The sequence below is a fragment of the Eucalyptus grandis genome, chromosome 5 (genome assembly GCF_016545825.1).
Source record: "Eucalyptus grandis isolate ANBG69807.140 chromosome 5, ASM1654582v1, whole genome shotgun sequence".
NCBI classification, from domain to species: domain Eukaryota; kingdom Viridiplantae; phylum Streptophyta; class Magnoliopsida; order Myrtales; family Myrtaceae; genus Eucalyptus; species Eucalyptus grandis.
The window spans coordinates 60417659-60544883 of NC_052616.1; the positions used below are offsets into that span (position 1 = coordinate 60417659).

At 38.5% G+C, this 127225-nt stretch overlaps 7 protein-coding genes, 1 non-coding gene and 2 pseudogenes across 14 annotated transcripts; 5 read left to right on the forward strand and 5 right to left on the reverse strand.

Annotated features, from left to right (window-relative positions):
* The first annotated feature begins 3177 nt into the window (after nucleotides 1-3177).
* On the forward strand, nucleotides 3178-20514 carry LOC120285900 (annotated as a pseudogene). The gene is made up of 34 exons (XR_005551104.1): nucleotides 3178-3482; nucleotides 6482-6682; nucleotides 6784-6965; nucleotides 7749-7878; nucleotides 7981-8199; nucleotides 8549-8765; nucleotides 8842-8987; nucleotides 9085-9227; nucleotides 10653-10802; nucleotides 10900-10948; nucleotides 11029-11220; nucleotides 11330-11512; nucleotides 11998-12152; nucleotides 12240-12366; nucleotides 12459-12607; nucleotides 12697-12756; nucleotides 12901-13037; nucleotides 13173-13290; nucleotides 13434-13568; nucleotides 13684-13880; nucleotides 14654-14809; nucleotides 15040-15186; nucleotides 16234-16314; nucleotides 16413-16797; nucleotides 16888-17057; nucleotides 17148-17238; nucleotides 17638-17714; nucleotides 18087-18138; nucleotides 18263-18349; nucleotides 18454-18491; nucleotides 18704-18766; nucleotides 18847-18986; nucleotides 19519-19874; nucleotides 19967-20514. The product of XR_005551104.1 is annotated as a sister chromatid cohesion protein PDS5 homolog A-like (transcript).
* Nucleotides 20515-23013: 2499 nt separating this feature from the next.
* Nucleotides 23014-25885, forward strand: LOC104445583 (protein C2-DOMAIN ABA-RELATED 11). Of its 3 annotated transcripts, none has more exons than XM_010059484.3 (4): nucleotides 23014-23146; nucleotides 23710-23825; nucleotides 24901-24996; nucleotides 25548-25885. In XM_010059484.3, exons 2-4 carry the CDS (start codon nucleotides 23715-23717, stop codon nucleotides 25842-25844), a joined length of 504 nt encoding a protein of 167 aa, XP_010057786.2. In that variant the 5' UTR covers nucleotides 23014-23146; nucleotides 23710-23714; the 3' UTR covers nucleotides 25845-25885. The 3 variants fall into 3 exon arrangements, with proteins under 3 accessions (XP_010057786.2, XP_010057784.2, XP_010057785.2); XM_010059482.3 differs by lacking the exon at nucleotides 23014-23146 and adding an exon at nucleotides 23162-23455; XM_010059483.3 differs by lacking the exon at nucleotides 23014-23146 and adding an exon at nucleotides 23458-23545.
* A 1113-nt stretch (nucleotides 25886-26998) lies between these two features.
* Nucleotides 26999-32361, reverse strand: LOC104445582 (cellulose synthase-like protein E6). The gene is made up of 8 exons (XM_010059481.3): nucleotides 32018-32361; nucleotides 31577-31898; nucleotides 29515-29655; nucleotides 29280-29411; nucleotides 28625-28837; nucleotides 28310-28537; nucleotides 27872-28219; nucleotides 26999-27732 (listed from the first exon to the last, which is right to left on the reverse strand). Exons 1-8 carry the CDS (start codon nucleotides 32290-32292, stop codon nucleotides 27190-27192), a joined length of 2202 nt encoding a protein of 733 aa, XP_010057783.2. The 5' UTR covers nucleotides 32293-32361; the 3' UTR covers nucleotides 26999-27189.
* Nucleotides 32362-33221: 860 nt separating this feature from the next.
* On the forward strand, nucleotides 33222-37333 carry LOC104445577 (DNA oxidative demethylase ALKBH2). 3 transcript variants are annotated; one of them, XR_005551598.1, is made up of 5 exons: nucleotides 33222-33591; nucleotides 33817-33933; nucleotides 34057-34245; nucleotides 34488-34665; nucleotides 37198-37333. XR_005551598.1 is itself a non-coding variant. In XM_039314067.1 (4 exons), the coding sequence occupies exons 1-3, from the start codon at nucleotides 33343-33345 to the stop codon at nucleotides 34216-34218; spliced, it is 528 nt and encodes a 175-aa protein (XP_039170001.1). In that variant the 5' UTR covers nucleotides 33222-33342; the 3' UTR covers nucleotides 34219-34245; nucleotides 34488-34996. The 3 variants fall into 3 exon arrangements, 1 of the variants encoding a protein (XP_039170001.1); XR_005551597.1 differs by lacking the exon at nucleotides 37198-37333 and adding an exon at nucleotides 35625-35756; XM_039314067.1 differs by lacking the exon at nucleotides 37198-37333 and having other exon boundaries at nucleotides 34488-34996.
* On the reverse strand, nucleotides 35118-51721 carry LOC104431953 (cellulose synthase-like protein E6). The gene is made up of 8 exons (XM_039314065.1): nucleotides 51435-51721; nucleotides 50771-51092; nucleotides 38277-38417; nucleotides 38067-38198; nucleotides 37649-37861; nucleotides 37045-37272; nucleotides 36208-36555; nucleotides 35118-35835 (listed from the first exon to the last, which is right to left on the reverse strand). The coding sequence occupies exons 1-8, from the start codon at nucleotides 51704-51706 to the stop codon at nucleotides 35341-35343; spliced, it is 2151 nt and encodes a 716-aa protein (XP_039169999.1). The 5' UTR covers nucleotides 51707-51721; the 3' UTR covers nucleotides 35118-35340.
* A 4258-nt stretch (nucleotides 51722-55979) lies between these two features.
* LOC104445579 (DNA oxidative demethylase ALKBH2) lies at nucleotides 55980-57840 on the forward strand. The gene is made up of 4 exons (XM_039314066.1): nucleotides 55980-56370; nucleotides 56599-56715; nucleotides 56839-57028; nucleotides 57270-57840. Exons 1-4 carry the CDS (start codon nucleotides 56122-56124, stop codon nucleotides 57461-57463), a joined length of 750 nt encoding a protein of 249 aa, XP_039170000.1. The 5' UTR covers nucleotides 55980-56121; the 3' UTR covers nucleotides 57464-57840.
* Nucleotides 57841-57893: 53 nt separating this feature from the next.
* LOC104445580 lies at nucleotides 57894-65367 on the reverse strand (annotated as a pseudogene).
* A 2578-nt stretch (nucleotides 65368-67945) lies between these two features.
* Nucleotides 67946-74169, reverse strand: LOC104445581 (cellulose synthase-like protein E6). The gene is given in 9 exon segments (XM_039314064.1): nucleotides 67946-68680; nucleotides 69385-69509; nucleotides 69512-69731; nucleotides 70373-70600; nucleotides 70955-71167; nucleotides 71370-71501; nucleotides 71583-71723; nucleotides 73218-73539; nucleotides 73857-74169. Coding segments are annotated over 9 exon segments (2193 nt in total). The 5' UTR covers nucleotides 74129-74169; the 3' UTR covers nucleotides 67946-68140.
* A 13212-nt stretch (nucleotides 74170-87381) lies between these two features.
* LOC104429512 lies at nucleotides 87382-93340 on the reverse strand. Its single transcript, XR_005551051.1, has 8 exons — nucleotides 93060-93340; nucleotides 92438-92768; nucleotides 90767-90907; nucleotides 90555-90686; nucleotides 90147-90359; nucleotides 89510-89737; nucleotides 88531-88878; nucleotides 87382-88175 (listed from the first exon to the last, which is right to left on the reverse strand). It is a non-coding gene; the product is annotated as a cellulose synthase-like protein E1 (transcript).
* Nucleotides 93341-103338: 9998 nt separating this feature from the next.
* LOC104429514 (WEB family protein At1g12150) lies at nucleotides 103339-106454 on the forward strand. 2 transcript variants are annotated; one of them, XM_039314151.1, is made up of 4 exons: nucleotides 103339-103495; nucleotides 103567-103696; nucleotides 104391-104594; nucleotides 104757-106454. In XM_039314151.1, the coding sequence occupies exons 3-4, from the start codon at nucleotides 104421-104423 to the stop codon at nucleotides 106275-106277; spliced, it is 1695 nt and encodes a 564-aa protein (XP_039170085.1). In that variant the 5' UTR covers nucleotides 103339-103495; nucleotides 103567-103696; nucleotides 104391-104420; the 3' UTR covers nucleotides 106278-106454. The 2 variants fall into 2 exon arrangements, with proteins under 2 accessions (XP_039170085.1, XP_010040672.2); XM_010042370.3 differs by lacking the exon at nucleotides 103339-103495 and having other exon boundaries at nucleotides 103513-103696.
* Nucleotides 106455-127225: the final 20771 nt, after the last annotated feature.

Below are 127225 nucleotides of genomic sequence, written 5' to 3' on the forward strand. Positions count from 1 at the left end.
ACATATTTGTGGATTTTCTGTTGAAAGCAAGCAAAGCGAAGAGCCATCAATTAACTTGTGTTCCATTTGATATCTATTATCGAGTTCAAGGAAAGGTTTTCGGACACGCCCAAGAATTTACTCTTAATTATATATTTATAACTAGTAAGCTCCTAGGGCTAGAATTTCGAACGCACCAGCCAGCTACGCCTTCTCGAAAGGGTTCGCAATTCACGAATTCATTGGAAACTAGCTTGACTTGCGATTTTATGAGTTTTTTTTTTTTTTTTGAAAGAGCTAAAAGTTAAAGCTACATAGGGCAAAAACCTCAAAACTCAATTCACCAACGTAGAGGTGGGGAACTCTCCAATCACCATGCTGCATTGTTTATTAGATGCTAGTTATTATTTCCTAACCAACATATGAATTTGCTCAAAATGGGTATTCGATTCACCAAATTAGAGGTTGATTTGATATCTTCTTTCATAGGAACCACATTACCAGTCTAGGTTTGCTTAGTTATGGGTATTAAATGCTAGGTGTTTAATAAGGCTCCCATTTTTTTAGTTTGTTCTATCCTAACTCATAACTCACTCTCATACTTTTGCTTTGTCTATTTGCAGAGCTTGGAAGTCTAATCCAACATTTAAAACTAAGACCTTAGTGGGTAACTAGCCAAATGTGTTTGATTTGATTCTTTTGCTCCCTTGAACAAAAAAAAGAATATAAATCTGTTTAGGAACTTTTTGTTAACAAGATCAAGAAGTTAAAGAAAAAAGTTACTTCTTTGTTTTTAGGAAAACTTCATAATCAATCCCACTATCCTTTTTTTCCTCTCTCTCTTTTCTCTCCTCTTCTTTCCTTTCTTTCTTCTTCTTATTCTTCTTCTTTCGTTGGTTGCCGGCCTCAACAATGGGCGACAATGCTGCCTAGATTTGGGTGAGGTCAAGCCTAGCCCAACCAAGGCAAGGCTAAGCCTTGCCCAATCGCTAGCCCTCGTTTGGCTAGTGATTGCCCATCATCTAGGCGAGCAACTAGTGAAAGGAAGAAGAAGAAGAAGAAAAGAGAAAAAAATAGAAAACTATAACAAAATATTTAAAAATTAAAAGAAATTCTAAGTCTAAAAGGAATTTAAGGATTATACCAAATGCATTTCTATTCAAGGAATATAAATTTTGTTTAGTTACTAAACACCTTCAAATGCTCAAAAAGTTGTCCAGAGAATAAAATCAGAAAAAATCATTATTGAGCAAAAATTGTTTCTAGGAATATAATAGTTACCAAATGCATCATAAACATTCTCACCCTTAGCCCCTTGATAAGGTAAGGGCTCAAATTTCCCCACCTCCTCTTAGTGGTCATTGAGGCAACCACCGGTGGTTAATAAAGGCATGCATGATAATTATTCAATTTCCGTTTATACTTATTTTTGGAATAGAAATCCATTTGATAATGTAATTTCATTTTTTTATATTTCTAAAACAAATTTTTAGTTCAAAAATAAGTTTGAAATATAAATAAAAAGTAAAAATTTTATACTTATTTGACTTTAGAATAGAAATATGAAATAAAAATTATTCTCATCACTTGTTTTTGCTACTAGCCCACCCACTGCCTTTGTTGCCCACCATCGTCACCGCCCCTTGCCATCTCTCGAGGTTCATTGCTATCCATCATTGCCGATTGGCCGGTTGCTGTGGTTGGTTATCACCACCGATGGTACCTCATTGTCCACCGTCGTTTGTTGTCATTGCTTGCCATCGCCGGCCACCGCCGCCGGCACCCCGCCATCTACCGCCACTTGAGATGGAGAAATTTGTGTAGTTATCAAACAATAAAATCTTGTGTCATTATCAATTACGTATTTTTACTCGTAAATTCATTCAAAAATATAAATAGAATAATGTATTTTTGTTCTAAAAATCAATTTACTATCGTAATAGTTATCGTTTGACTCTAAGACTCCTTTTACTTTACATAATGAATGATTTATAATTTTTTTTTTAAAGAATGATTGTTTGTATTGCTTAGTAAAATGACCAAATGAAAATACTTTCATCATTTATAAAATTGTTAGGACATAAATTATCATCAATAATAAAAACGTTTTCTATCGACTAATTATTTCAAGGGATATAAACAATTATTTTTAGAAAAATATTTTCCAAAATTTTCATGAAAGAAATGAATTGCTTATATTTCCTACAAAAATGAAAGAATGAAAAATATTTTCATGGTCCACAAAAATATTTTGACGTAAATTATTGGTGATCATAAAAATATTTTCCACTAGTTAATTATATCAATCAATATAAATAATCATTTTTTGAGAAACAAGCGGAGTCTAAGATAAATGAATGATTTACGAGCGAAAAAGAACTTGTGAAAGTAATAAGGACATAAATGAAAAAAAAAATAAGGAAATTTCCGTGGGCACGAGGGTAATCTAGCAGAACTAGGGGGCATTTCAGCAAATCCTGAGACACGGAAATCAAAAAGTGCCCCGAGAGGTTGCCTAGGGGCACTCGGCAGAGGGATAAGGACGTTAGTCAAAAAACGAGGGAAATTTCCTTGGGCACGAGGGTAATTCAGCAGAACCAGAGGGGCACCTCAGCAAAATCCTCAAGAAACGGGAACCCAAAAATAAGGGAAATTTCCGTTTTCCGTGGGCACGAGGGTAATCTTAGCAGAACTAGGGGGCATTTCAGCAAATCCTCGAGATACGGGAATCAAAAAGTGCAGCGTGGGGTTCGCTAGGGGGGGCTCGTCAAAGGGATAAGGACGTTAGTCAAAAAACGAGGGAAATTCCCTTGGGCACGAGGGTAATTAAGCAGAACCAGAGGGGCACCTGAGCAAAATCCTCAAGAAAACACGGGGAACCCAAAAAGTCCCCCTCCCTTTCTTTCCCCCGGGGCGAGTGGCGTGCGCATGTGCGGTGAAGACGTCAGCGGGGACAGGGACGTAAGTGCAAAAAATGAAAAGAATGAGGGAAGTTCCGTTGGGCACGAGGGTAATTTAGCATAAATAGAGGGGCACCTGAGCAAAATTTTCAAGAAGTGGGAACCGAAAAAAGGCCCCCCCTACGCCAGGAGCGAGAGAGATAAACACGGTGAAGTCAGGCGGCCCGAGAGAGATTGAGATTGAGATCGAGATTTCAATTTCATTTCGCCCTCCCCCGTTCGAAAAAATCACCTTCTAGAGAGAGAAAGTAGAGAGAGAGAGTGGCGCACGCGCTCGGACACGAGCGCAGCAGCAGCAGCACGACAACTAACGACTGCGAGCGCCTCCCTCGCTAGTTCCTCACTCGTTCTTGCTCGGAACCCATGAATCAGCTCCGGCTCCCGAAGCCCTAGGACGAGGAAACGCGACGACCCGTTTCGAATTCGCGCCCCGGGAGGAGGAAAGGAGGAGATGGGTCAGAAGCTGCAGCAGCAGCTGAGGGAGCTCGGATCCAAGCTCGAGTCCCCGCCTCCTCCAAGGACGCGCTCGCCAAGCTCCTCAAGGTCCGCCCCCCATTCTTTCGAATTCCTGACGAGAGGGGCTCGCTTTCGCCCTCCTTCCGTTGTGGGTAGTTATTTCGGTTGGCTCCTGTTGGGTTGCCGGGGAGGTGGAGGGGGCTGTGGTGGGTGAATTTCGTAGTGGGTTCGGTTCGAGGGGTCGCGAGCTCGCGGGGTGAGATTTCGTGGGGTGAGAGAAGGGGTGGAGGTCGACTGCGAGGTCGGTTGGGGGGTAAAGGTCGTTCTGTTGTAGTTAGGGTTAGGCGGCCTTGTGTTGTGGCGGTTTTCGAGTTTTGGGTTTTCAAAAATTTTGCATCTTTGGCGAGAGGAAATGGGTTTTGGTTGGCAAAATCGGCGTGGTTGGTCCGTGGATGTTCTTTCGACGTGGCCCGGGAGTGGCAACCCTTAACTGGGTTATCGTAATTAGGACACGAGTGGCCATGAACGGCCATCTGAGGGTGCCTTACCTTTATGCGGATAGATTCGTGTAGGTGGTGAGCTAGATTGAATTTCTTGCTTCTTGCAAGATGAAAGTGGGGCAAGAATCTCGTGCATGATAGGTTTTTCGGGTTTCGTGGTGAGAATATGAACATTATTGTAATTTGGTTGCTGTTACACATATTCCTCTTAGTAGGGGTTTGTTTTGTATTTTATTGAGGGAAGAAAGAATTGACGTTTTACACCATTTCAGTCGTCCATAATTTTTATGCTTCTTATTGTCATGTGTCCTGAAACTTTCTGAATGGACAGTAAAGCTCATTTCAAAGAAATTAGTGGGAGAGTATATAAATCTGTCTTTATATCAGTATCCACAGATGCAGCTTATGTATACATTCAGAGTGGTTAGCAGTAAGGTGTTTAGTTGATTAGATGGCAATTTAGACTAGCATGGATGTGGTGAGGGAGGATAATGATGGCAATATTTCTCTAGCCTAAATTATTGTGAGTAGAATTGTGCTGTCTAGAAATTTTCAAGTTATGGTTGGTAATCATGTTTCTTGAAGTAGGATTTTTATTGGATTGTTAGGACTGCAAAAGTGATGCTTATGTCTGTGGCATTTTAATTTAGATCCACCATGGTTTCGCATCGAGTCTTTAAAGTGTGAGAATCAAGGAGCTGGACCATGGCATTGAGTTTTGTAATAATTCTAGATTTTGTCCACCGACATTTTATACCGTCAAAATACAAGTTTTAACTCAATATGTTTCTGGATCTCCTTTTCATATTCACTCTCCAGATTTTGTTATCTAGTGTTTACCGCAGTGTGCTTTGGTGGAAAAAAGTTAGTAAGTTGATGGTCAAGTTGTGTCGTGAAATCACACTCCTGAACTGAGTTTTAGCAACAGTCGATTTGGATGTATATATCAACATGGCGATAGGATTAGGAAGGTAAAGAAGTATATGGTGGGCCCAAAAAAGACCAATGTCAGTGGGGGCTTATTTGTTCAGAGTTAGACAATGTCCCTTTTCTGATTGTTAGCCTGTGACAAGGCAGATGTATTGGAAGTGTGAATATGTAGCGTTGGGAAGGTTGCCCAAGATGAATTGCGTTTGAGGGTATTCGACGGATGTTCTGATGCCAAAGGATAGGATGATGGGAATTGCGGTGTTTCTGAAGAAAGAGGAGAGGAAAGAGTGTTCAAACCAACTTGATGCATTTGAGCATGGGCATGAAAAGCTGTCGAATGAGGAGAACGCCATGAGAGAGGAATGCTAACTCTCTCAAGAGCTAGTGTCCTTACAATTAGGTGTAGTCTTTCTCTGAGGCGTACTTGTTTGAGTGGCTACACTTAGTATTTAATGAACCCTCACTCAGAATGCTGAGGCAATCGACTTTATTCAGTATGTTGGACAAGCAGCATGGATAGCTGCTTTATAATAACTTTTTAAGATTTTTTGTTGTTGGGATGAATTAATTCCCCATGGTTGAAAATATTAGTTGCATTGACAATCTTATGATTGCCATTATTAAGGTAGAAAGAAACTTTTTTTATGTAGAAGCTGAAGAAGCAGAAGCTGTGAAAGCCCTCATAGCCTGGATGTTGAAGATAAGCAATCAAGTGAAATTATCTTCATCTGAAACTTGTAGTTGACTTGAGAATGTCTTGTTCGTCATCTGTTATTTTCTTACTTTCATTTTGTTACGGTTAGTTGTGAAGTCTTGGCTTAAATGTATCCTGAGGTAATAGTGGAGAAAGGATGGGCCTATACCTGTTTTGAAACCCTAGACTTTTGAGGCTTGTGGTTTGAAGCATGGTTGTTGAGTCCCCTGTTCAGATCTTAAAGTCTTGTGATTCTAGGATCCAAAACTGAATAAATAGTCTGGATATGGAGTTGTATCTTAGTCTGTTAGGATCTAATATGGAGTTCCAATCCTGATCATTAAATTACAGGATAAGTGTAATTCTGCCAATCCTACCAATTCATATTTTCATATATATTTGATATGTTCAGACTTGGAATTTCTATAGTTTGTTTTGTGATTCTAGGTTTAGTTATCACGTTGGTCTTTATAATATCACTTCTTTCAGTTGGCCTTACTAAAGTCATAATTAGTTGTTCTCACACAAGTTTATGGGGGAATTTCGAGGATGTTATTATTGTGGTCCAATCTTTCAAACACCCTATTGATCCAGAGTAGAGTTAAGGTTTGACGACGTTGGTGTGAAGTGGTTTGCCCTGGGTATGGGTCTTATTAAACCTCGTCCTTCTAAAAAGTTCCGAACACCAAGTCCTGAATTTCCTGTTACCAGCTGTGCTTCGTTCTTCGATCCTAGGGATGGTCTCTTAGTAGAAAACTTGCTAAGCAGTTTCCTAACTCTTGTTCTCAATATGCATGATATGTTGAAAAGTTTCAGATTATGCTGGTCTGAACATACTCAATGACTTACCTTATTCCCCACCGATCATATCTGGTGTCTATTCTTTTGAAGCTCATGGTGTGCCTAGTAAGTTCTTGAGTCATGATTTGATGCTGATTATAACATGTTCATCAATATTACAGCAAGCTACAACATGTCTATCGGAGCTGGACCAATCGCCATCAGCTTCGACTTTGGAATCTTTAGAGCCTTTGTTCAAAGCAATTGTCAAACCGAATTGCTAAAACATCCAGATAGAGATGTCAAGTTTTGTGGCAGCCTGTGTTTGCGAGATAACTCGAATCACAGCTCCCAATGCCCCCTATGATGATGATGTTTTAAAGGTTCTTGTTACTCCCTTTGAAGTTAATCGTTGTTAAATAGGTATTTTGATTTGGAGGTTGTGTATTTTGTTACAAGTTCTTTGCTTAAAATCTTTTTGCAGGATATATTCCAATTGATCGTAAGCACTTTCAGTGGATTAAAAGATGCTAGTGGTCCGTCATTTGGAAGAAGAGTGGTCATATTGGAGACTGTTGCCAAATATAGGTCATGTGTTGTGATGTTGGATCTAGAATGTGATGATCTGGTGAATGAGATGTTCAGTACATTCTTTGCTGTTGCCAGGTATGTTTCATTGTTCAGGCAGTGGTTACACGCTAGCTCACATACAACATCCCTTAGCTGCTTTCTGTACTGGCTAATTTGTTCCATGCTATGTTAGGTTAGAGTAGAACCTTTAGCTTTTATTTACCAGCTTCCTGTGCCGGCCATATTTTTCCACGCTATATGTGGTTGGATTAGGATGTTCAACTTCATCTGATGACGGTGAGTTGGTATTCGGGTCAACATATGCAGGAACTGGACATGAATTATTGCTAATGTTCTCGAAGTGAACTTTCTTTTGCCACAGAAAATAGTTCCACTGCATGTAATTCAGGACAGAAATGTAGGAGAGGCTTGTCTAGAAAGTTCAACATGAGACCTAAGAAATTGCCTTGCCTACTCTCTTTCCTCCTCCCTTCTCTCTCCTTTATGCTCTATCTACACAATCTGAGCACATTGTGAGGCAGGAAACGCGTTTTTTACTCTGTGTTATATTTTATGCCACAACACTTTGGATATTCTTCACTTTGGTTGATTCAAGATAAATAATTAAAATGATGGTGCATGCCAATTGCCAGGGTGGATAAACTTTTTTGTGTAGTCTACTAATTGTTTGTACTGTTCATGTCATTTGCATTATTCATTTTGACAAACCTTTATTTTTTCTAAGCTTATAGCTTTAACGATGAGATCGAATGTCTTCTGAGATGCATGGAAGTGGGTCAGGTTTTACTGTAATTGATGCCATTATAACCTTTCTCCAGTAAGGAGAAACTCACTCAATTGGAACAATGATACATGCAGTGATGAGCATCCAGAAAGTGTTCTGACATCAATGCAGACGATCATGACTGTTCTTTTGGAAGAGAGTGAGGATATCCCCGAGGATCTTGTACTGATTTTACTGTCTGTGTTAGGTCAAAACGAAACGTGAGTACCTGCAGCTGACTGTCTTGCTGTTTAGTATCTTGTTGCATTTCATCTTACTAGCATTCTATCTAGAGGAGAATTGATTTTCTTGCAATTTCATTGTCAGGATTTCTCTGGAGCTGCTAGAAAGCTTGCGATGAATGTTATAGAGAGCTGTGAAGCAAAACTTGAGCCGGGTATAAAGCAGCTTCTTGTTTCGTTGATGTCCGGAGATAGCAAGCCTTTGAATAATCAAATCGACTACCACAAGGTTATATGTGATGTATATCAGTGTGCACCTCAGATATTGTCAGGAGTCATCCCATATCTAAATGGAGAGCTACTGGTAATGCATGACTTATTGCTTCTTGTTTGTGTTCTTTACATACTGATTTTTTGGCTAGAAACCTGCTGTACGTGTATTGATTCATTCAAGCATTTCATTGTCTGTGATGCCTGCTCAAGTAGTCACTTTTCACTATGCTTTTGGATTAATTTTTGGATCCGTTGTACCTATAGAGGAACCTGCACACTCTCTATGTTCAACGGCTTAAGAAAAGAACTATCAGTAGAGTAACATTATCTGCATGATTTTTGTTTGAAGTGATACAATGTATTATATTGTGGACTCAGGAGGTTTAGCCTTATGGGAAATTGAGGGATCATTTCTCAGTTTATAACGTTCTTATATGCAGACGGATCAGCTAGAAGTTCGTTTAAAAGCTGTGAAACTAGTTGGAGACTTATTTTCCATTCCTGGCCATGCTATCACTGAGCCTTTCCAGCCAGTCTTTTCAGAGTTCTTGAAGAGGCTGACTGATAGAGCGGTTGAAGTAAGAATGTCTGTCCTTGAACATGTCAAGAACTTCCTGCTGTCAAATCCTTCTAGAGCTGAATCTTCTCAAATAATTGGTAAGGGTGACTTGTGAAATTTTTTGATGACAATCTGTGTCTAAAATTTGTTGACATGTTTTAATTTGATCGTTAGATGCCTTATGCGACCGACTGCTGGACTATGATGAGAACGTGCGAAAGCAAGTTGTCACTGTTATTTGCGATGTGGCATCCAATTCTCCAAACTCCGTTCCAGTTGATGCTATAAAACTTGTTGCAGATCGTCTTCGAGACAAATCAGTAACTTACCTATCCTACTGCTGCATTGTGCCTATGGCACTGTTACCAGATTCTTTGCTATGGCATGAATTTTAATACTTGTTTCCCAAATTTCCAGCCTCTGGTCAAGAAATACACCATGGAGAAGTTAGCTGACATATTTAGGATTCATTGCATGGACTCTGACGTGTCAGGTGGTGGGAATAAATATGACTGGATACCAGGAAAGATCTTGAGATGCTTCTATGACAAAGATTTTCGGTGAGATGCTTTAATCTAAAATGGACTGCTTATTTATGCTTTCAGCTATTAAATTACTTTACAGGAAAGGAGAGCCCAATTTTTTGGTTTGCATAGCTTTTGATGCAGAGTTTCAGTGGGCTCTCCTTTCAGATGTATTTTGATGCTGAATTATTTATAAAATTAGAGGCAATAGGCATGCAAAGGTGACCATGAAGTCTGTTTATTGTGAAATATTCCCACCCACATAACCTTTAGTTAACCATTCATTTTTCCCCTTTGTTTTAGGGTCTGTGATCTGAAATTAATTGCTATGGATGTTCCACTGAAACTCATTTTGTAGTGATTTGCAACCTCTTCAAGTGGCTTATATTTTTTAAGCTGAAATCCATTAAACCCATTTTGTGGACTGTCAGCAAAATGATTTGTCCTGTTATGTTTTTGGGGCCTTTGCTCTGGGATTAATTGGTATCAGCAAAGCTCATTTTGCCATTCTTTAGACCTTTCTTGATCCTCACTAATGGGAGGCCAAAATCCATTTATACATTCTGCAATAACATTGCATTTTACTTTGTCATGTACCCATAGCCTCAACACTTTTCATTGTTCTTTCCTTATGAAGGCGATTCTGCTTTCCCTTTAAGCTCTTATTTCAAGTGCGAGGCCATGTCGTGTTTGGGCTAGATAATATTTCGTTTTCTCTACTAATCATTGAAAGGGAGGACACATCTTTGGTTTCATAGAAAATGCCACTGGTGTTCAATTTTCTGTCCGTATGGTTTCTTTGCTAACTTAGTGTTATGGTATGCATTTTCTTTTTCAAGCAATTAGATCAAACGAACTCAATAAAAAAGAGAAGATGCTAACATTAGGCTGCCTGGGGTAGAAAAGTGATTTAATGTTTTCTTTCTAATTGATCTTTGTTTGGTCTACTAAAAATTCATTAACTTATTTGCCTTTTTGCAAGAATAAGGTCTTTTCAAATATTTTAGGTTGTAATGTGATGACTGTCTCTTAGGCATCTTATCACTTTCTCTCTACCATCTTTCATCCAGTAGTATTTACATAATTTAAAAGTGATACAACTGGCTAATTTGTCATTGTCAATATGTGATAGAATTTCTTCATGGATGCCTTTGCATGCTCTGGTTGGTTTGTTATTGCATTGGACCATTGTACAAAAGCAGATTTGAAATGCTTGAGGGTTCTGCATTCACTCTTTAAATGCTTAAATGATTCATTGTGACTGGTTTATGCATTTTGAAAGCCCAACTTTCCGTGGGAAGCATATCTGGTTCTTTCTATATATGAAGTAATCATAGTGAGGATAATGGGCAAGCTAAATATAAGTTTGCTGCAATTTAGGAGCTGTAAACTACTAATATAAATTATTAAAGCATCTATCGTAAATGCAGAATTGTTACTCTTTTTCTTTTACCTGGACAGATCTGACATGATAGAATCTTTCCTGTATGGATCCCTTTACCCAATTGAGATGTCGATAAGAGAAAAAGTTAAATATTGGGTAAGATTCTTCTTGGCGTTCGATAAGGTTGAGGTAAAAGCGCTTGAACGGATGCTTGAGCAGAAGCAAAGGTTTGTCACAACATTATCCAACTACATGTCATCTTAAATTAATTATTTGTAATTTATTGATGGAATTTTCTATATTGGCCACCATTCATAATTTCAGGTTACAACAAGAGATGCAGAGGTATCTGTCTTTAAGGCAGATGTATCAGGTTTGCAAACTCTGAATATTTATCAGTTTCAAGAACACATGCAAATGGTGACCTAAGCAAGTGATTTTCTCCAACTGCAGAGTGCTGATGCTCCTGAAATCCAGAAGAAGGTGCAATTCTGCTTCAAAATTATGTCTCGGTTCTTTCCCGACCCTGCAAAAGCAGAGGAGAATTTCCATATTCTCGATCAGTTGAAAGACACTAATGTCTGGAAGATCTTGGCGGGTCTCCTAGATCCAGATACTAGTTTTGATCAGTCTCGAACTTATCAGGTTAGTAATCACACTAGAGATGCATAAGATGCATTTCTCTCAAGGAAAGTGAAAAATTTAAAATAAATTTTTAATTAATTATATTTCAATAACTCTAATTAATTTGCAGGATGATATGCTGAAGATTCTTGGTGAAAAACACAGACTTTATGAGTTTCTTGGCATGTTGTCAGTGAAGTGTTCTTATCTGCTGTTCAGCAAGGAGCATGTGAAGGAGATTATTCTGGAAGTGTCTACTCAGAAAAGTGCTGGAAATACTCCTCTGATATCATCTTGCATGAATACTCTAGTGGTAAAGAAACTTGTTTCACCATTGTTTTAGGTACATGTTGTTTGACTGCTTTATTAATTTCCATTCACGTGTTTTGCATGTGTTGGACAATTCAGTCAGTTGAGAAGCTTCTACTTTTGAGGGGTTCATGTTTGAGCCTTTCCCCTGCATATGTAGCTTGACATGGTGTTGCACATTTTATCCTGTTGCTAGCTGCTGCTTGTGTTATTTATTGGTTGACATTTCTATTTTCATGGAATATTGCCTCTGTTTTCTCTATATGCGAATTCTTTGTTTTCTTCTTTGATTATATTATACTCCGTTACTTATGGCAATGGCATCACACTCAAATGGCCTATTCCAATGTTCTTGTATTAATCTCTTCCTTTCTCCTTTTTAAGCAGACACTATTACATTGCTTTTTTCACTCATCTATTTACACGGGCTGTGGTTTTTCTCTCCAGCTACATATTTGCTTCTGATTCTCTTTGCTATCTATTTTGCAGCTTCTTGCACGGTACAGCCCCTCGCTGCTCGTTGGGATTGAGGAAGAACTAGTGAATTTTATTAAGGATGACAATGATACAATTAAGGAGGGGGCCCTTCACATTCTAGCGAAGGCTGGTGGTATCATAAGAGAACAACTCGCAGCATCCTCAAGGTATAGTTGTAAGATCCCCTTTTTATGTTGGATCTACTCAAGTATATTCTGGTATCTGACTTATATTGTTGTGTTTAATGTTTGCAGCTCAGTGGACCTTATACTGGAGAGATTATGCTTACAAGGTAGTCGAAGACAGGCTAAGTATGCTGTGCACGCTTTGGCAGCAATAACAAAGGATGACGGCCTGAAGTCACTATCTGTATTGTATAAGGTTTGTTCCTACGACTACCCTTTGTTTAGAGGATCGTGTTCTCTCAGCTTACATTTAAGGTGAGATCATCTATTTTTCTCATTTGTGTACAGAGGCTGGTGGATATGCTGGAGGATAAGACGCAGTTACCGGCTGTTCTCCAATCTCTAGGATGCATAGCTCAAACTGCAATGCCAGTTTTCGAGACTAGGAAGAAGAAATTACAGAGTTCATAAAAAGCAAGATTCTGATGTGCAGTGATGTATGTCTGCTGGATTTTTACTTGTGGGCTTACATCCCTTATATAATTTTTGCGATTTGTGTTTCTAAAGTATCTATCAACTGTTGCAGAAGGCAGATGAAAATACAGAGTCAAGTTGGGACGATAGAAGTGAACTTTGCCTGATGAAGGTCATAGATTGTGAAAAAGCAATGCCTTTCCTTTTTCTATTAATGATATGATGTACGGATGGAGTGACTACTGCTTGCATTATGCCATATTACGAGTCTTTGATAAATATCCAATGAAACAATCCTCCATGCTCATATTTGCAGATATATGGAATCAAGACACTAGTCAAGAGTTATTTGCCTGCCAAAGATGCTCATCTTCGTCCTGGAATTGATGGCCTCTTGGCAACGCTCAAAAACATTCTGTTGTTTGGAGAAATGGCAGAAGATGTCAAATCTAGGTAAAACATGCCTAACTGCAGTAAATTATTTGCACACGACTTATAAACTGTTGCATGTTTGGTGTCTTAAAAGTTTTTCCTTTCATTTATTTTATTTTATTTTTTGAGGAATCTGCTTTTTGCGCTCTCTCACAGTTCAGTTGATGAGGCTCACATGAAGCTGGCTTCTGCAAAGGCAATTATCCGTCTGGCAAAACAGTGGGACGAAAAGATCCCGGTGGACATATTCCACTTGACATTAAGGACATCAGAGGTTGATTTTTTTTATTGAATTTCTTATTTTTATCTTGTATTTCTTGCCTTACTGGGAGTAGTATTAATTTAAAGTATTTGTGCTATTGCTGGTGTTTATGTGGTAGTTAATGATTACAATATTTATTGCTTTCAAATTTGTAGATTGGTTTCCCTAAAGCCAGGAAAACGTTCCTGAGCAAAATCCATCAGTATATAAAGGATCGTGTACTTGACGCAAAATATGCTTGTGCCTTCCTGTTTGGGATAGTTGGCTTGAAGACCTCAGATTTTGAAGAGGTGATTGAAGATTTCTTGTTTGAAGTGAAACGATTTTTCTAATGCCTGCCGAAGGCAGGCATATGGAAACCAAATCTTGATAAGATGCATAATTATTGTTGTTTCTCACATACAGGAAAAACAGAATCTAGCTGATATCATACAAACACAATATCAGTTAAAGGCAAGGCAACTAGCTATGCAAAGTGATACAAACTCTGTTACCGCTTATCCGGAGCACATTCTCGCATACCTGGTGCATGCTCTGGCTCATCATTCATGTCCTAATGTTGATGAGTGCAAGGACATTAAGGCCTATGAAGATATATACAGGTAAATCCTCTTGTCAAGGGGTTAATCAGGATAGATTCTAGTAATATTGTATTGTTTTATGTAATTCCTATCTGTTGTACTTTTATATGCTTGGTGCCCCATGCTGTTTTACTTTTATATGCTTGGTGCCCCATGTAGCATCCTTTGTTTGGCCATTGTCAATTAGTAGTCCTAATTTTTGCATGATTGTGGTAGTAGGATTATATAACCAGCAACAAAACCCCAACCCCCCCCAAAAAAAAAAAAAAAAAAAACCAACGAAAAATATGCCCGTGACTATTTAACAATGTGCTAATCCAGCAATGTGCTTGTAATATATGCCTCCTCTAGTTTTTTTTTTTTTTTTTTTTCATTTAATTTCTTAATTGCATTAAGGTGTATGTCACTTGCTATTGATGGACTGGCTGTGTAAAAGCCTCACTAATGGGTTGCTTCCCTATTTGCTACATGTACTTACGAAGAATTTTGACTCTTATGCATATAAATATGATGCATTTTGGACCTTATGGTTTGGGTTAAATTCATGCTGATTTTGGTTTGGGTTGTCAATGTCGAAAACTTATGTAGAGGGCCAATATTACCTCATACAGCCTGATGTTTATGCAGTTGACACATAAGAACTTCCTTGTGGCTAGGAGCTTGAATTTACACAGTGTTTTATCATTAGAGCTTGTGTTTTCCGTGAGTTTGTTTATGAAGGTGCTACAGACGTTTTTCATGTTGATAACAAAAGACTGTACTTTAGGCACATGATTTTTGCCTTTGTGTTTCAGGCAATTGTACCTTTTCTTTCAACTCTAATAAATGGAGAGGATGATGGCAAATCAGAAGCTGGCCCAAAAAAGGATAAAGAGAGTGTTTCTGCGGTGATTTCTATCTTGCAAAATATCAAGTGCTCAGAAGATGTTGTTGATTCAGCAAAGACAAAGGTAGTGAAAGATACTATCCGTTTCTTTTCTAGTTTTACCTTCTACAAAAATTTATTGCAGCTTATTTTCCTTTTGTAGCATTACCAAGGACAAAGAATGGGAAAACCTTGATGGTTGCCTAATTAAGGAAACTATAGTAAAAACTGCATTAGCTTATTTGTGAGACCCCACAATCAGGCTGTCACAACTAATTGTTACCATCTTATTTGTTCCATCTTTGTGATTATCAGAATGCACACGCTATATGTGACCTTGGACTGTCAATTATGAAGAGGTTGACTCAAGCAGATGGCAGCTTGCAAGTGATGCCTGCATCAGTTTCCCTCCCTCTGATGCTTTACAAATCACGTGAAACTAAAGAAGGGGATAACTCTGAGGCAAGTTTCTGATGATAAACAGCTAGCCTTATTTTTATTGACAGGCATTCGCCATCTTAGCATCTGCCATAGGCCTAATTCTACGACTGAAATGTTCTGTCTAATTATGTGAAAAATTTGGATCTCAGCTCATGCATGTTCTTGATAGGCTTGATTTATATGTTATTTTTTGCTTGACAGGCTTGATTATATTGTACCTGTCATTAGGTCCCTATGTGATCTGGAAATTTATGGTGCTTTCACCATGGAATTCTTGTGCACGCCCTTGCATGGTAGTATTATGGCGTCACGTTCATATCATTTTATTGGACAGCATTCATATCAATATTTCTTCATGTTTTCTGGCTTAAAGTGTGATTTCTCCATTTACTGATTGAAAAGAAAATTGACGTATACCTACAGGTAAAATTAATAAACTTATTGTGGATAAATCGGCTATATACTAACAATTTTAAGAGAGCTATACGTTGATTTATCTAAATAATAATTTGCTACTGGGCTCTATCTGCTATGATAGCGGGGACAGGATTAATATGGGAAACCAAGGCCTGATTATTGATTCTGCAAGATTGGCATAATCTCAAAGACTTAAGCTACAAAGGAAACACTGGCTATGGCTATTAAATATGAGAGATAGGATATTTGTGTAAATATGTATAAAGAAGCTAGTCTGGCCTGTTTTTCATAGTATCAGTATGTTTCTTGAAAAAACTAATATTTTCTTCCCCCCATCAGCTGAGAGAAGGTGAGCGGGAGAGTAGGATCTTTAGGTCAAAAGGCAAGTCCATGCAGTCAGGTTTTAGAGACGATAGAGTCAGATGAAGCCTTTAGCAGCTTTTATTTGGGCACTGTGCCCTGGAAAATGTTTTCGCTTCTTCCACTTGTTTCTGTGAACTGGCATATCCTGTTTGAAGATTGGTGCAAGATTCTCTTCCATGTATTTGTTGTATTTGTTTGCCGTCTAATGTTTCCAATTTTAAAGGTTATCGAGTTTTGTTGCCCATATAAAGTGTATCAGGTTGACTTATTCGTTTACTTCTCTGATAGGCAAATGAAGGAAAGACTTGGTTGGCTGATGAGAGTATCTTGACACACTTTGAGTCACTGAAATTGGAAACATGTAGCAGTGTATGTTCTGAAATAGCCTTTTCAGTTTTCTGCGAATTTAAAGTGACTTGCTTTTTGCTTTTCATTATTTCTTACTGTTTCCTTTTGGGGCACATCAGGTTCTTTCAGAAAATCCAGAGGAAGAGGATTCTAAGGTTGGTGAACAAGATGGAAATGAACTCCCACTAAAGAAAATAGTAAAGAATTTGAAATCTCATGGAAAGAAGGGCAGAAAAGCAAGAAAAGGCCAGACTAGTGAAATAAGAAAGCCTGAAAATGATTTTGATGTCTTGAATATGGTTAGACAAATAAATTTGGACACTATGGACATATCTGCCAAGTTGGACACTGTCAATGGTCATGAACATCCTGACACGAAAGGTACAAAATCTCAACTAAGATATCAAAATGGTGAAAAAAGTGAAGGCAGTGATGCTACACCAAGTCCCATACCTAAGCGCAAGAGGTCTTCAGCTGCTCATGGTGCTGTAAAATCACCTAACAGTATGTAACAAGATCCCCCCTTCATCAGGTTCATTTTATTGTTCAGTGTCAAATATCATTACTAATTGAAGTTTAATTTAATGGGTGCAGAGAATGCCAAGTTGTCAAGAAGTAAAGCATCTTTGATTGATTCTGACTTATTAGTATCAAGCTTCCGCAAGAAAAGAAGTTCCCCTTCAAGACACCCTGTCAAAGGGTCTGATAGAGATCATACTGATGAGGCACATGAAGGTGGAGAAGTTCTTGATGATGATCTGAAGGTTGATATACCTGCACGTTAGATGACTTTACATTTTATGTTTACTTTTCTCTTCATTAATCATCATCATCACAATCTCTCTCTCTCTCAGTTGGAGACTGATAAGGCTAGTACAAATGATGTAATGTCCCCTGGGGTTCATCCAAGAAGAGGAAACGAAAAGCATTGCTGGATTGGCGAGGGTAACTTCTGATTCTTTTGCTTGATGCATATTTAACCCTGTTAATAGTGTGTGAGACATGTCATGTTGCCACAAGGATCAGGATGTTAAGGTGCCTTCAGTTCCTAAGACATTTTTAAGTTTTCAGTTCTACTTAAGTAATAAGATTAGTTGGTGATGATTTTATTGGATATCAGCATTGCTGGGTTGGCGAGGTTTCATGAGAATACATTGCCTTTCTTTCAACCTTTTATTGATTAGATGGGATAATAATCATGTTTTATATTGATGCTATGTTGTTTAATCCTCAATATGACAGTATTCAGCTTTGTGTATGACTCCGTTTAGCTTAACTTGCCATTCAGTAGCTGCAATTTGTTTGTTTTAATCCGGTACTCCCTATGTTGCCATTATCTTTCAGTGCACATTGAAGGATATTGGAGATCTCGAAGACCTAATTGGGTGCAAGATAAAAGTTTGGTGGCCAATGGATAAGCAGTGAGTGACTAATTATCTGATTATGTGCTGGTAACTTTTGAAGTCAATATAATAGTGTCTGGAATTGGGATATAGGCTGTTAGATATTCCAGTCAGTTGCTTTCGATGATGCCAAATTCTAGTGTAGTTAATAGATGTCATGGCCTTTCTTTAACTAGCATATGAACAATATAATTTTTTTCCCCCAAGTAGGGAAAAATGTCATGATCTTTGTTATTCCTTAGCCTTTTTCTCTTAAATTAATTTCCTTTTTCCTCTTCATTTGCATGTCAATTCTTCTGTAACTCACCCTTCATTCAAATCTTTGCTGAGCCTTCCATTTTCTGATTGAATCATGCCTTTCTTACATGATATATGCTGTTGGTCGAATAGGTTCTATCAAGGTACAATCAAGTCATACGACACCGAAAAAAGGAAGCATGTTGTGAGTGAAAAATACCTTTCCTCGACCTTTATTTATTTAATTATCAGGAAAGTCTTTATGTTTTAGTTTCATTGTGCGCTCTTTTTGTAATATTATTTGAAACTGCTGGGTGTTTCATGATAAGGTTCTTTATGATGATGGAGATGTTGAAATACTCAACTTGGAAAAGGAGCGGTGGGAACTCATGGACAAGGGGCGTAAACATGCAAAGGTCAGGGTATCGTGTTTCTAGTTATCTTACTATGCTTTACCTATGCATACATTGTTTTCTCTACAAACCAGTTTAGTTTTAACTCCTCTGAATCTCTCTAACAGAAGTTGAAATCATTGAAGGGCTCTTCTGCAAAGAAAGCGTAAGCATCTATCTTCATGTGCATAAAGTTTATCCCATTATCCTTTCTGCCACCAATTTGGATTAGAAGTGTCTTCCTAGTCCTGTCTCCCTGGAAGTCTGTTTCATGAAAATATTATGTATCTGGACTTATACAAGTGCAAGCAAACTGTTAGAAGCCTTCTTTTCTTTTTTACCGTGTGCTGCCATTGTGATCCCTTGTATTCTTTGCAGTATAACCGATCAGAAAGAAAAGGTTTCCAGTGGTTCTAAGAAGATTAAAGAAACGGTGAAGATGTGAGTGGATTTTATCCAGAATGTTAAGCAATCAAATGTCTTTTTCTTCAGGATTTAAATGAAAGATTCTTGATTTGTAGAGTGAAAGGAAAAAGAACTCCAAAGAAAAAGCCCAACCCTCGAAGTACATCAGAAACTGTCTCTCGGGATGCTGAGGGAAAGGGGGTCTCAGATCTATCAGATGCTGATCCTACAACTTCTAAAGATTATGTTGAATCAGGTGAAATAGTGTCATCTTTTTAATGCAATACAGTATGTGGGAAATATTCTGGTTCTCCTTTGTCCCATCTGTCAATGTACTTGCTCTTGCATGCATATTTGCTGGGGGAGCTCCATGTGATCTGTTTGAGAGCTGTTATTCTGTTATTTAGTTATGTTCTCATGGTTCAAAGAGTATCCTTGACACTTTGTGACATATCATACATATGATTGTCTAACAAGATGAATATGTCAGTGCTCAAGCAAAAAATATTCTTTGTATTACATGGATTTGTTGCCTTTGGGATTAAAAGATTCTTGATCTTCTTCTGAGAGTGGACTTCTGTGACAATCTATTGCTACAGTCATTATAGTTAAATATAATTGGAGTATAATAGTTCTGTTCAATAAGTTGAATGCTCAGAAGAGATTCATGTTGCAGCCTCCATCTTGTGCAGTAAACTATTAGTTAGGTTAAGTAGATCTGGGGAAGAAAGTAAAATTAGCTTTTCAACTACATATTTGAACATAAAGAATCATGTATGGTATTCTAGGTAACTCAGAAGATCCAGATGCTGAAGAAGTTGATGGGAAACAAATACAGAGGGATGAATCTGACACAGAGATGCGTTCATTTTCTAAACGGAAACGGGTCAAAGACATGGAGAGTACCCCCAGTAGTGCAGAAGCTCATGATGAAGAGGAGGAATGTAGCGATATGGACAGTCTCCGAGCAGAAGATCGGGAATCTGATGAAGAAGAAGGTCCTCCAGCTAAGAGAGTCCATAAAGGGAAGGATTTGGAAACAAAGACTGCTGGCAGCAAATCTAAAAGCAAAAAGAAATCGGGCAGCAAATCCTTAAAAGCATCCATGGTTGCCCAGATGGAAATTCCCGATGATGAGCCTCTTGTACTTTCTTAGCTTTTGCTGTTCATTTTAGATTCCCATGAGACCTTGGTCATCTGTTTTGGCTTCTAATTCGATATTCTGATGCATTGCAGAAGCTGTGGAAGAGTCGAGTAGGGAAATCAGGCTCGAGGAGAGTAGGCTGATTCAGTTTTCTTTGCTTCATCTAGTCTTTTGTAGAATTTTATGCAGTTGTAGATGTTGAAATCATAAAGCCTCTGTTGGAACTAGCACAACCAACAAAGGGGAGGGAATGGATTCCAACTCCGTCGGCAAGCTTTGATGGACCGGAGCACCTGTAGAATATCACTTGCTGACGTTCCCACGTTAACAGATGATCACACAACTGATGCTCTATACTCGTAGCGATAGGATGTTACCAATGATTCATGTGTTTGTGGAAGAAGCAAGTCTTAGCAGTTAGGCATTGTTCAGATGCTAGTCTCTTGTACAGATGTTTATGATAGTGAATTTGTTGTTTGAATTGCCACAGCGCGACAGTTACCATTGGTCGCCGACTCTTGGTGGGTCTCCTGTCTACTATTCTTCTTTAGTTCATATGGTGTACTTTGGAATTTGTTGTACATGGTAAGTATACATTAGAGGAACTTTTTAAATGACACCGAGCTCGTTTCAAGGTGTATCTCTCTTGAGGTTTTCCTTCAGTAGCCTATTTTACATAGATAAGATGGGAGGAAATGGGATATATAAATGAATGAATATGTTATCTCTTCGAGAAAACCGAATACTTTAAAGAAATTGTAATTTTATCTTGTTGCAAACAATTAATTTCTAAACTTTATTTGGCCATTCTTATTGATGTTTTATGCAAATGGTTTAACTAGTCAGTATTTGTATTCTTATTCCTTATGTATGTCAATGTCAACAAGAGAATAAATCTTAGTGAAGCAGAGGGTGGTACGTTTAGTGATACATTAAACTCTAACCCCGTTTATGTGTTGGACCATTGCAACAGCTTGGCAGAGAGAAACTATGCAAATTCCTATTATTCACCGAAAGAACAATCGTGCACCAGATTAGGTCCTTCATATGTTTCGGTTGATTGTATGCATTGGTGATCTCGACCGTAATTTTGATGTTGTATTATCTTGTTCCTTGTATACAATCAAGTTGTAAAGCTTATGAGAAAGGCTCACACCATCACTTGCATGACAATGGCCACCATGAGCACCTTTGAAGGATGTCCTCGAGAAGTTCCGCAGCCACGGTGACGATCTTGGCATGAAGCTGTTGTCGCTGAATCAAGAGTACTTCACTGTCTGCAATATGAACTACTTCAGGACTGCGCTCTTCTTTGCGATGTAGGGTATGGCCAGCAGCGGCTGTTCTATTGGGAATCTCTACACGTTCATAATAAATGGCTGCATGAAATTGAGAGAGAGAGAGAGAGAGAGAGAGAGGCCAAAATCTAACACAGATGTTTGTAATGCTACAAACATGGATCACGAGGGTCGCGCGAGATCCTTTGCCGACGCATAGGCCATCAAAAGCACGTGGTGGCGCAAGCAGAATCTCGAGGCTGCGAACCACGAGAGAGTAGCCGACTGGCCTGGAGGTCCACTCGTGCGAATCAGTGCTCTCAGGTTGGACATCATCTATAAGGACATCAGTCTCTCTCTCTCTCTCTCTCTCTCTGGATCATCCATTGCCAATTCCTTCTGCTAGGAGATGGACAAAAGGCAGTTTATTTTATGAAGAGAAATCAATCTAAATCTGTCTATCTTAGACAAAACATCATGGTGTTTGTTCATCGTCAAAACCAACCCAACTTCTCGACCCAAGTGCAGCTCATGTGTTTTTTGATAACTGCACGAAATCCAACCTAACGAGTTTGTTAGCTTTTGAACCATTAACGTTAATCTTAGGTTTGAGCTTGATTCAAGATCAACTTGGACCAACTTGGGACCGGTTCAATTAGAACGGTCCTAGTTCGGTTCCCTGGGAACTAGATCGGTCCTTGATCTTGGGTTATCTGGACTTTGCATTGTGCTGATTGGTCTTCAATCCTTAGAGTTTATGATTGGTCAAATTCATACAAACTTTATATATATATATTAAATACTTTATATATTATATATATATATATATATTACGTATTATGTACTTTTGTCTATTCTAAACCCTTGCACCTTCTCCTATGTTCTTTTCATAGTTACTTTTGTCTATTCTAAACCTTTGCACCTTCTCCTATGTTCTTTTCATAGTTTAGTTTGTCGTACAAATTAGAAAGTGGAAGACATCCAGCCCTAATTCAACCAAAATAAAAATAAAAATAAAAACCCTCTTTGCTCCCCTTGGTCCTGTTTGCCTGCTCGTCTTTGTTTGCTTGCCTAACTCACCTTGCCTCTCCCTCTGGCCTCTTCTCGTGTTCATTTTTATTTTTGTTGCTTTCAACAAATTTGAATTTTTTTTTTTTTGTTACCTTATTTTATATTTATGTTTGATATATATTGATATTTATAGTTTGGTTGCTCAATGTTGTATTGTTGATGTATAAGTAATTTGTAATAGTATGTTTGTCCTTTCAAGAAATATAAAAAATGAAATAAAAAAATAATCGGTTAGTCACTTTGACCTTGGAATCGATCGGATGTAAATAATTGATTTGGTTCTCAATCCCAAGCTCAACAAAATTGGTTCTCGGTCCCAAAAATTGGGGACCAACAATGTGTAGGTTGGTCCCTTGGTTATGTGCTAGACCGGCCCAACCTGGATCATACTTACCCTTGGTTAATCTCCTAAAAAAACGAAAGGTTTTTGTTCAACATTCAAGTCAATATGATTGACAAATAAAGCGAACCGTTTTCTTAAGTATTTGATGAAATGGATAAAGAATAACAAAATGGGATTTGTTTAATTTGATGCATATCTCGTGACATTATTAAATTGATTACTTTAGGAAAATGTCTTTTTAGTCTGTAATGACCTAACTTAATCTTTGTTTTTGCATATTTAGTGACCTAACTTATTCAAAATATGGCTTTTGACTTGAATAAACCTATCAAAAGAGTTTTAGAACACAAACGTTGACTGGAATTTATGTTTGCCAACTTTGACCAACCAAACGTCTCATGGTCATGCATGAGGGTTTCCGTCCACGGTTTATACATTAACATATTGGCCTAAATAAAAAAAGAGTGCAAACAAGGGAAAGAGAAGAGAGAGAAGATGATGGTCGATGAAAAGCAAGAAAGAGGAGAGAGAAACATACAGGAGCAGTTGAGCTAAGCGTCAGGCAGAGCACAACAGTAGAGGCAAATCTCTTGCCCTATTTTCTTAAATTATCTGATACTTCATTACAAAACAAGAATGGGTTTTGTCTGATGGGATGCTTGCTCCTTAGTGCTTAACCCCACGTTCTGTTTCTTTTTGTTTCTGAATTATTCACGTCTCGTTGTTTGCGTGTGGCTCTCTTCATTAGAAAAAAGACATCATCTTTTCTGATGTCGGTAGATTTAAAGTAGCAATAGAGGCTTTTCGGTAGTTGCAGTGCTGTCTTGTTGACCCAAAACAGTCCCGTTGAAGCTCTGCTTGTCTTCCTTCTTCGTCCACACCACAAGAAGGTAAGTACTCTGTCTAATGTGAACCAAATTCTGTTTTGTCAACTTCATTCTGCACGAACTTCTTCTGTGACGAGGTCGAAGAAGAAATAGGTTGTTTGATAATCCCCCTTTGTTGTTCTTTTTTTTTTTTTTTAAAATCAAATGAAGTTCATTTAAGAACATCTTATGGTCCGTTCTTTTCCTGGTTCTTGTTTGTTTCCTCCTAGCTTGTGTAGGTGGTTCTGTGTTCTGATTGGTTTTCTTGTTTCTTGAAGTGGAAATGGGGGAACACTTGGGGCAGCTCAAGTTGACGGTGGTGCAAGGAAAAAGATTAGTGATCCGGGATTTCAAGAGCAGTGACCCGTATGTTGTTGTCAAATTAGGCAGTCAGGTAAGGTGTGCTGTCTTGTTGACTGCTCGGCTGTTCATGTAGAGTTTCCTTTTCGGTGTCCTCACAGTGCAGAAAAAGAGAAATAAGGGTGACCATTCATATGGCTTTCGATGTGTCAATTTTTGGTAATTCGTGTCTTTGCTCAAATAGCTAATTTTTGTTTTCTAATACGGTAAGAATTAGATTTCGTGGAGAGGAATTAAAACTTGCCAACATGTTAATTGTTGGGTCATGTTAAAGTCGAGTTTCTGTCGTAACTTCTCTCATGTTGGCTTTATGTTCAAGCCATGTTCACTATTCATGTTTTTGCCAGAAATTGCCACTCCTTCGAGCAGACAAATTTGAACTTTTATTTTATGTGCATATATTCGCATATACTTTGTGACTTTAGGGTGGGAGGCTGGGTTGAGGTCTGTTCTTGAGATGATGAAAATTGGGGTCTCTATTGCTATTTGAGTTTTAACTTATCTAGGATCGATACTGTTTCTCACTTGATATCGAGTTTATCACATGTCAAGCACGCGCACATTTTGTTTAAGCTCTTCCGTATGTTGGTCAAAGCAGCTTATGCAGATGCAAGATACAATTTGCACTAGTCCAAGGATTTAGATCTGCTTATTGATAGCAGAGCAGATGCTGTATTCAATGGATCTACGCAGTTAGCCAAAACCTAGGAACTAAAAACTATCAAATCAATCTTGAACGATTTGTGCGTGATTTCATAGCCTCCCTATCCCTGTTTCAAAAGGATCATTGGAGGATTGAGATATAACTCTGAAAGAGAAATGCTAGGGACAGATGCCGTGACGTGAATGTCCTATATAGCCCATTGATTGGTGTCGTTTCCACATCGCAACTAATGTCAATCAATGGGCAAATGGTACAGTTGGTTTATCTATGACCATCCTCCAAAGTGGTCCTAAAATGGGAATATTCCTCTCCTTCTGTCTCCTTTCTTGCTTGCCTTCTTACCTTTCCTAAGTCCAAACTCATCCACACAGCTTCTGAGTCTACTAAGTTTCACCTTGCTTTGTTGAGTCATTTATGTTAACATCATTGAAATAACTTGCACTAGGTGGCAAAGACTAAGGTCATAAACAGTTGCCTCAATCCTGTTTGGAACGAAGAGCTAGTTTTCTCGCTCACAGAACCCCTTGGAGCTTTAAATTTGGTAAGCTTCTGATTTTCACCCCTTATAGTTCGTCTCATTTTGCTGATGAAGAATTATGCCATCTGCTCATCTGACTATGCTGCAACCTGCGTGGGGCCTTTGGCAGCGGAGGTTCCTTTCTATTTTTTATGAATGGCAAAACGTATACTTCCAATAGATCAAATAAAAGAAATTTGTAATGGCAACGTGAGGAAAACTCCATAATTTATTTTTCCACCTTCCATTTTCCTACTATTCCTGTTTCAATTTTTCCCCTTTCTTTTGATCTTCAGTGGACTAGAAAGCAGAACAAAAATCATCTTCAAATGTGAGCAAAGTAAATGATGCTATCAACACTTACATTTGTATCTCGGTTGAGTGAAATCCCATGAAGTTCGTCCTTGCATTATAGATTTGAATTATATTTGCAGTCAGACAATCTTTTCAGTTAGCTTTGAGATAAAAAAATGTGCTGGAAAGCGATCTTCTTCCATTGTCCTAAAGTTTTCAGGTGCTGCTATGCTGACCCCGAGATTTAAAGATTTCATAATAACGTATGGTGCCTTCTGTAGGAAGTGTTTGATAAAGACCGTTTCAAGACTGATGACAAAATGGGACATGCCCACTTCAGCCTCCAACCGTTAGTCTCTGCTTCTAGATTGAGGAAGGTCCTAAAGGTTTCTTCTGGTGAGACGGCGCTAAGAAAGGTTGTACCCGACAGTGAGAACTGCCTCGTCAGAGAAAGCTCCATTGCTTGCGTCGAAGGCGAAGTCGTACAAGATGCTTGGTTGAGGCTTTGTGGGGTCGAGTCAGGGGAAATTCAGCTGAAGATGAAACTGATAGACACTCCAGTTGCAGGCACCAGATAAGGCCTACACTCATAACTATGTATGGAAAAGGTGAAAATTCATTTCATGTGTGTAAATCCTGTAGAAATCTCTCTACTTTATAAGGTTGCTTTCAGCTCGTATGCGTTAAATGGAGTGGAGGAGTTGGCCTCAATTTTATAGTGAAGCAACACAGCGCCAAGATCTATCAAGTCCATGCGGCCCTGTGTCTTCCACAACTTATTGACAAGAATCTCAGATATTTGTAGTTTAAAATTTCGATCGAAAGACCTGTATAACCATGGTTTTATGATTCTTGCTCACTCCACCTTAGAGAGTGGTTGCGAGATCACCATCTGGTGCATGCGATGCTTCAGCATTCTTTCAATCCTCGGACAAACCCTGATCCAAACCAGGGGCTCTCTTCCATCAAATTGGAAGTGCCGAAAATGGCACTTTCATAAGCGCCGGGAATCACACAAAGGCTTATACTCGTAGCCAATGGAATTGCCATCAATCTGATCAGCAGTTGGAGAAGTGCTTGGATGATTGGATTTTTTTTTTTTTTTAACATTCTTGGTGTTTGAATAATTAAATATTTAATCATACTTACATCCAATACCTGAAGTTTTTAAAGTCGGCGCTGACAGATTCAACATCTTCGGCTCCAAAATGATCATGAGGACATTTGTCCTGACCAAAGTATCTTTTCTAGTTGCTATCCCTCTAGTGTTTTCAATGCACGAAATTTGGGAAAAGTCCAGGAGTTTTATGACGAAGAAGATTTTGATGACTATGTGAAGTCTTTGGAACATATATTCTTTCTCAGCACCATGATGAAGCTCATGTATCAAGTCCAAGATGGTGGGAATCTCGTCATGAACGTCACTAATGAAATGAACAGGCATTTGACTAACTCAAAAGAGTCAATTACTCTTGCCGTTTACTTGCGCTTGGTTGAATTTCCTCAATTTAACATTTGATTAGTATAAATTCTGACATGGCACAGGAACTGTCTACTTATCGAAAGACGTTTTCTTCCATTTGTGCCGATCTGCTTTCTGACCCGCCAACGCAAGTGTCGCCAGGATTGGGCCAATCTACAGGATTATCAGGCAAAGCTTCGCCATGAGAGGTGAACTTTAGGATTGCTCTGTTATAACATATTTATATAGATATAGATGGATGAACAGATCACTTTGTGTGCTTCAGTTTGGGTGCTCAAAGAGTATAGGTTACCTAGTTTTGTTGCCTTTCCAAAACCATACATTCATATGACCCTGAGAGTTTGCCAATAATGGGAGTTATACATCCTCATTATCTCCAACTTAATATCATGTACTAGGAAATGATCTAGTTATTCATGAAGTTACAGTAGCTTGGTAGATCACACCCAGGCTAAGGCAAAAGCTACTAGAGCAAATATCGCGGACTTGTAGGTGACCGAGGTGGGCATTCTCCCCTCGTCTTCTCGGGAGAAAAGCCCGTTGTACAGAGGCAGGTTTATATAGACCAGCAAACCGCACCAGCCAATCTGCATGGCGAGCTGGTCTACAGCATGGCCGTGCATCACTAACCTCAGCATTGTGCCGATTAAGCACGACACATTGATCAGGGCTATGGTTGTTAGAACGCTAAACATGGGCGAGGGTGTGCCGAACTCCATGAGCTCTTGTTCGTACCTCTTTGAGACGTCATCGCCTGCCACTTTCTCGGTGATGACGAAAGTGGACTTGGTGACACCAAGCAGCCCTAGGATGTTGTCCAAGAAGCCGAAGAGATGGGAAGTTGTTCTCCGGTACAAGCCCATTCTTTGGTCATTCCACCATCCGCGTAGCGTGCTTCCGCATGTCCACATAAATTCGGTGGCGCTGTACACCATAGTCGCCACGATGACATACATGAAGGGTAAACCCCAAAGATTCGACACCTGATGCAGCAATCAATCATCAATTAGCATTACGGGTTACTGATTTTGAAATAACATGTTTTGAGTCGTCGCATACTATATGATTACCTCAAATTTTGAAGATATTACGATGCACAAAATTGTTTCTCAACTATATTACCTTGGGGAATAAGGAGATGCCTCGGAGGAGACAGAGCGACGGGACGGTCACATAGAACAGACTCGGTAAGGAATTTGCAGCCCACAGCAAGTAGTTGCAGTAGCAAATTTGAAGCTTCAGAGGGATCTTGCCATGTCCATACAAGAAAGGACAGTGCCTCGAGAGGGTGATCTGGAAATCGCCCCCGGACCATCGCTTATGTTGGACTAGGGACTGCAACAACGTTGTGGGAGCGACTCCCATGAAGGCATTCCTTTCTGGTTTGAAAAAGACTGATCTCCAACCTCGGCATTGCATTGATAAACCAGTAAGCACGTCTTCCACCGTGCACCCATAGTTTAAGCCCATCTGCAATTTGACAATATAGTTAATATTTTCCTCGATGTCTATACTGGCAACCAGTAACCATTTTGATGGAATTATATATGAATGAGAGACCTCCTTTCCCCAATCAGTGTTCTCTTCATATGCACAATCAGCCAGTGTTTTGCATGTTTCCTCTAAAACACGTGCGCTGTCTTGTTTCTGGTCGTGGCGCTCCCTCTTCAAGGAATCTGTCTCACCTTCCGGTGTATACTTTCTCCCGGACAGTGCATCTCTGCGGTGAAAGCACCCGGTGCCAATGTACATAGGGCCTCCATTGCCGTCGAGTCCATGAAACTCCACCTAACAGTCACAAAAAATGTACCAAAAACTCAGTCAATTTGCACTTCAATCTTTAGAGTCTAAGTTCAATGTTCTTGAGTGGCTTACGTGATTGATTAGCCCCAAGGAACTGCTGTATAGGTCGTTCTCTGTGAGGTTATCGAAGTTCTGTGGATACTGTACATAAGCAATGTCATGACCATTCTCTTCGTCCAGTAAGAAGCAAAGTGCGTCCCTCACTGAGTCCGAGTTGTTCGAGTACATGTCACAGTCCACGTTAAGGATGATGGGCGCGTTGCTGATCTTCGACGAGACCCTGATCTATTAATCCGGAAGAATAGGAGGGAAAAAGCAGATACGATCTTGAACATTAGTAAATCTCATCCCATGTATTTCATTTTTCTTTATGATCAGAACATGTTGATTTTAAGTTAAACAAAGTATGAATCTGACAAAAATGGTTGGTACAAAATTATTATTGTTGGATGATACCAATTTATTTGCCAATTCAGAGCAAATATCGCAATGAATTTGGACCTCTCAAATGCCGATTTCCTAGAGCATTAGAACTTTTGTAACATGTCAAAATTAATCCTATTGGATGATGAAATTACCTAATTCCTACCCTCCCTTCATAAAAATGCAAATAGCCTATCTTTGAGACATATTGGTGGAAAAGTTGAAAATTTTCAAAATGATAGTCAGTCAAAACGCAAATTAGGGCTAATGCATATAATGTTATACGTGTTGATGGTAATACTACCAATGCATTCATCGCTCCTGCTTTGAAATTATGATGGTATTGGGGTCTCTTTTCTCTTGCTAGGTACGCGAGAGTTGGAAGAGGTTGTCCTTCATCATCCACTGCTGTAGAGTCTGTCCCGTCAATTAGAATCTGCAACATCGTGCGAAAATATTTCGGAAAAATGGGAAAGGTTGAGAATCATAACTTTGGTAGAAATTATTGAGAGCACTGCAGCAATATATGTATATAGTACTTGAAAAATCGTTTGATGATCTCTTCGGCTGGAGACGGAGTCCCATTCGAGAAATCCTTTGTGTTGCTCCCGCATGTCGTCTGTAACACGTCCCAGCTCAGCCATTGCTTCGATCCGTTGCTTCATGTCTTCATATAAGTTCTACCACGATCAAAGAGCACAAAGCCTTTTGAGATATGCAATTTATTCAGACTTAAGAGCCACTGAACTGGTTAAATGCCTGATCTTTCATGGAAGTCTAGAAGTTGAATGCATCACAGGGTGTCTAAATTGGCAGATGGTAAATAAAACATTATCGACTTGCATCGAATCTATGTATTTCTGCATGCAACTCATGTGGTTACTTCTTCCTCTGGTTCTTAATCTAATTCCTGCCAAGGTCTTATAATGTCAGAATTCAATAACTATTTGTAGCAGCTACAACCATCCGGAGCTGATGTTTGGTAGAATCATATGTACATCACATATGTTACATATTGTGCTTAGGATTCATGGTCGACTTTTGAAAGGAATGTCTGCTAGCTCTAGGCAGGCGAGTCTCAGACTTATTCAATGGCTATTTTCGTTCTTACTGAGAAATCGAAACGTGTTTTGCTGGTTCACCATAGAAACGGAGAGGTTATCCTACCATGCATCATGATGCGATTTAAGCCCTTGTCATCTTGTAGCTGTCGCTAAACCCTAGTCGATTCCATGCACGTCAGTTTCTCGTACGGTCATTGTTTGCGATCAATGCATCGACTCATTTGTTCTTGGAGTTCCAGATTTTTAGGGAAGATGCGGAATTCGTCAAAGGAATAAAGACACTGATTTGGCGGGGAAGACTAGGTCACGAAAAATTGTTTTCTCAATCTAAACTCCGACGGCTATTGTTGTCGATTTCTTTCATTTGACTTTTTGTTGCAGCTCAATTGACGGTCGTCATTCTTATATCATGCTATACGGAGCAGATAGTTAAATTCGGGAGGCGAGATAAATAAATACTCCAATCAAGAAAGAGAGATATGGAACCTTAGTATAAGTTGTACTATAAACTAAATAATTACGCAGGCAGCGGCAGCCGCCCGCCTCCATTGGTTCCTTAATTGGCTATAAGTCAATAAAAATGCCAAAACCATCAAATTACTCAATCATACATTAAATTTTTTAGGTTTAGTGAGGACACCCTCTTATAAGATTATCGATTCGATTAAGACATAAAACTTAGAATAAAGTGATTGACATGAGTAGACAAGTATGTCGAAACTAATCCCTTTCTATTCATCACACTAACAAAATGTTTCGTGTATTTCTATAGTTGTTAAAAGATACCAGAGAAAGCAAAATTTCTTATAATAAAAATAAAACCTTTAATTGATTTTTAGACTCTTTTTACACTCTGATGTCATATTTCCATCTGCCTTGGTATCTGATAAATGCGTAGCACTCTCTCTCATTGACCTTTCGGTCTGTGATATTTACCTGCAAGTCTCTCTCTCTCTCTCTCTCTCTCTCGTGGATAAGAATTACTTGAGAAGGGATTGTGGTGGTCGGCTTTGGGCTGGAGGTTGACAATTTTGCTGAGCTTGCTTTGGCAGCAAGTGGTGGGAGTGCTCTCTGATGGATTCGCTCTATTATTGCTTCCCATACCTGACGGCATGATCGCCGATCGGGATTCGATGCCCTCCAGAAAGAAAGGACTACTATATCTGTTTTTGGATGGGCCGTTCGGCTTAGAGCCGGGGCATTCGGCATTCAGAGTTCTCTGGTCATGTAGCGATGATGCGGAGCAGAAGGTTAATCTTCTTTTTGTGGTGTATGTTTTCAAGGTTAAGGGTTATATGCAGATGATGGAGAGGTCAGATTTTTCTTAGTTGCGTTGTTATCTACAGTGCCAACTAGAGATTGCATCCGACTCCATTTGGAGGCGAGAAATTGACCGTAATCTTTGCATGATGCGAAGGATTTTCAGATCAGCTTACAAAGTGAACTGATAGACTGACGCAGATAAGCTTACTGTTGTGTGTAAAAGATGATTCTCTTCACTTGAGAGAGAGAGAGAGAGAGAGAGAGAGAGGCTTACTTTCATCGACAGCCACTCCTGCCGCTTGAGAGAATCATCTAGAGATGCGGCGGTGCTTTTGAAATAGGCCTCCGGTGACCTCGGTTCAACATTAAACTTCCTACAGAAGGGGAGCCATTTCTTGGAGAACAGAGAAGCTTCAAGCATTGCATAGAAGGTAAGGTCAGAACAGCCGTCGTCGGAGAGATAGACGCTCATCTTGTCCGGCGGATAATTGTACGCCATGACTGATAAGACGGTGTTGATCACCATGGTCGGTGGCTCGATCACAGGATCCGCCGTGCAGACAAATATGTCTATCCCCGGCAAAACCTTCTCGTATCTGAAAATTCAAGAAAACAACATCACAAAAGGATCGACAAACACTATTTCATTTTCGATTTTGCAATAGGAGACGCAAGTGTCGAGCCAAACATCAGAGAAAAGACCAGGAAAACATACCTCTGAGAAAGCCTGTCCTTGAAGGTGCGGCGATGCACGGGGTTCCATCTGACGACGACTGTGACGAACCAGTAAATAACAAACCAGAGCTCGGAGAAGAAAGCTCCGAGCCAAGCCCACCTCGCGGCCGTGTTCGGCTCCGGCAAGTGATGAACTCGGTAGCAGAAGATGAAGATGATGCCGGCGAAGACGGACACTGCGTACGATCTGAAGATGAAGAGGTTCTTGGCTGGCTTCGTTTCAAACAAAGGAGCATGACTCTTCTCCACCATCATTTTAGTCTTCTATTTTCTCTCTTCAAATCTTCTTGCTGTAGTATATATCCATGCGCGGGTTCAATTCCAAAGCGACCTTTCCAAAAATTTGTTTATAAATTCTGCAATTCTCTTAACGCCTAATATCCAGATGGTGACATTCAGAATCATATATAATTTTAGGGACAAGCGCATTGGAAGCTTTAAAATTTATCATAAAAGTGTAATTAAATCCTAAAACCTATAACAAAAGTGTAATTGAATCCTAAAATTTTCAAAAAAATACAATTAAGTCTAAAAACTTGTCAACAAAGTGCAACTTAATTCTTAAACTTTCAAAAAATGCAATTAAGTCCGAAAACTTATCACATAAATGTAATCAAGTTCTAAAATTATCAAAAAGTGCAATTGAATCTTAAAACTTATTAAACTGATTAAATTAAGACATTTCGTTGATGACAATTTTTGAAAGTTTTAGGACTCGATTGCATTTTCGTGACCAATTTTAGGATTTAATTACACTTTTTAAAAATTTTAGTTTTAGGATGCAATTATCATGATAAGTTTTAAAATTTTTAATGTACTTATCCCATTTAATATTTCAAGACTTTATTGCATTTTTTGAAAATTTTATAATTCAATTGCACTTTCGTTATAAGTTTTATAACTTAATTGTATTTTTTGAAAGTTTTATGAATTAATTGCACTTTTATAATAAGTTTTATAACTTGTAGTATACTTATACCTATTTTTTAAATATCGAAATAATTTTTGCATTTTCAAATTCTTGAGTAAAAGCAATAAGTAATTTCCTCATGTCCTAAGCATGAAAATGAAAATCACTACAGACATATTTCACGCCCTCAAAACAAAATTTCTGAAAATTATTTCCAACCATTGTATAGGAAAATAAAGACTTGGGAATAGGAAGGCAAGAAAAAGAAATAAGAGATGGCAATGGCAAGCGGCGGTGGAAGATTCACCGTTGATTCTCCCGGTCTAAAGGGCTCGACTTTCGGCGAGTCTCCGTGACCTTCGCCGGCGACGGAGAAGCTCCGGCGGCGGCGAGACATGAACAGCTTGATGCGCAAACTGACGGCGAACGCCGACCCGGCACGGTCGACGTCGAGCCCTTCGGAGTTCGACCCGACCGAGAGCGTGCGGAAGGGGAAAAGCTTCGATCTTGGGCATGGGAGCGAGGTCTTCCACGTGCCCCGCTTCTTCCCGGCGGAGCAGTCGTGGGCATGGTTTGATTACCTCAACAAGCACGTCCCTTGGTCCCGACCCACTCTCCGCATCTTCGGTCGCAATCTCGTCCAGGTCTTTCCCCTGTCACTGCGCGCGCGCGCGCGTTTCTGCGTGTCGTGGTGGTGGTGGTGGCAGCTTTCGATGGTGTGGTCGGAAAAGCATGAATGAGAGATCGTAATTATTGAATTTCACGTGTTCTTTGTCGCTACAGTGATTGTCTTGACACTCTCATCCGACCGTTGTTCCATGTTCATGGGTTCTTTTCGTTCTGAATGTAAATGGGTTGGTCTTTTGCAGCCCAGAGATTCGTGTTATGTAGCGGCGGAAGGATTGCCGGCGATTAGCTATAACGGGCACTCGCCTCGTGCTTATTCTTGGGACGATTTCCCTCCACTCAAGGACATCTTGGATGCAGTAAGGATGCCTTTGAGCTTGTAATGTTCCTTAGCCGAGTGATTCGGCTTTTAAGTCTATTTCAGTGTCTTCACATTTCTTGAAGTGATTGATGTTACGACGGTTTATCGGTTTCTTTTGAAGGTCCATAAAGCTCTTCCTGGAAGTAGATTCAATAGCTTGGTCCTAAACCGATACGACGGTAACAATGATTATGTGTCTTGGCATTCCGATGACGAGGTGCTCTATGGACCCACCCCAGAAATCGCCTCAGTTACGTTTGGATGCGAACGTGAATTTTGCTAAAGAAAAAACCCAGTAAAATGTCTCCAGGTATAACTCAAGCACATCTTTGGTTTATGCAAGTAGTCACGCTCAAACTACACTGGCTTTTTCATTTTGTTGGAAATGCTAAATATTCATTTTCGATATTCATTTTAAAATTGTACTTCCGTATGTATTTTGATTTTGCTCTGTTCAATGGTTGTTGATTTTAAAGTTGACTGCCTTCTTTTCCTATCTTACTTCTGTTTTTGCTTACAAAAAAAAAAAAAAAAAACCATTTTGGGTTTAAGCATCTGGTGATGAGCCGAAGAGCAAGCGACTAAGGAAGAGCCATGACCCTGATCAGCACTCTTTCGTACTAAAACATGGATCGCTCCTCGTAATGAAAGGCTACACTCAGCGGGATTGGCTTCACTCGGTGCCAAAGCGAGCAAAACCGATGTCTATTCGAATCAATCTCACCTTCAGGTGTGTCCTACGATAGCTCTGCTGTCAAGCACATAATTATTTTTCTCTGCTCCTGTTAGATGTTGGCTTGGCTGTCAACAAGTTTTGAGAAAGCAACTGTCTATGGCGACTGCTTCTGTATGTGTCAAAGTGTGAAGGAAGTGGAACCAGAGCAGCATGTGTTTATAAGTTTCATCCTACAGGTGTTAAATTGACTTAGGTTGCTCTGTCTTCATTTTGGCTAATATCAAGAACTTGAAGTCGTGATTTTTTATTCCATAGCTATATTTAGTCTGTCAATACCTCTGTTAAACGATCGCCTTGTAGTATATGGCTTCTCGTACTTCCGCAATTGGTCTATCTTTTTTTTCTAGAAAATGTATCTGGCAAACTAAGAGATGTTTGGTGATTCTCTGGGTAAGAAGAACGAGGTCTCAACATTTTCGCTTTGATTGAACAATACAATAGTAACATTGAGATGGCAATAATAGGAATGATAAAGACTACACAAAATAGGACAGAGCAATAGCAGCAGAAAGTTTTTCACATCAGGTCCTTCCTGATGGCATCCTACTTTGTATCATGTCTAGTGTGTGATATAAATATTCATGAAGTTTCGGCAACTTCTAGCCAATACAGTGCATGGTAGATTATACATAGGCTAAAGAACAGGCTACTAGAGCATAGACTGCAGATTTATATGCCACTGAAGTGGGCATTTTTCCCTTGTCTTTTCGTAAGAAAATACCTTTCATATAGAGGCTGGTTGACACAGACCAGCAAACCGCACAATATGATCTGCATAGCCAGCTGGTCTGGAGTCTGACCATGCACTGCTAACTTCAGTAAAACTCCAATAAAGCTCAACGCATTGAGCCAAGCAAGGGTAGTTAGGATTGTGAACATAGGAGAGGGTGCACCAAACTCCATAAGCTCTCGCTCGTACCTCTTTGATACATCATTGTCTGCCGCTTTCGCAGTGACGACGAAGGCAGACTTGGAAGTACCCAGCAGCCTCAGAATGTTGTCCAAGAAGGCAAAGAAATAGGAAGTTGTTCTCTTATAGAGCCACATTCTTTGGTCATTCCACCAACCACGAAGAGTGCCTCCACACCATATGAATTCTCCGGCACTGTATGCACTAGTCGCCATAATGATATAGATGAATGGGTAGCTCCACTGACTCGAAACCTGATGGTGCAAGAAACCATTAGACGTAGCAAAGGACATTTTCAATCAAAGATTATGTGGATGCCCCTGCACCATGGTTATGTCATAGCCAAGTGTTTTACACCAACAAGTGGCCAAATCAAGGTTGATTAAATGGCTAGCACAAGTTATTAGTGCTTGCTTTTGACACCTTTTGGATGGTGTCAGTGTAATGCTACTATAATAGAGGGGGTATAGCTGGAATTTAGCTGGAATTTATCTAATGTTTAATGACTTGATTGTTCTGAGATCTAAGCACGAGGACCAACGTTATGTGTACATTTATTTATACCTGTGGAAGGTCGAGGCATCAAAATTAATTTTCTCACAAAAGAAAGTCATCTAATTAATTACCTTGGGGAACAAGGAGATGCCTCTGAGTAGACAGAGAGATGGAATAGTCACATAGTACAGAGAAGCCAAGCAATTTGCCGCCCATAGCAAGTGGACACAATATGAGAGTTGCAACTTCAGGGGGATTTTACCATGTCCATGCAACAGAGGACAGTACTGTGACAGGAAGATTTGGAGACCACCTTCAGTCCATCTTTTATGTTGAACTAGGGACTGCAACAATGTGGTGGGAACAACTCCTAGAAAGCCTTTCCTTTTGGGGTTGAAATAGATTGATCTCCAACCTCTGCATTGGATTGTGAAACCGGTAATGACATCTTCCACTGGGCATCCATACTTTAGACCCATCTGCAATTCAGACAAGACTTGTTTCATGGATGCTTTTGCTCGTGTGTATTTGCATATTTATAGTGCTGGAAAGCATGCCTGTGTGGCATTTTACAGTTTTGACGGCTGAATTTCCAGTCCTCTCTTTGAACAATATAATATAAGCAGAGCTTTTGGTTGCATCAAAATCTGGAATGATATAAGAGACTCATTTGCTTTTGTTTTTTATTCTTTGCACCTAATCAAAATGACATAGTCTTACATGAGAGGTTTATCATATAAGCTTTGTTTCCATGGACTTGTAAACTGCTTCAAGCTTGTTAGTTGTAGACTATAGAAAGCACTGCTCACTTGTTATATATAGAATATGGTGCTGAATGCTTAACCTTCTCTGCTTTCTTCCCCTATTTCCATTCTTTGACTAAGTTTCTCTACAGAAAATTTTGAAATATACTCGAAAGGGTCGAAAATTTAGGGGAGAGAGAGAGAGAGAGAGAGAGAGAGAGAGACCTCCTTTCCCCACTCGGTGTTCTCTTCATAGCCACAGCTGGCTAGTGGTTTACATGTTTCTTCTAGGACACTTGCACTATCTTGTATCCTCTGGTGATGATCCCACCTCAAGGACTCACTTTTACTTCCCTGTCTATACTTTCTCCCACACAGTGTCTCTCTCCGATGAAAGCACCCGGTGCCGATGTATGGTGGTCCGCCATCATTGTCCATACCATGGAGCTCCACCTGCAATCATGGTAGAATGTACTTAAAGTCATTATGGTATCTTCACGCACCCAATGTACTTGTCCCATCCCTTCAATTTAAAATGTCCAATAGAGTCTTTTAATTAGCTTCATGTTAGTCCACACATTGGAATTTGCTGAGTTGCCAATGGGTATGTGCTGACTTGGACTTGTGATTTCAGGTTCACTTCACGAGTTCAATTGAGTCATGGTTACCCATCTTAGTGCATTTTAGTAAATATGGTGTATCGTTCTGCATATTCTAACGGAACTGGTAGAATCAATAGAATTGAACCTAAAGCGAGCGCATTAAGCACATTTGACATATAGCACAGTAAGGGACAGTGTTGTGTTGAAATCCTTTCGAAGTGGCTTACCTTGCTTAGTACATTAAAGGAACTGCTGTATAGGTCATTGGTCGTGAGGTTATCGAAGTTCTGCGGGAACTGTACAAAACCAATCTCATCACCATTCTCTTCGTCCATGAAGAAGCACAGTACATCTCTCACCGAGTCCATGTTGTTCGCATACATGTCGCAGTCCACATTAAGGATGATGGGCGCGTTGCTGATCCTCGATGAGACCCTGATCTATTTTTTTTTTTTTTCAGAAAAATAACATAAAGATTGGCACCAATATGGTATTTTAAGCCCTCAAATCGATCCAAGGGCAAAAGATCCTCCCATACATAAATAGAAAAATCTGTGTGGAAGTTGATGTTCTTCACTTTTCTTGGTGATGAAAAATAGGGCTTTGAGTGAATCATGTGTATGAGTACAGTATGTTGAGAATTACCAGAGCATTCATAGCTCCTGCTTTGAAATGGTGGTTGTATTGTGGTCTCTTTTCTCTGGCCAAGTACACCAGAGTTGGTAGAGGCTGTTCTTCACTGTCCACTGCCATGGGATCCCTTCCATCGATCACTATCTGAAGAATCAGGAGAAGCATGTCATTAATGTTGCCAAAAGATTAGAACGTTAATCTTTTAAAGTAGATGCATGGTACTTGAAGAATTGTTTGATGATCTCTCTGGCTCAAGACAGTGTCCCATTCAAGAAATCCTTTGTGTTGCTTGCGAATGTCATCTGGAATCCGTCCCAACTCTGCTACTGTTTCGATTCGTTTCTTCATGTCCTCGTATAAATTCTGTCATAAGCATAACCCAAGGGCAAAGTTCTGTCAAGTTTTGCTATATATCATTTATTTCATACAGTTATGTGGAAGGTGGAATGAGTCACCTTGGGTTGAAATTGGGAATGGTATGTCACACATTACTTTGGAATTCCAGTCCCTAAAATTCAATCCTTCATTGTTTCCAATGATCTCTTTCCTGTATCCAATATTCGAAACTTACTTTTTGTTCCCGCACTTTTAATTTATCTAATCAAGTTCCTTTACTTCCACAATTTTCTTAACCCAGTCTATTGGACACTATTGGACACTATATCTTGCCAAATATCACTGTGACGTTGCCGTTGGACGATGTTATGCTTTGACAGAGACAAAATTTTTCCAGGATAGGTATTGGCTAAATTCCCTTCACATCATATTGTGACGTTGTCTAGGGCTACTTTCTTCAACATTGGTCCATAGTAGCATCTGTGTATTTTATCCATAGCATATTTTGGCATCATCCTCCATGCATATAAGCCGGATTTAATGGGATTTAATATCTGATGTATTTTATGGAAAATTTATGAAAATAGAAGGATTTGAATAGGAAAAATATAAAAGTACCAAGACGAAACTCTTTTTTTTTTTTTTTTTGATTTAAGTAATCTTTGGATGGATTGAAGTTTTTTTTTCCTTTTTACTGCTTATGGGTAAAAAGACATTACAAATATCATAACTTTCATATAATGTTCTCTTTGATATTAATTTTTTTAATCACTTAAGTGCCACTTGTAAAAAAATAAAGATCATTTTTGTGTTAACTTCAACTTGGGGTGTCAGAAATTCGACATGGCAATATTTTATCAATTTCCTTGACTAGCGTGATTCATTGACATGCTCGGTAGAGGTGTTAAAATGGGTCATAATGGGTCATAAACTCATATATGATCCATTTAAATTATAAATTGGTCATAAAGAAGTCACTTGTTTTTGACAAAAAGTAGTTAAATGGGTTTCACAATTAAAGGTTCAAGATAGGTGGGTCTTAAGTGGGTTTTAAATGGGTTGGGTGGATAACCCATTTTCAATAAAAACCTTATAATCTCTATCTTCCTCTTTAACTTTACAAATATATATATATATATATATATATATATTTTTTTTTTTTTGTAAAAATCGAAATTATAATTTTCTCTTTTCATTTTTCCTTTTTTTCTTTTTTTTTTTTTTTCTCTCTCCTTCCTCCTCCCGGTTGCCGGCACGGCGATGGCCGGTGATCGCCGGCGAGCCTCGAGCTTGCCGGCGTCGGGCGAGCTCGAGCTCGCGGAGGCCTCACCAAGACCCGGCGAGGCTCGAGCCTCGCCGATCTCGGCGAGATTTGAGCTTACTGGTGTCGGGCGACGCCGAGGCTCGCCAACGCCGGTGAGCTCGAGCTCGCCAGATTCGGTGAACCTCGAGGCTCGCCGATGCCGGCGCTCGAGGCTCACCAGGTCGATCGCCCTGTCGTCGTGGTCGGCGAATCGGCCAAAGAAGAAGAAGGAGGAGAAGAAAAAGGAAAAAAAAAAAAGAAAAAGAAAAGAGAGAAAGAAAAAGAAAAGTATATTTAAAAAATAAAATAAAATAAAATAAAAAATAATTTTAAAAAATAAAAAATAATTAAAATTCGATTTTTAAAAATAATTATTTTAAAAATTATAAAAATTGTCATTAAATTTGTGTTGTGTAAAAATATTTTAGTAATATAATATTAAAAATTTTCCATTAAGAAATAAGCTTGGAAGTATTTTTGTAATATAATCTTAAAAAAAAAAACATAGGAATAAGTTTTTCTAAATTTGGTTAAATATGAAAATATTTTATTAATATGGGTTGGGTCGGGTATGGGTTGGGTATGAGTTGAGTCGGGTATGGGTCAGAAAATTTATATTATGCATGAATGGGTTAATGAGTCAATTTGGGTCAGACCATTAATGACCCAACCAAAACCCGACCCAACCCACCCGTTTAACGGCTCTAATGCTTGGTCAAATCAACATTAATATCCCGTACGATGTCTTATGCATGTTTTGCCCCAAATATAAACCCTAATGCAAACAATCAAGCTTTTTCCTAAAATTTTCGGACCATAATTGGTTTCCCCCAAAATTGGGAGCTGATTATTGCAATAGAGAGCAGAAGCGGGACAAGAGGCCTAAATTCGTTCCAATAAAGTGAAGACAAATGTGATTATTACTATTATTGTGGGCTTAGAAATCCAAGAACATCTTGAATTTGAATGAACCCCAGCAGAAGATTTAATTTTTTCCCTCCAAGAACCGAGCCATAAATTGTAATTTGAGCTAGCGAGTCACTTGTGAGAGATCTCAGTCTTTTGGGCAAAAGATTTGAAGCGGTCTCGTTTTCTTCAACTCAGCCACCTCATTGTCTACGTTGTACTCCTTTTTTTTAATAATTAAAATGCCACGTAGGAATAAACATTTAATTAAAAAAGGACTTTTGATTGGAATTTATCGTTGGAGATACTTAATATAATTTCTTTTCTCTAGTTTGGCACTTAAATTTTGACAATAAAGTGAGTGTCATATAAAAATTATGACACTTTTAATATATTTTTAAAATGAATCCAAAATCATGATTTATGGCGCCAGAAAAGCAATGTTTTTTACCAAGAAATCTTTGTAATTTGAGTCTAGACACTCGAATCTTGTCCAAGATATACCTTTCAATGCTGACAAAAGAATTAATTTGATGTCAAGTAGATGGCATTAATTTTTTTGCCGATATCGTAAGGTTGAAAGCTTCTGTCTAGCCACTATTTTTTAGTGGAGTGTGGAATTTGTCAAAAGAACAAATTCTCATGTCAAGTGGTGATGGATTTATGAGATGGGCCTAAGTTAGCCCGTCCGCCCATGCTGGGCCCAAAGGCCCGGCCCACGGGAATAGGGCCCGTGGAAGGGGAAGGTATAAAGGGAGGAGAGAGAGAGAGAGAGAAGACAACGCTTGGCTGAACGTACGTACGTTCTCTCCTCGCTCTCTCTCCAAAAAGACAAAAAGAACAAGAAGGGCAAACGGCACGTTCTTCTTCCCTTCAAGGCGCCATCGGATCGAACAGGGACCAGAATTTCTTCTCGATCTTCAGCATTGGTGTCTAATCCGTGGTTAACAAGGTACGCTCGAATCCGTGGTGTGCTTTACGATCGGTGATACGTGTTTTCCCGGGCTTCGTCTTCCGCATTGATTTAGGGGTTCGATTAAGTGTCGAATCCGGTTTTTCGGGGATCAGTCATTCCCAACATTGGTATCAGAGCCCTAGTTCACGTTTTCCCGATCAATTTGATGTTTTTTGATTGATTTATCGCGAAAAATCTTCGGCCGTACGGATCGGGGCGAAAATCCCGACACCCGAGCGCTGTTCGGCCATTTTTCTAAGTTCTCTTAAGTCGAAATTGAATTCTGAAAGCATTGGGTGAAAGAGATCGTCGAGACGAGTCCGGCGACATGTCGTGCGTCGCCGGAAGACGCCGCACGCGCCCACACGCGCGGCCACAAGCCGCTGCGCGTGGGCGCCATGCGCCCGGCGCTGGCTATAGCCAGCGCGTGCGCCACACGCGCCGGTGACGAACGGCACGTGCGTGCCGGCGACGGCCCGAATGGCACGCGCCGGTCCGTGGACCGACGCGTGACGGCCACGTGATGACGTCACCGTGACGTCATCCAACGGTCGGTAACCGCTTGGATGACGTCACCGATGACGTCATCGCCGACGATGTTTCGCCGAGCGGTCACCGGCCGGCAAGCTGACCGGCGACCCGACCCGACCCGACCCGCGCGAGACCCGACACGCGTGTGGCACGTGCCGATGACGTCTGCGTGACGTCAGCCCGTGCACGCGAGCGGCACGTGCGGGCGGTTCACGCGAACCGGCCCGACGGCCCGACCGGTCCGACGACTTGGCCGTTGACCCGTTGACATGACCGTTGACCCGTTGACCGACGACCGTTGACCGTTGACCGACCGTTGACCGTTGACTTTGACCGTTGACCTGAAAAAAAGAAAAAAAAAGAAAAAAGGAATTTGTTTCTTTTTTCATGTATGCCTATGTGGTTTATATGTAATCAAATTTTTTAGTTCTGCATTTGTTGCAAGAACTATGATGTGTTATGCACGGATATCTACAATCTCGAGAACGGACGAGGGAAATGCAAGACTTAAAAAAGCGATGTAAGATTTAGCTAATTATCCGTGGCATAACGGTGATATAGTATCACATATGGTCAATGTCAATCAGATGATACAAGAAATCATCAGTAATGGTTATCTTATGCCGGATTTTGAAAAGGTGCCGACTTTAATGAACACTCTTCCACCTGAATGGTAAGCAGTGTTAGATCGGCTAGGTGAGGTCAACGTGGTCCCGGGTTATAGGAGGCTGGTGGAAGCTTTTGTAAGAGAGCACTATAGGATTGAGTTAACTAAAACTTCAACCCTTAGATTGAGTGCCACATGGCGCAGAGCGAATGCGCCTTGGTGGCGACATAAGAGCTCTCCAAAAGTTTTTCCATGGTTGGCAAATGTGCCTTCGGTTTTCTTAGATGTTTTGACTGATAGATTAGAAGGGACTTTCCTTAATTATTTCTTAGATTAATTGTGAGATTTTTTTATAGATGTAAATATCTCTTTCCATGTTGATATTTTTCTTTGTATATATTGCTTAGTGTAATGTATAGTTGTATTATGTGAAAGCACTTTGTTATTCTATTGGATGTTAGATAATATTTGCTTTACATTACTGATTGCAGGTAGTTAGCTATGGGTAGTTATAGAAGTTTTTGTAACTTCATAGAATTGATTTTGCATATGACAATCATATTAATGATAGTTTTAGGTTAGGATTTTTGGAGGATGATTGGAAACGTAGTGACCTTTTGATTCTGAAGCCTTACTTGAAATTATTCATTAATATGATGGGTCTATGTAAATAGGGATGCATAAATGATAGGCATTAATTATTCGTGCATGTATGTCTGATGTGTTCAGAACGATGGTTCAACAACTAAGAATGTAATTGCTGATATGAACGGTTACAATTGTGAAATATTGAATATGAAGATTCAATATGTGCTGGAAAAGCAAGAAGCACTAGAAGCTCTTGACCATGTTATGGAAGATCTTGAGAATGCTTGTGCGCCACCTTGAGCTGGTAGAGGACCGCTTAACGGCATGTGAGCTGAGAATAGATATTTGCAATGCTGGTTCTAGCTCATAAAGGGTTTTGAGCTCTAAGCGCAAGCGTATTGATTCGTTCAATATGTGGGAATGCAAAGGATCAAGTCCTTATTGCAAGAGATCAAGAGTTAACCAACACAAGAGAGGAAAACGTCCTCAAGTGAAGAAAATGTCAAGGGTGAAATGTTACAACCGTGACAAGAAGGGTCACTATGCTCGCGACTCGTCGTGAGCCAAAGAAGGTAAACACCTCTTGTACATTTGAGAACTTTGATTGTGTGTCAAGTTCTGAATTATTGGCTGAATCCAATCCTTTGTGGATCGTAGATTCGGGAGCAACAGACCATGTAGCAAAGGATAGAGGATCCTTCATGGAATTCCGACGATACCAATTGGAACTAAGTGGATCTATATTGGAAACGACTCCAGAGCTGAAGTTAATAGGGATTGGCACTTGCCAACTGAACATGTGTGGTGGACGCAACTTGTTCCTACATGATGTTCTAAATGCTCTGGAGATTCGTCGAAATTTAAGTGTTTGTTTTGCTGTTGGTTAAGCTTGGTTTTAATATGAACTTCCATAATAGAGTTACAGATTTGTATTTGGATACAAACTACTATAATTGTGGTCACTTTCTAGATGGTTTTATTGTACTAAATGTTGACTGTGGTGATGTCAATATATGTTATTCCTTTGTTTCACGTCTCCTACTTCATATGATAATGATGTGAATGTGTGGCACACTTGACTTGGTCATATTGGCCAACAACATATGAATAGACTAGCCAAAGAGGGCTTGTTGGGCAATATTGAATGAGTCGATTTGTCCATATGTAAGCATTGCCTAGAAGGGAAAACGACAAGGAAACCATTTGGAAAAGGTAAAAGAGCTGACGTTCCTCTGCATTTAATCCATTATGACGTTTGTGGTTTAATGAATGTGAGAGGAAGTCATGGGACTGTTTACTTCATCACTTTTAATAGATGATTATACTCGATTCGGATGTGTCTATTTGATTTCTCATAAATCTGAAGCATAAGTTATTTCAAAAGGTTTATAAACTTGGTAGAAAATCAATTAGACAAGAAAATAAAAGTATTGAGATCCGATCGAGGTCGAGAATATTTATCGATGAGTTCAGAAAATAATGTGATGAAAAGGAATAGAAATATAGTTGTCTATTCCATATACTCCTCAACAAAATGGTGTTGCAGAGAGAAGAAACAACCCCTACTGGAAATGGTTAGGTCCATGATGGTGTATGCTAACTTACATATCACTTCTTGGAGTGATGCGTTGTTAATCGCTTTGCCTAAATACTTAACCGGGTGCCTTCCAAATCAGTTAGTTCCACTCCATATGAATTATGGATAGGTAGAAACCGGACTTAAGTTTACTTAAGCCATGGGGTTATGCTGCCTATACTCATATGTCCTCTCACAAGTTTGGAAAATTGAGTCCCAGATAAAAGTAGAGTATTTTAATGAGATACTCCGAACACTCGAAATGGTATGTGTTCATAGGTGAGCAGGAAAGTGGGAGAATAACTGAATTTTGAATCACGGGATGTCACATTCTTAGTTGATGAATTTCCTAAGAAGGGCGAAATAGGGGAAGATTACTTCCTATTTGAAACCTTGGATCAAAATAATGATGTCGGTGGAGTTCGTCCAAGTGGGAGTAATATGAGAAGTGATGAATTGAATTCAACTCATTCTCAAATTACAATTACATGATGAGATGATATCGTTATTATCTAATCCGAGTGGGAGCATAATGGGAAATGATGTGCTAAGTGTACAATCTCCCATATAGCGAACAAGTCGCCAAAGTATTCCCCGTCGACGTTTTGACATTGAAGGGGAAACTTTTATGATTGCTCCGCAAGATGAGGATGAGCCGAGAAATATTAATGAGGCTCTGAATTGCCCTAGTAAGGAAAAATGGATTTATGCAATGAAAGAGGAGATGGAGTCAATGAAATCAAACCAAGTCTGGGAACTGGTTGATCTTCCAAAAGGACGCAAAGCCATTGGAAACAAGTGGGTTCTCAAAATAAAGCGAAAGGCTGATGGCTCGATAGAAAGCATAAGGCTCGCCTTGTGACAAAGAGGTATAATCAATAGGAAGGAATTGATTATGAAGATATTTTTTTTTCCTGTAGTAAGATTTGCCTTGATTCACATAGTTCTGGCAATAGTGTTTAGTATGGATCTTGAGTTACATCAAATGGATGTAAAGACTGCTTTCCTCAATGGAAAATTAGAGGATGAAATATATATGGAACAACATGTTGGTTTCATAGTGAAAGGCCAAGAAGAAAAAGTATGTCGACTTTGGGGGTCGATATATGGTCTTAAGCAAATCAAGACAATGATATATACCTTTTCATAATGCCATAATGGCATATGACTTTACAATGATAGATAATGATCATTGTGTATATATCAAAAGATCCTAAGATCAATTTGTGATCATATCATTATATGTTGATGATATACTAATTGCCGGAAGTAATATGGAGTTTGTTAATACTGTCAAAAGTTGGTTGTCTTCCAATTTTGAATTGAAGGATATGGTATTTTAAACCCATAGACACTCCTATTGCAAAAGGTGAAGGATTGAGCCATAGACTGTGTCCAAGGACTCCACAAGAGAAGGAACAAATGAAACATGTTCCTTATGCTAGTGCTATTAGAAGCTTGTTGTACGCTATGATGTGTACAAGACCTGACATATGTTTTGCAGTTGGAATGGTGAGTAGATACTAATCCAATCCAGGTCAAGCACGTTGGAAAGCCGTTGAGAGAATACTGAGATATCTAAAGTGGACTGCTGATTATACGTTGAGTTATTATGGAAAGGATCTGCGACTCTAAGGCTATTCTGATGTTGATTGGGGAGGATATTTAAATGAAAGAAAATCTACCTCTAGGTTTGTTCTCTTACCGAATAATGGCACCATGTGTTGGAGTAGTAAGAAACAAAAGTATATAGCCTTGTCCACGATGGAATTGAGTTCGTGGCATTATCAGCAAAGATAAGAAGATGTTTGGCTTAAGAGATTATTGGATCATTTAGGTGTTATTGGAAGTGCTGCAGATTTGTTATTAGTTAACTATGATAATCAAGCAGCAAAAGTATACACTAAAGATCCAAATATCATGGCAAGACCAAACATATAGATACCAAGTATAATTTTGTCAAGGATATGGTTGCACGAAAGGATGTGAACTTAGAGTACATACTACGCATAGAATGGTAGCAGATCCTATGACAAAGCCAATACCTAGAGATGTGTTTTGTGGCTATATGAAATCTCTAGGATTGCGTAGAGGTTGATGTACTGAATATTGTAATTTCCCTAAGTGTTCACAATTTGATGAATTTGTGTTTTTCATCATTAATGCCTATGAATCTTTGTTTGATCTTTATGCATCTTAATGCTTAGTGCATTACATTTAGTTGAGAAAGTATGTCGGACAGATATAAGATTAGCCCACTCACGCGGGTAATCGCCTCTATTTACTGTGTGATAAATAGAGATGAGACTGTTTTTAAGCTTATTATCTAGGTGATAATCGAGAGCTCAAGCTTAAAACACGTATGTCGTCTTAACTAAGTGTTAAGATGAGGACATGATACTTACTATGTCCGAAAGTAAAATACCCCACATATTTTACTTTATCTGTCTATGATGCCAGATGTGAGTTCTGATGAATTTTGTAAATGAGTAGATATGTGAACTCAAGTTAGACATTGGGTATGTCTGAACTATCATCTGTACGGTATTGAAAGGTGTAGACATACGCTCTATGGGAAAGGAGTTAATACCGTAATACGTATTTCATACTACGTATGCATGAGACGACCAATAAGAGTGGCAAAAAGTTTGATCTCAACTTTTTATGTCGTGTGAGACTCTTGAGGAATAGAGTTCCTCAATTTTTAGTTCCCTCATGACTCTTACTTATTCTCAAGATTTCTATTTAGTGTTTGCTATCTTAGGATGTTGCCAGTGGTCATGAGTTTGATTCGATCTAATGGGGCATTTCTAGAAAAGCAAGCTGAACTGAAATTGAGAGTTTGAAGGAAAGAGGAAGATCGATTTTGGAGAATCACATTGTAGTTTTGTATTCACTTTGGTTAACCAATTATGACTGTCTTTGGGATAATCATAATTATGAATACAATATATATATATATATATATATATATATATATATATATATATATATATATCATTGTTTGAAAGAGATCAAGAGAGATATAAATGTGATCAATCGATCTAGGGTACTGCATACTAAATCTACTCGAGTGTGATACCCATTATGAGCTGCTATATATTCCTAACGGATGTATGGCAACGAGCTCTCAAAGTATGCTGGTCGCACGGATTATTCACCGGTATGAATGCTGAAGAGAGATAAAGAGAATTATGTTCGACCCACCATGTGCGAGTGGGAGATGATGGATTTATGAGATGGGCTTAAGTTGGCCCGTCCGCCCATGCTGGGCCCAAAAGGCCCGGCCCACGGGAATAGGGCCCGTGGAAGGGGAAGGTATAAAAGGGAGGAGAGAGAGAGAGAGAGAGAAGACAACGCTTGGCTGAACGTACGTACGTTCTCTCCCTCGCTCTCTCTCCAAAAAGACAAAAAGAACAGTAAGGCAAACGGCACGTTCTTCTTCCCTTCAAGGCGCCATCGGATCGAACAGGACCAGAATTTCTTCTCGATCTTCAGCATTGGTGTCTAATCCGTGGCTAACAAGGTACGCTCGAATCCGTGGTGTGCTTTACGATCGGTGATACATGTTTTCCAGGGCTTCGTCTTCCGCATTGATTTATGGGTTCGATTAAGTGTCGAATCCGGTTTTTGGGGATCAGTCATTCCCAACAAGTGGAATATAATGGGCCGTAAACATCGTTTTAAATGAGAGCCACGGTGAGAAAATCCTCAAGATATGATTCTCTCTCTGACGGACTTTGTGAGAATGGAATCATCGTTCATATAACTATGATTCGACGTTTTAGATAGCTAAGAAGGTGAGATCTCCAAAAAGAGAAGATAAATTAAGAAATAATTAAATTGGTCAATGATCCAAAAAAGAAGGCATTACATGGTTTATGAATGACGTGAACTGATACTATTTCGACCATTAATCATGTGAGTCTCACTTTGATGCTCATGTCATCAACTATGTAGATGGAGCTGATCAACGTAAAGTTTATAGATCATCTAACACATTTTTGAGAAGGTGGCCAAAGGAGACAAATGGCACTTGAAAGGCGATGAACATAAGAAGAAGAGTGCAGGGCCATAGTCTTCAGTGTCTTATAGCACTACGCAAATGGATGAATAGCTCCCCACAAAATAGCCCACTAGATTCAAGAAACCTATCGAACGATCTTTTTAACCTCTAAGGCCGCGTTTGATAATCATGATAAAATTCGGGATAGAATATGATTTATTCTATCTTAAGTTTAATGCTTGCTCAGGATAGAATAAAGTCAGATATAAGAAAGATATAGGCCAGATAAAAATTATTTCATGGGGGAAGTGGGATAAATGTGGATATGATTGATATTGTCCATAATAGGAAAGATATTTTCTCGAATAACAAACTTATTAAATTAACAAAATTAAAATTATATTTCATTATAAATAATATTTGAATTCTATTTTAAGAAATAAAAATTATTTTTTAATTTAATCTTATTTTAATTTATATATTCAACTTTAATTCTATCTTATAATAAATATTCAATCTATAAATTATATATTTATATTTATTATATATTTTAGGTATTTTAGTATTTTAGGTATTTTTTTTACTATTTGATAAAATTTTATTAAAAATGATGAAAGGGTAAAAAAGAAATACTAAAGAAAACAATTTAAAAAAGAGGAAAAATAAAATAAAAATAAATTAAGGAATAATGTCACGAGAGATTTTCACCACCTCCATTTACGAACTTTTAGGTTCATTTAAAATGATATGACATGTATATTAAAAAAATGTACATGATATGATGTGAATATATCTGAGTTTAATATCAGTAATTCACCAAACAAAGGATATGATATAGAAAAATCCCAAGATTTTATATCTTATCCTATCCAACCCTATCCCGATTAGAAATCTGGATGACCAAACGTAGCCCAAGGGTTTTAAAAATGGGAGCTTTGCGTCCTAGCAGAGACTAAATTATTTGGCAAGGAGCAACGCGTTGCGTGTTTTTGATGCGCTAGCAATATATTAAATCAATGGTGGGCTTGGTAAAACTAATTTTCAATCGTTGATAAACTTGTTGTCTACCATGGACGAATCGACATACCCTAAAGTCTCACAATCGTTTAGGGAGATGTGTTCAAATGTTCTAATGCTAGGCTTTGAAACTGAGGCACGCATGCCTCAACCTGCTTTGGAATAAATTTGCCATGAAAAAGATCTCAAATCTTTAAGTTTACAATTATATAAATGTGTGTGAGAGAAAGGATAGGTTATGATAGTGCCTTGTGTAGGTTCCATTCTAGAACCGAACTGAATTAGTCTTATTCAACTGGTTTTGGGCCGATGTACACGAGGATTAGTTTGGTCGTAGGTGAAAATTTGGGAACCAGCCTTCAATGGTTCAGTTCTTGGTTCTATAAGGGGAACCTTTGGTTTACCCGAGAACTTGTCCTCAATCTCTTAAGAACTTTCTGCTTTCTTTTCTAGTTCTCGGTTTTATGTTTATTTTTGGGAAATTTTTACATTACAATTACATAATATATATGATTGAGTTACTAAATAGATGAAAAAGAAAAGGTTAGCTAGTTCGGTTTGAGGTCAATTTCAGAGTCAGCTTTTTCGGTTCTTGTTTTCAAAAAATAGGTACCGACTCTGATGATTTCAGGTATTTGGTGTGGAACTTATCTACCTTGAAACCAATCATGATGTGGTGTTTTGGGTGTTGCTAGTTTAGTTAATTAGAGTAGGCTTTTGTATAGTTGAAGTGTACATGTAGATATGGAGTTAATCGGCTTTTTGATTGCTAATTTAGCTAAAATCACACATATAGATGATAGTCATGAATATTTTACTAAAAAAAATGGCACAATATGAGAGAGAGAGAGAGAGAGAGAGAGAGAGAGAGAGAGAGAGAGATGTGCTTACTTTAATGGAGGACAGCTCCGTGGACCAGAGACAATCATTTAGAGGCTCAACAGCACTTCTAAAATAGGCCTCCGGGGATCTTGGTTGAACATTGAACTTCCGGCAAAAGGGAAGCCATTTCTTGGAGAATTGAGAAGACTCAAGTAATGCATAGAAAGTAAGGTCCGAACCGCCGTCGTCGGAGAGATAGATGCTCATCTTCTCTGGTGGATAATTGTATGCCATGATTGACAAGACAGTATTGATCACCATGGTTGGTGGCTCTATTACAGGATCTGCTGTACACACAAATATGTCTATTCCAGGAAAAACCCCCTCGTACCTAAAATAGTTCATGAATATATTGTTACTAAAAGACTAAATTCAAATCTCATACAACGATTACGTCAGAAAAATTTGTTTTTTCTTTTGTTCCTCTTAAAGGACAATCAGTGCCTCGGTTCAGTTTTTGCATGCTAAGTTTCGTTCCTGTAATGGTTTTATGAGACTAAGGCCAATACATCATACCGAAAATTTCAACTATATTTTTGAAGAGCGTATCCTAAGAAAAAATTGTCGAGGTATTGATGCTTAGCACATTATTTTCTCACAACCGATAAGGTTGAAAAACATTAGCTTCTTCCATCACAGAGAGAAGAGAGAGAGAGAGAGAGAGAGAGAGCACCTCTGAGAAAGCCTGTCCTTGAAGGTCTGGCGATACGAAGGGTTCCATCTTACGATGATGGTGAGAAACCAGTAAAAAGCGAACCAGAGCTCAGAAAAGAAAGCTCCAAGCCAGGCCAACTTCTCAGCTGTTTTGGACTCTGGCAAGTGATGGATTCTAAAGTAGAAGATGAAGCAGATGCTGATGAAGATGGAAAGTGTGTATAATCTGAAGATGAAGCGGTTGTTGGCTGACTTTGTTTCAAAGAGAGGAAGATTACTCTTGTCTCCCATTTTTTGTTTCTTTTCTTGTCCTCCTCTCCGCATGGCAAGTGTGTGAAGCAATTAGGCAATATTGATATAGAAGGCCGTGGCTAGTTTTTTTTTTTTTTTTGATAGTCGGTGATTCAACCAAATGGTAGTGAAGTCAAATTTTCTTGGAGCAATATATTAGTCATCGTGGTTGGAGGAACAATTTTTATGTAATTAGCCATAACTGAAATTTGGACGAATTCTCTATCTCCCGATGATGAATCGCATTATTAAATTATGCAATACTTCGCAACTATGCTCAAATTAAGAGTAACAAGCGCACCGAAATTCTAGATATGTACGATTGGAAGACATTAAAGCCATGGAAGATCTATATCTGTGATAGACATGTTTTTGAGATAGTTTATAAGTGAACCTTTAATGCCGTCATGTACCACATGGTACTAGCATATCATGTGGGGCCATCTCCATCGGTTGAACTTGTTGAAAATTCAAATTTCCTCTTTATTGACGTGCAGGAAAGTACTGAGGCTAAGGTAAGCCCTCTGATTCGTGATTGTGCTTAGGCAGCCATTTGGGAGTATTTTCTTCCTAGTCGGGTTTTAGGGGGTTAAACTTGTTGTAGTCTCACCCCATTGTGGAATAACATTTTTAGGTCCTTAATTGAAAGTTTTGGAGGACCTGAGGTCCGAAGTTTAGAAGGTGAAGCCTGGAGAATCGCTGAGCATGTCCGACTAGTTAGTCCCAGGACATTACTCTTTTGTTGAAAGCTGATTCCTTTTTGTAGGCTTATGTGTATAAACCTGTGTGTTTATAAAAAAGTCTTTTGTGAAAAATTTGTCCTACTTTCCTATCACATTGTTTTATTATCTGGGGATTATTTATATGCTTCCGTATGCATACTAAAATGAAAGGATCGGCGATGTGTCTTGGGACGTCGCTATTTAATTGACCAAGCCGGGATGGGCGTGCGCCCGAGGATCGGGGCATGACAATCTCCAACCTCTATAGTGTATTGCTAAACTGGTAAGGACATCTTCCACTGGGCAGCCATACTTTAGACCCATCTGTAATTCAGACAAGACTCTTTTCATGGATGCTTTTGAATGTGTATATTTGCATATTTCTAGTGCTCGAAAGACTGCCTGTGTGGCCTAAATTCAGTTCTGATGGCTGCTTAGCCCAGTCCAGTCTTTGAATAATTATGATATAAGCAGAGCTTTTGGTTCCATCAAAGTCCGGAATGATATAAGAGGCTCAATTGCTTTTGTTCTTTAATCTTTGAACTTAATCAGAATGACAGAGGAGCCCTACATTTGATGTATATCATCTAAGCTCGGTTTCCATGAACTTGTAAACTGCTTTTCTCTTGTTTGTAGCAGACTACAGAAAGCACTGCTCTCTTGTTATCTGTAGAATATGGTGCTGAATTTCTTCCCACATTTCCATTCTTTGACAAGGTTTCTTTCAGAAAATTTTGAAAACTACTCAAAAGGCTCGAAAATTTGGGCCAAACGTTGATTTGGTTAACATGTTTTGACTAGCTTTTGAGCAAATCGAGGTCTTCGATTTTGTTAGTCATAAGGATGACTCGAGTGTATGCGTGTACTCGTGACTATCGCTCTTATGATATATGTGCTAGTTAGGACATTCAAATGTACAGAGAGAGAGAGAGAGAGAGAGAGAGAGAGAGAGAGAGAGAGAGAGAGAGAGAGAGAGAGAGAGAGAGACCCCCACTCAGTGTTCTCTTCACAACCACAGCTGGCTAGTGGTTTACACGTTTCTTCTAGGACACTTGCACTATCTTGTATCCTCAGGTGGTGATCCCACCTCAAGGACTCACTTTTACTTCCTCGTTTATACTTTCTCCCACACAGTGTCTGTCGCCGATGAAAGCACCCGGTGCCAATGTACCCAGGTCCACCATTATCCTCCATTCCATGGATCTCCACCTGCAGTCATCGTAGAATGTGCTAAAACTTATTATGATGTCTTCACTCATCCAAGGTAGTTATGCTATCTTTTCAATTTGATATCTTCAATATATCTATTGGCGTCCTTTGATTTGGTATAATTCAGTCCACACATTAGAATTTGCTGGGTTGCCAATGGAAATGTGCTTACTTGGAGTTGTGATCTCAAGTTCAATTCATGAGTTTAATCGAGTTGTGGTAACCCATTTTAGTCCAGTTTCACAAAATATGGATCATCAGTCAGCAAATTCTAACGGGAATGTGGAATTTATAGAATAAAATCTCTAAAGATAATGCTAGAAATACAAAATCAATTGCACTAGTCCACATTTCGGCTCGGGTAAAAAATTTCTCAATTGAATCGCCGCTGAGATTTGTCAAATGGCCTTGCCGATGGGCGAAAGACGAAAAGCAAATCCGAGTGGTAATTATGATCAGTCCCTCTTCTGATGATCATCTGTGATCCTACGTTTGGGAACCACAAATGCACGAAGAGCAAAAAGGAACATGTTGCGGTTGGCGGTTGGCGGTTGGCGCTGACCGATGAAAGCCCGCGAAGTCCTCTCCTCTTTCGGCGTTCAATAGGAGGGACTTACCTGTCCTGTTCCTCTGGTTTCTCTCCCACGAAAACCAAGGCTTCCAAGAGAAACACCCAAAAAGAAGAAGAGAAAAACCAGTTCTTTCAAACAATCTGGTAACCGCAATTCCCTCTCTCTCTCTGACCCTTTCTTGTTTGTGAATTTTCTTTTCTTGTGGAAGATACTGTCAAGATCATCACGCCGATTTCCTTTCCAGGAGTCAGCCGATGAATGTTGTATGGATGCCGTTGTCGCAGCCATTTTCCAGGCATTCTTGATCGAACTTTGTCTCAGATAACCTGGGATTCGAGGTGCATTTTTCTTCAAACGGTTCATCTTTTTCATGCACCCGATTCGAATGGAAATAGAAGTTTTTGGAGGGGGATTAGCTCTTTCGCCACTGCTTGATTTGCCCGGCCTTGCCATCCTGAAGCTGATTCTGTGTAAATAGTTTTCTTTTTTCACATTGTAAAGATTTCCTTTTCTTGGCAATTCAAGCTCAGAAAATCGCCCCCGGACCATCGCTTATGTTGGACTAGGGACTGCAACAACGTCGTGGGAGCGGCTCCCATGAAGCCATTCCTTTCCGGTTTGAAATAGACTGATCTCCAACCTCAGCATTGCATCGATAAACCAGTAAGCACGTCTTCCACCGTGCACCCATAGTTTAAGCCCATTTGCAATTTGACAATATAGTTAAGTATAATTGAGTCTTAAAATTTAAAAAAAATACAATTAAGTTTAAAAACTCATCATGAAAGTAGTACAATAAATAGAAGAAGTTTGGTCACCAAAAAATGAATAAATAAATAAATAGAAGGACTCGATTGAACCAATTTGATATGAGATAAATGCATTAGAACTCCTAAAATTTGTCAACAAAGTACAATTTAATTCTTAAACTTTTAAAAAATGCAATTAAGTTCTAAAACTTGTCACAAAAATGCAATCAAGTCTTAAAAAGTGCAATTAAGTTTTAAAACTTATCAAATTCATCAAATCAAAACCTTTGTTGATGACACTTTTTGAAAATTTTAGGATTTTTTGTTTTTGTTTTGTGACCTAGGAACCCCGCACAGAATGACGACGGGAGTAAACTCCTGGGAGGCACGTAAAAACCACCACCCACGCACCCTGTAAGTCGCCAAGTATCTCCACTTGCCTCCCTACCACTTGCGTCGCAGAGCTTGAACTCCGGCCTCCAACGTGAAAGTCCTGGAGCCTACCCCGGAGCCACCCTCGCGGGTGGTGAAAATTTTAGAATTCAATTGTACTTTTATTACAAATTTTAAAACTTAATTACACTATTGCACCTTTTTAAAATTTTAGAATTCAATTGCATTATTATGTTAAGTTTTAAGACTTTTAATACACTTATCCAATTTAATATTTCAAAACTTTATTGCATTTTTTGAAAGTTTTATAATTCGATTGTACTTTCATTATAAATTTTAGGACTTAATTTTGCTTTTTGAAGATTTAAGACTTAATTGCACTTTTCCAATAAGTTTTAAGATTTGGAGTACACTTATACCTAATTTTTATATTTTCAAATTCTTGAGTAAAAGTAATAAGTAATTTCCTCATGTCCTTACGTTCAAAAAAAGAAATTCCTCATGTCCTAGGCATGAAATAAGCATGAAAATGAAAATCAGTACAAACATATTTCATGCCCTCAAAACAAAATTTCTGAAAATTATTTCCAACCATAGTATAGGAAAATAAAGACTTGGGAATAGGAAGGCAAGAAAAAGAAATAAGAGATGGCAATGGCAAGCGGCGGTGGAAGATTCACTGTTGATTCTCCCGGTCTAAAGAGCTCGACTTTCTCTGCGAGTCTCCGTGAACTTCGCCGGCGACGGAGAAGCTCCGCCGGCGGGGAGACATGAACAGCTTGATGCGCAAACTGACGGCGAACGCCGACCCGGCACCGTCGACGTCGAGCCCTTCGGAGTTCGACCCGAGCGAGAGCGTGAGGAAGGGGAAAAGCTTCGATCTTGGGCATGGGAGCGAGGTCTTCCACGTGCCCCGCTTCTTCCCGGCGGAGCAGTCGTGGGCATGGTTCGATTACCTCAACAAGCACGTCCCTTGGTCCCGACCCACTCTCCGCATCTTCGGTCGCAATCTCGTCCAGGTCTTTCCTCTGTTACTGCGCGAGCGCGCGCGCGCGTCTGCTTGTCGTGGTGGTGGTGGTGGCAGCTTTCGATGGTGTGGTCGGAAAAGCATGAATGAGAGATCGTAATTATTGAATTTCACGTGTTCTTTGTCGCTACAGTGATTGTCTTGACACTCTCATTCGACCGTGGTTCCATGTTCATGGGTTCTTTTCGTTCTGAATGTAAATGGGATGGTCTTTTTGCAGCCCAGAGATTCGTGTTATGTAGCGGCGGAAGGATTGCCGGCGATCAGCTATAACGGGCACTCGCCTCGTGCTTATTCTTGGGACGATTTCCCTCCACTCAAGGACATCTTGGATGCAGTAAGGATGCCTTTGAGCTTGTAATGTTCCTTAGCCGAGTGATTCGGCTTTTAAGTCTATTTCAGTGTCTTCACATTTCTTGAAGTGATTGATGTTATGACGGTTTATCGGTTTCTTTTGAAGGTCCATAAAGCTCGTCCTGGAAGTAGATTCAATAGCTTGGTCCTAAACCGATACGACGGTAACAATGATTATGTGTCTTGGCATTCCGATGACGAGGTGCTCTATGGACCCACCCCAGAAATCGCCTCAGTTACGTTTGGATGCGAACGTGAATTTTTGCTAAAGAAAAAACCCAGTAAAATGTCTCCAGGTATAACTCAAGCACATCTTTGGTTTATGCAAGTAGTCACGCTCAAACCACACTGGCTTTTTCATTTTGTTGGAAATGCTAAATATTCATTTTCGATATTCATTTTAAAATTGTACTTCCGTATGTATTTTGATTTTGCTCTGTTCAATGGTTGTTGATTTTAAAGTTGACTGCCTTCTTTTCCTATCTTACTTCTGTTTTTGCTTACAAAAAAAAAAAAAAAAACCATTTTGGGTTTAAGCATCTGGTGATGAGCCGAAGAGCAAGCGACTAAGGAAGAGCCATGACCCCGATCAGCACTCTTTCGTACTAAAACATGGATCGCTCCTCGTAATGAAAGGCTACACTCAGCGGGATTGGCTTCACTCGGTGCCAAAGCGAGCAAAACCGATGTCTATTCGAATCAATCTCACCTTCAGGTGTGTCCTACGATAGCTCTGCCGTCAAGCACATAATTATTTTTCTCTGCTCCTGTTAGATGTTGGCTTGGCTGTCAACAAGTTTTGAGAAAGCAACTGTCTATGGCGACTGCTTCTGTACATGTCAAAGTGTGAAGGAAGTGGAACCAGAGCAGCATGTGTTTATAAGTTTCGACCTACAGGTGTTAAATTGACTTAGGTTGCTCTGTCTTCATTTTGGCTAATATCAAGAACTTGAAGTCGTGATTTTTTATTCCATAGCTATATTTAGTCTGTCAATACTTCTGTTAAACGATCGCCTTGTAGTATATGGCTTCTCGTACTTCCGCAATTGGTCTATTTTCTTTTCTAGAAAATGTATCTGGCAAACTAAGAGATGTTTGGTGATTCTCTGGGTAAGAAGAACGAGGTCTCAACATTTTCGCTTTGATTGAACAATACAATAGTAACATTGAGATGGCAATAATAGGAATGATAAAGACTACACAAAATAGGACAGAGCAATAGCAGCAGAAAGTTTTTCACATCAGGTCCTTCCTGATGGCATCCTACTTTGTATCATGTCTAGTGTGTGATATAAATATTCATGAAGTTTTGGCAACTTCTAGCCAATACAGTGCATGGTAGATTATACATAGGCTAAAGAACAGGCTACTAGAGCATAGACTGCAGATTTATATGCCACTGAAGTGGGCATTTTTCCCTTGTCTTTTCGTAAGAAAATACCTTCATATATAGGCTGGTTGACACAGACCAGCAAACCGCACAATATGATCTGCATAGCCAGCTGGTCTGGAGTCTGACCATGCACTGCTAACTTCAGTAAAACTCCAATAAAGCTCAACGCATTGAGCCAAGCAAGGGTAGTTAGGATTGTGAACATAGGAGAGGGTGCACCAAACTCCATAAGCTCTCGCTCATACCTCTTTGATACATCATTGTCTGCCACTTTCGCAGTGATGACAAAGGCAGACTTGGAAGTACCCAGCAGCCTCAGAATGTTGTCGAAGAAGGCAAAGAAATAGGAAGCTGTTCTCTTATAGAGCCACATCCTTTGGTCATTCCACCAACCGCGAAGAGTGCCTCCACACCATACGAATTCTCCAGCACTGTATGCACTAGTTGCCATAATGGTATAGATGAATGGGTAGCTCCACTGACTTGAAACCTGATGGTGCAAGAAGCTATTAGCTGTAGCAAAGGACATTTTAAAGCAAAGATTATGTGGATGCCCCTGCACTATGGTTATATCATAGCCAAGTGTTTTACACCGTCAAGTGGCCAAATCAGGGTTGATTAAATGGCTAGCACAAGTTATAAGTGCTTGCTTTTGACACTTTTTGGGTGGTGTCAGTGTAGTGCTACTATAATGGAGGGGGTATAGCTGGAATTTATCTAATGTTTAATGACTTGATTGTTTTGAGATTTTAGCTCTAGGACTAATGTTACGTGTACATTTATTTATACCTGTGGAAGGTTGAGGCATCAGAATTAGTTTTCTCACAAAAGAAAGTCATCTAATTAATTACCTTGGGGAACAAGGAGATGCCTCTGAGTAGACAGAGAGATGGAATAGTTACATAGTACAGAGAAGCCAAGCAATTTGCCGCCCATAGCAAGTAGACACAATACGAGAGTTGCAGCTTCAGGGGGATTTTGCCATGTCCATACAACAGAGGACAGTACTGTGACAGGAAGATTTGGAGATCACCTTCAGTCCATCTTTTATGTTGAACTAGGGACTGCAACAATGTCGTGGGAGCAACTCCTAGAAAGCCTTTCCTTTCGGGGTTGAAATAGACCGATCTCCAACCTCTGCAGTGGATTGCAAAACCGGTAAGGACATCTTCCACTGGGCATCCATACTTTAGACCCATCTGCAATTCAGAAAAGATTTGTTTCATGGATGCTTTTGCATGAGTGTATTTGCATATTTATAGTGCTGGAAAGCATGCCTGTGTGGCATATTTCAGTTCCAATGGCTGAATTTCCAGTCCAGTATTTGAATAATATAATATTAGCAGAGCTTTTGGTTGCGCCAAAATCTGGAATGATATAAGAGACTCATTTGCTTTTGTTTTTTGTTCTTTGCACTTAATCAAAATGACATAGTCTTACATGAGAGGTTTATCATCTAAGCTCAGTTTCCGTGAACTTATAAACTGCTTTGAGCTTGTTAGTTGTAGACTATAGAAAGCACTGCTCACTTGTTATATATAGAATATGGTGCTGAATGCTTAACCTTCTCTGCTTTCTTCCCTATTTCCATTCTTTGACTAAGTTTCTCTACAGAAAATTTTGAAATATACTCAAAAGGGTCGAAAATTTAGGGGGAGGGAGGGAGGGAGGGAGGGGGGCAAGGGCAGAGAGAGAGAGAGAGAGAGAGGGAGGGATAGAGAGAGACCTCCTTTCCCCACTCGGTGTTCTCTTCATAGCCACAGCTGGCTAGTGGTTTACATGTTTCTTCTAGGACACTTGCACTATCTTGTATCCTCTGGTGGTGATCCCACCTCAAGGACTCACTTTTACTTCCCCGTCTATACTTTCTCCCACACAGTGTCTCTCTCCGATGAAAGCACCCGGTGCCGATGTATGGAGGTCCGCCATTATTGTCCATACCATGGAGCTCCACCTGCAATCATCGTAGAATGTACTAAAAGTCATTATGGTATCTTCACGCACCCAATGTACTTGTCCTGTCCCTTCAATTTAATATGTCCAATAGAGTCTATAGGCCTCCTTTTAATTAGCTTCATGTTAGTCCACGCATTGGAATTTGCTGAGTTGCCAATGGGTATGTGCTGACTTGGACTTGTGATTTCAGGTTCACTTCACGAGTTCAATTGAGTCATGGTTACCCATCTTAGTGCAGTTTATTAAATATGGTGTATCAGACTGCATATTCTAATGGAACTGGTAGAATCAATAGAATTGAACATAAAGCGAGCGCATTAAGCACATATGACATATAGCACGTTAAGGGACAGTGTTGTGTTGAAATCCTTTTGAAGTGGCTTACCTTGTTTATTACATCAAAGGAACTGCCGTATAGGTCATTGGTCGTGAGGTTATCGAAGGTCTGTGGGAACTGTATGAAACCAATCTCATCACCATTCTCTTCGTCCATGAAGAAGCACAGTACATCTCTCACCGAGTCCATGTTGTTTGAATACATGTCGCAGTCCACATTAAGGATGATGGGTGCGTTGCTGATCCTCGATGAGACCCTGATCTTTTTTTTTTTTTTTCAGAAAAATAACATAAAGATTGGCACCGATATCGTATTTTAAGCCCTCAAATCGATCCAAGGGCAAGATCCTCCCATACATAAATAGAAAAATCTGTGTGGAAGTTGATGTTCTTCACTTTTCTTGGTGATGAAAAATAGGGCTTTGAGTGAATCATGTGTATGAGTACAGTATGTTGAGAATTACCAGAGCATTCATAGCTCCTGCTTTGAAATGGTGGTTGTATTGTGGTCTCTTTTCTCTGGCCAAGTACACCAGAGTTGGTAGAGGCTGTTCTTCACTGTCCACTGCCATGGGATCCCTTCCATCGATCACTATCTGAAGAATCAGGAGAAGCATGTCATTAATGTTGCCAAAAGATTAGAACGTTAATCTTTTAAAGTAGATGCATGGTACTTGAAGAATTGTTTGATGATCTCTCTGGCTCAAGACAGTGTCCCATTCAAGAAATCCTTTGTGTTGCTTGCGAATGTCATCTGGAATCCGTCCCAACTCTGCTACTGTTTCGATTCGTTTCTTCATGTCCTCGTATAAATTCTGTCATAAGCATAACCCAAGGGCAAAGTTCTGTCAAGTTTTGCTATATATCATTTATTTCATACAGTTATGTGGAAGGTGGAATGAGTCACCTTGGGTTGAAATTGGGAATGGTATGTCACACATTACTTTGGAATTCCAGTCCCTAAAATTCAATCCTTCATTGTTTCCAATGATCTCTTTCCTGTATCCAATATTCGAAACTTACTTTTTGTTCCCGCACTTTTAATTTATCTAATCAAGTTCCTTTACTTCCGCAATTTTCTTAACCCAGTCTATTGGACACTATATCTTGCCAAATATCACTGTGACGTTGCCGTTGGACGATGTTATGCTTTGACAGAGACAAAATTTTTCCAGGATAGGTATTGGCTAAATTCCATTCACATCATATTGTGACGTTGTCTAGGGCTACTTTCTTCAACATTGGTCCATAGTAGAATCTGTGTATTTTATCCATAGCATATTTTGGCATCATCCTCCATACATATAAGCCGGATTTAATGGGATTTAATATCTGATGTATTTTACGGAAAATTTATGAAAATAGAAGGATTTGATTAGGTAAAACATAAAAGTACCAAGACGAAACTCATACATTTTTTTTTTTTTGCTTGATTTAAGTAATCTTTGGATGGATTGAAGTCCTTTTTTTTTTTTCCTTTTTACTTCCTATAGGAAAAAGACATTACAGATATCATAACTTTTGTATAATGTTCACTTTGATATTAATTTTTTTTAATCACTTAAGTGTCACTTGTCAAAAAGTAAAGATGGTAATATTTTATCAATTTCCCTAACTGGCGTGATTCATCGGCATGCTTAGTTAGCATTAATATCCCATATGACAGTCTTTTGCATGTTTTACCCCAAATATAAACCCTAATTCAAACAGTCAAGCCTTTTCCTAAATTTTTCAGACCATAATCTGTTTCTCTCAAAATTAAGAGCTGATTATTGCAATAGAGAGCAGAAGCGGGATAAGAGACTTAAATTCGTTCCAATAAAGTGAAGACAAATGTGATTATTACTATTATTGTGGGCTTAGAAATCCAAGAAAATCTTGAATTTGATTAAACCCTGGCAGAAGATTTCAATTTTTTCTCTCCGAGAACTGAGCTTTAAATTGTAATTTGAGCTAGCGAGTCACTTGTAAGAGATCTCAGTCTTTTGAGCAAAAGATTTGAAGCTTTTTCCTTCACCTCATTGTCTACGTTGTACCCCTTTTTTTTATGATTAAAATGCCACGTAGGAGTAAACATTTAATTAAAAAAGGACTTTTGACCGTAAATTTTTCTATCGTTGGAAGTACTTAATATAATTTTTTCTCTAGTTTGCTATTTAAGTTTTAACAACAAAGTGGGCATCATACAAAAATTACGACACATTTAATGTATTTTTCAAATGAATCCAAAACCATGGTTTACGAGGCCACAAAAGCAATGCTTTTTTTTTTTTTTAAAGAAATCTATGTAATTTGAGTATACGACACTCGAATCCCGTCCAAGATGTACCTTTCAATGCTGACAAAAGCATTAATTTGATGTCAAGTAGATGGCACTAGCTTTTTGTCGATATCGTAAGGTTAAAAGCTTCTGTCCAGCCACTGTTTTTTAGTGAAGTGTGGAATTTGTCAAAAGAAACTCTCATGTGAAGTTGAATATAATGGGCCCTAAACATCGTTCTCAATGAGAACGACGATGAGAACAAATGATTCTCTCTCTGACAGATCTTGTGAGAATGGAATCTTCGCGAATAAAATGTCTTTTCATATAACTGCCATTCAACGTTTTGGATAACTGAGAAGGTGAGATCTCCAAAAAGAGAAGGTAAATTCCAAAAAAGAAGTCATTACATGATTTATGAAATGATGTGAACCGATATCATTTGGACCATCAATCATGCGAGTCTCACCTTGACGCTCACATCATCAATTATGTAGATAGAGCTGATCAACGTAAAGTTTACAGATCATCTAACGTGTTTTCGAGAAGGTGGCCAAAGGAGACAAATGGCACTTGAAAGGCTAAGAACAGAAGAAGAAGAAGAGTGCAGGACCATAGTCTTCAGTGTCTTATAGCACTACGCAAATAGAAAAGGATGAATAGCTCCCCACAAATTAGCCCGCTAGATTCAAGAAACCTATCAGGCGATCTTTTCAACCTCTTAGGGTTTTAAAAATGGGAGCTTTGTGTCCTAGCAGAGACTAAATTATTTGGCAAGTAGCAACGCGTTGCGTGTTTTTTGATGCGCTAGCAACATATTAAATCGATGGTGGACTTGGTAAAACTAGTTTTAAATCGTTGATAAACTTGTTGTCTACCATGGACCATACCCTAAAGTCTCACAATCGTTTAGGTGGAGACGTGTTCAAATATTCTAATGCTAGGCTTTGAAACTGAGGCATGCATGCCTCAACATGCTTTGGAATAAATGCGCAAGAGAGAGAGAGAGGATAGGTTACAAAACTGCCTTGTGTAGGTTAAGAGTACATGTTGATACAAGCAACGGGGACGGTTCCATTCTAGAACCGAACTGAATTAGTCTTATTCAACTGGTTTTGGGCCGATGTACATGAGGATTAGTTTGATCCTGGGTGAAAAATTTGGGAACCAGCCTTCAATGGTTCAGTTCTTGATTCTATAAGGGGAACCTTCAGTTTACCCGAGAACTTCCCCTCAATCTCTTAAGAACTTTATGCTTTCTTTTCTAGTTCTCGGTGTTATGTTAATTTTTGGGAAATTTTTACATTACAATTACAAAATATATATGATTGAGTTACTAAATAAATGAAAAAGAAAAGGTCAGCTAGTTCGGTTTGAGATAAATTTCAGAGTCGACTTTTTCGGCTCTTGTTTTCAAAAAATAGGTACCAACTCTGATGATTTTTTGGTGTGGAACTTATCTATCTTGAAACCAATCATGATGTGGTGTTTTGGGTGTTGCTAGTTTAGTTAATTAGAGTAGGCTTTTGTATAGTTGAAGTGTACATGTAGATATGGAGTTAATCGGCTTTTTGATTGCTAATTTAGCTAAAATCACACATATAGATGATAGTCATAAATATTTTACTAAAAAAATGGCACAGTATGAGAGAGAGAGAGAGAGAGAGAGAGAGAGAGAGAGAGAGAGAGAGATGTGCTTACTTTAATGGAGGACAGCTCCGTGGACCAGAGACAATCATTTAGAGGCTCAACAGCACTTCTAAAATAGGCCTCCGGGGATCTTGGTTCAACATTGAACTTCCGGCAAAAGGAAGCCATTTCTTGGAGAATTGAGAAGACTCAAGTAATGCATAGAAAGTAAGGTCCGAACCACCATCGTCAGAGAGATAGATGCTCATCTTCTCCGGTGGATAATTGTATGCCATGATTGACAAGACGGTATTGATCACCATGGTTGGTGGCTCTATTACAGGATCTGCTGTACACACAAATATGTCTAATCCAGGAAAAATCCCCTCGTACCTAAAATAGTTCATGAATATATTGTTACTAAAAGACTAAATTCAAATCTCATACAACGATTACATCAGAAAGATTTTTTTTTTCTTTTGTTCCTCTTAAAGGACAATCAGTGCCTCGGTTCAGTTTTTGCACGCTAAGTTTCGTTCCTGTGATGGTTTTATGAGACCAAGGCCAATACATCATACCGAAAATTTCAAGTATATTTTTGAAGAGCGTATCCTAAGAAAAAATTGTCGAGGTATTGATGCTTAGCACATTATTTTCTCAAAACCGACAGGTCAAGACTTTTAAGGTTGAAAAACATTAGCTTCTTCCATCAGAGAGAGAGAGAGAGAGAGAGAGAGAGAGAGCACCTCTGAGAAAGCCTGTCCTTGAAGGTGTGGCGATACGAAGGGTTCCATCTTATGATGATGGTGAGAAACCAGTAAAAAGCGAACCAGAGCTCAGAGAAGAAAGCTCCAAGCCAGGCCAACTTCTCAGCTGCTTTGGACTCTGGCAAGTGATGGATTCTAAAGTAGAAGATGAAGCAGATGCTGATGAAGATGGAAAGTGTGTATAATCTGAAGATGAAGCGGTTGTCGGCTGACTTTGTTTCGAAGAGAGGAAGATTACTCTTCTCTCCCATTTTTTGTTTTTTCTTGTCCTCCTTTCTGGCAAGTGTGTGAAGCGATCAGGCAATATTTATATAGAAGGCCGTGGCTAGATTTTCTTTTTTCTTTTTTTGATAGACGGTGATTCAACCAAATGGTATTGAAGTCAAATTTTCTTGGAGCAATATATTAGTCAGCCGTGGTTGGAGGAACAATGTTTATGTAATTAGCCATAACTGAAATTTGGACGAATTCTCTATCTCCTGATGATGATGAATCGCATTATTAAATTATCCAATACTTCGCAACTATGCTCAAAATTAAGAGTGACAACCGCAACAAAATTCTATATATGTAATGATTGGAACACATTAAAGCGATGGAAGATCCATATTTGTGATGTACATGTTTTTGAGATAGTTTATAACTAAACCTTTAATTTTGTCATGTATTACATGGTTCTAGCATATCTGAGCTATGAATACTCAAGCTTGTGTGAATAACTTCTCCCACACTCTTAACCTCTAGGAGATTATACAATGTCGTTCACAGAAATGAATGTATTAGATCATAAAACACTCTTTAGATTTTGAGATTAAAAACTTTGATTCTCTTAGATGTGATAATTCTTTCAGCTTTGAGACCTCTTCTTATACTCCTCCTAGTCCAAGCTAACTGTTAGACATATCTGTAGGAGACTTATCTAGCCATTCTACTCGTTGGCCTGGATCTTATTTAGAAGTTCTAATTATTTCAAGATCGCCGAAGATGATGCTTCCCATAGATTCTGCCGCTCATACAACGGTTTAGGTAGTACTGACACGCGACGCGACACGACGTGACACGTCGACACGTCATTTCTTAAAAATTGAGAATTTCAATATATTGAAACATGTTATATATTAAATGAATATTTTTATTTTTAATTAAATTAATTCAAATTCATTACTTTTATTTTTCGAAATTATTTTTAATCTCATTTATTTATTTTTCCGATTAAAAAAAAAAAATCTCCACTAGGTCCACTCCCACTCTCTTCTTTCCTTTGTCCATTTCCTCCCACCCCAAAATTTAATTTTCTTTCCCTCCCCACCATCCTCCATTTCCCACCGCCCCCAAATTTCCCCACATCCCCAAATTTATTTTTCTTTCTCTCCCCACCACCTGACACACAGGATGTTCCTGTCACTTCCACACACCCAAACCCCCCCCGCAAAAAAATTAAAAGTCACGCCCATCATCCCATCCGAGTCTCCCTTTCTTTTTATTATTTTTGAGTTTCTTATTAAAAACCCTAGCTCCTTTACCTCCTCCTCCTCGCCACTCGCCGCACGACCCCCTTCCTCTCCTCTTCCTCTTGATCCTTCTCCTCTCCTCCTTGGTGCACGAGCCTTCCTCTCCTCTTCCTCACAGCTGCAGCTCGTCGTCGATCCATGCTAGCATCACAGTGGCGGCCCTTGCCTCAGTCTATACTCTTTCTTCGGCCGTCTCTTGCCGTCGCTTGTGGCCTCATTTATGCTCCCTCGCCCTCGCCTCCACCCTCTATTGTCTTCCGGACACGCGTGTCGAAATGTGTCCAAAAGTTGATCATGTATCGGAAAATCCGACACGCGTTGACCGCGTGTCCAACCGTGTCCAAGCGTGTCAACGTGTTCGACATGCTCTGACACATGTCAGACACGACACGGAAACACCGGCAACATGTCTGTGCTTCATAGACAACAGTTTGGATTTCCATAAGTTGAGTGCTTCATCTTGAAAAGAATATTTTCGTTTCAAGTATATTATTCCAGGAAGGTTGAATCTCTTAGAGATATTGGGAAGGCTTTCCTTTTGAAACCCCTTATATAAGGCAGGAAATCCAACCAATTGCTACAACTTTGGTTTTGATTGAAAATGTCTAATCATATCCAATTAGACTTTCTACCTGAAAGCATTTGTTATTAGAATCAAGGTCTTTATTCAGGATAAATTTTGTCAATCTTCAAAATCACGTAGAGAATGTTTTCTTTAACACATCAATAGGATCAATGAATGGCCTACCAAAGCTAAAGCAACAGCCAGCACGCACTTTCATCGTGCATGTCTAGTCAGAACTAGTCAAAAGGTATTTCCAATCTATATCAATATGATTAGATAAAAAGGAGAGCTGTAGGGAGGGTCTCATGAGGCAAAAGTGGGTGAAATAAATTTATTGAAATCGCCACGTGAACAGATTTAGTGAAATCGCCGGGACTAGTAATTGCCAGGGCTTAGTTAATTGCAACCTCAGCATCAGGTGGGTCCTGCCATATTTCTGCTACCAAGCACAGAATCATTTTCCTCTGCTCCTCTTAGTAATGTAGTTTGCTGTCAACAAGTTTTGAGAAAGCAACTGCTTCTTTAAGTGTATAGGTGTGAAGGAAGTGGAACCAGAGCAGAAGGTGTTCATAAGTTTCAACCTCCAGGTGTTAAATAACTTATGTGCTCTGATTCCATTTTGGCTAATATCAAGAACTTAACAGCTACGTTGAATCTGCCGATAACCTCTGTTAAGCCATCGCCTTGGAGTGTGTGGCTTCTAGCACTTCCGTAACTGGTCTATTTTAACAAATATCTGGCGAAATAAGAGATGTTTGGTGATTTCTCTAGGTAAGAAGAATGAGGTCTCAACATGTAGTTTGTACGATATTAACATTGAGATCAGCAGTAATGGAAATGACAAAGACTACACAAGCTAGTACATAGCAACAGCAGCAGAAGTTTTTCTCTTACTGGTCCGGATGGCATCCTACTTTGTACCACGTCTGGTGGGTGATATAAATATTCATGAAGTTTCGGTGACTTCTAGCCAATACAATGCGATGGTAGATTATACATAGGCTAAAGAACAGAGTACTAGAGCAAAGACTGCAGATTTATATGCCACCGAGGAGGGCATTTTTGCCTTGTCTTTCCGTATGAAAATCCCTTCATATAGAGGCTGGTTGAGACAGATTAGCAAACCGCACAATACGATCTGCATAGCCAACTGGTCTAGAGTCTGACCATGCATTGCTAACTTCAGTAAAACTCCAATGAAGCTTAACGCATTGAGGAAAGCAAGGGTTGTTAGGATTGTGAACATAGGAGAGGGTGCACCAAACTCCATAAGCTCTTGTTCGTACCTCTTGGATACATCATCATCTGCCACTTTTGCAGTGACGACGAAGGCAGACTTGGAAATACCCAGCAGTCTCAAAATGTTGTCCAAGAAGCCAAAGAGGTAGGAAGTTGTTCTCTTATAGACCCACATTCTCTGGTCATTCCACCAGCCATGAAGAGTGCCTCCACACCATATGAATTCTCCGGCACTGTATGCACTAGTCGCCATAAAGAGGTAGATGAATGGGAAGCTCCACTGACTTAATATCTGATGTGCAGGAAACTGTTAGCTCTAGCAAATGACAATTTATATCAAAGATTATGCGGATGCCTTTGTGTTGGATTATAATGTCTCAGTTGCTGTTTTCTGTTTTGTTTTTTTTTTTACTCTGTTTTCCTCTGTTTTTTTTTATTAAAAAACAGCCAAGTGCATTTAGATTTTTTTTTGCTATTTTCTAGGATGTGAATTAGCACGTTTAGGTGCAGTTATATGCTGCACGTGTGTGTGGTTTGTGAGCAGTTTTTGTTTTTGTTTAAGTTGTCCTGTACTTGACAGTTTCCTTAGAAAACTGACGTACGCAAGTTTGTGCTCTGTTTTCTCTGTGCTTCTCTTCCTCATTCAAAAACTATAGCTTCTGGTTTTCTGTTTCTTGTTTACTGTTTTGATCAGTAACAACACTTTGCACTTTGGTTTTATCACAACCAAGTGTTTTGTATTGTCAGGTAGCCAAATTAGGGTTGATCAAATGGCTAGCACAAATTATTAGTGCTTGGTTTTGGCACTTTCTGGGTGGTGTCAGTGTAATACTACTAAAATAGAGGGGGTGTAGGTGTAGCTGGAATTTTTCTTATCTTTAATGAATTAATTGTTTTTGAGATTTTACCACCAGGACCAACCTCACGAGAATATTATACATATAAAAAATTAAATCAAGATTAGTCCTCCCAGAAAAAGTTTATCTAACTAATTACCTTGGGGAACAAGGAGATGCCTCTGAGAAGACAGAGAGATGGAATAGTCACATAGTACAGAGAAGCCAGGCAATTTGGCGCCCATAGCAGCCAGACACAATATGAAAGTTGGAGCTTCAGGGGGATTTTCCATGTCCATACACCAGGGGACAGTACTGTGATAGGAAGATTTGAAAATCACCTTCAGACCATCTCTTATTTTGAACTAGAGACTGCAACAATGCTGTGGGCGCAACTCCTAGAAAGCCTTTCCTTTCAGGGTTAAAATAGATCGATCTCCAACCTCTGAAGTGTATTGCTAAACCGGTAAGGACATCTTCCACTGGGCAGCCATACTTTAGACCCATCTGCAATTCAGACAAGACTCTTTCATGGATGCTTTTGCATGTGTATGGTTGCATATATCTAGTGCTCGAAAGACTGCCTGTGTGGCCTAAATTCAGTTCTGATGGCTGCTTAGCCCAGGCCAGTCTTTGAATAATTATGATATAAGCAGAGCTTTTGGTTCCATCAAAATTCGGAATGATATAAGAGGCTCAATTGCTTTAGTTCCTTAATCTTTGAACTTAATCAGAATGACAGAGAGACTCCTACATGAGATGTTTATCATCTAAGCTCGGTTTCCAAAAACTTGTAAACTGCTTTTCTCTTGTTTGTAGCAGACTACAGAAAGCACTGCTCTCTTGTTATCTGTAGAATATGGTGCTGAATGCTTAACCTTCCCTGATTTCTTCACACATTTCCATTCTTTGACAAGGTTTCTTTCCAGAAAATTTTGAAAAATACTCAAAAGGCTCGAAAATTTGGGCCAAACGTTGATTTGGTTAACATGTTTTGACTAGCTTTTGAGCAAGTCGAGGTCTTTAATTTCGTTAGTCATAAGGATGACTCAAGGGTATGCGTGTACTGGTAACTATTCGCTCTTATGATGTATATGTGCTAGTTAGGACATTCAAATGTAGAGAGAGAGAGAGAGAGAGAGAGAGACCTCCTTTCCCCACTCAGTGTTCTCTTCATAACCACAGCTGGCTAGTGGTTTGCACGTTTCTTCTAGGACACTTGCACTATCTTGTATCCTCAGGCGGTGATCCCACCTCAAGGACTCACTTTTACTTCCTCGTTTATACTTTCTCCCACACAGTGTCTCTCGCCGATGAAAGCACCCGGTGCCAATGTACCCAGGTCCACCATTATCGTCCATTCCATGGATCTCCACCTGCAATCATCGTAGAATGTATTAAAACTTATTATGATGTTTTCACTCATCCAAGGTAGGTGTCCTATCTTTTCAATTTGATATGTTCAATGTGTCTATTGGCGTCCTTTTGATTTGGTATAATTCAGTCCATGCATTAGAATTTACTAAGTTGCCAATGGGAATGTGCTTACTTGGAGTCATGATTTCAAGTTCAATTCATGAGTTTAATCGAGTTGTGGTAACCCATTTTAGTCCAGTTTCACCAAATATGGATCATCAGTCGGCAAATTCTAACGGAAATGTGGAATTTATAGAATAAAATAGTTAAGCCAGTGCATTAATCTCATTTAACATCCTTTGGAAGTGGCTTACCTGCATTATTACGTTCAAGGAACTGCCGTACAGGTCATTCTTCGTGATGTTATCGAAGCACTGCGGGAACTGTACGAAACCGATCTCATCGTCATTCTCTTCATCCATCAAGAAGCACAGCGCGTCTCTCACTGAGTCTGAGTTGCTCGAGTACATGTCGCAGTCCACGTTAAGGATGACGGGCGAGTTGCTGATCCTCGAGGAGACTCTAATCTATTTGATCCAGGGAAAAAAGGAAAAAAAAAAAAAAAGAAATATTAGCACCATGATCGTCTTTTAAACCATCGATCGATCCCAAAGAAAGATCCTCACATACATAAATAAAGAAAGCTGCACAACTTGATGTTCTTTACTTTTTTTTTTTCTGATGAAGAATATGGGTTTTTAGTGAATCATTGCATGCTGATATAATTACCATAGCATTCATAGCTCCTGCTTTAAAATGGTGGTGGAACTGTGGTCTCTTTTCTCTGGCCAAGTACACCAGAGTAGGGAGAGGCTGTCCTTCATTGTCGACGGCATTGGCGTCCCTCCCATCGATTAATATCTGAAAAAGAATCAGCAGAAACATGTCATTGATGTAGCAGAAAGACTAGAACACTAACTTTTTATCGTAGATATGCAGTACTTGAAGAATTGTTTGATGATCTCTCCGGCTCGAGGCAGTGTCCCACTCGAGAAATCCTTTGTGTTGCTCCCGAATGTCGTCTGGAATCCGTCCCAGCTCTGCTACCGATTCGATGCGTTTCTTCATGTCCTCGTATAAGTTCTATGATAAGCATAACCAAAGAGCACAATTTCTTTCTTAGGCATATGTATTTCTTCATTAAAAGAAAGAAATAGATTTTTATTAATTATGTGTCATTTTGTTCATACAATTATGTGGAAGTTGGAATGGGTGACCTTGGGTTGAAATTGGCTATGGTAAATAACAAATTACCTAGTTGATAGCGTCACTCTAGATTCAAATGACATGGTAGTTGAAGAACATTATTGTGTGATGTTGACAAAAAATTTGCAATTCGGGCATCCATATGTCTGAATTTTTATTTACACCATTCTCCCATGTTGTCTTTATTAGCTAAATTTTTAAATAAATTTCCATATGTGCGTCCGCATATCTTATTCGCATCATACTTTGACGCCGTTCTCCAATCATGTTAGCTGAATCTGATTGGATTTGGTATTTGAGAGATTTGATTATAAAATTTATGAAATTAGATGAATAGAAACGTATGGGACTTGAATAAAGGAAACGTAAAAGTATCGGGACGAAAATTCATAATTTTTTCCTTATTTTAAGTGGTGATCTATAAAAGACTAAAGTGTTTTTTCTTTCTTTCCTTTTTTTTTTATCCTTGTCTTTTGAATCCAAAACCATGATCTATCACGTGACAAAGGAATTGTCCTTTTCATGGAATATTTATGTTTTGAGTCTAGTACGCTACAAGCCCATTGAAGGCACATAGCCATCAACGCCGAAATAAGGAGGCGATTTGTCAATAAGTAGATGGCATCGATTTCTTGTCGATATATGAAGGTTGGAAGTTTCTGTGCAATAATTATTTTTAACGAGCTTGACACTACAATTCGAAGATCACGGTCCTCCATTTTGGAGTGAAGTGTGGAAATTGTCGAAAGAACAAAATCTCTTTCAACGTAGAAGATCGTGGGCCACAAACATTGCTCTCAACGAAAATTTTTCCAAGAGAAACTCCCCTCTCTCACTCTCTCTGCTTTTCCATACCTACCGTTCAATATTTTCGATAACTCAGAAGACATGATCTCCAAAAAAGAGGGAAAAAATAATAACAATAACCAGAAGTGATCGAAAACAGAATTTGTTGCAGGGTTTTGGCCCGCACATACCAATATCATCGGAACCATTAACTATGTGAGTCTTACTGAGAAACCTACATGATTAATTATCCAAAAGGATTTGATCAACATAAGTCTGATCTTTTTAGGTGGAGATGCGTTCAAATATTTCATTACTGGTCTTTTGAAACTGAAGCATACTTGCCTCAACCTGGTTTGCAATGCATCGCCACCAAAAGGATCTCAAATCTCTCTCTCTCTCTCTCTCTCTCTCTCGAGATGGGTTACAATAAGGTATTTGTGTAAGTTAATGAGAGTACATGTTGATATGGATTTAGAGGGGTTTTCTTGGCATTGCCATTAAGGTTTTGTTTGGTTCAAGTGTGCATGTCTATTAAGGTTTTTTTAATGATGTTGGGGAGAGAGAGAGAGAGAGAGAGATTACTTTCATGGAGGACCACTCCTTGGACCCGAGAGAATTGTTTAGAGGCTCAACGGCCTTTCTAAAATAGGCCTCCGGCGATCTTGGTTCAATATTAAAATTCCGACAGAAGGGAAGCCATTCCTTGGAGAATCGAGAAGCCTCAAGTAATGCGTAGAAAGTTAGGTCTGAACCACCGTCATCAGAAAGATAAAGGCTCATCTTCTCCGATGGATAATTGTATGCCATAATTGATAAGACGGTGTTAATCACCATGGTCGGTGGCTCTATCACAGGATCTGCCGTACACACAAATATATCTATTCCTGGCAAAACATTGCCGTACCTAAAAGATTTCATGAAAACATTGTTAAGAGCTTATCAAATTTGAATACGAAGCAATGACTTCAATAGAAATACTATTCATTTCTTGTTCTCTTTAAGGACAGATGTTAGGTCATATCAGCTTTCATACGCTAGTGATGGTATTATTAGATCGTAGCTAACAATCAACCACCATTTTTTTTTTTTTTCTGAGAGTGTATCCTGAGAGAAAATTATAAACATATTAGTGACTAGCACATAATTTGTATTGAAAAATACAAACTTCTTCCATCAAGTCAACAGACATATTAGTGATTTAGAGGGAGAGAGAGAAGACACCTCTGAGAAAGCCTGTCCTTGAAGGTACGGCGATACGAAGGGTTCCATCTTACGACGATGCCGATGAACCAGTAAAAAGTGAACCAGAGCTCTGAGAAGAGGGCTCCAAGCCAGGCCAATTTCTCAGCTGTTTTGGAGTCCGGCAAGTGAAGGATTCTAAAGTAGAAGATGAAGCAGATGCTGATGACGATTGAGAGGGTGTATAACCTGAAGATTAAGCGGTTCTTGAAAACCTTTGTTTCAAAGAGAGGAAGATTACTCTTCTCCGCCATTCTCTTTCTTGTTTTGCCTCCTCTCTGTTATTGCAAGTGGGAAGCAAATAGTCAATATTTATATAGAAGGCTGTGTCTAGTCCTTTTTAGATTTTTCAACATGTAGAATAATGTATCCCAAGATTTTTTGAGCACCCGCCTAATTAATCTCCAATGGAAATGGAAATGACACTTCAACCCTTCTATCTCACAGTCGCACAAGGGGTAATTACCAAAGGTGTGAGGCTTGTGCTTCAAAAGGTTGCAATTTGAATCTAGGTTTTAAGAGAAAAATACGAATACACTTACAACATTAGCAATCTTTCGGGATATTATAGACGGTGATTCAACCAAATTCTAGTGAAGTCAAATTTTCTTGGAATTCTGTAACAGTTGTAGTTTAAAAAAAAAAAGTTCACATAACCAATGAGAGCTGAAATCTGAATGAAAATCCTCTATCTCCAAATCATGCTTCAATTTATGTGCATGCATAGTACGATGAGTTGCATTATTAAAATATGCAATTCTTGCAACTATACTCAGATTAAGAGTAACAAACGCACTAAGATTTCAGATATGTAACCGTTGGAACACGTTAAGGCAATAGAAGATCTATAATCCTTTCATTCTCTTGTCTTGTATTTCATGGTACTCGTACATAATGTGGGATCATCTCCATCGGTTGAACTTGATGAGAATTTACATTGCCTCTTGGTACCTTAGGAAATACAAGACACATGCATTAACAGACGGACAATTTTTGCAAGTTCATATGAAGAAAGCACCATATGGCATGTCCAGCGAAGCGTCGCCGTTCATCATAAGAGTGTGGCCCAACAATATTTATGATAAACGCGTTTTTAGCCACCTTTTGTTAGGCTGCCCTCTTAAAAGGGTAATGATCATGGTACTATGTTTTTCAAGAGCACTAGATTAACATCACCTAACGACAACATCGGATACTGCCAATCTTGCTTTTAACTAATGTGTTAGCCTTTGTTAGACTTGTTGAAAATATGTCTCGAGTTTGAGCATCAACAAACTTTCTTGATTTGAATAGGTTTTCTAATTGAATAGTCACCCAGTCGGAGAAGGTTTCTTAATTTGAATCAAATTCTTAAGGTTTCTTAATTTGAATCAAATTCTTACTTATATATAAAAAGTGAATGTTCTATATAAAGAGTAATAAAGAAGCGACTTTTCATGAATTATGCCTAGAAAGCTTTTAGTATTGAAGCCAATAAAACTTGTGGAAAGATTTATGACTTCCTTTGTGAGAGTGAGAAATTATGGGGCTAAAATTTGTGTGAGTTACTGTGTGTATTTAGGGGCTGGGAAACATTGAAAGTAGTTTAGTGATTTGAGTGTGGTTGTAATTATTATTGTATCGCTTAATCTATAATGGAAAATTTGGCTGCTCTCTTCATAGACGTAATTTACATCGATCGAACCAAACCAATTTAGTGTTCAATCTATCTTTTTCTATCTATTTTATTATTCGACCGCTCGTTTCCACAACAAAACTCATGAAATTTGTTGCGAAAATAAGCAATTGAATAATAAAATTAACATAATAGGAAAATAAATCGAATATTAGATTTACACGGTTCGCTTAGAGTGACCTACATCTATAGGGAGAGTAGGACAGAATTTTGATATAGATCAATTGACATAATAGAGATTATAACCACATTTGAGTCATTCAAACATTCATAATGTTTCTCAATACTTAATCATAATGTCTAATCCCAAAATCTCTCAAGAATAATCTCCCAACCTCATCAAGGAATTACACAAAATCTTTGCCCACAAGATTTAATTGGCTTCAATACTCTCAAATTACTCTAGTGCAATTCACGAAGAAGTTCCATCTTGGATACTCTTCACAACGAAAACAATTCTTATATATAGACAAGAATATGATCCAAAATAGAAAATTCATTTTCAGGAAACATAATTTTCAACAAAATTGAACGCAGAATTAGTTTAGGGACATTTACCCCTTAATTAAGCTAGGGTTTCATCAATCAATAGGGTTAATGAATGGCCTAACAAAACTAGAGCAATAGCCAGCACGTACTTTCATTGTGCAATGTTTAGTCAGAATTAGGGTTATGACATAGAGCATGCGCCGTAAATCAAGAGTGTCTCAAGTCTATTTCTACACAACTAGATGGATAGGAGAACTCTCGAGATTATCTTAGGAGCCAAAGAAGAGGTGACACAAATATATCGAAATTGCAACATAAACAATTTTCGCCGCTAGTAAATTCGAGGGCTTAGTTGCTATATCAGAATTTTTTTTTTTTTTTTTTTATTACTTATAATATAATGGGAAATTTTTAAAGATTATCAAATTTCATGGACAATGATCAGGAACTCTTCTATAATTTTTTTCTTTTTTCGAGAATTGATCGATTTACAGGTGGAGTTGGTGGGGACACTCAAATAAGAACCTTAGATTGGAAACTGTAACATTATACATTCGATCGAATGACTCTCGCTCTCTTAGTCCCTTCAAATTAGGACCACTATAGAAAACACTAGTAGAATGTGACTTGACAAGAGTCCATAATTGATGATATTTTACTAATCCAACCAATCTAGCCATTAAATGATAGACCTACAAGCTATGATTTAGATGCGGGCTCTTCCAAGCCCATACTTCCCGCGACGTTGAGTATTCAAAATGATGCTATAAGAATCTTTTGATGAGAAGCTTATTTGGGTTGACTAGAAATCAAGTAAGACATAAGAGTGTATTTTACTTCCTACATAATTAAAGATTAGAGACTTGATTACACTAGCTAAATAACTAGTATCTTTTCGGTACCTAATTTTGTTCATAAAAAAAAAAAAAGGATTTTTATCAAGCAGTATGGATTGATTTAATACCTATCCAATAATATGTGAAGTGATTATGTGGGTGCATAATCATTAATATAACAATCGACAACTAAGGAAAACATTAAGTAAATTGCATGGTATAGCAAAGATCCAACTCTAAAGAAAAAGATAAATGTAAATCCTAACTAGACTATAAGAAAGCCAAAATCAATGTATCAGAAGTGCGTAAATAAGGGCATTTGTCTATAAGGATAATCAAAACCATAAGGTAGAGTCCTAGAGGCTTGTTTAATTTTGAGCATGGTTCTAAATTAAAGTGCTTCCATTTTTTAGGAGAAATTTATCCAAAAGACTATTTTAAAACCTTTTGAGGAATTCCAATTATTTTAAAGAATTTTTGGAATTTTTGGATGTTTTAAATTTTTGAATTTTTAATTAATTTAAAAAAATTATACGAATATATTTTACCTTAATTTTTAAATTAAATTAAGAAGAACCCGGGCCGGGCCTGGGGCCCAGTCCACATATAAGGTCAGATGTGGGCTTATGGGTTTGGACTAGTGATATCAACTGGACAAATAAAATAAGTGGGCTCAATGGTTCAAGCACAATCTGTCCATGACCTAAACCGAGTCCAAATTCAATCAATCCTAAGCCCAACCCAGATTTACCAACACTAAGCTCAACCCCACTTTCTATTTTTCCTCCCCCCTCCCTCTTTTTCCCTTCTTCCTCGAATCTCTTCATCCACCCCAGAACGTGTGAGCTCATCCACCTTCAACATTAAGACTTAAAATCAACAAAAGAAGGCGTCATGGACCGCCATCTCAAACATTGAATGCAATTTCTCCGTCGTATACCACCCGCACTTTGCCGGACCACCCGGGCATCACTAACCATCATCTATTCGCCCCCATTCACCAAGCAAACACCATAGAAGCACCGAGCAAGAGTCGAAAAGAACTAAAAAGCATATTAAACTATGGTGACAAAAACGTGCATTATTGAGATTAATGAAATGTCACCATTAAGAGAGCCTTATTACTACACATTCGAAGCAACTAAAAATCGGACGAAAATGGGCACAACTTGGTTTAGACATTTCATCAGACATAGCGTGTGCAGTGGGCTAAAGAGAAGCGAATGACCGCTCTGTAACTCGTGCAAATCAGCAATGAACTCAGGAATCTCGCCATTAAGCGAGCCTTATTACTACGCATTCGAAGCAACTAAAAATCGGACGAAAATGGGCACAACTTGGTTTAAACATTTTGTCAGACACAGGGTGTGCAGTGGGCTACAGAGAAGCAAATGACCGTTCTGTGACTCGGGCAAATCAGCAATGAACTCAGGAATCTCACCGTTAAGCTTGTCCCCGAAGAGATGCAAAAGGGTTGGTGCTCTTCAACTGGGAGGAAGGACTCGGGAATCTCTCCTGAGAACGTGTTGTTAGACAGATCCAGAGACTTGAGGCTCTTCTAGTACCCGAGATAAGAGTTCTCGCAGCTTCGTCGGGTTCCCGATCTCTGGCGGGATGGCGCCCGTGAGCTTGTTGCCGGAGACGGCCAGGTTCTCGAGGAACACCCACCGGCCATCCTCGAGCGGGATCTTCCAAGCGAAGTAGTTGCCCCGGAGGTGCAAATGACGCAGCTCGGGCATCTCGGCGACGGCGACGGCGACGGCGATGGTGACGTTGTCATTGTAGAGGCCGAGGACGCACAGGTTCTTGAGGAGGCCGAGCTGGGGTGGGAGTGAGTAAGATGAAGGAGACCATAGAGCCCCAAACGAGAAGAACTAGACCACTTTCTTGCCTCCTCCCCCTATTTTTCTCTCCTTCGAGCTCTCCTTCTTTTTACTGAAATTGACAAAAATGGTCCTACACTTTCGTCTAATATGTAATTTGATTCTTAAATTTTCAATTTATTTAATGTAATCCCTAAACTTTAACTTAATGTATAATACGATATTGAACTTTTGGTATATGTTCAATCCAATTCCCAAACTGCATGAAAATGTTCAATATAGCCCTTGAAATATCACGGATTATATTAAATATTTTCCTATAATTCAGAGATTACGTTAAACAAATGAAATATCAGGGACTATATTGAACATTTTCGTGCAGTTCAAGGATTAGATTGAACATATACCAACAGTTTATGGATCACGTTAAACAAATAAAAAGTTTACAAATCAAATCGTATATTGGACCAAAGTTTAGGCCTAATTGTGTTATTATCCCTTCTTTTTACGCCAAATTTTGTCCTCTTTGTCTTTGCCTCTTTCGCCCTCTCTATCTCCTCCTACGTGCATCATCCTTCCTTCTCGGTATCGTCCACCTCTGCATCCCCTCTCTCTTCTTCTTCCTCTTTTTTGTCCTTGAGCCATTGTCCAAAGGAAGGAGATAGAAGGGATGAGCAGGCCAGGCCGGAAGAAGAAGAGATGGGCCGGCCAGTGCGGGGAAATAAAAAGGAAGGAAGAGGAGAAGGGCCAGGCCCAACCCTACCTCGTTTCTCTTTTTTTTTTTTTTTTTTTTTTCAAACGATAATAATAATTTTTTGATGATTTTTTTTTGAAAATTTTAATAATTACTATTAGTAATGTAAACATTCTTAATGCCCTATATGCGAAGCAAATTAAGAAAATCATATTTTTGGTTGGGAGTTAAAAAATTAATTCATAATTTTATGTGCGATTAAATCATAATTAAAAAAAATAAAATTTAAGTGTCGACATCATTGAAGCATTTTAGTGGACTAGAGAGGAAGAGCTAGAAAACACCTCTGATGAGGTGGATGTCGGCCGTAATGCCGCGTAAAACAACTGATATTCACGTTAGCGATTATTTGTTAAAATTGACTTGGAATAACTCAAGCGGCTAATTATCAGAAGATTTAAGATTAAATTAACTAAATTTAAAAGTTTAAATTGGATTGGCACAAGTGAAATGGGTTTAGGACTTTTTAGTAATTTTCCCCTTGAATGTATAGCTAGAGACAAGGTTCCAGAGTAAATATTGGCCATCATGAATTTTACTACGTAAAATAGAGAAAGCTTTATTTGGCAAGTAAAGAAGTGAAAGACTTTATTCACAAATATAACGTGTTTAAATATCCATCTCGAAATTGTTCCGGGGACAGAAATAGAAAAAACTATTTATGTTCTAGGAAACAATTTTTGACCAGAAAGACGCGTTTGGTAAACTTGTTCCGGGAATAAAAAATGAATAGAAACATGTTTGGTAAATTTGTATTCTTTTTTGTTTCTTTTAATTTTTAAAATATTTTTATTTTATTTTTCTATTTTTCTTCTTTTGGCCGGTCGCCGGCCTCGGCCATGGCCGGCGACCGGCCGACGAGGGCCCGGCGGCCTCACCCAGCCACGGCGAGGCTCGCCGGCCCCACCGTGGTTGGGCGATGCTCGGCCTCGCCTTGGCTAGGTGAGCTTGGGCTCACCTAGATCCGGCGAGGCGAGCTCGCCGAGCCTTGCCCCGTGCCGGCGAGGCTTGGCCTCGTTGGTGGCTGGGCGAGCTTGGCCTCGCCGGATTTGGGCGAGCTCGAGCTCGCCCAGCCAAGGCAAGGCCAAGCCTCGCCAGGGGCCGGCGACGCTCGGCCTCGCCAATGGCCGATCGCGGCCATGGCCGAGGCGGACGGCCAAAGAAAAAGAAGAAGATAAAAAAGAAGAAAAGAAATGAGAGAGTTGTTCTTCAAAAGTGTTTCTAGAACAAAAAAATAACTTTTTTTTTTTTTTTTTTATTTCTGTTCTAATTTTGTTTCCGGAACAAAAAAAAATAGATTTTGAACAAAAATGCAAACAAACGCGTTTACATTCTTTTTTTTTTTTGTTCCTGGGAAAAAAAAATAGAAAATATGTTCATGAACAAAAAAAAAAAAGAACATAAATATGCACGCCCTCAGTGAAGTGTGGAATTTGTCAAAAGAACAAACTCTCATGTCAAGTTGAATATAATGGGCCCTAAACATCGTTCTCAATGAGAACGACGATGAGAACACCCTCAAGGAATGATTCTCTCTCTGACAGATCTTGTGAGAATGGAATCGTCGCGAATAAAAAGTCTTTTCATATAACTACGATTCGACGTTTTGGATAACTGAGAAGGTGAGATCTCCAAAAAGAAATGGTAAATTAAGAAATAATTACATTGGTCAATGATCCAAAAAAGAAGTCATTACGTGGTTTATGAATGACGTGAACCGATACCGTTTGGACCATTAATCATGCGAGTCTCACCTTGACGCTCACATCTTCAACTATTTAGATAGAGCTGATCAACGTAAAATTTACAGATCATCTAACGTGTTTTCGAGAAGGTGGCCAAAGGAGACAAATGGCACTTGAAAGGCTATGAACAGAAGAAGAAGAGTGCAGGGCCATAGTCTTCAGTGTCTTATAGCACTACGCAAAAAGAAAAGGATGAATAGCTCCCCACAAATTAGCCCACTAGATTGAAGAAACCTATCAGGCGATCTTTTCAACCTCTTAGGGTTTTAAAAATGGGAGCTTTGCGTCCTAGCAGAGACTAAATTATTTGGCAAGTAGCAACACGTTTCGTATTTTTGATGCGCTAGCAATATATTAAATCGATGGTGGACTTGGTAAAACTAGTTTTAAATCGTTGATAAACTTGTTGTCTACCATGGACGAATCAACATACCCTAAAGTCTCACAATCGTTTAGGTGGAGATGTGTTCAATATTCTAATGCTAGGCTTTGAAACTGAGGCACGCATGCCTCAACATGCTTTGGAATAATTTTGCCACCAAAAAGATCTCAAATCTTTAAGTTTACAATTATATAAATGTGTGAGAGAGAGAGGATAGATTACAATACTGCCTTGTGTAGATTAAGAGTACATGTTGATACGAGCAACGGGGCTGGTTCCATTCTAGAACCGAGCTGAATCAGTCTTATTCAACTGGTTTTGGGCCGATGTACATGAGAATTAGTTTGTTCCTGGGTGAAAAATTTGGGAACCAGCCTTCAATGTTTCGGTTCTTGATTCTATAAGGGAACCTTCAATTTACCCGAGAACTTCCCCTCAATCTCTTAAGAACTTTCTGCTTTCTTTTCTAGTTCTCGGTGTTATGATAATTTTTGGGAAATTTTTACATTACAATTACAAAATATATATATGATTGAGTTACTAAATAAATGAAAAAGAAAAGGTCAGCTAGTTCGGTTTAAGATAAATTTCAGAGTCGACTTTTTCGGCTCTTGTTTTCAAAAGAAAGGTACTGACTCTGATGATTCCAGGTATTTGGTGTGGAACTTATCTACCTTGAAACCAATCATGATGTGGTGTTTTGGGTGTTGCTAGTTTAGTTAATTAGAGAAGGCTTTTGTATAGTTGAATTGTACATGTAGATATGGAGTTAATCGGCTTTTTAATTGCTAATTTAGCTAAAATCACATATAGATGATAGTCATAAATATTTTACTAAAAAAATGGCACAGTATCGGAGAGAGAGAGAGAGAGAGAGAGAGAGATGTGCTTACTTTAATGGAGGACAGCTCCGTGGACCAGAGACAATCATTTAGAGGCTCAACAGCACTTCTAAAATAGGCCTCCGGGGATCTTGGTTCAACATTAAATTTCCGGCAAAAGAGAAGCCATTTCTTGGAGAATTGAGAAGACTCAAGTAACGCATAGAAAGTAAGGTCCGAACCGCTGTCGTCAGAGAGATAAATGCTCATCTTCTCCGGTAGATAATTGTATGCCATGATTGACAAGACGGTATTGATCACCATACACAAATATGTCTATTCCAGGAAAAACCCCCTCATACCTAAAAGAGTTCATGAATATATCGTTACTAAAAGACTAAATTCAAATCTCATACAATGATTACATCAGAAAGATTTGTTTTTTCTTTTGTTCCTCTTAAAGGACAATTAGTGCCTCAGTTCAGGTTTTGCACGCTAAGTTTCGTTCCTGTGATGGTTTTATGAGACTAAGGCCAATACATCATACCGAAAATTTCAACTATATTTTTGAAGAGTGTATCCTGAGAAAAAATTATCGAGGTATTAATGCTTAGCACATTATTTTCTCACAGCCGACAGGTCAAGACTTTTAAGGTTGAAAAACATTAGCTTCTTCGATGAGAGAGAGAGAGAGAGAGAGAGAGAGAGAGAGAGCACCTCTGAGAAAGCCTGTCCTTGAAGGTCTGGCGATATGAAGGGTTCCATCTTACGATGATCGAGAGAAACCAGTAAAAAGTAGGGGTGATTGGTTCCAAGTTCGGTCCGGTTCCATCTTGGAACCGGGAACCAGACCGGGAGCACCAGTTCCCAAAATTGCGAACCGTGGACCGGACCATCGGTTCCGGTCCGGTCCGGTCCGGTCCAACAAAATCGGCTCTACTTTTTTGCACTAAAGAGTAACCGCCATGGACGTCGTCTATGCCTCAATAGGCAGGGCAGGATTCTCTATGGCTTCAGCGGTTAATTGCGTTTGGGGGTACTTCACTTTGATGCGTATGCTGTTGAATTGGGTATCATTGTGGATGGTTATGACGCTTTAGGGTTAGGGCTTTTGATTTGGTTTTGAGTCGAAGTCACGTGTAATGTGAATACTTTAATGAGAAGTTAGTTTTGATTTGGTTTTGAGTTGAAGTCATGTGTAATGTGAATACTTTAATGAAAGTTAGTGTTCGCGGTGGTCAATTTCTGTGTCGAATTCGTTTGGCAATTATCCTTTCCATTTTAAATCGTTCGTACTCTGCTGGTCATCATTCATGATTGCTTACCCATCTCTGCTAAAATTGTTAATAGTAGCAAAATTTAATTGGCTTATCTTTTTTCACATTTCTATAAGTTCGTAGTTGTTGGAGTCTCTTGCTAGCTCTGTGCTTCTCTTTGGTGTTATTGGCAGGCAATCTCGCGTCCTTGTGTCATGTAGCTCTGTACGTTAATAGGTGAAGTTGTGTTTCAATTGCAGCTGAACTCGAATCTGTTAGCCTTAGCATTTTGGTGATTTATAAACATCAAACTAGTTGCAGGTTGAAGCGAGCTTTAAACATGAGATTGGGGTTGATAAGCATATAGATCGATTATTGCAATTTCAGTGGCGTGTTTTCTGTTGGATATGGTCACTGCAGAACCAACATTCTTGTTTCAGTACTTGAATATGAGGTTTTGGAAGTTGTCTTTTTTGTTTCCTTTGCTCGGCTCTTCTGCTTGTTGGGTGATCCGGAAATGCTTCGTTGGACCTGGCAAAGAGCTGTATTCGGCACTTGAATTGGCCAGTAGCCATCGAGCTAAATTCGCCCTTTCTTGATTCATCCGAAATGGATCTTTGCACACATACATAGTAAGATCAATAGGCATGTTTTGCCTTAATCCCACGTCGAGTAGAAGATGAAACTAAAAGAGAGATTTTTTCTATAAATAAAAGAGTAACAAAAAGGGTTTTAATGGTCTCTTGACCACATAAGAGGTTGCTACCTCAAATTACAATTTTGGTTGCAATAAGTTATCATGTTTATATATTTTATTAATTCTATGTATATAAATTATAAATAAAAAAATTTGGTTCGGTCCGGTTCCCACCTTGGAATCGGGAACCAGACCGACCGGCCACCGGTTCCAAAATTAGGAACCGGGAACTAGACCGCCAATTGTGGGAACCGCCCAAAACCGGCCGGTTCCTGGTTCGGCCGGTTCCCGTTGCACACCCTTAGTAAAAAGCGAACCAGAGCTCAGAAAAGAAAGCTCCAAGCTAGGCCAACTTCTCAGCTGCTTTGGACTCTGGCAAGTGATGGATTCTAAAGTAGAAGATGAAGCAGATGCTGATGAAGATGGAAAGTGTGTATAATCTGAAGATGAAGCGGTTGTTGGCTGACTTTGTTTCAAAGAGAGGAAGATTACTCTTCTCTCCCATTTTTTGTTTCTTTTCTTGTCCTCCTTTCCGTATGGCAAGTGTGTGAAGCGATTAGGCAATATTTTTATAGAAGGCCGTGGCTAGATTTTTTTTTTTTTTTTTTGATAGACGGTGATTCAACCAAATGGTAGTGAAGTCAAATTTTCTTGGAGCAATATATTAGTCATCGTGGTTGGAGGAACAATGTTTATGTAATTAGCCATAACTGAAATTTGGACGAATTCTCTATCTCCTGATGATAAATCGCATTATTAAATTATGCAATACTTCGCAACTATGCTCAAATTAAGAATAACAAGCACACCAAAATTCTAGATATGTAACAATTGGAAGACATTAAAGAAGACATTAAAGCGATGGAAGATCTATATCTGTGATATATATGTTTTCGAGATAGTTTATAACTAAACCTTTAATGCTGTCATGTATCACATGGTACTAGCATATCATGTGGGGCCATCTCCATCGACTGAACTTGTTGAAAATTCAAATTTCCTCTTTGTTGACCTTAGGAACTACAAGACACAGGTAACGAGAGACCAACAATTTTTTTTCGAGATGTTTATATGAAAATAGCACCATATGGCATGTCGGTGTAGGATCACCAATAAATCATCCGAGTCTTCACCCAAAGATATAATGATATAAGCTGCCCTTCGATAGGTTAGCCTCTAAAAAAGGTAATGAATTGGTATACGTGCAATAGATTAATGACTTTTTGACAACTTTCTCTTTTCAAGAGCAATAGATTAACGTCACCTTACGACAACAGTATATACATTCAACCACGCTTTTAGGTATTGTGTCGTGCCTTATAAGACTCATGAAATCAATGAATGCATAATAAGATTTAGGTAAGTTTACCACTTGAGTAAGCTAGGGTTCATCATGTTTTTCTAAGAATATCACTTAGGGGAAAAAAAGAGGGGGGAGGGCGGTGGGGAGGAGGAGGTGACTAGGTGATATTGCGAAAATTAAGAATTTAAACTTATATTTCAAGGAAACAACTTAAGGATGGAGAATGTGATGATCAGATCTCACCGATGTGTAATTCTATCACAATTAAAGATAAAGAGAGTAAATGATAAATAATTGCATACAAAAGATTATAATGGTTCAACTTTTGCAAGTCTATGTCCACTCTCTTGTGCTATATAGCCTATTGATTGGATTCCACTAAGTAGAACTAATCAAAGGTCATAAGATTTGAGCTATGAATACTCAAGCTTGTGTGACAAACTCCTTCCACACTCTTAACTTAAAGGAGATTATACAATGTTATTAATAGAAACGAATATATTAGATCATAAAATACTCTTCAGATTTTGAAATTAAAAACTTCGATTCTCTTAGATGCGTTAATTCTTTCAGCTTTGAGACCTCCTCTTACTAGTCCAAGCTAACCATTGGACATATTTGTAGGAGGATTATCCAACCAATCTATCCGCTAGCCTGAATCTTACTTAGAAGGTCTGATTATTTCAAAATCGTTGAGGATGATGCTTCCCATAGATTCTGCCGCCCATACAACAGTTTGGGTTTCCATAAGTCGAGTGCTTCATCTTGGAAAGAATATCTTCTTTTCAAGTATACGTTCCAGGAAAGTTGAATCTTTGAGAGATATTTGGAAGGCTTTCCTTTTGGAACCCCTCATAAATAAGGCAAGAAATCCAAACAATAGTTGCTAGTCGTTGTATGAGCGTATTGCATTCTTCCTAGCCATTTGACAGAACACATAAGGAATGAATTAATTATGCCACAACTCTAGTTTTGGTTGAAAATGTTTGATCATATCTAATTAGACTTTCTACCTGAAAATATCTGTTATTAGAGTCAAGATCTTTAATCAGGATAAATTTTGTCAATCTTCAAAATCACTTAGGGAATGTTTTCTCAATACATCAATCAACAGGATCAACGAATGGCCTACCAATGCTAAAGCAACATCCAGCACGCACTTTCATCGTGCAAGTCTAGTCAGAACTAGGGCCATGACATAAAAGCATGCATCGTAAGTCAAAAAGTGTTTTTAATCTTATCAATATAACTAGATAAAAAGGAGAGCTGTCTCATGAGGCAAAAGTGGGTGAAATAAATTTATTGAAATCGCCACGTGAACAGATTTAGTGAAATCGCCGGGACTAGTAATTGCCAGGGCTTAGTTAATTGCAACCTCGGCATCAGGTGGGTCCTGCCATATTTCTGCTACCAAGCACATAATCATTTTTCTCTGCTCCTCTTAGTAATGTAGTTTGCTGTCAACAAGTTTTGAGAAAGCAACTGCTTCTTTAAGTGTATAGGTGTGAAGGAAGTGGAACCAGAGCAGAAGGTGTTCATAAGTTTCAACCTCCAGGTGTTAAATAACTTATGTGCTCTGATTCCATTTTGGCTAATATCAAGAACTTGAAGTTTTGAATTTTGATTCCACAGCTACGTTGAATCTGCCGATAACCTCTGTTAAGCCATCGCCTTGGAGTGTGTGGCTTCTAGCACTTCCGTAACTGGTCTATTTTTAACAAATATCTGGCGAAATAAGAGATGTTTGGTGATTTCTCTAGGTAAGAAGAATGAGGTCTCAACATGTAGTTTGTACAATATTAACATTGAGATCAGCAGTAATGGAAATGACAAAGACTACGCAAGCTAGGACATAGCAACAGCAGCAGAAGTTTTTCTCTTACTGGTCCTGATGGCATCCTACTTTGTACCACGTCTGGTGGGTGATATAAATATTCATGAAGTTTCGGTGACTTCTAGCTAATACAATGCAATGGTAGATTATACATAGGCTAAAGAACAGAGTACTAGAGCAAAGACTGCAGATTTATATGCCACCGAGGAGGGCATTTTTGCCTTGTCTTTTCGTATGAAAATCCCTTCATATAGAGGCTGGTTGAGACAGATTAGCAAACCGCACAATACGATCTGCATAGCCAACTGGTCTAGAGTCTGACCATGCATTGCTAACTTCAGTAAAACTCCAATGAAGCTTAACGCATTGAGGAAAGCAAGGGTTGTTAGGATTGTGAACATAGGAGAGCGTGCACCAAACTCCATAAGCTCTTGTTCGTACCTCTTGGATACATCATCATCTGCCACTTTTGCAGTGACGACGAAGGCAGACTTGGAAATACCCAGCAGTCTCAAAATGTTGTCCAAGAAGCCAAAGAGGAAGGAAGTTGTTCTCCTATAGACCCACATTCTCTGGTCATTCCACCAGCCACGAAGAGTGCCTCCACACCATATGAATTCTCCGGCACTGTATGCACTAGTCGCGATAAAGAGGTAGATGAATGGGAAGCTCCACTGACTTAATATCTGATGTGCAAGAAACTGTTAGCTCTAGCAAATGACATTTTATATCAAAGATTATGCGGATGCCTTTGCACTTTGGTTTAATCACAACCAAGCGTTTTGCATTGTCAGGTAGCGAAATTAGGGTGATCAAATGGCTAGCACAAGTTATTAGTGCTTGATTTTGGCACTTTCTGAGTGGTGTCAGTGTAATACTACTAAAATAGAGGGGGTGTAGGTGTAGCTGGAATTTTTCTTATCTTTAATGAATTAATTGTTTTTGAGATTTTACCACCAGGACCAACCTTACGAGAATATTATACATATAAAAAATTAAATCAAGATTAGTCCTCCCAGAAAAGTTTATCTAACTAATTACCTTGGGGAACAAGGAGATGCCTCTGAGAAGACAGAGAGATGGAATAGTCACATAGTACAGAGAAGCCAGGCAATTTGGCGCCCATAGCAGCCAGACACAATATGAAAGTTGGAGTTTCAGGGGGATTTTTCCATGTCCATACACCAGGGGACAGTACTGTGATAGGAAGATTTGAAAATCACCTTCAGACCATCTCTTATTTTGAACTAGAGACTGCAACAATGCTGTGGGCGCAACTCCTAGAAATCCTTTCCTTTCGGGGTTAAAATAGATCGATCTCCAACCTCTGAAGTGTATTGCGAAACCGGTAAGGAAATCTTCCACTGGGCAGCCATACTTTAGACCCATCTGCAATTCAGACAAGACTCTTTCATGGATGCTTTTGCATGTGTATGGTTGCATATATCTAGTGCTCGAAAGACTGCCTGTGTGGCCTAAATTCAGTTCTGATGGCTGCTTAGCCCAGGCCAGTCTTTGAATAATTATGATATAAGCAGAGCTTTTGGTTCCATCAAAATTCGGAATGATATAAGAGGCTCAATTGCTTTTGTTCCTTAATCTTTGAATTAATCAGAATGACAGAGAGAGCCCTACATGAGATGTTTATCATCTAAGCTCGGTTTCCAAGAACTTGTAAACTGCTTTTCTCTTTTTTGTAGCAGACTACAGAAAGCACTGCTCTCTTGTTATCTGTAGAATATGGTGCTGAATGCTTAGCCTTCCCTGATTTCTTCACACATTTCCATTCTTTGACAAGGTTTCTTTCCAGAAAATTTTGAAAAATACTCAAAGGCTCGAAAATTTGGGCCAAACGTTGATTTGGTTAACATGTTTTGACTAGCTTTTGAGCAAGTCGAGGTCTTTAATTTCGTTAGTCATAAGGATGACTCAAGTGTATGCGTGTACTGGTAACTACTCGCTCTTATGATGTATATGTGCTAGTTAGGACATTCAAATGTAGAGAGAGAGAGAGAGAGACCTCCTTTCCCCACTCAGTGTTCTCTTCATAACCACAGCTGGCTAGTGGTTTGCACGTTTCTTCTATGACACTTGCACTATCTTGTATCCTCAGGCGGTGATCCCACCTCAAGGACTCACTTTTACTTCCTCGTTTATACTTTCTCCCACATAGTGTCTCTCGCCGATGAAAGCACCCGGTGCCAATGTACCCAGGTCCACCATGATTGTCCATTCCATGGATCTCCACCTGCAATCATCGTAGAATGTATTAAAACTTTTTATGATGTCTTCCACTCATCCAAGGTAGGTGTCCTATCTTTTCAAGTTGATACGTTCAATGTGTCTATCGGCGTCCTTTTGATTTGGTGTAATTCAGTCCATGCGTTAGAATTTTCTAAGTTGCCAATGGGAATGTGCTTCTTGGACTCGTGATTTCATCTTCAATTCATGAGTTTAATCGAGTTTTGGTAACCCATTTTAGTCCAGTTTCACCAAATATGGATCATCAGTCGGCAAATTCTAACGGAAATGTGGAATTTATAGAATAAAATAGTTAAGCCAGTGCATTAATCTCATTTAACATGTAGGGACTGAATCAGATATGGCACTACGGTTCAGGGATGGCGCTGTGCCAACATCCTTTGGAAGTGGCTTACCTGCATTATTACGTTCAAGGAACTGCTGTACAGGTCATTCTTCGTAATGTTATCGAAGCACTGTGGGAACTGTACGAAACCGATCTCATCGCCATTCTCTTCATCCATCAAGAAACACAGCGCGTCTCTCACTGAGTCCGAGTTGTTCGAGTACATGTCGCAGTCCACGTTAAGGATGACGGGCGAGTTGCTGATCCTCGAGGAGACTCTAATCTATTTGATCCAGGGAAAAAAAAAACGGAAATATTAGCACCATGATCGTCTTTTGAACCATCGATCGATCCCAAAGAAAGATCCTCACATACATAAATAAAGAAAGCTGCACAACTTAATGTTCTTTACTTTTTTCTTTTTTTTCTGATGAAGAATATGGGATTTTAGTGAATCGTTGCAATGTGATATAATTACCATAGCATTCATAGCTCCTCCTTTAAAATGGTGGTGGAACTGTGGTCTCTTTTCTCTGGCCAAGTACACCAGAGTAGGGAGAGGCTGTCCTTCATTGTCGACGGCATTGGCGTCCCTCCCATCGATTAATATCTGAAAAAGAATCAGCAGAAACATGTCATTGATGTAGCAGAAAGATTAGAACACTAACTTTTATTGTAGTTATGCAGTACTTGAAGAATTGTTTGATGATCTCTCTGGCTCGAGGCAGTGTCCCACTCGAGAAATCCTTTGTGTTGCTCCCGAATGTCGTCTGGAATCCGTCCCAGCTCTGCTACCGATTCGATGCGTTTCTTCATGTCCTCGTATAAGTTCTATGATAAGCATAACCAAAGAGCACAATTTCTTTCTTAGGCATATGTATTTCTTCATTAAAAGAAAGAAATAGATTTTTATTAATTATGTGTCATTTTGTTCATACAATTATGTGGAAGTTGGAATGGGTGACCTTGGGTTGAAATTGGCTATGGTAAATAACAAATTTCTGAGTCGATAGCATCACTCTAGATTCAAATGACACGGCAGTTGAACAATATTCTTGTGTGATGTTGACAAAAAATTTGCAATTCAGGCATCCATATGTCTGAATTTTTATTTACACCATTCTCTCATGTTGTCTTTATTAGCTAAATTTTTTGATAAATTTCTATATGTGCGTCCACATATCTTATTCGCATCATACTTTGACGCCGTTCTCCAACCATGTTAGCTTACTCTGATTGGATTTGGTATTTGAGAGATTTGATTATAAAATTTATGAAATTAGATGGATAGAAAAGTACGGGACTTGAATAAAGGAAACGTAAAAGTATCGGGATGAAAATTCATAATTTTTTCCTTATTTTAAGTGGTGATCTATAAAAGACTAAAGTTTTCTTTCTTTCTTTCTTTCTTTCTTTCTTTTTTTCTCCTTTGTCTTTTGAATACATCTATCACGCGACAAAGGAATTGTCCTTTTCATGGAATATTTATGTTTTGAGTCTAGTACGCTACAAGCCCATCCAAGGCACATAGCCATCAATGCCGAAATAAGAAGGTAATTTGTCAATAAGTAGATGGCATCGATTTCTTGTCGATATATGAAGGTTGGAAGTTTCTGTGCAATAATTATTTTTAACGAGCTTGACACTACAATTCGAAGATCACGGTCCTCCATTTTGGAGTGAAGTATGGAAATTGTCGAAAGAACAAAACCTCTTTCAACGTAGAAGATCATGGGCCACAAACATTGCTCTCAAAGAAAATTTTTCCAAGAGAAACTCCCCTCTCTCACTCTCTCTGCTTTCCCATACCTACCGTTCAATATTATCGATAACTCAGAAGACAAGATCTCCAAAAAAGAGGAAAAAAAAAATAATGACAATAACCAGTAAGTGATCGAAAACAGAATTTGTTGCAGGGATTTAGACCGCACATACCAATATCATCGGAACTATTAATTATGCGAGTCTTACTGAGAAACCTACATGATTAATTATCCAAAAGGATTTGATCAACATAAGTCTGATCTTTTTAGGTGGAGATGCGTTCAAATATTTCATTACTAGTCTTTTGAAACTGAAGCATACGCGCCTCAACCTGGTTTGCAATGCATTGCCACCAAAAAGATCTCAAATCTCAATTATAAATATTATATGAGAGAGAGAGAGAGAGAGAGAGAGAGAGAGAGAGAGAGAGAGACGGATTACAATAAGGGATTTGTGAAAGTTAATAAGAGTACATGTTGATATGGATTTAGTGGGATTTTCTTGGCATTGCTATTAAGGTTTTGTGTCGTTCAGGTGTGCATGTCGATATGCACTGAATCGGTTTTTTTAATGATGTTGGAGAGAGAGAGAGATTACTTTCATGGAGGACCACTCGTTGGACCAGAGAGAATCGTTTATAGGCTCAACAGCCTTTCTAAAATAGGCCTCCGGCGATCTTGGTTCAATATTAAAATTCCGGCAGAAGGGAAGCCATTCCTTGGAGAATCGAGAAGCCTCAAGTAACGCGTAGAAAGTTAGGTCTGAACCACCGTCATCAGAAAGATAAAGGCTCATCTTCTCCGATGGATAATTGTATGCCATAATTGATAAGATGGTGTTAATCACCATGGTCGGTGGCTCTATTACAGGATCTGCCGTACACACAAATATATCTATTCCTGGCAAAACATTGCCGTACCTAAAAGATTTCATGAAAACATTGTTAAGAGCTTATCAAATTCAAATACGATGCAATGACTACAAAAGAAATACTATTCATTTCTTGTTCTTTTTAAGGACAAATGTTAGGTCATATCATCTTTCATATGCTAGTGATGGTATTATTAGATCGTAGCTAACAATCAACCACCAATTTTTTTTTTTCCAAGAGTGTATCCTAAGAGAAAATTATAAACATATTAGTGACTAGCACATAATTTGCATTGAAAAATACAAACTTCTTCTGTCAAGTCAACAGACATATTAGTGATTTAGAGAAAGCCTGTCCTTAAAGGTACGGCGATACGAAGGGTTCCATCTTACGACGATGTTGATGAACCAGTAAAAAGTGAACCAGAGCTCAGAGAAGAAGGCTCCAAGCCAGGCCAATTTCTCAGCTGTTTTGGAGTCCGGCAAGTGAAGGATTCTAAAGTAGAAGATGAAGCAGATGCTGATGACGATAGAGAGTGTCTATAACCTGAAGATTAAACGGTTCTTGAAAACCTTTGTTTCAAAGAGAGGAAGATTACTCTTCTCCGCCATTCTCTTTCTTGTTTTGCCTCCTCTCTGTTATTGCAAGTGGGAAGCAAATAGTCAATATTTATATAGAAGGCTGTGTGTAGTCCTTTTTAGATTTTTCTACATGGAGAATGAGGCGTCCCAAGATTTTTTGAGCACCCCACTAATTAATCTCCAATAGAAATTGACACTTCAACCCTTCTATCTACGTGACATCCTGAAATTCGACCCCGTTTCGATAAAGTTAAATGGGTATTTCGTCGACATGCCTATGGTCATTTTTCTCTGAGCTGATCTCTCACGAGTTAACTAACCTATTGGGTGAAGCCATTAAGGGATGTATCCACGGTAAAATCCCTAAAAACTATATAATTGGTTGGATTGGACTAAAATTGTGTCAGATTGATTCTAACCACATAATTGAATTCGATTTCGGGAAATGAATATTCGAGCGTGTCATAATTCATTTTTAGGACCTTATCTCATCGTCCGTCAAATTATTGACGAGTTTGAAATTTCGGGAAAGAAATTATTGGAGGAAAAATCAAAGATCAGAAGAAATTAAGCAAGTGAAAGAGAAAGGGAAATAATAATAGTAATAAGCATAATATAATTATCTTATTATTTTCTTTTATTCTTTCTGTCTCTCTCCCTCTTCTCTCTCCTCCTTTCACCCCTCCCCCACGTGATCTTTTCCCCCTCTTTCGGACCGTTCACCCCCCTTTCCCCTTTTTCTTTTTCTCTCTCTTTTCCCCTCGTGCGAGAAATCCCCCACCAACTGACTTGCCGTTTCTCACTTTGTTTCCCTCATTTTGACCTTTTGACTAGTCAAACCCTCTTATTTTCTTCTTCTTCTCTCTCTCTCTCTCTTGGCGAAGAGGTCACCTAAGAGAATGCATGTGACTTGGAGACTCAGTATGTTCTCCTGGAGAATGCATGTGGCTCGGTGACAGTGTATGGCATCGTAAAAAGGGCACGTGAACTCAGTAAATTGATGCATCACTTTGGTGAGTTAGCACCTAAGAGAAGGCACGTGGGCCCGGGCATCGTGAAAAGGACACGTGACTCAGTGATCTGATGCGTCACTTTGGCGAACTAGTGCTTTAGAGAATGCACGTGGGTCTAGTATTCGGGAATAGCATCTAAAAGGGCACGTGGCTCGGTGACTTGATGTACCACCTTGGCGAAGAGGTCGCCTAAGAGAATGCACATGGGCCCAAGGTTTGAGGCACGTGGCTCAAAGACTTGGTATGTCGTCCTAGAGAATGCACATGGCCTACCTTCTAGATATTCCACTGTGGGAAATGATTTAGGTGACATGTAATCAACTGGTTCGATTTGTTTTGAGTGAGTGGGTGCCTATTATGAATTGTACTGACTCGCAGGCGGAATCTGAGGCCAAGGTAAGTCCTCTGATTTGTGCGTGTTTAGGTAGCCTATAGTATAATGGTTTACTAATCGGGGTTTAGTGGGGTAGAACTTGCCGAGACGTAGTTTCATCCGGTTGTGGGACAACTTTTTTGGCCCGTGGGACAACTTTTTTGGCCCGTAGATGAACCCGAGGAGGAGGAATCGGAGAAGGAGAACACTGAAGTGAAACCTGAGGAGGAGAAAGATTTTGAAGAAGAAGATGATCTAGAAAGGGATCTTGAGTACAACCGGATGAGGACTGAGGTCCCATCCTCTTTTGGGAATCCTGTTTTGATGTGAATAGAGTGAAATTAAAAAGTCGTGAATAGTTTGTGAAATACTTTGAGTTATGTTCTGTATAAAAGTATGGTTGTGAATTTCAATATGAAAAATATAGCCTTGCTTTTTTATCCCATCGATTTACTGTCTGAGGATTTGTAACTGCTTCCGCATGTGCTTAATAAATGAAAGGGTCGGCGATACATAGTCCTGTGATATCATATTATAAAATCGACCAATGGAAAATGATGTATGCGTGCCCGAGGATTGGGGCGTGACAATCTCACACTCGCACAAGGGGTAATTAACAGAGGTGTGAGGCTTGTGCTTCAAAAGGTTGCAATTTGAATCTTGGTTTTAAGAGAAAAATACGAATACACTTATAACATTAGCAATCTATCGGGATATTATAGACGGTGATTCAACCAAATTCTAGTGAAGTCAAAATTTCTTGGAATTCTGTGACAGTTGTTGTAGTTAAAAAAAAAAAAAGTTCACATAACCAATGATAGCTGAAATCTGAATGAAAATCCTCTATCTCCAAATGATGCTTCAATTTATGTGCATGCATAGTACGATGAGTTGCATTATTAAAATATGCAATGCTTGCAACTATGCTCAGATTAAGAGTAACAAACGCACTAAGATTTCAGATATGTAACCATTGGAACACATTAAGGCAATAGACGATCTATAATCCTTTCATTCTCTTGTCTTCTTTATCATAGTACTCGTATATAATGTGGGATCATCTCCATCGGTTGAACTTGATGAGAATTTACATTGCTTCTTGGTACCTTAGGAAATACAAGACACATACATTAACAGACGGACAATTTTTGCAAGTTCATATGAAGAAAGCACCATATGGCATGTCCAGCGAAGCGTCACCGTTCATCATAAGAGTGGCCCAACAATATTTATGATAAACGCGTTTTTAGCCACCTTTTGTTAGGCTACTCTCTTAAGAGGGTAATGATCATGGTACTATGTTTTTCAAGAGCACTAGATTAACATCACCTAATGACAACATCGGATACTGCCAATCTTGCTTCTAACTAATGTGTTGGCCTTTGTTAGACTTGTTGAAAAATATGTCTCGAGTTTAAGCATCAACAAACTTTCTTGATTCAAATAGGTTTTCTAATTGAATAGTCACCTAGTCGGAGAAGGTTTCTTAATTTGAATCAACTTCTTACTTATGAATAAAAAGTGAATGTTCTTTATAAAGAGTAATAAAGAAGTGACTTTTTCATGAATTACGCCTGGAAAGCTTTTAGTAATGAAGCCAATAAATCTTGTGGTAAGATTTATGACTTCCTTTGTGAGAGTGAGAAATTAAGGGGCTAAAAATTGTGAGTTACTGTGTGTATTTAGGAGCTGGGAAACACTTAAAGTAGTTTAGTGATTTGAGTGTGGTTGTAATTACTATTGTATTGCTTAATTTATAATGAAAAATTTGGCTACTCTTTTCATAGACGTAATTTACATCGACTGAACCAAACAAATTTAGTGTTCGATCTATTTTTTTCTATCTATTTTATTATTCGACCGCTTGTTTCCACAACAAAACTCATGAAATTTGTTGCGAAAATAAGCAATTGAATAATAAAATTAACATAATAGGAAAATAAATCGATTATTAGATATACGCGGTTTGCTTAGAGTGACCTACATCTATAGGGAGAGTAGGACAGAATTTCGATATAGATCAATTGACATAATAGAGATTATAACCACATTTGAGTCATTCAAACATTCTTAATGTTTCTCAATACTTAATCATAATGTCTAATCCCAAAATCTCTCAAAAAATAATCTCCCAACCTCATCAAGGAAAAATCTTTGCCCACAAGATTTAATTGGCTTCAATACTCTCAAATTACTCGAGTGCAATTCACGAAGAAGTTCCATCTTGGATACTCTTCACAACGAAAACAATTCTTATATACATATATACAAGAATATGATCCAAAATAGAAAATTCATTTTCAGGAAACCTAATTTTCAACAAAATTGAACGCAGGATTAGTTTAGGGACATTTACCCCTTAATTAAGCTAGGGTTTCATCAATCAATAGGGTTAATGAATGGCCTAACAAAACTAGAGCAACAGCCAGCACATACTTTCGTCGTGCATGTTTAGTCAGAATTAGGGTTATGACATAGAGGATGCGTTGTAAATCAAAAGTGTCTAAAATCTATTTCTACACAACTAGATGGATAGAACTCTAGAGATTATCTTAGGAGCCAAAGGATAGGTGAGACAACTTGATCGAAATCGCAACATAAACAATTTCCGCCGCTAGTAAATTCGAGGGCTTAGTTGCTATATCAGAAAAAAAAATTATTACTTATAATATAATGGGAAATTTTTAAAGATTATCGAATTTCATGGACAATGATTAGGAACTCTTCTATAATTTTTTTCTTTTTCCGAGAATTAATTGATCTACAGGTGGAGTTGGTGGGGACACTCAAATAAGAACTTTAAATTGGAAAATGTAACATTATATATTCGATCGTATGACCCTCGCTCTCTTAGTCCCTTCAAATTAGGACCACTATAGAAAACACTAGTTGAATGCGACTTGACAAGAGTCCATAATTGATGATATTTTACTAATCCAACCAATCTAGCCATTAAAGGACGGACCTATGATCTATGATTTAACCTCAAGCTCATACCTTACGCGACATTGGGTACTCAAAATGATGTTATAAGAATCTTCTAATGAGATGTTGCCACTAGCTTACTTGGGTCAGGTATAAATCAAATAAGACATGAGAGTGTATTTCACTTCCTACGCAACTAGAGATTAGAGACTTGATTACACTAGCTAACTAATTAGTATCATTTCGGTACTTAATCTTGTTCATTTTAAAAAAAAAAAGGTTTCTATCAAGCAGTATGGATTAATTTTATACCTATTCAATAATATGTGAATGATCATGTGGGTGCGTAATCATTAATATAACAATTGGCAACTAATGAAAACATTAAGTAAATTGCATGGTATAGCGAAGACGCAACTCTAAAGAGAAAGATACATGTAAATCCTAACTAGACTATAAGAAAGCCAAAATCAATGTATCAGAAGTGCATAAATAAGGGCATTTGTCTATAAGGATAATCAAAACCATAAGGTAGAGCCCTAGAGGCTTGTTTAATTTTGAGCATGGTTCTAAATTGAAGTGCTTCTGCTTTTTAGGAGAAAATTATCCAAAAGACTATTTTAAAACTTTTTGAGGAATTCCAATTATTTTAAAGAATTTTTTGGAATTTTTGGATGTTAAATTTTTGAATTTTTATACGAAGATATTTTTCCTTAATTTTTAAATTAAATTAAGAAGAACCCGGGCCGGCCCTGGGGCCCAGTCCACATATAAGGTCAGATGTGGGCTTATGGGTTTGGACTAGTGATATCAACCGGACAAATAAAAGAAGTGGGATCAATGTAAAAATTAGTACATACAAGTAAAAAAATATTATCATTTACTAAAAAGAAATTAATCCTAAGCCCAACCCAGATTTACCAACACTAAGCATATGAAAAGTTCTTAATGTTAGTTGAGTCTCTGGTTCTAACCCGAAATAGGCCATGGACTTGGATCTATTAACGAGCATAATGAGACTTGATCCTTACGAGCGAAGGCTACTTCAATAGATTCAGACCTCCCTTCTTCCTCGAATCTCTTCATCCACCCCAGAACGTGTGAGCTCATCCACCTTCAACATTAAGACTTAAAATCAACAAAAGAAGGCGTCATGGACCGCCATCTCAAACATTGAACGCAATTTCACCGTTGTATACCACCCGCACTTTGCCGGACCACCCGGGTATCGCCGACCATCATCTATTTGCTCCTATTCACCAAGCAAACACCATAGAAGCACCGAACAAGAGTCGAAAAGACCAAAAAGCATATTAAACTATGGTGACAAAAACGTGCATTATTGAGACTAATAAATATCACCATTAAGCGAGCTTTATTACTACACATTCGAAGCAACTAAAAATCGGACGAAAATGCGCACAACTTGGTGTAGACATTTCATCAGACAGCGTGTGCAGTGGGCTAAAGAGAAGCGAATGACTGCTCCGTAACTCGGGCAAATCAACAATGAACTCTGGAATTCACCATTAAGCGAGCCTTATTACTACGCATTCGAAGCAACCAAAAATCGGACGAAAATGGGCACAACTTGGTTTAAACATTTTGTCAGACACAGGGTGTGCAGTGGGCTACAGAGAAGCAAATGACCGTTCTGTGACTCGGGCAGATCAGCAATGAAATCAGGAATCTCACCGTTAAGCTTGTTCCCGAAGAGATGCAAAAGGGTCGGTGCTCTTCAGCTGGGAGAAGGACTCCGGAATCTCTCCTGAGAACGTGTTGTTAGACAGATCCAGAGACTTAAGGCTCTTCAAGTACCCGAGATAAGAGTTCTCGCAGCTTCGTCGGGTTCCCGATCTCCGGCGGGATGGCGCCCGTGAGCTTGTTGCCGGAGACGGCCAGGTTCTCGAGGAACAACGACCGGCCATCCTCAAGCGGGATCTTCCGAGTGAAGTAGTTGCCCCGGAGGTGCAAATGACGCAGCTCGGGCATCTCGGCGACGGCGACGGCGATGGTGACGTTGTCATTGTAGAGGCCGAGGACGCAGAGGTTCTTGAGGAGGCCGGGTTGGGATGGAAGCGAGTAAGATAAAGGAGACCATAGAACCCCAAATAAGAAGAGGAACTCGACCACTTTGGTGTGTTTGGTAACATTTCTATTTAAAAATTGTTTAAGGGAACAGAAATAGAAAAAAATATTTATTTCGGGGAAAAATTTTGAACAAAAACGCGTTTGGTAAATGCATTAGAAATATAAAAAGAATAGAAACACGTTTGGTAAACTTGTATAATTTTTTATTTCTTTTAATTTTTTAATATTTTTATTTTATTTTTCTATTTTCTTTCTTATTTTCTTATTTATTATTTATTATTTATTTTTCCTTTTTACTTTTTTCTTCTTTTGGCGGCGGCCTCACTTAGCCACGGCGAGGCTCGGCGTCGCCGGCCGCTGGGCGAGCTCGGCCTTGCCGGATTTGGGCGAGATCGAGCTCGCCCAGCCCGGCACGAGGTTGGCCTCGCCGGGGACCGGCGACGCTCCGGCGAGGTTGGCAATCGGCCAAAGAAAAAAGAAAGAAAAAAGAGAGAAGAAAGTGTTCCTAAATTTTGTTCAAGAAACAAGAAACGACTTTTTTTGTTTCTTATTTCCGTTCAAATGTGTTTTGGGAACAAAAACAATTTTGGAATAAAACGCAAACAAACGCGTTTCTGTTCCTTTTTTGTTTCCAGGAATAAAAAAACAAAAATTTGAGTTCCTGGGAACAGAAACACATTTTAATAAACAGGCCCTTTCTTGCCTCCTCTCCCTATTTCTCTCCTTCGAGCTCTCCTTTTGATGAAAATTGACAAAAATAATCCTGAAATTTGGTCTCATGTGCAATTTAATCCTTAAACATTCAAATTTTTGATGTAGTCTCTTAATTTTAACTTAATGTGTAATATGATCATAAACTTTTGGTACATGTTTAATTCGGTCATTAAATTGTACAAAAATGTTCAATATAATCATTTCATAAATATTTAAGATTGAGGACAATATTGAAGATTTACATATAGTTCAGAGACCAGATTGAAAATGTATCAAAAGTTTAGAGATCATATTAAATAAATTAAAAGTTTATAGATTAAATCATATATTGGGCCAAAGTTTAGGACTATTTGTGTTATTATCCCATCTTTTTATGCCAAATTTTGTCCTTTTTTGTCTCTGCCTCTTCCGTCCTCTCTGTCTCCTCTTGTGTGCATCATCCTCCCTTCTCGGTACCGTCCACCTCTGCAACCCCTCTCTCTTCTTCTTCCTCTTTTTTGTCCTTGAGCCATTGTCCAAAGGAAGGAGAATAGAAGGAATGAGTGGGCCGGCCCGTGCAGGGAAAAGAAAAAAGAAGGAAGAGGAGAAGGGGCCGGGCCTAACCCTAGTACGTTTCTCTTTTTCTTTTCTTTTTTCCAAACAATAACAATAATTTTTTGATGATTTTTTTGAAAATTTTAATAATTACAATTACTAATGTAAATATTCTTAATGCCCTATATGCGATGCAAATTAATGAAAATTATATTTTAGGTTGGGAGTTACAAAATTAATTCATAATTTTCCGTCCAATTAAATCATAAGTAAAAAGATAAAATTTAAGTGTCAACATCATTGAAGTATTTTAGTGAACTAGAGAGGAAGAGCTAGAAAACACCTATGATGAGGTGGATGTCGATAACAGTGTCATGTAAAATGAGCGATATTCACGTCAGCAATTTTTTATTAAAATTGACCAAAATGACTCGATTGGCAAATTATCATAAGATTTAAGATTAAATTAACTAAATTGAAAATTTTAAAATTGGATTGGCGCAAGTGAAATAGGTTTAGGACTTTCTAGTAATTTTCTACTTGATTGTATGGCTAGACAAGGTTCCAGAGTAAATATTGGCCGTCATGAATTTTATTAGGTAATCCTGAAATAGAGAAAGCTTTATTTGGCAAGTAAAGAAGTGAAAGACCTTATTCACGAATATAACGTGTTTAAATATCCATCTCGAAATTTACCAACTCTATTTATAATAGGATTTCGGTGAAGAATTTTAACAATTGCAACTATAACATGTTTATTGTGAAAATCGAGCAGCTCCAAATGTCCGTGGTATCATATTTACCAAATCTCTTTATAGAGTGATTTTGGCAAAAAGAAAAAAAAAATCGAAGCTTTGGAATAATCCTCAACATGTTTATTATGAAAAAGAGAGCAGTTCCAAATTCCCTTAATATACATTTAATTTACAATTAATAGTGAGTTAATTCTAAAAGAGTTACGTCCTCATCTGAACTTCTTCAAATAGTGATCATCAATTAATGATTTTTAGCAAAGAGAGTAAGCGTGAGTATGTTAGGTTTGATTAGTCAAATCGGAAGGGCAGATTAAGATCTCTTTCATTGACAAGTCCATAAGATCATCGTTGGACCAAAGGGTCTCGATGTTTATCAACAAACAATATAATTGATTCACGAGAGAAATGCAAGCATGATTTCATGTTTAATCAATTGTAATTGCGCGAAGACTAACGATGATCAATATTCTTCGTTCAAATGGGTATATGGACAATCTTTTTTTTCTAAAAAATGCGTGCAATCCAAAGTTTTTGGTTTTGAGATAACTCGATGTCGATGTTCATAACCTCAATTGTTGGCCGAAAGGGTTTCGATGTTTATCAGCAAACAATATAATCGATTCACGAGACACATGCAAGCATGATCTCATGTTTAATCAATTGTAAACGCGCGAAGACTAACGATAAACAATATTCTTCGTTTAAATGGGTATATGGACAATTCTTTTTGAAAAAGAAAATGTTATGTGGGCAATCTAAAGTTTTGGTTTTTAAATAACCGAGACACATACGAGACAATGCCTGGTATGTCAAATGGACCAATGAATTTAACTGGTCCTTTTAATGGAATTGATTCGCATGAAATGAACAATCAAGATGGACTGCTTTCGACCAACCTGGTGATTAGTCAAATGATCCATGACTTGATTTGCAAATCGAAAGTCACATTTCCGGTTCCTTAGCCTACTCTGATCTCACGATACCTTAATTAATTTATGAAGGATGGCTTTAGATTTAGTTGTATTGCCGGTACCGGGCTTTCCCAATTGCACTTGATAGGGTTGCGGTGATGCGCTTGTCCAGTGAATAGTTGATGTTTTATTGACAGGGTGGGTCTCCATTCCGTGCAAATTACTTTTTTCATTTTTATTTTTTATTTTTTGGTTTGCAAGATGGTCACTTTCCATTTAACAAGGTGGAGGTCACATAGTCCATGCCAATACTAAAGGAGAACTACAAATAATTATTACTTCCCTTCCAAGGAGCTTTACCGAGTTGAAATTAAATAGGAGATCTCGTACTTATTAAGATATAAAGTTTCGATAATCTTTACGGTCGCTTCAACTCGATTTAACAGTCCAACCAAATTTCTCTAAAGATAATGCTAGAGATACAAAACCAATTGCACTAGTCCACATTTCGGCTGGGGTAAAAAAATTCTCAATTGAATCGCCGCTGAGATTTGTCAAATGGCCTTGCCGACGGACGAACGCCGGGAACCGAAAGACGAAAAGCAAATCCGAGTGGTAATTACTAATTATGATCAGTCCCTCTCTTCTGATGATTATCTGTGATTCTACGTTTGGGAACCACAAATGCACGAAGAGCAAAAGGGAACATGTTTCGGTTGGCGGTTGGCACTGACCGTTGAAAGCCCGCGAAATCCTCTCCTCTTTCGGCGTTCGATAGGAGGGACTTACCTGTCCTGTTCCTCTGGTTTCTCTCCCACGAAAACCAAGGCTTCCAAGAGAAACACCCGAAAAGAAGAAGAGAAAAACCAGTTCTTTCGAAGAATCTGGTAACCGCAATTCCCTCTCCCTCTCTCTCTCTGACCCTTTCTTGTTTGTGAATTTTCTTTTCTTGTGGAAGATACTGTCAAGATCATCACGCCGATTTCCTTTCCGGGAGTCAGCCGATGAATGTTGTGTTGATGCCGTAGTCGCCGCCATTTTCCGGGCATTCTTGATCGAACTTTGTCTCAGATAACCCGGGATTCGAGGTACATTTTTCTTCAAACGCTTCGTCTTTTTCATGTACCCGATTCGAATGGAAATAGAAGTTTTTGGAGGGGGATTAGCTCTTTCGCCGCTGCTTGATTTGCCCGGCTTTGCCATCCTGAAGCTGATTCTGTGTAAATAGTTTTCTTTTTTCACATTGTAAAGATATCCTTTTCTTGGCAATTCAAGCTTAGAATATTCAATCTTGCGTATGCATGTGCTATTGGAAAACGGAACAAGATTTTTCGATCAACAAGTTTATCCATCCCTTGTTACCCGTAAAGTCCTCATCTGATGCGGAATTGGTTGAAATTGGTGAATTTTCGGATCAATTGTAGATGAGATGATGAGTCAATTGCCTCGACAATCGACATTATGAGTTTCTGGATTTATGCGGATTGGCTTTGGTGCATGACCTTTGTACCTTCATGAGTTTGTCCTGGTCACTTCACAAGATAATCTAGATTCGCAGATTAAGGTGTCTTCTGATTAGTTTCAAGCACAAAATCGCATGACGATTCTTTCTCGAGTACGGATTTGCTAAATTAGTAATCAGGGATTTAGCATTTGCGGTGTGACGATCATGTAGATTGTGCCACGCTGAGGATGCTGTGCAGAGCGCGTTCCTGTCTATCAGATGTTCTGGTTCTTCTTGTTGATTACGATGCATGCTGGTAATGTTGCTTGATTTTGCAGGTCAGATTAGGATTTCAAAGGGAAAAAAAAATGGTAAATATTCGCATCAAAGATGACCAAAACCCAGTGGAGTCCCCGAGAGCCGAGGTCGGCGAGATCGACACCCGAGCTCCATTTCAATCTGTTAAGGCTGCTGTGAGTCTATTTGGCGAGGTAGCAAGCAAGAAGAAGCCGGCCATCAGGAGGTCAAAAACTTCTTCAGAGGTAATTAAATAAAAGACCGTCAAGAAATGTACCATTTGAAGGCTTGAATTATAACCATACGCATGAAATCGAACGGTGCATCATACCCCGTTAACTATACTTTGGGTGAGTAACACTTGAACAATGTGCTGATGTTATCCATCCGTCGAATTGTCTTTCCAGAATGTACTGGACAAGGAGACACAGCTTCTTCTGGCACAAAAAGAACTAAACCGGATCAAACAGCAGTTGGAAAACGCAGAAACCACAAAAACACGAGCGCTTTCCGATCTGGGGAAGGCAAACAGAACGGTTCAGGAATTGACCACCAAGCTCAACTCTGCAATTGAGTCCAAACAAGCAGCCATCGAAGCCACCGAGGCCGTGAAACACAAGGCTAAGCATCTTGAGCGAGTGAAATCCCAAAACCTCGAGCGGACCAGTTCATGGAAAAAGGAATTAGGCACTACGAGGGATGAGTACAGAAGAGCAGCCACCGAATTGAATACCGCTAAGCAAGAGCTCACCAAGATCAGGCAGGACTTTGATGCAACTCTAGAAGCCAAATTGGCCGCTTTCCAACAAGCAGCCGAAGCTCAACGCTCAGCCAAAGTTAACTCGGAGAAAGCTAGTGAATTGTCTAAGGAAATCCAGGCAATGCGCCAATCCCTCGATCACCTAAAGGCCACATCTTTTCAAGCCGAAAAGGAGCAGGCCAAGTTCGTGGAAGAGAAAGATGCTCGGCTAAAAGCTTGCAAGATTGCCAAAGAAGAAGTGGAAGAGAAGCTCCCTTCTTTGAAGAAAGAATTCAATCCCGCACAGACGAGGAATCTTGAGCTAAAGCTCGGGGAAACAACTGAAGAGATTGAGGTTCTACAGAACGAGATGAAGAAGGTCCACGCTTCCGACATGGATTCAGTCAAGGTCATCACTACGGAGCTTAACGAGGCCACAAAGGCATTACAAAATGTTGCCGAAGAAGAGAGCTCCTGTAGAGAGCTGGTGAATTCTCTCAGGCAAGAACTGGAGGACATGAAGACAGAGCGTATCAGTTTGGAAGAACGGGAAGCGGAATTGCAGAGAACCATGAAGACCCTTCAAGCCGAATTGATTGAACAAAAGCAGGAACTCGAAGCGGCCCCTCAAGAAGAGATGGAAAATGATGCTGCTGACGAACAGACAATATCGTTGGCAATTCAAAAGACTATGCAGGAAGCAGAAGAGATGAGGAGAGCGGCTGAAGAGCTCAAGCGTGAAGCCGAAGCAAGCCGTGTTGGGAAAGAGGAGGTGGAGAGGATGCTAGAGGCAACACTGAAAGAGGCAGAGGTGGCAAAAACAGCAGAGAAGAGGGCGCTCGATCAGATTAAGAACCTGAGCGCTAAGGCAGACATGGTGAGCGCGTCAGACCCTGATTCCAGCGGCTGGATCAGAATGTCGGTACAGGAGTTTGAGTCCTTGAGCAGGAAGGTTGAGGAGTCAGAAAATTTGGCGGAGATGAAGTTGGCAGCAGCGGCGTTTCAGATGGAAGCAGTGAACACCAAGAAAAGCGAGGCGGAGAAGCGGAAGGAGGTGATCCTGAAGGAGATTGAGGAGATTAAGGAGGCCACAGAGTTCGCCCTAAAGCAAGCAGAGATGGCTGAGGCGGCGAAGAAGGCCATAGAGGGTGAGCTTACGAAACGGCGTCAACAAGAGCAAGGCAACTAATGAATTTTCTGTTTCAGGCCGAAACAATTCCCACAACGGAGAAGGAAGAAAAAAAATTTGCATTCCACGGTCGAGTTTGAGTTCAAATGATCATTAAGCTGTCATGTGAAGGAAGCTATGAATGTCTCTTGAGAAAACTCATTTTGTGCAAATACGACTGATAATTCTTCACATTGATTAGATGCAGAAAAGAAACAACTTAAAACTACGAAGATCGACCTTATTGTACATCTGAATTATCCTCCAAAGTTCGTACTCATGACGTGATCTGAGGGTGCAATACAGCTGGTCTCAAACTTGATCGAATTTGTTTTGCCACGACGTCCTGTAGTTAAAAGTTAATCTTTTGTTTCGCAACTGAGTGCAGAGAAGGCAAGCAGAGATGGACAAGAACAAGATTCAGCTCTCACCAGTTTCTGTTAATATAACAAGTCACGAACAGATGGCAATTCTCTAAAACTTAAGATAGGCTCGACCTATCCATGAAATGCTCCAAAAATGGCGAACCAGCGCCGAGAGAAAAAGCACGAACCCCTTGCGTTCCCTAACATACACATCTGGCACTCAACTAAAATAAGTTTTAGAGAATTGCCATCTGTTCGTGCAATAGCCTCAACGAAATGATTGTCAAGTTTGGAGTTAATCAGTGAATTGCCGACTCTTTTGGGACTCAATGACATGGAGATAGTGACCCACAGCCTGAATAAAAGTGAAATCAGCTAGTAGATGTTGGCCGTCAAAGCGGCATCCCATGATTAACATAGCTAGAAACTGGAACATATTGGAGGAGAAGACAAAGATTTGCGTATCTGGTTTGAAATTCATCGTTTTTTATGTGGAATGACGACGATTCGACACTCAGATTCTTCTCCTCTATGGCTCTCGGATCCTAGCTTGATGATACCGTTTCTCACGGCTTCCTTATGGGAGGTGAGAGAATGTTCTTGAAAGAATAAAGATTAGAGGAGGGACCTTAACGTTATTTATAGAGTTTTCGACCGGGCACTCTCATCATGGGCTGGGCCCAACTCGACCCACACAAGCTAGACCCATATTCGATTATTAATAAAACCTTATGTATTATCTTATTAGACAAACCCCGTAAAACGGTAAATTACAATATCAATTAATGTAGCATACATTAGGAGAACTTTTACATTATTTCACTAAGGCTATATTAATTGAGACTATATTGTATGTGCGCACCTTTATGTTAGTCTAGTAACTATTCTTAATAGTCAATCATATCCCATAAAGTCTCAAACACCAAATCATGACGGTAATTGCATGTACTCACACAAAACATTCCTTGGTCATAAGTACTTTCAACTTTACTAATATGAATTCAATATGATTATGTGGCAAATGGATAACACTTCATAAAGAGTAATACCTTATGTGCTATCTCTTTTATAGGTCACTATTCTCTTATCTTAAGTGTCATAGAAAATCGAATGTAATACTAGAGAATATCTTTATGGTTATAATGAACCCACATATATCTTATATTTATGGTTAACATTTCTTTATTATATTTATGCTTAACCTTTCTTTATATGCAATCAAGACATATGCTCAAGGTTGATAACCAAATGTCCCTATCCTTCACTCAAGGCTTACATGATATCTTGAGATTTCTATTACATGTAATCAACTTAATATGGTGACCACACCAAAATAGTTTCCACTAAACAGCAGCATCCAATAATGCTTCTCAGCCCATGTTCATGACATGTTGTTCAAGTACACAAGGGTGAAAGTTTTTAGTTAGTAGATCTATAACCATATCATTTGTGGAAATATGCTCTACTATAATGTTACCATTATGTATTGTTTCTTTAAAGTGAAAAACTTGACTGCCATATGTTCAAATCTCTCGAGACCTTTATTGTTGTTGATAAACAACATTGAAGAGTTATCGTCTTGATATAACCGTATGGGTTTGTCCATAAAATCAAATATGGTTAACTCCTTAATGAAATTTTGGAGCTAAATATCCCAAGTAACAGCTAAAAAGCATACTACATATTTCGTTTACATGGAAGAGGAAAATATATATTTCTGTTTTACGCTTTGTCATAACACTGCACCTTCTGCTAATATAAAGATATATTTTATTGTCGACTTCTTGTCATCCTGATAGTTAACAAAATCTACATTCGAATAATCTATTAGCTCTAGATCCTGAACATGTTTGTCAACATATAGTTTTCTTGTTCTTTTAAGTATCTCAAAGCTTTATTGCTAGCAATCTAGTGATCATGTCCTAAACTTGACTGATATCTGTCTAAAAGTCTTGCTACAAAAGCAATATCTAGCCTAGAGCATGCATAACACTTCTAAGTGCACTAGCATAAGGTATATCCTTCATTTGGGTTTTCCCAAAATCTGAATGAGGATATTGCAATAAACTCACTTTATTACCCTTAATAACATGAGTAATTTCTGGTTTACAATGTTGCATATTGAGTCTTTCTAAAATACAATCAACATATTTAATTTGAGATAAATCTAACATACGACAAGAAAGATTCATATGGATTTCAATGCCAATGATAAAAAATACCTAATCAAGGTCTTTCAAGTTAAAATTCCTTGACAACATCCACTTTGTCTTATGCACTAATCAAATGTCATTACTTGCAAGCAAGATATCATTTATATAGAGTATAAGAAAACTAAATTTTCTCCCACTAATCTTGCGGTATATACATCGATCTACTTTATTCTCAACAAAATTGAATAAAGTGACAACACTATGAAATTTTAAACATCATTGCCTATATACTTACTTAAGGACATAAATAAGGCTTTTCGGTTTACACACAATCTTACCCAAATCAACTGCTGCAAAACTTTTGGGTTACGCCATATAGACTTCTTTATCAAGATATTTATTGAGAAACACAGTCTTAATAATCATCTAGCATAATTCTATGTCAAAAATGAGCTATTAATACCATATTTACTCCGAAATAGTCTTTAGAAAAGATTGATAAAAAGTATGTTTATAGTCCGCTCCTTCTCTCTAAGTGAAACATTTCTCTTCTAATTTGAATTAAACTTCTCAATATTTCCTATGGAATTTCTTTTAATCTTGTACACTCATTTGCAACACATGAGCTTATGACCTTTAGCCACTTCAATAGGCTCTTAAACACTTTCATGTTTAATAGATTGTATCTCATCTTCCATCGTATCTAATCACAGATCTAACTGAGGATAAGAAACGGCACTTATGTATAAGTCACTAAATTGACCATGCGGCATATATCGTAATCATGCTATCACAATTAGACTACATATTTTGGTGGTATAACCGAACGTCTTTTCCTCGTAGATCTCTTAAGTGGACATACTACAACCACTTCATCCTACACCTAATCAGGAATTATATCAATAATAGTATTTAGAACTTCAACAGGCTTAGTCTATGGTGTAAAAGACTCCACAATTGTCTGTATAGGCAAAGACAAATATACAGTGATCCACACCATTCTATTATCTTTAATAATCTAAGACCAGTTATCCTCTGCAGCTGCGTCGAATTCCAAAAATTTTATTGTCTGCGATTCCACAATTCTTGTACCTCTATTGAGATGATTTAAGTTAGGTTCACATCTGTTGGAGAAAACTTCCTTGAGTGTTTTGAAGCTGACAAAACGTTTCCATTAGTCTAGTTTGAAGACTTGCAGACTCTTCCATCAAAGTCTAAAGACTTCGGACTGCCAGACTCAAGACTCAAAGTCTATCCTCATTGATAGTTTCTAGACCGTCGAAGAAGGCTTATCCAGAACTGGATGTTTCATTAAGGATTTGACTTTATTGATTGGAGAAGATCTCTTGGCTAGATATAGCATGCCGGAATCTATTATTCAAATCAAGATTGATTCAGGGATTATGGATCCGTTGATTGACGAAGTATACTTGGAAGGTTCTACTTATGGAAACCTAGATCCTGATTGTATGGGCGAGCAGGATTGATGGGCTATCGTCATGTTCCTTAAATAGCTCGAAGATCTTCCTAATTGATTCTGTCCAACGGGTAGATTGAAAGAATTCCTTTGGTAAGTGTCAACGGGTGTGATGGCATAAAGTAGTATATAAGGAAGATGTTCCAGTTGTTCGAGTGTGTGCGCGATAGAAGAATTCCAAAGTCTGAAGCTCCTTGTTCTTTGTCAATTAAACTGTTGAGCGAAATCTTGTACGCAAAAGAGAGTCTATATCTTTGAGAGACCTTGAGGAAGTGTAGTGGAGTCTCTACATTGTAAAATCAAGGAAGAGCTTTTCTGTAACAACTCTTTTGTTCATAGTGAAATCCAGCCAGTGGGCTGTCAGTGTGGAAGAGTGGATGTAGGTTTGGATTAAGCCGAACCACTATAATCTCTGTGTTCATATTCTCTTCTCTACGCTCTTTTACTTTGATCGTAACTTGTTTTGTTTACAAGAGACGAATTTCCTTTTCATAATCTATTGTTGATTAGTGCTGCACACTTATCTCGTAAAACTGTTTTTACACCTATTCACCCCTCCTCTAGGTGCTCATACTAGCTTTCACAATTGGTAGCAGAGCCTGTGTACTAACTTAAGTTGAAGTGTTTTACTTTAAAGTTAAAGATCCATGGCTAGTATGCTGGTTTTAGGACTGGTTGAAGGGCAGAGCAATACCAGACCGCCTTATTTTGATGGAAATGAATACAACATATGGAAAAACAAGATGAAGGCATTTCTAAGATCAAAGGATCCTCTGGAATGGGATGTGGTAGACACATGAATCATTCCTAAAGTTGCATCTATCTCAGAAAGAGGAAAAGAAGCCGTTGAGTCTAGTGAAATGACTCAAGAAGAGATAATCAAGAGACAAGCTCTTGATGCAAAAGCAATTTATTCTTTATATTGTACATTATCACCTACTGAATATAATAGAATATCTTCTTGTGTTACAGCTAAAGAAGTCTGGGATAGATTACACATCACCTATGAAGGAATTGATCAAGTGAAAGAAACCAGAATCAACATTCTGCTTGGTCAATACGAAGCATTCAAAATGAAATTAGGAGAATCTATCACTGACATGTTTAGTCGTTTTACAGAAATCGTGAATGGTCTTGAAAATCAAAGTCAACCAATTTTTGATCCCATGAAAGTAAACAAGCTACTGCGTGGACTCTCCAAGGATTGGAATCACATAAAGACTTTACTAAGTGAGACACAAAGAATTATGCCACTTTCTGTCGATGAATTGGTTGGGACTCTTCAGTCTTATGAAGTGGAGCGAATCAATGAAGATAAAGGTAAGAAATCCATTGCATTAAAATCTAATGATGATTCTGATGTCATAGATTCTGAAGACGATATGGATGATGAGGAGCTTGCTCTCATGATAAGAAGATTCAGAAAGTTAAACAGAAAGGGGAGAAGATTCAATCCAAAGAAACAAAGTTTTCAAAAACAACAGACTAAGTCTGTTGAGGATGATGAATCCAATAGAGATGTAATATGTTTTGAATGTAAGAAAAAGGGACACATCAGACCCAACTGTCCCATTCTGAGGAGAAAGAAAGGAAAAGCTGAGAAAGATCGAAAGGCACTCAAAGCAGAAACTTGGAGTGATACAGAATGTGAAGAAAGTGATGATGATTATGCCAATATTTGTCTCTTGGCACAATTAGACTCAGATTCAAACTCCGATACAGACTTAGATTCAGACAGTGAATTCGAGGTAAGTAATTTGAATATTTCTTCTAGAGTCTCTAGATACATTGATGAATTGTGTCTTAGTCTCAAAACTTCTCTCAAAATGATTTCCAAACTCAAAAGAGAAAATTCTGCACTAAAGCAACAGGAAAATGTTTAGAAAGAAAAGGTCAAAAGTCTAGACAAAAGTGTTACTACTTTGAAAGAAAATGCAGACAATCTTTCAAAAGAAAATGCATTCTTGAAAAATGACATCTCAAATATTTCTAAAAGATTTTCTATAGGATATGAGAAACTTGAAAAAATTCTTTCAGCACAAAGACCTTACTTCAACAAATCAGGTTTAGGAATGACTGCTGAAACTATTCCTCTAATTGATTTTCCTAAAGTAAAGGAAAGAATTAAGCAAAGACCTACAAGAGATGCTTACAAAAATCATTTTCAAAAAGTTTTTGTAAAACCAATAGGTCACAGTGCTCTTAGATGTTCTAAGTGCAATAGCTTAGACCATTTTGAGAAAGAATGTCCTATGGTTTGGAAACCTATTAAGAAGGTATGGGCAAAGACCGTATATTACACTAACACCAATGGACCCAAGAAAATATGGGTACCAAAGAAAGCTTGAGTCTCTTTTCTAAATGCGGGTCACTATCAAGAAAAAGATTAAATGGTACCTAGATAGTGGATGCTCAAGGCATATGACAGAGATTCAAATTGCTTCATAAAGCTTGTTCAAGTTAATGGTGGAAAAGTTTCATTTGGAGGAAACATCAAATGAAGAATTGTGGGATACGGAACTGTAAAGATTGGAAACCTCACGATCAGTAATGTTTCCTTAGTGGAAGGACTCAACTACAATTTGTTAAGTATCAGTCAGCTGTGTGACACCGGTTTCAAAATCAATTTTCAAGAGGGAATATGTTCATGAACCAATAAAGACTCCTCTCAGTCTTTCACGGGTCGAAGATATGGAAATATCTACCTTTTGGATGTTAAACCAGATGAAACCCAATGTCTGATCTCAATTCAAGAAGAATCAAACTTATGGCACAGAAAACTTGGACACATCAACATGAAGCAAATAGCCAAAATTTCAGCAAAGAAGTTTGTTCGTGGTCTACCCAATATGTCATACCAAAAGTATGATCTATGCACACCATGTGTGTTGGGAAAACAGGTAAGAAACTCATTCAAACCAATAAATCAAGTTTCCACTAATCGTGTACTGCAGCTCTTGCATATGGATCTCTTTGGACCAACCAAAACTCAGAGCATTGGAAATACTGTTTAGTGATTGTGGATGATTATTCACGATTCACTTGGGTATATTTCCTGACAAGTAAGTCTGAAACATTTTCTTATTTTATAAAGTTTGCTAAAAATTTCCAAAATGAGAAAGGGTATGTTATTTCGAGTATACGAACAGACTATAGAGGTGAATTTGAAAATCAAGACTTTACAAAATTCTGTGATGAATCTGGTTTTCAGCATGTGTTCTCTTCTCCATATACTCCAGAGCAAAATGGAGTCGTGGAAAGAAAGAATAGATCGCTTCAAGAAATGGCTAAAACTTTTTTAATTGAAAGTAACATATCTTCACGTTTTTGGCCTGAAGCAATTTCTACAACATGTTATATTATTAATAGAGTCTTTCTAAGGCATATTCTGGAGAAAAATCCCTATGAGTTATTCAAAGGAAAGAAGTCCATTGTTTCGTATTTTCATGTGTTTGGATGCAAATGTTTTGTATTGAAAAATGCAAATGATTGACTTGGTAAGTTTGAAGAAAAATCAGACGAAAGCATCTTCCTTGGATATTCAACCACAAGCAAAGCTTACAGAGTTAACAACAAGAAGACTCAATCTGTGGAGGAATTAATGAACGTCAAATTTCAAGACTTTATGCAAAACCAATCGATTCAGACTCAACTTGAAGAATCTGAATCTGCTCTAGACTCTACAAAGTCTAAATCTTCAGAAGCAGCTCAGACTTTAGAAGACCAGCAACAAATGATCGTCGAAGATTCAAATAAGAAAAATGATTAGTAGTTTGACAAATCAACCAGCAACTGGAAGCATAAGTCCAGTTATCCCAAAGATCTCATTATTAGTGATATTAATGAAGGAATTCACACAAGATCCAAAAGGCGCGAAGAGTCTAGTGTTGTGGCTCTTATTTCTAGAATAGAACCCAAAAGCATAGAAGAAGTTTTAACTGATGAAAGCTGGATTGAAGCTATGCAAGAAGAACTCAGGCAATTCAGCATTAATGAGGTCTGGGAATTGACTCTTAAACCGAAAGGTAAGTCTATCATTGGAGCTAAATGGGTTTTCAGGAACAAGATGAATGAGAAAGGAAATGTCGTAAGAAGCAAAGCAAGACTCGTGGCCAAGGGATATACGCAAGAAGAAAGGATAGACTATGATGAGACTTACGCACCAATAGTAAGGTTAGAAGCAATTAGATTATTACTTACTTTTGCTTGTCAAAAGAATTTCAAGTTATTCCAAATGGACGTCAAAAGTGCTTTCCTAAATGGATTTATCCAAGAGGAAGTCCATGTGGAACAACCACCCACTTTTGAAGACCCAAGAAAACCAAACTCTGTATTCAGACTGAAAAAGGCTTTATATGGTTTAAAGCAAGCACCTTGAGCTTGGTATGACAGACTAAGTAAGTTTTTAATTCAGAACGGTTTTGTTAAAGGTAAAGTAGATACTACATTGTTTATCAAAAGAGAAAGCAAAAGTTTTCTACTTGTTCAAATTTATGTTGATGATATTATTTTTGGATCTTCTAATGAAAATCTATGCAAGAAATTTTCTAACTCTATGCAGGATGAGTTTGAAATGAGCAAGATGGGTGAGCTAACCTTCTTTCTTGGGCTTCAAGTGAAACAACCGAAGGAAGGACTCTTTATTCATCAGGAAAAATATACTAAAGATCTTGTCAAAAAGTTTGGACTAAAAAATTGCAAAAAGACTGATATACCAATGTCAAGTTCTTTGAAAATGGACAAAGATGAGGAAGGAAAGAAAGTTGACCAAAAGCTATACAGGAGTATCATTGGTTCACTTCTTTATCTAATTGCATCTAGACCTGACATTTTGTTTAGTGTTTGCATGTGTGCCAGATTTCAATCAGACCCTAAAGAATCTCATTTAAGTGCTGCAAAGTATGTCATCAAATATATTGCCTCAACTTCAAATTTAGGTCTCTGGTATCCTAAAGAATGAGACTTTACTCTTCTTAAATACTTAGACGCAGACCTAACCGGATGGAGAGTTGATAGAAAGAGCACCTCGGGCACCTGTTAACTACAGCAGGACAGTATCTTGGTTTTCAAGGAAGCAAAGTACAGTAGCTCTTTCTACAGCAGAAGCAGAGTATGTAGCTCTTGGAAGTTGTTGTTCACAAATTCTGTGGATAAAACAACAGTTAAGAGACTTTGGAATTGAAGATTCATGCACTCAAATCAAATGTGACAACACCAGCGCAATCAATCTCACCAAGAATCCGATTCTTCACTTAAGAGCAAAACATATAGAGATTCGACATCATTTCATTAAAGATCATGTTCAAAATGGAGAAATTTCAATTCAGTTTATTGACTCAAAGAATCAACTGGTGGATATATTTACGAAACCTTTGGAGAAAAATCAATTTGAAGTAATTCGTTCCAGACTCAATACCTTAAAGTCCGAGGATGTTCAGACTCAGGACTGAAAGTCTAAAGTCTCTCAGACTCAGAGAATAAAGACTCTACAACTGTAAGTTATTTCTATTTTAGAAATTTATTTCTCGGATCAAATCTTGAAAAGGTACGATCTTCTATCCGAAATTGATTGGTGTTATTTCCTAGTTTCCTTGATTATTGCAATCTTCTTTTTTTCGAAAAAGAAGTTTTTTTTTTAAATGACAGTTATCTAATTTTTTGAAAAGACAGTTATTTTTCAAAAATGCATATTTATATTTCCTTTTTACGATGTTCCGTATGCCTCGCTTCGACTGCCTTATATACTATCAATTCTTCTTCATTTTACTCACAAAAACCCTAAGAGAGCACAGATCTTCCATTTCTGTCTTATTTTCTTGTTTAATCCTCGAAAAGTTTTCATCTTTCTTGGGAAACAAGCTTGGAATCTCTCAAAGACTGTGAAAGATGTCATCTCAAAGAAAGTCTTCGAAGATCGCAAACAGGGGACCACAGCAAATGCGTGAGGGGCCTATGCACTTTGATCTCACCGAGGAAGAAGAATCTCCTAGACAGCAACAGAGCCCACAACATTCTCAGCAGCGTCCATCTCCTCCATCTAGACCTCAGGATGTTGAACATCGAGAAGAGGAAGAAATCATCGAAGACGCAGAACCCGTAAGAACTCTTAAGCCCTCTTTTACCTACAAGCTTTATTGTGCTTTGAAGAGGAGTGGTACTCCGTTGAATTACATTGATGAATTTCTGAAAGACAAATGGTATAGAAATGAAACCTTCTTTTTATGCACAATGGAACGTTTGGAAATTGCCCCTGCTGGGTCGGCGGAAGAGGCATTGGCAAATATCCCAAGCGATCCACGTGTTGGAGGGCTGAGTCAACCAGATGGAAATGACGATGATAGGATGTACATTCAGTTTAAACCTAGAATGAGTGTTGCAGCAAAAATCCGAAGCAAAAGAACGGATTTATTTCGATCGGAGGACCATAAGCAACAGTACTCTAAGTTGCTAAAGCGTGGGGGTGATAAACCCTAGAAGTGTGGACTTTGATTTTCTTGACTCTGTGAATGTCAATCTGCGGGAAAAATTTAGTCTTCTTCAACTCGAACAGTTTTGTTCTAAAACTACAGAAGCTCATGCTGAACTTGCTACTTATTTCTATTCGAATCTCAGTTTCTTGGATGCGAATAGGTTCTCTTTTAGTGTTCGAGATCAGGACTATGTGGTTGACATGAATACATTGGCTGATGTGATTGGGGTTGAAAGAGGAAAATATCAACCTAGCAGTGTGTCTATTGCTCGTGCAACGTTGGAGCTTTTTAAGGATAGAAGGACGGAAGGAAATATTTCCTATTTGAGGATGAATGCGTCCAACATTTTGCTTCACGAGATTGTGATTAACTACCTCAGACCAAAATCTACTTCAAAAACCGACGTTTCAAACTCGGAGGCAAAGCTTATGTATGCCATCAATGCTGGGAAAAAGTTTTCTCTTCCACACACTATTATGTTCCACATGTACAGAGCAGTGGTGAAGGATAATGATCAACTTCCTAATCCAGCTCTTGTGACCAAGTCATTCAAACATTTGAATGTTTAGCCTCCCTGGATTTTATGTGTTCGAACATGCGATCAAATGGTGGTAGGACTGAAAATGGTCTCTAAAATGCGTCTGAAGGAACTCAACAAGGCGTTGGAACAATTCAAGGAGAAAACCCCTGTCAAGACTCATCCAATCTCTTCGGCTGCAAAGAGGAAAGGGAAGGAGCCCATGGTTGCTCCATCCAAGAAAAGAAGAGCTCTCATCATTGAGGATGAAGAGGACGAGGATGATATCACCATTTCTGCGATGGCATTGAAGAACTTGAGTCATTTTGTTCCAGAATCGACGGAGAGACAGGAAAAAGACATGGATGAGACAGAACAGAGGACTGCAGAGAAAGAAGTTTTGGAAAAAGAAGCAGAGGAGGAAAGAATTGAGGAAGAAGAAGAGGAGGAGAGAGGAGATCAAGCAGAAGTAGAGCATGAGGAACACTTTTCTCCACCTGAAGGCATTAAAACAGGGGGAGATCCTGAGAAAAGAGGAACGTCCTCATTCCCTGCCACCAGTGAAGGAATAAGTCATTCTCCAGCAGATCTCATCTATGCCTCTCAATTTCCTAAGGAGGGACATGATGTTTCATCGCCCAATTTGCGTGACCATGCTGATTTTCCATCATCTGCCTATACTCCGTCTGATCGTGCAAAAGCCAGTACTCAGATTGATAATTCAGCAGACTTTCGCAAAATACTTGATGTTCTCTTGGAGATGCGGGGTCAAATATATGCTCTGGGATGCGAAATTCAGAACTTGCAAAATGCAGGACAAGCTTCTTCAGTTTCTTTGAAAGATCAAATCCATGCCCTTGCTCTTCAAGTTCAAGCAAATGCTAAAGGTGAAGATGTGGAGCAACTGAAGGAAGATTTGAAAAAGCTGGAAGGGATTGTCCAGTCAATGGGAGATTTACAGCTTGTTCATGTTCCCAAGTAATCTTAATTCCACTCTCTTTTCATCTCTACCTTTTTAATGATGACAAAAAGGGGGAGAGATATGGTGCAGATTTGATTTTGAATTTTGAACTTTTGTGTCGATTATGTTTGATTGACTTGACTTTTGTGTTTGGCTATTTGGATTTGAATTGGATTTAGATTTGACTGTTTGAACATTTGTTTATCTTAAGTACTATTGATATCTCATGGCTTTGTTCATTTACAAGACTAACCTACTTTCTGTGGATGTAGATTCTAGTGTTATTTTTACTAAGCCATTTATCTTTGTGAGATATCCATATTTGCTTGAGTAATGTTTTTGCAGGTCAAAGTTATCCAAATCTACAGAAAAGTTTTCTCACCATCAAAAAATGGGAGATTGTTGGAGAAAACTTCCTTGAGTGTTTTGAAGCTGACAAAACGTTTCCATTAGTCTAGTCTGAAGACTTGTAGACTCTTCCATTAAAGTCTGAAAACTCCGGACTACCAGACTCAAGACTCAAAGTCTATCATCATTGACAGTTTCTAGACCGTTGAAGAAGGCTTATCCAGAACCGAATGTTTCGTTAAGGATTTGACTTTATCAACTGGAGAAGATATCTTGGCTGGATATAACATGCCGGAATCCATTATTCAAATCAAGATTGATTCAGGGATTATGGATCCGTTGATTGGCGAAGTATACTTGGAATGTTCTACTTATGGAAACCTAGATCCTGATTGTATGGGCGAGCATGATTGATGGACTATCGTCATGTTCCTTAAATAGCTCGAAGATCTTCCTAATTGATTCTGTCCAACGGGTAGATTGGAAGAATTCCTTTGGTAAGTGTCAACGGGTGTGATGGCATAAAGGAGTATATAAGGAAGACGTTCCAGTTGTTCGAGTGTGTGCGCGATAGAAGAATTCCAAAATCTGAAGCTCATTGTTCTTTGTCAATTAAACTATTGAGCGAAATCTTGTATGCAAAAAAAAGTCTATATCTTTAAGAGACTTTGAGGAAGTGTAGTAGAGTCTCTACACTGTAAAATCAAGGAAGAGCTTTTCTGTAACAACTCTTCTGTTCATAGTGAAATCCAGCCAGTGGGCTATCAGTGTGGAAGAGTGGACGTAGGCTTGGATTAAGCCGAACCACTATAATTTTTGTGTTCATATTCTCTTCTCTACGCTCTTTTACTTTGATCGAAACTTGTTTTGTTTACAAGAGACGAATTTCCTTTTCATAATCTATTGTTAATTAGTGTTGCACACTTATCTCGCAAAATTGTTTTTACACCTATTCACCCCCCCCTCTAGGTACTCATACTAGCTTTCACAACATCTAGTCCACAACTCAAAATGAGTCAATGTAACATATTTGGTAGAAATATATTTTAATGCATATTGGGTTGTTTTGCCCTACAGAAAATATGATAAATTGGTCATAGTAATCATACTCACTATTATGTCTATTATAGTGTAATTACGATTTTCAGCCACACCAATTTATTCAAGATTTTCAAGCATAGTAAACTAAATTCTCATCTCATAGTCTTTCAAGTATTTGACAAATGGACCTGTAAGCTATCTATTATTGTCATACTTATCAAAATACTCACCACTGTGGTCATATCTAACCATTTTTAAGACTTATCCTAACTGTTTCCTGACTTTAATTCGAAAAAACTTGAATCTATCTAAAGAAATAGATTTTTCTTTAATTAAATATGAAAGAAAAAGTTGTCTATAACTGTGTTGAAATGAAAATTTCTATATAACGTTACCATATATTGTCCACTAATATTAATGTGAATAACCTCCAACAGGTCAGGACTTCAGACTGTAATTTTCTTATTTATCTTAATCATCTTACTTCTGCAATAGTCTGCACAAGCTTTTAGTTAATCTTTAATAGTAGACAAATGTCAATATAATCAGTCTTTCTATTCTTTCTTTAGACATATGCTTAAGACATTTATGTTACAATGCATAAAAACTATTCTTTAGGTAAATGTTAATTGGAAATAATCTTTTCAAAGTGACATACATATCATTAGGAGATTAGCACAATTGTCGCAACACCCAATAAAAAAACATAAAATAACATTATTCTTTACTTTAAAAGAACAGCCACACACCCTCAGATATGATACGGGAACTAAGTTTCATCTCAAGGAAGGTACATAACAGTGTTTCTCAACATTAAATGCAAACCAGAATCCATAATCAAAATAACATCTCTCGCTAACTCGTCGTTAAATATTATTTTCCTTGATGAGTTATGATTCATCATGATTTGGCTTCCTTAGATTTATGAATTCCTTTATGGTAAATAACATAATTTGTTGCACCGTTATCTAGTTACCAAGAGCCGGATGAGGCTTTCGATAGGAATTGGATTCATAAACAAATGCCTATGGATCATTAACTCTTGACTCACGCTTGGACAACCAAGCTTTATATTCATTATAGTGTTCCTTATGTGTAATTTATTTCCACAAAAATAGAACATGACACAATTTCTCTTAAAGGATGCTATCTTAGGACCAAATTGTCAGAATGACCGGTGATTTTAGACTTCATATCTACCATCCTTAGGACATAATCCTTAACCTCATCAGAATAATCACACCTTATGTTGGAGAATCCTTACATTTATCCTAATCTCGCAAAAACATAATTTCAAATCACCAAGGCTTTCATAATCTTTTTAGCAATGTAGTCAGCTAGTAAACCATTTTCATATGTTCCTGAATAGAACGCTTTATGGACACTCTTTTCCCAAGCAGCCAAAAATGTTTTCTAGTTCCATATCACTAATAGTGAGATTGCTAGCTTGTTCTTAGTAAAAGTAATATGAACATTTACCAGCCTCATTTCAAACAGAAAATCCTCCTTCACTACTCAAAATTTGAGTTAGTAAGAACCTCAATCATAATGGAGTTGCCATTATAAACAATGTGACTTAATAATAAGCAATGTATGCAATTGGCATCATTTGAGTACCATGTAACTTGAGAATTTTCTAAATATACACCTAGAGAGCTTCACACATCATCATACAAATACCTTTGGACATAATACATATTGCACACTCTCCACATAACAGCGGTCATGAAAATATATTCTAATTTTTTGCAAATTCACCACTTTTGGATGTATGAATCGTTAGGGTTAGTCACTTCACGAATTAACACACGATCACCTTATTTGGGAGTATGATCATACATTAGAACAAGAGACATCTCATCACAATATGAGAATGGTATTTTTCAAATCCAATCAAACACAATTGAATTATTAAAACTCCCTCATACTAAAAATATAAACTCTATGACTCACATTCGCCTTAAACATATGATTTTAGACTTGATGACAATGGCAATTTGTCACTAAAATCACATGTCATGCTAATCATATTGCTCCATTCATTTAATATATGCTGAAATTTATATATGTTATTAATGAATCAATGCCCTACAAATTCTTTATGTGATGATATACATGTGAGCTCATAACGTATTTCCAAAAATATAGAGAAATACATGAAAAATACACAAAAGTACCCCCAAAATCCATGTATTTGGGGTTCCACATGCATTTTCATATCTTTAAAAGTAGGGATAAGTGCTACAAAAGTCCTAAAACTTGTCACGAAAATGCAGTTGAGTCCTAAAACTTGCAAAAAGTGCAATCAAGTCCTAAAACTTATCAAATTGTTTCAATCGAGTTCTAAAGTTAACGTCGTCGAATTTTTTAACGGAAAATGCTAACATGGCATTTAAATTAATTTATATTTTCCATGTGGCTTTTAAAATTATTTTTATTTAAATTAGATTTAAAAATTACAAAAAAAAAAAAAGTCAAAATTTATTTAGAAAGGAAAACGGTTCAAAAAAAAAGGAAAAAAAATGGCAACCTCATCGGCCCCTCCAACGATGGCAGCGGCAGTTAGGGAGGAGCTACCTTTTAAAAAAAATTAAAAATACATTTTAACTTTTATTTTTTAGTTTTTAAATCTAATTTTCTTAAAAAATTGAATAAAAATAATTAAAAAAGCTATTGGAAATTGAAAAATTATTTAAAATTCCACGTCCGCGCCATGTCAGCATTTTCTATTAAAAAAGTCGACAGCGTTAATTTTAGGACTCGATTGAAATAATTTGACAAGTTTTAGGACTCAATTGCACTTTTTGCAAGTTTTAGGACTCAATTGCATTTTCGTGACAAGTTTTAGGACTTCTATAGCACTTATCCCTTAAAAGTATCAAATGTGTAAAATAAACACACCATAGTGTAGAGAATCTCCATACGAGCACATTGGTACAAATCACACACCGATCCGTCGTCGCACACACCCTCACCATCCATGGGAATGCGTGGCGCATGAGCTACATATACTCGCATGTTTGAGCTAGTCTTAAGCCAGTTTGACCGGATTCGATCGGATCAACCAATTAATGGTTCAACTGGCTTGCAGTTCGACCAATCAACATCCAACACGAGTCAGGTCAACCCAGTCAACCCGATCAAACTGGGTCGGGTCAACTGCTGAGTAGTGACGTCACCAATTGTCGATTGACGTCATGGAGCACTAGCAAGGCGATACTCCAAGTCGACAGGGTGACATCATTGATGATGTCACCCATCGCCTAAGGCGATCACGCACCCATGCGTGCAAGTGTGCTCGGCGGCATGTGGCATGTGTAAGTGCGTGCTGCCTCTTGAGGCATGCGACCCACCAAAATGCTCATCTCGACGAGTAGAATATAAATATGTGGTCAAAACTCATTTCACTAGACCAAAAATCACGAAAACAAGCAAAATGGTCCAAAGCTTGCTCAAATCCGAAATGTTCATGGGTAGGGCATTTGGCCTCCACCAGAGGCATGCCACCCATCAAAATGCTCGTTTCGACAAGACGAGTCCAAATATATGTTCAAAATCAAATTTCTACAAATAAAATTTCTGAAAACAGGCCAAATGCAACAGTTCGAGTTCTAGGCTACGAGGCTCAATACCAAATCTTGGTCATCAAAGTGGCATCCCAAGATCAACATAACTAGAAACTCGAATATATTGGAGGAGAAGACGAAGATTTGCATACCTAGTTTGGAATCCATCATTCTTTATGCGGAATGGCAACGATTTGATGCTCAAGTTCTTCTCCTCTATGGCCCTCGGATCCTAGCGTGATGAGATCGCCCCACATGGCTTCCTTATGTGAGGTGAGAGGATGTTCGTGGAAGAATGAGGATTAGAGGAAGGACTTTAGTGTTATTTATAGAGTTTTCAGCCTAACCCTCTCATCACGGGTCAGGTCCAACTTAGCCGATACAAGGCAGATCCATATTTGACGAAAACCTTATATTTTACCTCATTAGACCAACCCTGTAAAACGGTAAATTACAATCTCAATTGATATAGGTCATATTAGGAAAACTCTTACGGTGGATTCGCTACAGAATCAAGTTAAATGAATTTGTGAGAAGTCTGCACATTGTGACTTCTGAAACAGTTGTTGCCATTGATGTTCTGTAAAACTACTGATCTTTTGAGATGCTACCCATAAAGCATCTCAAGCCAGATTTCAACTCATATGTTTCGACGGGCAATTTTCCACCTTAAAATCCCAGTGGTCGAATGACATGTACAACCCATGCCAGGGACCAAAATAAGAGGTATCGCAAAACATATGATGTATGGAGGTGCACTTGAAAAAACAAACAAGCTTATAATTGTTCGACAATGCCATAAGCTTTTAAGCTTTTTAAATGCAAAACTTATGACGCTGCAACTGTTCCAAATTACAATCTAAAACAATATAGATCTTTCTGGCCAAGGAAAAAAAAAGCAACAACACAAACCTTGGAAGATATTCTTTTTCCCTTCAATCAATCGCAGCTATTTAAAATTTTACAGCTACTTTTGAGGCTCTTCCTCTTTAGGAATTGCCAAGCTCTCCCATATGTTCCCTTTCATTTCACTTGCCATGTGAAGCTTTCCTATATATGAAGCTTCATCGATATTAATAATTGCAAATTCCCTTTTATATCATTTCCTAAACTATACTATACACAATTAATAAATTAATTGCCTGGGTTATTTCATACTTCTTGTCTTGGCCATTACAGGGCCATTTATTACTTACCATCAATCAACAATTGCCTTCAACCAAAGCTTAATATATTCTTGCTTTCTTCTCTCTTTTTCCAATAATTTGTGAGACACATACAACACTACGGAAGTCTCGTGAACCGATTAAGTCTAAACTTTTGAACCCAAGCAGTTTACATGTACTTAGTGTGAATTCATCTGAGTGATCTCCAGCTCCTGAACTACTTATTATTTCCACATCTTAGGAAGATTCCCTTGATACTTCTAAATGGATCGAGTGAACCCCGAAGTCAAGGTTCCTAAGGATCTCTCCCTCTCCTAAGCCCATGCAGCTAGTTTGCATATGGAATACAAGAATTTCCACCTTGTTGAAGATCTAGTGGTGCTAGAATTGCTTTCTCATATTGAGAAATTCTGTCTAGCAGCATTCGATCATAGAATCCATTGACAAACATAAATGACTAGGCTCTTTTCATGCTAACCCCAAGAAGTTATTAGTTTTAACTATCTCTTCATTGACAATTGTGGACAAAACTATAGTGCAAATGTCAAAACTTGGCATGAGGGGACATTTAAATGCCAAAAATTTTAAAATGTATACTTAAGTGTCGTTTTCTTTGAAAAATGGGACATTTAAGTGTCAATTCCAGTGAAAGGTAACGAAAATCCAACGTGGCTTGTTTTTATTGATATAAGTTGCCTATGTGACTTGTTGGAAAGCTAAGTCAGTAAAGAAAAGCCAAAATGATGTTGTTTTGTCTCTTATTTAAATATTAATATAGCTATTAATTAAATTAAATATAAAACTAATAATTTTTTTTAAAGGTGGAGATTGCAAAACGACAAGGGCTGTGCAAGCCCTTGTCGCCACCTCCCTATCATCGAGGGCCTTTTTTAAAAAATTAGTTTTAAATTTAATTTAATTTATATTTATATTAAAATTCAAATCCAAAGGCAAAATGACATCGTTTTTGGCTTACTAGCCATGTCAGCGTGCAAAACAATGTCATTTTGCACTTGTCTCACCGGAAAAATGCCACGTCGGTATTTTGGTCGGAATTTCTTGCCATTATCACTTAACTGATCTATTTTACTCTGATTTTGACATTTAAGTATATATTTCCAAAATTTTGGCACTTAAGTGTCTCCCTTTTGGCACTCCGGGCATCCGCATCTCATCGACTACGCCAACAAAAAGGTTTACATTCTTCCTTCCTCTTTCTACTAAAATGCATAATCTTCAACTCTACATAAATTCATGTAAATATAACCCTGAATTTGTTTCTTTTGAACCTATTTGCTCCCAAATTATGAGAAATCTCTAGCAGGATCCCAAGTTCAAAAATCAAAGACCAGTAACGTTTAAATGAGCCAACGCATGGCGGCTTGCGTGCATCCGATGGAATCATGCAGAAGCACAAGATACAAAAAGAAGAAGAAGAACAATAAGAAAAGAGAAAGAACAGTTACTCCTCTTTCTGATGCAATCCGTTGAAACCTATATATGATATCTATATTTACATACACGACTTGTCCAGGCCTGCACCGCATGATCTTATGTACGTTTGACTTTGAAGATGGCCAGGATTCCCTCTGCGTATTCGGATATTCCATGCGTGCAGCACGCGTACGTGACAAGGTAATTCAATATTTTGGGTCATGACAGCTCCGAACACCGATTATTAAAACATTTATTGCGTGGCTAGGAAGCTCGGGATATGACTTAGAGAAATCGGCCACGCCTAGAAGGTTTGGTCGCTAAAAGCGGGCGAGATTATGACTTTGTCCATTTTACGAAAATTAATTTTCAGGAAATTTTGTCTCGAATTTTCCGATATTTGGTTCGTGGAAAATAAACTAGTCAAGGAAAACTTTTTTCACTAATGAAAAAATACCTTCAAAAGTAGGGAAAATATTTTTCACTTTTCAAAAAGCAGAAAACATTTTCCATCTGCTTTCACCACATTTTTCTCTTATTTTCAGGTTTTCTTTTATTATTATTATTTTTTGGTAAAGTTCTTTTTATTATTTTTTTTAAATCCAGTTTCAAATTATTTTTAATTTTTTTATAATTGCAGGAAATCCACACGTGGCCAGCAGACGAAGGAGGAAGGAAAATAAAAATAACAAATACTAAAAATTCCAAGAAATCAAATCATATATGGAACAATGCAAACAAATTTCTAGTTTATTTTCAGGTTTCAATTGAATACTGAAAATACTATCATTTTCTTGAAATATAGCTTCCTTAAATAAACATTTTCTAGAAATGTAACATTTTTTCGCAAAACAAATGGAGCCTTAATGTCAATAATATTATTTTTTTCAATGTTTAACCTAAGTTCTCTTTCTATAAGACCAGCTTACTCAAAATCAAGTGCTTAATCAACACAAAAAGACATAGTTAACATGTAAGTTGAAATCAACACAAAAATCATGCATGGATTCCCATAAGTAGAGTTCTGCGTTTGGAAAGAATATCTTGTCTTTGGATGATTGTCAATCAATCAATGAATCCCAATCAACACTTTGTAGAAAAGAAATGAGCTATATCACTAGCCGTTGTAATATATATTCGTTGTTTTCTGAGTCCGATTAGACTTTTTAATCAAATGATACTCAGAGTCTCAATACTCCTTGAGCTTAGATAGACTTCTCGTAAAAGTCTGAAGATGCTAGGCATTATAAAAATAGTCATTTGTAAGCTTTGTTGATATAATCATTGAGGTAAATACCCGGATGATAATAAATGGAGTTTGAACATCGTTTCCTCGTTAATATCATTTGAAAATACTTTGTTTAAATTCATTGAACACTTACAAAAAGTTTTGTCAATCTTCAAAATATATTAGGAATTTTCTCAACATTAGTCATGTACTCACTCATCATATAGTCTCGAGAAATTACAC

What these genes read in the sequence shown, in the direction of transcription:
- LOC104445583 (XM_010059484.3), top strand. Translation starts at nt 23,715, where the DNA reads ATGGGGGAACACTTGGGGCAGCTCAAGTTGACGGTGGTGCAAGGAAAA. An exon ending in TTGTCAAATTAGGCAGTCAG is followed by an intron (nt 23,826 to 24,900) that starts GTAAGGTGTGCT and finishes AACTTGCACTAG; the next exon opens with GTGGCAAAGACTAAGGTCAT. An exon ending in CCCTTGGAGCTTTAAATTTG is followed by an intron (nt 24,997 to 25,547) that starts GTAAGCTTCTGA and finishes TGCCTTCTGTAG; the next exon opens with GAAGTGTTTGATAAAGACCG.
- LOC104445582 (XM_010059481.3), bottom strand. Translation starts at nt 32,292, where the DNA reads ATGATGGTGGAGAAGAGTCATGCTCCTTTGTTTGAAACGAAGCCAGCC. An exon ending in AGGAGTGGCTGTCGATGAAA is followed by an intron (nt 29,656 to 31,576) that starts GTAAGCCTCTCT and finishes TGATCGTGGTAG; the next exon opens with AACTTATATGAAGACATGAA. An exon ending in ACACTGATTGGGGAAAGGAG is followed by an intron (nt 28,220 to 28,309) that starts GTCTCTCATTCA and finishes GTCAAATTGCAG; the next exon opens with ATGGGCTTAAACTATGGGTG.
- LOC104445577 (XM_039314067.1), top strand. Translation starts at nt 33,343, where the DNA reads ATGAACAGCTTGATGCGCAAACTGACGGCGAACGCCGACCCGGCACGG. An exon ending in TCGGTCGCAATCTCGTCCAG is followed by an intron (nt 33,592 to 33,816) that starts GTCTTTCCCCTG and finishes GGTCTTTTGCAG; the next exon opens with CCCAGAGATTCGTGTTATGT. An exon ending in TCAAGGACATCTTGGATGCA is followed by an intron (nt 33,934 to 34,056) that starts GTAAGGATGCCT and finishes TTTCTTTTGAAG; the next exon opens with GTCCATAAAGCTCTTCCTGG.
- LOC104431953 (XM_039314065.1), bottom strand. Translation starts at nt 51,706, where the DNA reads ATGGGAGACAAGAGTAATCTTCCTCTCTTTGAAACAAAGTCAGCCAAC. An exon ending in ACACCGAGTGGGGAAAGGAG is followed by an intron (nt 36,556 to 37,044) that starts GTCTCTCTCTCT and finishes TCTGAATTGCAG; the next exon opens with ATGGGTCTAAAGTATGGATG. An exon ending in GCATCTCCTTGTTCCCCAAG is followed by an intron (nt 35,836 to 36,207) that starts GTAATTAATTAG and finishes TTGCACCATCAG; the next exon opens with GTTTCGAGTCAGTGGAGCTA.
- LOC104445579 (XM_039314066.1), top strand. Translation starts at nt 56,122, where the DNA reads ATGAACAGCTTGATGCGCAAACTGACGGCGAACGCCGACCCGGCACCG. An exon ending in TCGGTCGCAATCTCGTCCAG is followed by an intron (nt 56,371 to 56,598) that starts GTCTTTCCTCTG and finishes GTCTTTTTGCAG; the next exon opens with CCCAGAGATTCGTGTTATGT. An exon ending in ACCCAGTAAAATGTCTCCAG is followed by an intron (nt 57,029 to 57,269) that starts GTATAACTCAAG and finishes TTTGGGTTTAAG; the next exon opens with CATCTGGTGATGAGCCGAAG.
- LOC104429514 (XM_039314151.1), top strand. Translation starts at nt 104,421, where the DNA reads ATGGTAAATATTCGCATCAAAGATGACCAAAACCCAGTGGAGTCCCCG. An exon ending in GGTCAAAAACTTCTTCAGAG is followed by an intron (nt 104,595 to 104,756) that starts GTAATTAAATAA and finishes TTGTCTTTCCAG; the next exon opens with AATGTACTGGACAAGGAGAC.